The 114,542-nt window shown below is 58.5% G+C and overlaps 1 protein-coding gene across 5 annotated transcripts; it reads right to left on the bottom strand.

Moving 5' to 3' along the window:
• Positions 1-1,190: 1,190 nt before the first annotated feature.
• On the bottom strand, positions 1,191-111,820 carry ARHGAP23 (Rho GTPase activating protein 23). Of its 5 annotated transcripts, none has more exons than XM_067541176.1 (25): positions 92,013-92,108; positions 51,919-52,098; positions 43,982-44,006; positions 41,890-41,988; positions 39,821-39,899; positions 37,853-37,907; positions 28,842-30,465; positions 25,618-25,773; positions 24,529-24,640; positions 23,111-23,168; positions 22,114-22,251; positions 19,916-20,215; positions 17,635-17,696; positions 16,226-16,353; positions 14,792-14,910; positions 13,897-14,052; positions 13,132-13,210; positions 12,104-12,177; positions 11,559-11,648; positions 10,342-10,467; positions 9,674-9,715; positions 9,221-9,314; positions 8,445-8,469; positions 5,847-5,878; positions 4,526-4,601 (listed from the first exon to the last, which is right to left on the bottom strand). In XM_067541176.1, exons 1-23 carry the CDS (start codon positions 92,064-92,066, stop codon positions 8,450-8,452), a joined length of 3,870 nt encoding a protein of 1,289 aa, XP_067397277.1. In that variant the 5' UTR covers positions 92,067-92,108; the 3' UTR covers positions 4,526-4,601; positions 5,847-5,878; positions 8,445-8,449. The 5 variants fall into 5 exon arrangements, with proteins under 5 accessions (XP_067397276.1, XP_067397274.1, XP_067397275.1 ...); XM_067541177.1 differs by having other exon boundaries at positions 4,559-4,598; XM_067541175.1 differs by lacking the exons at positions 8,445-8,469; positions 92,013-92,108 and adding an exon at positions 111,693-111,820 and having other exon boundaries at positions 1,191-4,601.
• Positions 111,821-114,542: the final 2,722 nt, after the last annotated feature.

Below are 114,542 nucleotides of genomic sequence, written 5' to 3'. Positions count from 1 at the left end.
CCCCGCAGAGGGCTTGACGCTCACCCCCTGCTGCCTGTCTAGCTAGAGACACAGGGTGCGGGAGGTAACAGCTTTTATTGGCCCAACTTCTGCTGGTGAGACACTCGGTACGTCTACACTGCTGGGGCCAGCCCGTACTGGTTTAGACATTGGGCCTGGTGCTGGAGGAGGTGCTAGGCATGTGTAGGACCCATGGAGCTTGAAAGGGGTGCATTGCCCATCCGAGCAGCGGAGAGTAATGCTCTGGGGGGGCAACTTGAGGCGGGGGAGTTCCTACAGCCACGGGGAGGGAAAAAAACCTTCCAGCGCCGCTGGGAGCATCTACACCCCAGTCCTGCAGCCCTAGTGTAGGCATGGCCAGCGTGACACTTCACGAGCTGCTCATCCACTCCCTCTGTGCAGCACTTGTGGGGGCGGAGTGTGCTCGATTTACTCTGCTTGAGTGAGGGCAAGGGTACAAACTTGAGCCCAGTGGGGCCGTGCCGTCGAGCCTACAGCCTTGGAGTTCTGTTTGTACAGCACCGAGCACCTCAGTATTCCTGCAAGACAAGAAAGAATGAATGATGCTGCTACCAGGGTGTGCAGTTGCAAGCCACACCCTCCCCCTTTTTGCAGACAAAGCCGCAGGATGTGGGGTGCTTTGAACAACCGCCCCCACTCTCCACCCCTTTCCCCCTATCACAGGCCACCACTGAGCCACCATCACGTGGGATTTTCCAAAGGCCCTGAGTCAGGCACGATTGTTATCACAGCCTTGGCAGGAATGCTGCAACGCACCAGCCAACGGCCCAGCTAACGTTACCAGGGGGTGTCACACTTTTTTCTGGAAAGTATTTCAGGCTGTGACGCCCCCCCCCACGTCACCCTTACTTTTGCACTGCTGCTGGGAGCGGCTCTGCATTCAGCACACCCGTCCAGCAGCCGCTGCTCTCCGGCCGCCCAGCTCTGGCGGGCTCTGGCTGTCGGCCATGCACGGGGCTGACAGCTCGCCACCCCTCCATAATGACCCCGTGACCTGACCCCCCCCCCCCCCTTTGAGAACCGCAGCCCATCTCCAACCAGGCGGCTTCCCGGGCCGGGGTAAGCTACGCCTCCTAGAGCACGATGCTCAAATTGCCTGCCCCACGCAGGAACGTTCAAGTTGCTAAAAAGCCCCAAATTGGCCATTTCAATAAAAGGAGAAAGTCTAGTCCTTGAATACGCCAGTTTATTTCCAATATGTAGAATGGAACTTCCCAGAGGGCTGTTTCCAAACCCCATTTTTAAATTTTTTTTTTTTAGTTTTGCATATTCCATATATAGGTCTGACCTTTTACAACACATCAAGGAAAAAAATTACACATGCAGGAAGGATTTAAAAATTCAACACTGTTACAGCACTTTGTGGTTTTTCTTCTGTTTTTTTTTTTTTTTTTTTTTTTAAATGAGCGAAAAATCTTAAAAAATCCTTATAAACTCTTTGTAATATGTTACACATTTAAAGACAATATTTACACACAAAAAACGGGGGGAAAAAAACCCAAAAAACTTTACAGCAATTATTTGCATAAAGTACGAGAACAATGCAGAAACTGGAGTGAGTTTTGTTTTGTTTTGAAAATCCCCGCAAGGCCTCTCCCTGGAATGGCTGCAGTTTGTAGCGGAGGTTGTGGCGTGGCGTTATTTCTAGGTATGGATTTCAGAGCCCCAGCGCAAGGGAGGCCAGAGACAGCACCCCGAGTTCATTAAGACAATCGCCAGGCACTGCCAGAGACGGGAGCACTGGATGTGGCAGAGGGTTGGTTTTATTTTCTCTTTCAAACGAAAAGGGACCCCCCTCAAAATCTATTACAATTAATATAGCAGCATGAAAACACAGTTGACCATTTTCGAGAATCCGCCGGGAGTGCCGCGTTCCCTGTTATTCTACCCGAGGCCGGGCGTCTTGGCACGGCTCTGCCCCACCTGCTAGGCAGCACAACCAGGGGGTAGGGATATAACTGCAAGACAGAGCGTCTTGGGGGTGGGGGCACAGCACACACTAGTGGGGGGTGGGACAGAGAGCGAGACAGTGGGTATGCCAGGAAAACTCTGCCTGGCAGGGGATGGGCTGAAGCAGTCGTGGCCTGGGCCCCCTTCTTACGCTCCGGCCACTCCAGCCCCTGCTCCTTCCCATGTGACTTTGCAGGCTGGCAAAGAGCAGCGCCACCTGCCCCTGGCGCCACCTCACAGAGGGCAGGATCTGGCACGGCCTGGCACAGGGGAGAGGATGGGGAACACGGGGCCCTTTGGCACGAGAGACGTTTCTCAGTGTTCACCTGGGGGCGTCCCAGCAAGCAGCTGCACCTGGTGCCAGCAGCCGTGAGCTCACGACAGGCGTGCCCATACAGCGTGGCACGTGCAATGGTGCCAATGATGCCAGCACACGCACGTCTACGAATGACTCACCATTCCTCCCGGGGGATCATCGAGATGGACACACGGGCCTGCGCTGGCAGGTGCTCCATGGGGCAGAGGTGCGGATGGCAGTGGTGCGCACACGTGCGGATGGCAGTGGTGCGCACACGTGCACGCACACTCAGCGCCAGCCGGCAGACCCCACATACGGTCCTTCACTCTCCATCCTCCAGCCACCTCGCTCGCCCTGGAGCCAGCTGGAGTGGGAGAGCCGCCTTGGGAAAGGGGGGCTCTGCTCCCCGGGGCGGGGAGGGCGGGTGGGGCTGGCTAGGACCAGGGACCCAGGAACCCTCTGTTCAAAGCCACCCAATATTTCCTTGCGCATCAGCAGCGGCTGCCCGGGGGGCATCTCCTCTGAGTCGGGGTGGGGTGAGGGGCACAGTAGCGTGATGCCACAGAGCCACGGCTAGTGGGGCACGGCCGCAGCTTGGGAACTGGCAGCCGGGCACGGGCAACGGCCTCGTGGAAATCTGAGCGTGTGGCAGGAACCTCGGGATCGCCCACAAAGGGGTGGGGTGGCAAATCTGGCAGTTTCAGTGCCCCAGCCACGCAGGGAGATGGGCTGCGGGGCCGTGAGGCTGGAGTTGGGCTGCTTGTCTCAGGCCAAGGGCTTCCTGCAGGTGAGCCCTGAACACCCGCCCGGCCCAGCTGCGGCTGGGATCCCGACTCTGGGGCAGGGCCAGGCCGGTCTGAGTTACAGGCGTTGCCCCCCAGCCATGGCCCAGCAAAATCAACAGCGCGGGAAGGGGAGAGTCTTAAAAAGGGAGACAAACCAGATAGACCCAGCACGACACGGAGCCCGGTTAAACACACAAACCGAGGGAGGGTCGTTCAATTAACGCCCCCCCCCAGCACCAGCCTGGCAGCGCGGCCGGGGGAAGGAGGGGGGCGGCTTCAGACCCACACACGCGGGAAGCCCTTGGAGCCCCGCGATGGAGGCTTGAGATGCAAGGTTGGCAAAGGAGGGCGGGTGGCCGCTAGCCCCTAGGGGCGCTGGGCAGACCGGGACTCACCCAGAGAGGGGGGCGGGAAAGCAGAGACAGCCGGCAGGGGGGTTAGAGACACTGGGGGAAGCGGAAGGAAGCTGTGCGTGCAGGAGCCGGGCCCCGGTCGCCGGGGTTCCCCTCCGAGCCCTTACTGCACTGCGGGTCGCCGGCCCCGCCCTGCTGGCTCAGTGCCGAGGACGAGGCGGGCCGGGCCTTGGTCGACTCCAGGCTGCTGAGGCCCGAGTCCTTGTTGTCTCTGCGCACGTCCGCAGGGCCGAGCTCGGGGCCCCCAGGGGGTCCCTGGCCCAGCGCCCCCTGCTCCTTCCACTCGTTGAAGTTGAGGTCTTTGAGGCCGCCCGGCACCACCACCGTGTGGCGGCGCCAGGAGCTCTTCTTGCGCCGGGTCTCTGGGGAGTGGGGTTTGCGCATGCGCACGGCCAGCATGTCGTCGGCCGAGCCGCGCAGGCGCAGCCGGATCTGCTCCGGCAGCGAGGGCCTGGCCGGAGCCGCGGCCCCCAGGGGCTGCAGGGATTCCTGGCTGCCCGGCCGGGGCCGCGCCAGCTTCCGGCGGGCCAGCGTGTCGCACTGGATGAGCCGGTGGGAGTTGAAGGAGGGCCGGGCCAGCTTCTCCTTCTCGCCGCTCGCCGCCTCGGGCCCCTCCCCGGCGCCCGGCCCCGCTCTGCCCGGCAGGGAGCTGCTCTCCGTGTCCGTCTCCACGTGGCTGAACTCGCTGCGCTCGTCGTCCGCCTCCTCGCCGCGGCTCTCGGCCACCGACTGCACCTCCGAGCACAGGCTGCGGTCGATGGTGGACAGGGTGGAGTAGCCCGACACGATGGACCGGGCGTCCGGCGCCGGCTCCCTCGGCCCCTCCGGCTCCGGCTCCAGGCGGCCTCCCTGCTCCTCCGCACCCGCTGGGTGGCTCGGAGCGTCGCGCGTTGGGCCTGGCTCCCCGGGGACTGCGCCGCTCCCCGGCCCTTTGGCCTCTTCCTTCACCGTGCCCCCACCCCTGGCCTCTTCGGCTCTGCCTTTGCCGGCCTCGTGCTCCGAGTCGTCGTCCGTGCTGCTCCCCAGACGCTTGGCCTCTCTCCGCTTCTTCCTCTTGCGGTTGACGGCTGAGATGAAGGAGATGGCGAGCAGTTCCTTGCTGTACGGATCCTTCTGGGGCGCCCCTGAGCCCTGCTGGAGAGAGCAGCACACGGCTTAGCGCCACGGCCCCGCGTGGACTCTCCCCGGCCCGGCCCCGGCCGCGCTACGGACAGCACAGAGCACTCGGGCCGCTGCCCTGGCCACAGCTGCGCGGGTGCAGCAATGCACCCTGGGAAAATCAAGGCCGCCATCCCATCAGGCCTGAGTGCATTCTGGGAAAAATCTAGGCCACTGTTCCCTACTGCTGCAGTGCATTCTGGGAAGGAAAACTAGGCCACTTTGTCCCATATTGCTACAATGCATTCTGGGAAAAATCAAGGCTACTTTCCCAGACCATGGCAGTGCATTCTGGGAAAAAAGCTAGGCCACTGTTCCCTACTGCTGCAGTGCATTCTGGGAAAATCGAGGCTGCTCTCCCAGGCCCAGACCCATCTTTCAGGGCACAGGACTGCCCGTGCTTTCCCACTGCTCCAGTGCCCTTTGGCATGTCCCACCCAGCCAGGAGCTGGCCAGCAGGAACGGTTCCTCCCAGGCCTGGACAGCCCCATGGATGGGCCCAGCAGAGCCACCAGGACAGAAGCCAAGCAGAGCTACCCGGCTGTATCCCAGCCCTGCTTGGGGGAAGGGGCCTTGCTCAGTAGCCCCCCCACAGGTGGGAACCACATCAGGTGTCGGCGTGAAAAGCGCACGGAGCGAATCATGGGTGCAAATGCAGCGTTCGAATTCCGGACACTGCAGAGGCACCCGCAGGCCCTGGTCTGGATCGGGCCCGGCTGGGCAGATCTGCTCAGAGAAACTGGCCAAGACACTTTCTCCCCGAAAGAACCTAAATAGCCAAAGGGGGAGAGGGGAAACTGAGGCAGAGAGCGGGGCAGGGACTCGCACAACAAGCCAGTGGCTGAGCCAGTTCCAGAACCCAGGTGTCTGACGTGCACTCAGGCTACTGCCCTACCCCCTGGGCCAGGCCACCACCCTGTGATTTGCAAGGTCATCTTGAAGCTTTCTCCTCTCTCCCAGGACCTAAGTAAACCTGTCAGCCTTTCTTCCCCAGGCACAGCTGGAAACCCATGAGTGTTCTCAGGAGGACAGGGCGGCCCGGGCCAGGGCCACACTAGGGCATTAGATGCTGAGTTGCTCTGTGCTTTGGCAGAAATTTTTCTTTTTAAAATGCCAATATTCCACCTTAGGCTCCCTGCCCCTTTTGCCGTGCGGGAGGTGGTGCTTTTAGCACACACAGGATCCCCCCAACTTTCGAAAGCCCCTCTCGGGAGACCTTACCTTCGATTTGGCAGAGCCGCTGTTGGTCGAATCTGTAACGCAAAAGAGAGAGCAGGGATTAGGATGGGCAGGGTAGAGTTTTGCTAGCATGGAGGGGAACGAGGGGGTGTGCGGTCATCGAAGGACATTTCCCAACAGCCTCGCCACGCTCTCACTCAACGCGCCGTCCCAGAGGACGCTGCCACCGTCGGCTCTAATCAACAACGTGAACAGCCTCTCAATTGACCCAGTGACTGGCAGCGGGGCGCCCGTGTTGGGAAATTAACAAGGGGGGGTGTCGGGAAAGCTGGGAGAAGAAGGATTTTCAACACGCTGCAAAAAGTCAAAAAAAGGGCCTCGGTTTCGGGCCGGACAAAACGTTCCATCCACTTCAATTTCCAACCGGTTTTTGGTTTTTAAAGCATTTTAGAGGAGGAGATTTTGAAGAAGGAATTCATTGTGAAGGGAAAAGCGGAACGGGTTTGGATTTTTCAGATGTTTTTTCCCCCCCTCTCAAAATGAAATTGGGCAAAAGGGACACGGATTTGTCAAATGTTCCCGGGCTGCCGATGCCAGAAAAAAAGTTTCAGCCCCCAAATCCGGCCCAGCTCCGGCCGTCACAGCCATGGAGGCTTGTGGGACTTGAGGCTGCAGCTGCCCCAGACTGCGGGAAGCTTTACGGGGATTTTGGATCTCACGGAAAGCGCTTCCAGGAGATTCGATGGCACCCTGCAAAAGATCTCTGGGTCTCCCTGTCTTGTTCGCGTGCGACCCGCACACCGCAGTCACACCATCGCTGGCTTAATCACAGCGCGGGGGAGAGGACGACACGGCCACCACCCCAGGGTACAGAAAAGGAAACAGGAAAAAAGAGCCACACGCAGCTGGGAAATGCTCAGTCACCGGAGCCCGTCACCCGCCAGCAGAGCGACAGCACACCAGCCACCAGGGACCCTGCCAGCGGCGCTAGCGGAACAGACCCGGAGCCTAGGATGGGGTGGGGTGAAAGGGGACGATGGAGCAATGGGAGAGCGAAGGGCTGAGGAGACAGGAGAGGTGACGCCGCAGGCCCGGCGGGTTTCCGCTGGGGATATGGAGCAGGAGGGGCGCAGGAGGCCGGCGGCAGGCTGGTTACAGCAGTGCTCTCTCCTGGACACTCGGGGCTGGCTGCCAGATTCACTGGGGCCCCTTTGCACCAACCCAACGCAGACTCTGCGGCCACGCAGGTATCACGGACCCGCCCCGTGACCTGCAGGGCGAGGAGAATAAGCTGGAGCTAAAAAGAGGGACTCCCCGCCCCCCGCAAGCAGGGCATCGCGGTGAGATTTTAGCACAGGGACCACAGGCAGATCCTGCTGGTGTAAACGCCACGTGCAGTCACCCATTCACACCCGCCTGGGATCGTTCGGAGACGCCCGGGGTGCCGGGGTCCGACAGGCCGTGAGCAGCGAAGGGCCAGCTGTACGGGGCACTGCCCGCGGGCTGCCGGGGCCACGGCCGGGGCTCTCGCTGTCGATGGGCAGCGGCAGGAGGGTGGAAGAGGGGTTGAGCGACCTCAGGCGTGGGCCGGGGCAAGGGCAAGTGCCGGGGGACGTGCTAGCGAGGGGCCGTGGGGGCTCCGAGGTGCCCGGGGAGGGACCGGCTGTTAATCTGCAACGTCTGGCAAGCGGGTTAAAGGGAGCGGGGGGGGGGGCAGGGAATGAAGGATGCACCCACCACGCCAGCCGCGACTCACCACGCAGAGTAGCACAAGGACAAACACAACGACACCCCCCTGCCCCCCCCCCCGACCCTCTGGCGGAGGGATGGGATTCGGGGCTGGTGATTATGAGAGGGGGGGGCCAGGAGGGGAACGCTGGCCCCTGGGGGGATCTGGAATCCCACCCCCCGAGCATGCTGTGAACCAGGGGGGCTGGCTCATGGGGGGTGCAGGGGCTGTGTGGGGCCAGGGGTCCTGGCCTGAATGGAGCTGGGCTGGGTGGCCATTGGGAAGGGTCAGAGGCCCAGGCTGAAGGGGCGTCTGGGCACCCGGGGCAGGCAGAGGGCCGGGGATCTCCCAGTGGCCCCCACTGGTGACCTCAGCGCCCTGGCGTGGGCGGCACCAGCTGATCTGACTCCAGGGGAATCCCCACCACCCGCCCCCATGGCCACGCTCCTGGCGTGCCCAGAGCCCGGCTGGCAGGGCAGGCCTCTCCCTCTGCTCCCAGCCACGGCGTCTCTTGCCGGTGCTGGTGCCAAGCACTGGGGATACGGGCACCAGGACCACCCGCCTCTGACCCGATGCCCCCGGGTGCTCCCAGGCGGGCAGGGAGTTCAGATCATTTGGGACACGTAAGTAAACGTGGCTCGATTCATCCCCTGATGACAACGAGGGATGAACCGGACCTGGGGGGTATCGAGCTGGGGTCGTGACCTTCCGGGGGGGTAAATGGGTACCAGGGGTCATGCCCCCCCCCCCGCCCTTGGGAAAGGTGGCGAGGCCAGGTGGGTCCCAGGGTGAGGTGCTCTGCAGCCAGCGCAGTGGGGGTGGGTGGGGGGCTCCCCTCCTGCACCCCCCTCTCTCACGATCACCCGGTGGGATTAGGGCACAAGCAATCCACCCAGGCAGCAGCACTGTACCCGCTCTAGAGCTCCAGGAGTTCCGCTGGAGGAGGAGGAGGAGGAGGAGGAGGAAGAAGAAGACAGCAGAGAGAAGTTTAAGGAAAGAGCATAAAGAAACAACGTCATTACAAACCCCTTCCTCTCCGCCTGTGCGGCTCGGGCCGGGGGAGAAGGACCAGGCACAGGAGAGAGGCAGCCGACGGGGGGAGGCAAATGAGCTCTGCCCCCCTAGGGAAGGCATCGGGGCTCCCCTGGCAGAGCTGCTGTGGCTGGCTGGCTAGGGGTGGTAGCGGGGGGACAACGGGTAGCCCCGTGTTACACCGACTGTTCCACGATGGGGAAGCTCAGGGACACCGGCTCTAACGGAGCATACGCAGAAGAGGGCCTGGGGAACTCACTGACACTAGACCCACACTTCCCAACATTAACACTGGGGGGAGCCCAACTGCAGTGGGTAACCAGCCTTGGCCAGTGATTGGCTCCTTGTTGTTCCTGGGTTACCAGCAGTGGGCATGGCCTAAGGAAATGCCCCTCCTCCTCCCCAGGCGAGACGGGCCAGGCAGCTCCTGGTGGGGGGCCAGGTTCCCAGCCATCCTACAGGATCAGCAGCTGGTCGAGGGGAGAGCCCAGGCCTCACCCAGGGACAGGGGATCCCCCAGCTTGCCCAGTGGGGAGCGGCACAGTAACACCCCTGGAGGTGGATCGCCGGCAGGGTCACTGCTCCGCTGCTGCCAGCTGACCCCCGAAGGCCCTAGGACTGGAGCCCCCTCCCCGCCCCAGCCCTGCCCCCTCACCCGAGGCGTCCCCTGGCACCGCCGTCCTCCCGATGTTGGGGAGCAGGTACTCGATGTTCGGCACCGACTGCGCCTCCTTCTCGTCCACGGGGGTCTGGAACGGAAGGGGGGGGGAGAGCGGTGAGCAGAGCAGCCCCTGGGCCCAGCCTCGACCCCTTGTCTGCCGAGAGTCCCTTGCCCGGCCGGCTGGGTGGAGCCCCATGGGGGGGAGCTGCCTGCCCTGGCGGGGTCTCCAGCAGGGGGCAGGAGAGAGGCTGCCCCCCAGGCCCGTCTCCACAGCAGAGGCTCTAGCGCGAACCACCCCTGCAGAGCCCAGTGGGTTCATACAGGGACCGGCTCTTCCCGGAGGCGAGCACGCCTCCCACGGCTGGGGCAGGTGCCCTCCGGTGGCCACGGAGCCAGCTCCACCCCCCACCCCACCCGCCGGTGGGGCGAGTTCGCCACGGGACTCACCTTCTCCCCCTTGTCTTCCTTGTCGCTGAAGAACCAGTCCGACTGCAGGAGCAAGGAGAGGGGGCGAGGGTCAGAGCGCGGCAGGACGGCGACGTCGGGGCTTTCCAGACTTGGGGGGGGAAGGGGAGGGGGGCAGCGCCCAGCCCAGGCCAGCATCGCCCGCTCCGGGGGGGGCCTTGGAGCCGGGGAGGGGAGGTGACCGGCTCTGGGTCGCCCGGCTGTTGCCGGATTCATTCCCGTGCACGGAGCCAAATGCACGAGTCTCGGTCTCTGCCGCTGCAGGCACCCCCGCCCCACGGCCTGGCACCCCCGTCCCCTCCCCCTCACCTCCTCCCGGCCTGGCATCACAGAACCAAGCCACCTGCCCCATCCTGGCTGCCCCTAGACACCCCCCTGCCGCACTCGGAGCTAAACAAGGCAGATCCGACCGTGCGGAAAAGTCCTACCCCAACCCTGACATTTGGCTTCCCGGGGAGGGAAGTTTTCCTTCAACTTGGTAAGCTGGGCGAAGCGCGTGGGGAGAGTCGGGGGATGTGCAGGGCCGCCAGGGGCCCATCCTGCCCAGCAGAGTGTGTGTGTGTGTGTGGTGGTGGGGAGGAGGGGGGGGATACAGGGGCCCGTCCTGCCCAGCAGGGTGCGGGGCTGAGCGAGGAGCGTCTGTCCCTTACGTGCTGGATGAGGGTCTCCACGATTTTGTAGCGGTCCGGCATGTGCGTCACCATGTCCGTCATGTTGTCCTCGGACGTCCGGACCAGCGTGGGGCCGAAGACCAGGGCCAGGTTCCGGGGCTCCATCTGCAAACAGGGCGGGGGTTATAATCCTGGCAGCCAGCTCCACGCCTGGTCCCAGGACCCCCACTTCCTCCGAGTGCTGACGCTGGCGCCAGCCTGAGCACGGCCTGCCCGTGGCCCGCCTTTGGGACCAGCCGGTCTCACACCACGGCCTTGGTCTGTAAGATCCCGATGACCAGATCGAAGCAATCCCGAGCCTTGGACGGGCAACGACCCGTCCTTCCATCGGCCTCGGTGCAGCCCAGCCCGCCTGCTCTCCCCACACCCACGAGCCAATTCACTAACGAACTTCCCCAGCCCTGGACCCGCACGTTCCCTTCCTACAGATGGGGAAACCGAGGCAGCGGCCAACACTGTCCAGTGACTCTAGAACAGCCAGGGGCAGAACCCAGGAACCCCGGCTGCCTGCTCAGAAAAGTTGCCTCCCTCTCCAGTTGGCTTGTGAGCCTCACTTCCCAGTCCGGACCCGGAGGACATCTCAGCCGCCAGCGCTCTAGCGTGGGGCTTGGGAGATCAACTCCCTGCTCTGCCACCGACTTCCCGAGTGACCTCAGGCAAGTCACTTGGGGTACGTCTACACCTGGAGCTGGCGGTGTGATTCCCACACCCACACTAGCTCTGGGACCCCAGGTCCATGTTCGGGGCGGCCAGCCCCTCCCACCGCTCACGCCCCTGCGGCCACGCTGCTTTTAGCGCATCCGCTCACTCCGAGCCAGCACGGCTCCGCCAGTCAGCGCTGGAAATCGCGCCTCCGGCTCAGACACCCCCCGAGTCCCTCAGCGCGGCGTGAGCAGGCGTGCCGGGAACACGCAGGGAGCATGCAGCACGCATGGGGCACACGAGGCTGCTCCAGGCACGCCCGCAGAGCGTGCAGCTCTCCTGATCGCAGGGCGCGCACAGCGCTGCTCGAGGACTTGGCTCTCGGTTTTCATCTCCAAGCCCCGCTGTGGCCCATGGCCCAGAGCACGGAGAACTCAGGCCCCGGCCCGCTCGTCGCGTCCTGACACAGAGAATCCACGGCCAGTGCACCAGGCTCTCTAGCCGCACAGCCTGGCTTGGGGAGGGAAGGGGGGGGCAGGCAGTGGCGGTGGTACCTTGTTCTTCTCGGAGTGGTCTGCGATGGTCTTCAGGTGCCCCACCAGGAATTTCAGCGTCTCGTAGTATTGTTCTGGCAGGTCCCGGATCTGGGGGGGGCACAGAAGCAGCATGAATCCCTGGCCAGCCACGGAGAGGGACGGGGGCCCCCTCCCCATCACAGCCTCACTCCTTCCCCACTAGGAACCTCCTCACCCCAGATCGGCCCCTCCACTTTTCCCTGGCCCCCCCTCGCCCCGCCCCTTTCCCAGGCCAGAGGAGGGAGCAGGGCAGGGTGCTCTGCCCCCCCAGCCTCAGGACAGGGTTGGGATCCCTCCCCCCACAGCCACACGCTGGGCAGGCCAAGCCTACCAGACCGACTGAAAAGGCAGGGAGGGGCAGTTGTTCCTGGGCCGGGGGCAATGCCTCCTCCCTGCCAATGGGCAAGAGGGTTGGGGGGCTCGGAGGGTGACCCCTGCTGGGGGACTGTGGTGGGGGGGCACCCGCAGAGGGTTCTCCACGCCCTGAGGGACCTGCACCCCCGAGGGAGGGGGCCCCGCCGTACCAGTTTCCGCAAGGTCTTCATCCTCTCGCTGGCATCCTCTATCCGGTTGGCGTCAATGAAGTCGTTGTATTTATCTGAAAGCACGGAGAGGCCGGGTTTAACGGACGCACCGAGCACGGCCCCCGGTGGAGCGTCCCCTGGGCAGTGCCCGCTGTGCCAGGGCAGGGGGTGAAGCCTCGGGCAGGAGCACCGCCAGAGAGGGCTGTGTGTGCGAGGAGCCGTCTATCCGGAACGCAGGCAGAATTCAGGCCAGGTGTTGGCACACAGCGAGGGGATGGGCAGGCATCCTGGGGCCCGGGCCCAGAGGTGAGAAGGGACGTGGGGCAGCAAGGGGGCTGGGGTGACAGCTGTGACATATCAGCGAGAGGCTCTGGGCAGACGGATGGATCACACTGCTAAGGGAGGGCTGGGGGCAGAGGGCATCGGGGTAATGCCCAGACAGTGGGTGGAGGCAGTTCTGGGGGACGCTACATGGACACAGGGGCTCCCAGGGCAGACTGACAGGCAGCGACGCAGTGGGCGGTGAGCGGGGCAGGCCGAGCAGTGTGTCAATGACCCCCACTTTGGGGCGGGGCTGGCCGCTGGAGGGAGTCCCCTCCCTTGGAAGGGGTCACAGGGCCATGCCCCCGCATGCAGCGGACAGGCATGGGCTCAGCACTGGGGCACCAGAGGGCCCAGGAGTCGTGGCTTGTATGCCGGCCGCCCCCAGAGCCAGCAGGGCACTGCGACTGCCCCCAAACCTGCCGGTAGGGAGATGCGGGTGGGGGAAGGGCTCCCCATGGGGTCTCAGCACATCAGCGAATTCAGAAGCTGCAGGGGAACCTGATTCCCCTCGGGCAGCAGGGCCACACCCCAGAGCCAGCCGAGCTCCGAACCCTGATCGCACAGGAGGCTGGGGAGTTTGCTGCCAATTTCAGTGGGTCCAGGGTTTGGGCACCGAAGTGTGTGTGTGTGTGTGTGTGAGAGACACAGACCAACCTCTGGGTGCATGTGTTGGGGGCAGGGGGTCAGGCTACACCCGCACTCACCGTCTGTGAACAGGGGCTCCGGGAGCTTTCGGAAGAAGGATTTCAACAAGCTGCTGATGACGTTCAAGTCCTGCCACCTCTGTGCGGGGAGACAAAGCGGCGTTTAGCAGGGGAGGCCGAGAGCGGGCAGGCCAACGGCCGGCTGGCCAGCGGGGTGACCAAGACTCTGCTGGGAACCTCAGAGCCGGGGCTTGGGAGAGCCGTGAACGAACCAGCCCCTCCGCCGTGTCAGGCAACTCACGGCGATCCCTGCCCCCTGCCCGGGAGAGGGAGCTGGGGTGCAGCTTCGTGGGCGCCTGGCTACCCCCAGGGCAGGCAGGAGTGAGAGGCGGGGGCCCCGGGAGTGTAACCGCAATGGAACCTGCTGGGTGTTACTGCAGCTCCGGGCCTGCCCGATTTGGCCGCTAGGGGACGCTGCTGCTCTGCACAATTGAACCTCGGCGGCTCCTGCCGCCTGTTGGTTTGCGGGCCGGGTTCTCGCCCAGGGGCTGCTGGCTGGGCCAAACCTGAGTGGCCCTGTGACCCCGGGCGCCAGGTCACCATGCCGCCCGCTCAGATTTGGCCTGACGGACGGGCAGCCGGGCCAACCTTGAGTGACCAGTGCTGTGAGCCGGCGCTTGGCTCCCCCACTCATCCCAGAGCCACGGATGCTCGATGCGCCCCCTCAGGAAGAACGGGGTCCTCTCCCTGCCCTGGTGGGGACCCTCTGTTCTGGGGGGCAGCACACGGAAGTTTTGCCTGGGGAGGCTCCCGCCGGCTCCGCACCTCGTCCTGCAGGTTGATCTCGGTGGCTCCCTTGTTGAGCTGATCCTGCAGGCTGGACACCACGGCGTTGTTCCCCGGGACCCGGTAGATGCCCATGTACTCCAGGCCCTTGTCCTCCACCACTTTGCAGCAGGCCTCCACGATGAGGGGCACGTTCTGCAGGGAACAGAGACCGCCCAGGGTCAGCTGGTCAGCGCGTGCGGGGGAGGGAGGTCAGAGATGGGCACAGCTGGAAGCTGCAGCCCACCCCCAGGCAAGATCCAGCGAAGGCAGCTGAGTTACTTCTCTCCCCCAGCTGTGCCCGGGCAGTAAAGGTGGGCAAAGCGAAAGGACGCGAGCGCCGTCTGGGCCCCAAGCTCAGTGGGACCTCCACCTGTCCTGCCCAGACTTGTGGGGGAACATGAGAACGGAAGGAGGGGCAGAGCCAGCGCAAAGGGACTGCCACTGGCTGAGACCTCCCTACTCGTCACACGTAGGGATCCCAGCAATGCCAGCCATCCCCTGAAGGCGGTGGCGAATCCTCCTCACAGCCCGACCTTAGGCCCGGGGCAGACGGTCCCAGTCACCTCTTGCCCAGGGAGGGGCTGCAGGCAGTCGGAGCCCAGAGCGGCGGGGGGAGCAGCCCGCCCCCCCTTCTATCCCGGGGACCTCCCGCACCTGCCTGACAACGGCCGGCAAGCTCGAGGAGAGCGTGGGGAAACTGTCCGCTCAGACGGCCCCCTCTGCCGCACCACGTCAGCCCGCTGGGAGCGCCGTCTCCTTTCCGAGGCGCGAGTGGGTGAAGCTGGGATGTAGCTTCTACCGTGGGAAGGCTCAGAGCGGGCAGCGCCAGCGCCGTGCCCTCGTTCCGGCCCAGGGAGGGGCCCACAGCGGGCAGATGGAAGGCAGGACCTACCTTGTTGTCTGGGGCGGGCTGGCAGTCCTCTAACTTCACGCCAAAAGCCCGCGGAGCAGGTTTCTTATTCTTTTTCATGATGTTGATGCCCCAAGGGGCTTTCTGGGGGCCGCCTTCATCTGGAAACAAACACCGGGTCAGTCTGCGAAGAACGGGGACCCCGAGGAATAAAGACAGCCACCGACCCCCAGGCACACAGGCACCTACCACATCCTCGCCGCCGTCCGCCCCCCAACACCACCTCAGACAGACACACGCCCGCCACGCGCCCATCTAGTCTATCCTAGACAGGATGCCCCCAGGATCTAAGCACCCGCCGGCCGTGCATTGAACATGACTAACGTCCGTCATGTGTGCTCTCCCCGAGGGAGGAGCGTGCACAGTGGAGCCTCTTGTTTTGGCTGGGTATATTTGGGCTGAGGGGTTATAGAAACAGGCCCGTTGCTCTGGGTTTACATTAGAGGAGGCAGGTCGCAGGAACGCACCAAGCGCTTGGAGCAGAAAGTGGCGAGGTCTACTGTCCTTAGCTCCCGGGGAGCTCTTCGCACAGCCTTGGACCAGCCTGGCTGCCCCACAGCTGAGCTGGCCCCATGTTGTAGCACCTTCCCTAGGGCGGAGAAGCAGAGGTGTCAACCAGAGCTTTAGACGATCTTGGTCCCAGGCCATGAAGCGCTTTGAAGCGAAGGACAGAGACCTTCAATCTGCAGTTCCGTGGGACGCCGGAGGTCTGGAGCGACACACGCACGGTAGCCTTCGGCGCCGAGGAGATGCACTGCAGCCTTCCGCGCTAGCCGCCTGCTTCTCTCCAGCTACGTTGATGTGATCCGGCGAACAGGCTACGAAGGCAGGAGAAAGTGAGGCCAGGTCTTTGTCCACCGGGGAGGGACGGAGGTTCGTAGCCCAGCCCAGACGGCAGAACGTGTCGCTCACAGATGCTGCTCCCTGAGAGTGCAGCGGCAGTGAGAAATCCCGGAGACGCCCAGACAATGGAGCGAACCTACCCGTAGCTCCAACCAACGGAGACCACCATGTCTGCGAGCTCTTCCGAGTACGGCCCTTTGCCCATCGGCGTCACCTCTGTCTTGCTGGGATTCAGCTCCAGCCGGCCGTTCCTCATCCCAGAGCTGATCTCCGCTGAGCACTGGGCCACGCTGGTGGCAGGGGCTGGTTGTACGAGGCGAAGAAGCAGAGGATCAGCTGCAAACTGCCGGTGCTTGAGTCCGGGGTGTCTGACCTGGTCACCAGGGGCAGCACGGAGTTGGTGATCCACCGACACGCAGCCCCTGCAGCCGGATGGACCTACAGGGCCCAAACCCCAACCGCAGACACAGCCCCTCGGCGACTCCCCGGGACGTACTCCCAACACACGCACAGCCCCAGGCAGACACACACCCGTCCTCCCCGCCCCCACGCCGGTGCCCGGGCCGGCCGTACCTTTAGTCATGGCCGTGTCCTGCCTCGGGGAGCGGGGGGCGCTCGTCCCCGTCTGCTTCAGGAACTCGGGCTTGATTGCCAGCCCGCGAGAGCCCTTGGGAGAGGAGTCGGGTTTTATCCCAGAGGGGCTGCGGAGAGAGCGGATGGGGCGGCTCAGCCTCACGGGCCCAGCAGCCTCTCCTCTTGACCCCCCCCACCGCCTCCGCGCCATTCACCCGGACCACCGACCCAGCCAGCCCCCCGCAGCGCACACCCTGGGTCACAGCCACCACGGCAAGGTGGGGCAGCAGGCTGTGGTGGCAAAGCCGCACTGCCAGGCATCCTGGGACGGGAGTCGCTGTGCAAATTAGCTCCTTTGGGAGCTGGCTCAGCCACTTACCCAGAGCGCTTTACACTGCAGCCCTCCCCCACCCCCTTCCCGGGCAGACCTAGGCCCAGAGCAGCCTGGGAGTGCCAGGGGGTTCAGACCCCTCTGCTGCCCAAACGTTACAGGGGCATCTGCAGGGGAACCGAGGGCGCCACCTCCAGCACTGGCCATGCACGTTCTCCCTGGCTCGGCCCTCCCTGCCCCCGTCACAGGGCCAGCTGGAGATCCCCGGCTAGCTGGCAGCACCCCCCCCCATCCCTAAGACTCCCCAGCTCTTCCAGACCCTGGCCCGGGATAAAAAGCCCCACTGGTTTAACCCAACGTGGGTTCCGGGCGATCTCCCTGCACCAGTGTAAACCCCTAACGATGGTGTGCCGAAACCGGATTCGCCTGTTGCTTAAAACCGGTTTTGTTTCATTTGGTGATTTCCCGACACAAACTAAACCGGCTGTAGCGCTGCTCCACGAGGGGCTGGCAGCTGTTAAACTGGATCACTTAGTGCAAATTCCTGTCTCTGGGCCGGGCCAGGCCTGAGCTCAGATAGCTACACCCTTTCCTCCGAGGATACCAGTCTGCTGTGCTTTAAGGAGGCAGGCCAGTATCATTTACCTCATTTTCCAGGCACTAAGTGTGAAGTGACTTGCCCCAGAGAACCCAGGAGTCCTGGACCTCAGACTCCCCTGCTCTAACCAGACCGAATCCTCTGACTATTCACCCCCACGGCCGATTCCATATGCAGCCACTCATCCCGTGGAAGGCTTGTTACCTGTCTGTCTCTGGCCCCCATCTGCGTGGGAGCTGAGCACCTCCCAATCTCTAATGCATTTGTCCTCCCAGCCCCCTGGGCACAAGGCTATCAGCCCCACTGGGCAGATGGGCAACTGAGGCACGGAGAGGCTAAGTGACTGGCCCAAGGCCACACAGGAAGTCTGTGGCAGAGCAGGGAACTGATCCCAGATCTCCCAAGTCTCAGGCTCGCACGCCCTAACCCCTAGGAATGCTCTCCCCCAGCGGGTCGAGAGCAGGCACATGGGGTCCTTACCTCACTTTCCGGTAGTCATTTAGCTTCTTGTTGATAAGTGCCTGGCTTGCAAACCCAGGGTCCTGCAGCGGCACAAAGACAAAAGGGAGGGGAGGGCGTAAGCGTCACGTCTGCCATCAGAGCTCTGGTGAGCGCTTTCTCGTCCATAAGTCGAGCCCCTGCCCAGTGAGGCTGATAGACGGGGCAAGAGTTTTGTGCTGGGTGGGGGGCGTCACCGGCAGTGGCAGGCTGGGGGATTCGGCCTCTGATCATCCTTGCTGATGAGCACGTCTCTCACGCACAGCAGGAGAGAGCCCCACAGTCTCCCCTGCGCCACCCGGGGCCAGGCAGCACCGAATGCACCAGGGCCCTGGCCCCGGATCGCAGGCCAGTCTGTACTGGACGGAGCGCCCCGGCCCAGGCAGAGAGATCCCCCTCCGGTACCGAAACCTCAGCCTATGGGTCACCGATAGCCCTCCGGGGCCGGGCACACGCTCCCACACTGCAGTGCCGAGAGGCCAGCAGACGGCACCTTGCTCTCCTCCCCTGGCTTGGGAAGGCTCCGGGGGTTCCCAGAGATCAGGCTCCCCAAAGATAGTGGGGCTGATGAAGCTGCACCCCACGGAACTCTGGTAACTCAAGGGCCCAGTTTCTGGGGAAACCAGCCTCGTTCCCAGGGTGCCAATCCCCCTCTGGGTGCCATCAGGCACCCCTTGCCCCCGTGTCACTCGGCAGTCCCTAGAAGCAGCTCCTGGGGCAGTGGCAGAGCCCTGCCAGAGCATGGGACACCATCCTACTGCCTAGAGACCCCCAGCTCCACCACCGCCTCCCCACTGACCCCACACGGGGGCTGGGCTGTGGGGCAGGCCTCTGAACCCCGCAGATCTAACTCGGCTACTTGCTGGCTGACCGACAGGCATCTCTGTTGAGCTGTGCCATGCCTGGGGAGAGGAGAACTACAGCATGCTCCACGCTGGGCATGAGCCTTCGGGAATCCTATGGTAAATTCACCCCCGTAGTGCCAAGCTGGGCACGGGTCTTAGAGCAGCTCACACCCGTATAGTGCCCTGAGCTGGGCATGGGTCTTAGGGCAGCTCACACCCGTATAGTGCCCTGAGCTGGGCACGGGTCCTAGGGCAGCTCACACCCGTATAGTGCCCTGAGCTGGGCTCTTTCTCCTTTCTATTAAGAGAAACTCCCAGCTAAATTTCTTCCCAAAGCCAGGTTGGCAGACCGGGCACCCCCACACCCACCCAGCGGAGTTCTCTCTCTCCCCTGGCCTATAGCCCAAACAGCGACCAGCCTCCCGCCTGTCAAGGGGTGGTAATGGGAGCTCTCTGCGGGCGCAGCGCCAGGTTACACTGCAAGGGCTGTACAGAGGGAAGTCTGTGCGTGGGACGCCTGGAACTTCAGATCCCTCCGCAGAGCAGCAGGGATCGCCATCAGCTAACGAACCCGCCAGCCAGCTGCTCAGATCCCGCCGCGGGACCAGGGCACCAGGCGAGGGATCTCGCCAGGACTGACCCAGGACAGACAGGGCCAGGGAACGTGGCTGCTCCCTGGCCTGGCTGTCTCCGTCTCTTGAGTGAAAGGAGGAGGCTGGCGGTGGTGCCAGAGCTGCCACTCACCCTGGCCCCGTCCTCTGCTGAACCCTCCCCTCCCCAGGCCCTGCAGGACCCTGTATGACAGACCCCACATGGTGACAAGGGCAACCGGAGAAACGACTTCGTACAGGGCAAGGAGGGGAGCACAACCCCGGGCCTGGGGGGCGGAGGAGAGGGATGCTGGGAATGGAGATGCCTGTGCCCCGCCAAGGGCTGTTGCCAACAGTGTGAGATGAAGGAGGCTGGCCCGTTCTCCTCTTTGACGTGGTGAGGCCCGAGTGGACTACAATTCCCAGCATGCAGTAGAGGCGGGTCTGCTTGGGTAGAGGAGCATGGCATGCTGGGACTTGGAGTCCCAGTGCCCCCAGCTAGGCAAAGAGGAGCATGGCATGCTGGGATTTGGAGTCCCAGTGCCCCCATTGAGGCAAAGAGGAGCATGGCCTGCTGGGACTTGGAGTCCCAGGGCCCCCATCAGGGCAAAGAGGAGTATGGCATGCTGGGACTTGGAGTCCCTCTAGGCTCCGCCTCCATCTGGAAGAGGGCAACTGCGGGCCACCACCGGCCACGCTTGAGCCACCCCTGCCCTAGAAGGAGCAGCAGGAGGCAAACAGCTGGAGAGAACCACAGCGGTTAGAGCCGGGGCATTTGCGGAGAGCCAGGGGCCTGGACGGAGCCAGGAGCCCCATGCTGGCTCTCACCTCGCCCTCGGCCTTGCTGTTCTCCCTTATGACTTTGATCCAGGCCAGCATGTCGTCCCGATCCTCTGCCTGAAAGAGATATTCACAGAAGTCAGCGGTCGTCAGCCGGAAGACGTGCTTCCTCTTGGTCTCGCTGTAGGAAATGTCCACCAGGCACGCTCGGATGCTGATCGGCTGCTCCTCCTCACCTGGGGGCGGCGCGTAGGTCACGGCCTCCCGCCTGTCCTTGCACAGGTAAAGTGAGTGTGCGCGGAGAACGGCGAAGACGCGCTTCCACTGCCGGATGCCTCCGCCAACTTTCTGTAGAGAGAGAGGAACGGCAATGAGCGCTGGCCGGGAGAAAGGTCGGCTCTGCGGCCGCGTACCACCACCCGCCTCGACACAGGCACCGGTCCAGGGTGGCGCCAGCTGTCTATGCCCAGGGCAACGCAGACAGAAGACCACCATAGAGCAGACACCGATAGCGTGCAGCCCCCTTTTCCAAGGCATTCCTTCCAGCTCCGACCCACCCAGGGGCCCAGAGAGGAGAAGGACCCCCGCTGCCTCTGGTAGCAATCGCCCCATTGTAATCACTGCAAAGTCCACCGCGGGGCTGTGACACAAGGGGATCGCGGACACCAGGAACAGCCCTTCCCCTCTCTCCGGATCTCTCCCCTTATGGCTTGTAACGAGGGAAATCATGTTCCCAATCAGAGGGTCAAACCCAACCCCACATGAACCCTGCCCTCCGAGGGGTAATCTACAATCCACTGACAGTGCTTGCATCTCAATTCATTCCCCCCTGCTCCCCCAGCCCACTGGCATTGACACACATCACCCTGGGAACTCTGGGCTTCTTGGAGAGACACCCCCCCACACACACACCCCCACACACACACGCCACACCCCTCATAGGGCAGATGCATGGCCCAGTCCGGCCACTTCTGCAGCATTACGCTATCAATTATTCACGGCCTGGGAAAGGCTGCGGGATCCATCTCCGGGCCGGGCGTGCCGACAGTGCTTCCAGGAAGGCAACAGTTCGGGAAGCGATGGGGGAAGGGCGCCGTCCAAAACCCTTCACCTCCGGGATGCTCCCATGCCCTGCTCCTGTCCCCTATTCCAACCTCACCCCCTGGGGACCTCGCAGAGCGGCTCAACTGGCAGCCGCTGGCCTCCCGGGCCAGGATTCCCCGTACCCTGGGGGATGCTCAGAGGCAGCGGGATGGTTCCTCTACCGGTTCTCACGGCTGTCACTCCCTGGCTGTCTGGTAACCCCACCCTCCTTTGGGTCTCCCCAGCACCAGCTGCACACACCGGTCCCTGCTTCCTTCCGCTTCCCCCAGCAGATCCCTCCTCTGGGCACCCACCCAGCCCTGCTCCCTCTCATCTGACCCACCACGCAGCCCTTGGAGTGCCGCAATCCTGGCCGGGCGCGATCATGGTACAGCGCAGACGTCTGGGGTCTGCCACCCGCAGGGGGCTGGCGCTGGCGTGGCTGGCAGGGTTGGAAGAGCTGTCACAACGGCCAACCCCCACTGCCCCCATCCCCTGGTACAATGCTCTGCAGACCAGGTGCCCCTTGCCAGAAGAAGGGGGTTCCCTGCCTAGGCTTGAAGGCAGGTCCCTGATTGGACAGAGTTCCTGCATGTGCCATCAATGGAATCTGATTGGCCGGAGATCCCTGCGTATGCCCAAGGACAATCCTGTGATTGGCGAGCGCTCCCCACACATTCCCGTGATTGGCTAGAACTCCCCACACACGTGGGGTGGCATTTGTGGGTCTGAGGCTTCCTCCACCAGGTCAAATTCCAGTGGCTGTTCTCCTTCTCCTGCCCCTTCGGGGCTTGCACACAGGCCAGCTGGGTGCTTGGGAGAAGGGAGACTCTCGTGGGACCCCCTGGAAGGCAGGACTCCTGGGGTCTGGTCCTGGCTCTGTGGGGCGGGTGGCCTAGTGGTTAGAGCAGGGGCTAGCAGGACGCAGGGTTCCTGGGCTCTGTGCCTGACTCTGCTGCTGAGTTCTGCGTGACCCTACACAGTCACTGCTGCACCTTGTGCCTCACTTTCCAGTAAGACGTTCGGTTCATTCATGTTTGTTCGGTGCTTTGGAGAAGGGATGACGTATCACACAAACAGCTCCAAAGAGGGGTTTTTCTCCTCCATACATGCATGCTCAGAACTCCCCCCCGGCCTGGGATTACTGGACAGCCGGCACATACCTTCCCCTTTTTGGTGAGGATCTGCTTGTAATGGAGCCAGCCCTCTTTCCTCACGTCACTGAAAGTCACGTCCGAAAGGTCGGAGGTTGAGTGCCTCTTTGATCTCGTGTCTTCACACGTTCCGAGGCTGTCCAGAGACTGCAGGGGGAGAGGAGGACAGAGAGATGGGTGCACGGCCCTCACGGGTACTGCACTCACGCCCTGGCAGGTCGGCTGCCGGGGAAATCACTTCTCCAGCTCTGGCCCTGCTACCCCCTCAGCCACCCCACGGGGCATTACAGGCAATGGCTATTTGGGGAGAGGCGAGTCAGGCCTCACAGCTCTGTCGGGCCCATCACCAAGATACAATACAAACGCCAGGCAGCCCTCAGCGCTCAGGCTTCGTCTCCGCCAGGATTTCAGCCACCTCCGGGGTTAAACCAATGAGCCAAACCTGGGGACTGAAATCCCAGTCACGGTAAAGCCGCAACTACATCGGGGCAGTCCCGACTGATGCCACTGGGAGCAGATGCCCCATTGCCCTTTGCCCTGAAAGCCTCATTTACCCCAGCGCAGAGGGGGTGTCACATGCAACTGCGGCCAAGCGGTGGCGACGTGCACTGGTGTGAATGACTCTGCAAGGAGCAGGGAAACGGAGCACGTGGTCCAGACTGCGTCCCCAAGCGTTCGACAAGGCGGAGCATGAAGCGTACACACCCAGCCAAATTCTCCACTGGCGGAAGCAGGGAGAGCGCCATTGACTTCCGTGAGGACTGGCTGGTTTTACACCAGCCCGTCCAGCTGATCCCCTGCCTTGAGCCGATCAGCACACGCTGGTTTTCACTGGTTGCTCTGGGCCGTGCGGGGGGCAATGCACAAGCCTGTGGTTTCCCACTGATGGAGGCTCCGGGTTATCCGTGCAACGCAGGAACAGCAGAGCTGGGAGTGAGCTGCGCTAGCTGGAAGGCACAGTGATAGGTAGGGCAGCAACGCCCCCTCCTTCGCCGCAAACACCTACCCCGTCCGTGAAGAAGCTCTTCAGCATGCGGAGACTTGGCACCCGGCTTGGCATCCTCCTGAAAGGAAAGCAGGCAGCCGTGAGCACGGGGCAGGAGGGATGCAGAGGGAGAGGCGGCACGCGTTCCCAAGCACAAGGGCATTTCAAGAAGAGTCCCTGCCAGCCCCAGCCCCTTCTCGTGGCGGGTGGGGTGTCTCTTCAGGGCTCGGCAGATGCAGCAGGAAGGAGCTGCAGGAGTCACTGGTCCCTTGGGGCTCAGGAGACCTGGGTTCTGGCAATGGGGACGTTGAGATCCACAGCTGACAAACACTGTGTGAGCCGCGCATTGATCCCTCCCCAGGAGACCAACGAGAGCAGCAGCAAACCCAGGGGCTGGTTCGCGCAGCGCTCGTCCCCACGCCATGCTTTCGGCTGAGCTGCTCCAGGATGGGCAGCGTGGCCTAGTGAAAGGAACACAGGGCTCGAGGTCCCATGTTCTAATCCCAGCTCTGCCGCTTGCTCCCTGCGGGGCCTTAGGGGAATCACCGAAGGCCTGATCTTCCGAAGGGACCTGTCGCATCTCTCAGGCCACGAGCGCAAAGGCTGGCTGAGGGCTGGTCTGCGAAAGCAGCGAGGGTGTGAACCTACAATGCCGTGGCTACAACCCACCAGCTCCCACCGGACAAGCCCTTGGGCCAGGCCGTGAACAACGATAAACTCTGGAAAGTTAGCGGTTGTGAAACAGCACAAAGGATTCTGGGTGATGGAGTCACATGGGGAGAACACCTGAGCTAGGACAAATACCGTATCTAGCCTCAGGCATTCCTTGGATCAGCCCAGCTCAGTATCCCACCCCCTGAAGGGCCACCAGTGTCCACCAGGAGCCCCCTGCCCCCCTCTGCAGCCAGAGGGAAGGAGTTCAGCGAGCAGGATCTCCCGTCCCCCTGGCTGCAGCAGGGAAACCGTGCGTCCCACCTGGGTCCCTAGGCAGGGGCTCCCTTCTGCTGCGAGGGGGACGGGAGATCTGTGCTGCCCTCCCTCTGGCTCCAGCAGGGACCCCAGAGCCAAGGGACCCAGGCGGGGTGCTTTGCCGTGCTCCCTGCTACAGCCAAGGGGAGGGGAGCACCCATCTCCCGTCCCCTTGGCTGCAGCCAGGAGCCTGAATTGGCAACGCGCTCCGCCTGGATCCTTAGGCAGCAGCTCCCTTCTGCAGCCAGCAGGAGGGGAGCTGCGGGCCACTCTGAACAAGCCTCGTGGGCCACTTTTGGCCCCTGGGCCAGGGGTTGGAAAGCACTGCTCTTCTCCTGTGACGCACAGCAGCGGGAGGTCAGCTCACACCCGGAGGCAGGCAGCTGTGAGGGTAGGTCGGGGCTATCCCTAAGAAGGGAAGAAGCCACTGTTTGGCCGGCGTGCAAAGGGGGGGAAGGAGTCCTCTCTACCTCAGGATTTTCCCCTCGTCACGAAAGGTGTTCAGCCCATCGTCACAGGACTTGGAGCGCTCTGTTGTTATGGCCAGGAGATAGGAGGATCGGCGGCTTGCTTTGATGCTGCCTGGAAGGGAAAGCAGAGAGCAAAGGGCAATCAGCAAACACAGAGAAAGCCGGTTCTTCCCGACAGGAGAGAGAGACACTCACAAGGCAGTCGGTGCTTTACCAGCCTCGGGAATGCATTCGCATGTCACTGGGCTAAGGACTGGGGCCCAGGACTCCTGGGATCTAGTCCCATCTCTGGAGGGAAACGTGTCTAAAGAAGAGCTGGGGGATGGGAAGTCAGGGTCCCGGAGTCCTGGCTCGGGCAGGGGTTTTGCTGCACGACTTTAAGCAAATCGTTTAACCCTCTGCATCAGGGTCCCCAGCTGTGATATGTCCAAGCGAGCCAGGAACGCAGGGAGACAGAACGTGTGCCACGGTCAAGCATGCCAGCAGAGCCCCAGATCAGAATCCCCCGGCATTGTGCTTGGCCTGCTTTGTGTTTCAGGCCGGCCATTAGCAAGGAGCGGAGCCGGGAGGTGGAGAGCACACCAGAGCTGACAACGCTGGGCGTGGAAAAGTCGTTTTTATTCTGCCGTCTCTTGCTAATGCATGGAGAGGGGATGGCCACAGAGAGCTGCACCGGAGCTGGCGCAGCCTGGCTCTCCTGCGGCTGGTTAAAGACGGTCCATGAATGCACTTAGGACCTGATCTTCCTCTCACTCGCCCGGGTGTCAATCTGGAGTAGCTCCAGGTAAGCCAATGGAGCCGCACTGGTTTGATGCTAAGGGCCGGGTTCTGTTCTCCCACTGAAGCTGGCTGATGGTTGTTTAGGGAAGCCCCCCGCCCCCCAGTTCCCATTTCCTGCCAAGAAGTGGTACAATCGGGAGGCAGGCCCTGGCTGTTCCAGGCACACACCGCTGCCAAGGGTGGCCTGGTAACCAGAGGGCAGCCCTGCGGCACAGAGAACTTGGCCAGGCCCCCCCGTGTTTCTGAGTCCCTGATCAGAGGTTGCCTCCCAAGGGGGTCTCTGCCCCAGCGGGAGGGGCAGGTACTTACTGCAGTCCTGGGAATAATGCCGGTTGATGGCGAAGGTGAAGGTGGGCGAGGAGGGGCTGGCGGTGATGGCAGGGGCAGAGTTCATGGCACTGCAGACGACGGAGGACGCGGGGATGTGCTTTGCCTTCAAGTCGATGCTGGGGCTCGTCGGCTCATCTGGAAGAGGGGGGCGCACCGTGAAACAGTGGAACCACGGGGGGGACAGGACAGAACGGCTGCCCAGACCGAGACCCGTGCGAGAAAGGCTGCCGTGTCCCTCCCAGCAGCTCCCACCACGAGACCCTCCTCCAGCCCTGAGGTACCCGTCCCCAGAGCGCCTCCCGCTGCGAGAGGCTGGGTCTGAGATCTCCGCCAGTGCCCCTTTAAGGGAGAAGCCCAGGACCAGAGCACCTGGGGGCCCTTTCCCATGCCCAGTGAGGGCGCCCGCAGACACGGCAGCAGGCACCCCCGAGGCCTTTTCCAGCTGTTGTCCCTCCCCGATCCCCTCTTTACCCATCTCCCAGGCAGGCCCAGAAAGTCAGGGAGCAGCCAGGAGGAGCTAATGCCCCTGCCACTCCACACCTAGGGCCGCCTCCCCGAGCAAACACTCATCCTCATCCCCCCCGGTGCCCGGAGAGCCGCAGGGACAGAGCCCACTGCAGTGGCGGCTGCGCTGGGGACGCCCGGATGCCCCCTCATGTCGGTGCCAGCAGGGCTCGATGCTGGGTTCTAGGTGGCTGGAGCGGGGCAGGGGGCTGGGGACTAGCGGGAGGGGGGGCAGGCCGCCTGAGGAGGCAGGGAGGGGCCCCGGCCTCCATGCACCTGCTCCACTGCAAACGAGGCAGGCGGCGCGCACCGAGGCAGCCCCCGGGTCAGCTGGGGGTCCAAGAGCAAGCGAGGCGGCCAGGGGAACAAAGGAGGGCCGGGCGGGGAGCACAAACAATAGCCAGGCTTGTGAGGAACGCGTGGAGAACAACGGCCCCGCAGTGCCAGCCTGGGCATGGAGCGGGCAGCAGAGCCAGGCTTCCATTGTGCCGCCGGCTCGCCCGGGAAGAGGGAGACGGCGTGTGCCAGGGAGAAAGGCCGTGACGTGCCCCGACGGCAGCATCGATGGGGACAGGGGAGCGTGGCGCCCCATGGGCTGTCCACGGGCGGAGAGAGGCTGGCCCGGAGCAGCCCGAGGCCGGCAGGGCAGGGCTGCCCACCACTGGGAGGGCCCAGGGCTCTCCGGACGGCACAGAACCCCAGGCGCGTTTCATCTCAGGCCCCTGGGGAAATCCTGGTGACAAAGTGGTGGGAGGGCAAGCGGAGGAGAATCAACCCCCACCCCCGGGCCTGTGCTCAGCAGAGACCAGCTGCTGCACCAGCATGGAGACATCCATCACCCCGACAGCAGCTGGGCCTGCCCCGCTCCGGAGACGCACACGAAGGCAGCAGGGGCTGTGGCCGGGTCTGGTCTGGCTGCGCCTGGAGCAGCGGTGGGGAAAGAGCAGGGCCAGGGGCAGGGCTCTGGCCTGGGAGTCGGGGTCTCGCTGGGTGAGCCTGGCCAGCTCCCGTCCCTCCTCTCTGCTTCGCTTTGCTTCCCCAGCCTTCATCTGCCTCGTCAGATCCATGGGGCAGGGGCTCGCTGCCCCCGGGGGTGCGCAGCTCTCGGCAGGGCCGTTGCCGGGACACCCCTCCTCTGGGACACTCCCAGCCCAAGGGCTCTGCCGATGGGGGCCCAGGAGGAGACCCCCCCCTCGCTACAAGTGTATCGGTTTTTGGTGAAAACGGGGCGACAAGCAAGTAGGGGACCCCTTCCTGTGACCTCCCAAGATGCTGAGGGGGGCCAGCGAAGGAGCAGGCAGCCCCCGCCGCTGAAGAGCGGCTCAGGCCGTGAGGGACGGCGGTACCTCCCCAAGGCGCCCCGCAGCCACCTGTCCCCCAGGGTTGGTGGCCCCAAAGTCAGGCCGCTGCGCTGCTCTCTCGTGCTCCCAGGGCCCGCTGGGCTGGGGCATTCCTGGGCCGTGAGCCCGTGGAACCCCGGCAGGCCTGGCCAAGGCTGTCTGCCAAGATTGACTCCTGGCTGGTGAGACGGAGGCCAGCGCGGGGCAGGCTGCAGCAACCTCGCTAACCACATCCCGGCCCTGCCCAGGCGAGAAGGAATTCGAGGGGGGAGATCCCGTGGCCAGCCCCCTCCCAGTGCAGCACATAGGGACTGGATGGCACAGGGGACTGCAAACAGGAGACAAAGCCTTTGGCCTCTCGTTAGCTGGGCTGAATCCAGCCCCACCTGACAGCTGCTGGGTAGCGAACGCAATATGGGTTGCAGGGGCTCAGCCCAGGTCCTAGCGGACAGGCATCTGCGTCATGGAAACCGCCAGCACATCCTGGCCCTCGCTGCTCACCCGGAGAGGCAGGACTCTCCAGGGCAGGGGAGCGGCACATTCGGGGCAGGGCCCACTGCCTGCCTCCCTGGCAGCCAGCAGGAGGAATTCAGCCTCGGGGCCTGCCAGACGGGCACCTTTCCCGAGCCGCAAATTAGGCCAGATTCTCCCTCCCCAGCTCCGTCAGCAGGGATCAGGCAGGCCGGGCGTCTCGCAGCGTTGGGAAGGGGGGGCAGGACTATCGGGGAGCGCCCTGATGGGATGTACGGCCTCCCCGAGGCCGGCTCGAACGGATGTTGGAGCCAGGCGGCAGCAGAGGGATCCTTCCTGGGCGTCCCCAGCAGGTCCTATCGCCGCCCACCCGCAACACCCACCCTAACCCCTGCCACCCTTCCTTACCCCCCTCCTCTTTCTACCCCGGCATCTCCGGCCCTTCCCTCTGCCAATCTCTGCAATCACCTAGCACATCCACGGCTGCCTGCCAATCCCCTAGCTGCTGCCGGGCATGTGCTCCTCTGAGCCAGATACACGGGAGGCGGGGGGAGGGTCCCCAAGCACCACTCGTGCCCAGATCTTCACCGTGACCCTCCGTGCCTGCCCAGCCTACAGTCAGAGACTGCCCGGGCAGCAGCTGCCACCTTGGTTGACGCCTCAGGGACCGAACCAGGCACCGTCAGAGGAAAAAGCAGGAGTTGCTGCAACTTGAGATAACGAGCCAGGTCTCCGCGGGTGGGGCTTTAACAGGCCTGTCTCCTCTGTGGATCAGAGCCGGAGGGGGCATGTCATTACCAGCTGTGAGACCCCCACAGCCTAGTGGCTGGGGTAAGGGAACCCCCCCATGCCACACCCCAGTGCGTGGCATTCCCAGTCCCCCCTCACCTATAAATGGAATGGATGCCAGGGAATCCTCTGGCGCTGCCAAGGGCGCCACCCGGTGGGCGGGCCGCTCCGCCGCCTGCTTGTCCCCCTTGCAGCTCGGCGGCGGGTCGCAAATGTCCGTTTCCTTCAGGTCGTCGGGGAAGACGAAGTTCATCTCGCGGGGCCTCGCCGGGGCCGGGGCCTTGCGGCCAGTGGGCGGTTTCTGCCGGAGCACCACCTCCTCTTTCTTCTCCTCCGCTTCGGGCGGCGGGCGAGCCGGCTCGAGGCACCTGGCCCCGCTGTCTTGGCTGGGGGTTCTTTGGTCCTTAGGGATCTCCGGCCCGCTGCCTGGCAGGAGGTCCGGGCCAGGGGAGGCGGCAGCTGGCGCTGGTGTGGACCTGTCCGGGTAAGGTGCCGCCTGGGTTCCTTGCCGCTGTGATATATTGAACACCGGAAGGCCACCGAAGATAGGGTCCCTGAATGAGAGTGCGTGGAGTAACCCAGTCCTCCGCTGGAAGGAAGGGCTGTAGCTCCTGTAACCTATGTACCCCGAGTCGTCGGCGCTCGGCAGGTTGGGCTGGGAAGGGTGTTTCTGCACGTGGCCGGGGGGAGCGTCTCTAGAGGAGGAAGAGGGGGCGTAGGAAGTTGGCTGGCTAGGCTGAACTCTGGTGACTTGCCCGTGGCCGGGCCTGTGGAACTTCTCGGGCAGCCACATGCACTTGTCAAAGCGGGGCGAGACCAGGGCGCTCTGCTCCAGCGCCTCCACGGAGCGCCCGTACCGCGCCAGGTAGTTGTCGGACCGTGCCCGGTAGCCCCAGCTGTCGTGGCTGGGCTGGAGCAAGGTGTCTTGAGAGGCACTGTGGTGCCACCCTCTGGAAGCCAGGGTGTCTCCCAGGCGGTCTTGAGAGACGCTGCGGTACCGGGGCGGCATGGCGTACCTCCGCTCTTCCGAGGCGCTCCGGCGCGGCCCTTGGCTGGAAAGCCACTTGGAAAGCGCCTGCTGGCACTCCAGCCGGCTGACGGCTTTGGGGCCGCCCAGACACTCCCAGGAGGGCCGGCCCACGCCGCCAGGCGCCACGCTCACATCCCGGCCATCCTTGAAGCCGCAGTGACTCCGAGGGTCCGGGAGGTGCCTGGAGACCCCGTAGCAGGCCTGGCTCGTCGTGGAAGAAGCAGTCGGGACGCCATACCTCTCTGGCAAGGGAGCGGCGAGGGGGCCTTGGCAGCTGCTGTTGGAGACGCGCGAGAAGGAGCCGGGGGCGGGGACTGGCCTTCCGACGGGCATCCCGGCCCTCGGCTGGGTCACGCCATACTGGATCTCCTCTGTGCGGTGGGCTGGACTGGAGTGGGGGCTGCCGAACTCCCGGGCGGTGTCGCTTCTGGCCTCCTTCCAGGTGCCGGGCATGGGGGTGCTGAGCGCCGCGCCGGCCAAGGGCGAAGACGGGCCTGAAGAAGCCGGCCAGTGGGATCTGCTGTCCGCCTGCTGTTTCTGCAGAGGCTCAGCTACCATTGCCTCCCGGCTGGGAGCCCTGGACTGGAAGGGGTAGGTCTTCCGGGGGTAACAGATGGGCGGTGGCTCCGGGATGCTCTGGGCTCCCCCGGAATAGGGCTCGTTGCCCTTCAAGTAGGCATCCTGGGAATAGGCCTGGACAGGAGAGAGAAAAGAGGAGTCAGGGCAGCCGGGATCCTGGCACAAGAGACGTTGGCACCACCATGAGCCCAATGCCCGTCCCAGGCCAGCCACCCAACGCGGGCTCCCGGGAGCCGACCAATGGACCCGCTGGGATGGGACGGGGGTAATATGGGGACAGTGGCACGGCTGAGGAACCAGGACAGGAAGAAACCCGAGCCTCGGGGCGCTGTCCGTTAGGGCAAGGACACCCCGATGTGCCACGGCTGCGTAAGTTACACCGGAGGTAGCGCACTCAGCGCTGGTATCTCCCAGCTCCCCCATGCACCCGCTGCTTTACTCGCATGATCACGGGGTACAAAAGGGGCAGAGACCAAGGTACCGGACCAAGCCCCATCCTCCTCTGATTGTTAGGCCCTTGAGCATATGAACCCCACTGGGATGGGCACCCGGGGGCCTGTCAGGGATAAAATCTCAGGTGAGACCCCAGTGGTGTCTGCCGGTGACTGAACAAGCTGCCCGAGAACAGTGGCGCCACCCGCTGCATCTCCCCCTCCAGCAGGACCGAGCTCATCCCCTTCCTACAGCAGGGCCGACGATGCACGAGGGCCAAGGGGAGAACCAGACGTCCCAGCGGCGGGAGCGCTCGGTGCTGCTGGAAGCCAGCGTAGCGTGCTAAGACGGCACCGGGCAGGTCGTGTGCAGACGCCCACTTAGGGCCTGATTGGTAGGGCACATCGACCATGCCCATCTCCAGCCAGAGCCCACTGGTGCCACGGCCACGTGGCACCTCTGCAAACCAAGGCCACGTGCTTCTGAAGGGCTCGTGGTGAGACACCAGAAATGGGAGCTGATTTTTCCAGGGTCGGGTGCTCAGCCCTTTGTGAAAATCCAGACTGTGAATTTGGGTCTCTCAGAACTGACACCCCTAAAATCACTAGTGCCCATCTCAGCCCAGACGCTCCATCAGCCAGGGAAAGGGCTGCCCGAAAGCCATCCCTGCCATGTACGTTTCAAACCCGTTTCCAGACGGGCTTTCTGCTGGGGCGGAAAGCGACTAACACGCTGCGATCGCTGCCAGCGGTGCTGCTCTCCACTGCTCACATCCTGTCCTCGCAGCTATGCTGGCTTCACACCGTCTCCAGTTCCCTCTCCTTAAAATAGTCCATGACGCACCGAGCTGGACGGAGAGCCAGGGTTTTCCTTCTCACCTCTCGCAGGCATTTCTGAATTGACACGCCCAGCTGCAGGCCAAGGCTAAACCCTGAACCTCTTTACGAAACAGGCTTCGCGTTAGCAGAGGAAGCGCTGCCCAATGCTTAAAGCCAGGGACTGGCGTCCGGACTCGGGGGATCTTGCCCCGGCCCTCCAACTGACACACAGAGTACATTTGGACAAGTCACTTCATTTCTCTGGACCTCAGTTTCCTCAGCTGCAAAATGGGGACAAGCCTGCCACCTCTGGGAAAAGCCCAGAGAGCGTCCATCACCAAGCACCAGATAACAGTGGCACTACTCGTCACCTACGCCAGACATCACACTTACGAGGCAACCCCAAGAGTCCACCCCCAAAATACCAACAAGGGCGTCTCCTGAGTACAAGCTGGCGCCAATCTTTATTAGCAGCCCCCGATGCCCTCTCTTAAGCTACCAAGTCTTGTTGGACCCTACGCGGCTCACCCGGGCTGGGACTATCCTCCCCATTTCACAGAAGAGGAAAGTGAGGAAGAGAGAAGGGCTGCCCCAGAGGGATACAAATCCTGGGCCGAGGAGCCCCGGAACCATGGCACAAGGGGAAAGCTCGTTGGTGCAGGACAGGAGAGAGCATTTCTTGGGGGCTGGGCCCAGACTGTGCAGCAAGTACCCCTAAGGTCTAGGAACAACCTCCCGGCCAAATGCCGGGCACAATCGTTCCACCTGCCTCGGCTAATACAAACACAGAGCCCAGCAGCTATAACTCCCCTGCCCCAAACAAACCCACCCTGCAGGGAGAGGGAGAAGGAAAAGCCCCACACGCGACAGACGTCCCAGTCACCTTGCTTAGTGTGCTACTGGAAGGTGCCATGGTGATGGGCACAGTGTAAGAACTGGAGTAGGACACACACAGAGAGTGCCCTGCCCGCCACCACACAGCGACGTGGCAGGTAACCCACCCGTGGGTGAGACGGGATGTGGGGATCAGCGATACAAGGGAAATGTGGGTCACTGGCTATGTAAACACACTGCTGGATACCGGCCTGCGAAGATTCACTGGTAGCGTGGGCAGGAGAAAACACCCCAACAAAAGCCCCCCCCACACACACACAGCGTCAACAGTGTCCCACAGTTGCGAGAAAGCAAACACCGTTCTGGGCTGGATTAGCAGCAGTGTTGTAAGCAAGCCCAAGACGTAATTCTTCTGCTCTGCACCGCCCTGATCAGGCTTAGCTGGAGTGTTGTGTCCAGTTGTGGACACCAGGGTTCAGGAAAGGTGTGGACAAACTGGAGAAAATCCAGAAAAGAGCAACAAAAATGATTCAAGGTCTAGAAAACATGAGCTATGAGGCAAGCCTGAAAGACCTGGGTTTGTTCAGTCTAGAACAGAGAAGACTGCTGGCGGCCATGATCATGACTTTTAAGTACATAAAAAGTTGACAAGGAGGAGGGAGAAAAATTGTTCTCGTTAACCTCGGAGGACAGGACAAGCAATGGGCTTAAACTGCAGCAGGGTGGTTTTGGTTGGACATTAGGAAAAGTTTCCTAACGGCAGGGTAGTTACGCACTGGAATAAATTGCCTAGGGAGGTTGTGGAATCTCCGTCACATGAGATTTTTAAGAGCAGGTTAGACAAACCCATCAGATCCTGCCATAAGCGCAGGGACTGGACTAGATGCCCTCTCGGGGTCCCTTCCAGTCCTCCATAAACCGAACCTGGACCTCTGGTTCTAAAAGCACCAGCCTCCCTGGACTCAGCTGAGAGCCACCTCTGCTAGGGGAGGCTGTCCAGGCTCAGCCGCCTCTAGCTGTGACCCCGCCACCATTCGCGGGGCGCAGAGCTCTGCACTGAGCAGGCAGGGGGTGCACTTGGAGCAGGCTGGAGTACCCGGGACCCTTGCTGATGCAGGGACACCCGAAGAAGAAGTGCCCTGTGCAGAAAGCAAAGTGGGTGGGTGAGACCAAAACATAAGGGGCCCCCTGCTAAGCAGAGCGTCTCAGCCGACGTGCTGAGCACAGCCAGACGCGCAGGGGAGTAAGGGCTGAGGCAGGACACAGGGGTTTTATGTGGAGCTGTCTAGCCCGGCCCCTGGCTCCCAGCCAGGATTCGTTCCTGCAATGCCTATCCCAAGCTGGCTGGTTTTAACCCCCTCCACCAGGTGGAGCATTTCTGTGGCATGATATAATACGTGTCTGGTATTTTACACCCTGGGCCTGAGGTTGGTTTCCAGAGTGCAAGGGTCAAAGACTAAGCGATGATAACAGACACACAGACACAGCATCTTTCCTCCAAATGCCCCGCAACGCCCGACAAGCTGCAAGAACCGATTACAAGCAGACTGCAGGCAGGGCAGGGCTTCATCTGGAAGGCAGCTGCCTCTGGGGTGGAAGGCAGCAACCTTTCAACAACGCACAGCAACTTTATAAAATCATAACTCTGGAGCCAAAGCGATGCTGCAATGGAAAACACAGGGTGGATTTAAGGAGGCCAAGTGCAGAGAGAGCTGGGAATCAGCCCGGACACCCCTGTGGACAGGGAAGGCCAGTGTTTCCAATGCAGTTACCACGCTGCACGCTCTCTGCCCACGGCACTCTCGCTGATGGGGGCTCCGGGCGCCAGCACAGGGCCGAGCGTCCACGGTTCCCCGGCCACCCCACTGTGTTTCCCCTGGATGACCCAATCCCTGGAATCTACAGCAACCCGCTTCCCGAAGCGGCTCTGGTTCCAACACCCTGAGAACCTGGGGGGGGGGGGGGGGAGCAGCCCCTCCCCCAAAGCTTCCTCTCTCTGGATGTGTGCTGGGGGCCCAAACCCCAGATCCTTCCTGCCTCAGAGCTCAGTCCTTAGGAGACCCGGCTGCTCCCAGCCCCCCGCCGCCCTGGAATCCTGCTCTCCGGAAGGCTGCATTTCTGGGCAATGACAAACCAGCTCTTTCTGATCCAAAAAAGGAGCGGTGCGAAGCTCCAACACACCCGCTTAAAGGGGCGGCCAGAGCCCTGGGCTTCCTCCCCCCCCTACTGAAGAACCCCCCCATCCTCCCCCCGCACACCTTTTTTAACCTCTTCATGCTACATCCAGAGGGTTAAACTCTCACCTTCCTGACTAGCCGCGCTTGGCGTGGGGAGGTTCAATCGGCGCTGGAATAAAGGGAGACCTGGGAGCCCCCCGCCGGCCTGCAGGGGTGTTTCTCTCGACAGGCACCGTCTATACAGGGCGTACGCCTAGAACAACAGGGCCCTGTTCTCGGATGGCTCAGGCATTCCCGTAACGAACACGTTTCATTATAACAGACGATCTATTACTCTAGCTACTAAGGATAGAATACATGCTCTCTCTAGGGTTCCTGGGGGTACAAAGATCGGTGGTACAGGCAGTATAGAGATCATTACCTCCCTTGATTCGGCAGCTTTCTCCCTCCGCTGGCACAGCCCCAGCCCAGACTAACGTTTCTTTTCCTTCTCAGTTTTTCCTTTTAAGCTGTTTGGGGTTTTTGCGACTGGGACGTCCCGAGGCGGGAGGGAGGAGAACCTCCCGCCTCCTGCAGGGAGCTCCTGGCCGAGGCCCGCCATTGGCTGCCGAGCTGCACACGGCAGGAATGCCGCGCCCTCAGCCCAGCCACCGGGACGGGGAAACCCACACAAAGGTTCCTCTGGAAGCCGAGCCGGGGAAACGAAGCCGGCCCTCGGCATCCGGCTCCCGCCCGGCCTGGGTCTCCACTGCCGCTCTCCTCCAAGAGGGTCTGATCCCTCACACGCACACACAACTGCATTGCCCTGGCTGTTCAAAAGCCAGTCACTCCAAACACAGCCACAGACTGGTGCCTTGGCTGAATAGCGCCGGGCCAAATGCATCCCTGGTGTAACTCCGGAGAACTGCCCCGCCTGATCGCAGGCACAGCCCATCTACGCTGGGAGCCTCAGCCCAAGGGATGTCAGCACCAGATGTATCAGAGGAAGGTGCAGAAGGGCTCCAATTCCCATGCACCAATTCCCAATTGATCGGCTGGGTGACCGTGGGCACACCACAGCCCTGCTCAGTGCCTCAGTTTCCCCCGCTACCCTTTGTCTATTTAGACTGTAAGCTCTTCGGGGCAGGGAATGTCTCATAGTACGTGCTGTGAAGCACCCAGCACAGCGGGGCCCTGATCTCTGTGGGCACTGCTGTGATATAAATGATAACAACAGACAGAGACAATTAGGCACTAACCCCTAACTTGATGGGGGGACAGTTCCTTCCTGACCACAGCTGCTAGTGGTTGCTTATGCCCTGAAGCAGGAGGGTTTGTAGCCCATGGACTTCACTGACGTTACCCAAGAGATGAACCTGGCCCTTTGCTGCATGCTCTGGGAACACCCAGCACGTGACTCTCTGGGGCCCTGACTCTCATGCAGGCCTGGAGTACGTGTGGGGCTCTCCTCACTCTTTGTGGCCTCAGGGCAGCTGGATCACAGGAGCTCTGCCTCCCCCCGGCAGGCTGCCTGAGACACGAGCTTCCAACGCATGGGGAAGGAGAAAAGAACTGAGAAAAGGCACTGGGGCAGCCAGGATCTTTCTTGCCCAAGGAGGCAAACTCCCACCACCCACCTAGCCAACATCCAAGAGCAGGGGCTGAGAGAGAGGATGCTGTGTCCATCACGGCGTGACGCCATCGCGGCAAGAGGCTCCTCCCACCAGGCCAGGGGGTCGCTGGGCCCAGCTGACTTTGTCTCTCTCCCCCATTCCCTTGGTGACGGAGCAGCTCCCCAGCTCTGCCAGGGCTAGCGCCGCTCCTTTCACACAGATCACCCTGACCCCTTGGGTGACGGACCTGCAGGCTTCGTGAGCATCTAGTTCGACCCGCTGCATCCCCCCAGCCGTGCAATCCCCCCCAGCAATTCCTACATCCAACCCGATGGCCTGCGGTCAGCACTGGAGCGTGTCTCCCGTGTCTGAGCAACGGCGAACCCACCACGTCCCTTGACAAGCTGCAACCACGGCTCGTTCCCTGCCCTGATAGACACGTGCCTCTTCTCTGCGGCTTGATCACGGCGGCTCCTCACCTCCATGCCACCCCGTAATAGCCATGATCCAGCGACAGGCCCTGGCTCAACACCCAATGACCCGTCACTTGGAATAAAGCCAAGCCTGGTTCTATCTCCCCACTCACACTCTGCGCCAGGTACATCTTTCTCCTTCCTGCTCTTCCAGTGCAGTGGACGTTTGCAGTGGCCAGCACTGGGAGGCAGGGTAAGGCCAGGGCAGGAGACGGGTATGGGTCTAGGGGAACGGGCCAGCAGCCCCAGAAGGAGCCGTCAGTTCACAACACACCGCCCTCGGTGGCAGCTCCAAACTGCCCTTGCCCCGGGCCCCAAGTCAATGAGATCCTGTCAGGCTGCTATTAAAGGGAACCCTAAAGCCTGCCCCAAAATCCCACCAGCCTCAGCCCCCCCCAATCGAGGAGGGGTCCAGGCACGAGGGGTTTTGCCAACATTAAGTACTGCGGTTCACTCCACTTGCACAAACAGCCGCTGCTAATCAGCTGGGGCAGGGCCCCGACCCCAGCTCTGCCCCGATAACCTTCCCATTGCAATCAGCCTCGTCAAGCTTATCTGGCAGCCCAAGAAGATGCAGTCAGCCTCCCACTGTCCCATCAGCCGCGGGGAGATCACACGCACCCTTTGGGGCATGACGTGGGCAGGGAGCCTCGCCAAATGCCGGCAAGCAGCGGTGGACGCTGGGCTGAGTCAGCGTGCAGCCCGAAAAGCTACTGCGGCACGGCACATGTCCCCTGGCTTTTCATACCCAGCCGTGTTCCGGCGGGGACTACAAGTCCCAGCATGCAACTGGGCCACACAGAGCATTGCACGCTAGGGGCTGTTCTCTCTGCGGGCTGCCCCTCCATGGGTAAGGATGAGGGCGATTTAGGTGCAGGTTTAGGGTCTCCTGGCAAGCTGCCCCTGTGGCCCACATCCCCGAGTTAAGCCATCTCCCCGGGAACTGACATCTGCTCAGAGGCCCAGTTCCCGGTGCCCTGGAGAGCTGCCCGAAGAATGCCCCTGGCATGCCACTGCTTGGTCCCAGGGCAGAGCGTGGGTCAGCAATAAAGAGGAAGGGTCCGTGCAGAGCGTGGCTTCTCCCAGGGAGCGGGGGTGGCAAAGCGGGGCACGCGGGGGCCCACTCTGCCATCAGCGGCCCCAAACCAGGGAGCGCTCAGTAGCAAAAGGCTCACCAGCTGCAGGATGTCTTCGTCCTTGGGCATGATGGAGAGTTCCAGCACATCGTCACTGCAGAGAGAGGGAAAGGCAGAGAGCGTCAGGGTCCGGCCCCCGCGTGCAGCCAGCTCACCGCATCCGCGGCGCCCCCAGGATCCGAGCCCCGCAGGGACCAGCGGCAGTAACGGGGCGCCAGGACTCAGCCTCCACGGTGGGATCCGGAGGCACAGAACTCGGCTGCCCCAAGGCCCGGCACGGAGTCGGGCCGGCAAACGTAACAGAGGCTCCGGGTGGAGTCTCCATCACCACTTCCCTGCATGGTCGGCCCCCCGCAGCAGCTCTCCGAGAACCCAACGGGGAATGGAGCTGGCTTCTGACGGCCCCTGCTGCTGCCCGTGCCGTGTATCAGGGATTCGGCCGATAGCTGGCTTCTGACGGTTTTCCCAATACCCTGCCCTGGTGCATCTGAGGACGTCTCCCCGCCAGGGCCCAGCACCTGCAGCAGCCTGCAGCTTACCAGAGCTCCCCTGCTGCTGCCCGTGCTGTCTGAGCAGTGCCCTCCCCTGTGACTCCCTGCCTACCCTCCCGGGACACTCGCCCACCCTCTCCCCTTCAACCCCTCCCAAGGCGTTTCTGCCAAGCCCACCATTGCGAAGCTGTGTCAACAGAAGTGCCAGGAGCCTTGGCCCCTGATCCCCGGCTCTAACGTACTGCCGCTGCACAGCCGCCCAGAAAGCAGACTAAAACACAGCAGTGCTAGCTGCCGGGCCGCTGCTCGAACCATTAGATCACGCTCCGCCGCAGAACCAGAACCGGCCCCTGCTCGAGCCACAGATCCACAAATCCCTCCTGCGTCTACCACGGGGACAGGCTGCTTAGTTCTCTCTCAACTAGCGAAAAGCACAAGCCATGGCACGAAACTGCAACAAAACCCCAGGAAATCCCATTTCGGTTTCAGAGCCTGTCCACAGCATTACCCCCTCCCCAGTCCCCTGCCCTGCCCTGCTGAGTGCCACTGGGTATTTGTCCAAATACATTTAGTGCCCAGGGCCGTGTTTTATATTTAGTTTGTATCCAGATCACTTTCATTTGACTCGTTCCCCAGGTGCTATATTTAGGAGCCATCCAGGTCAGCTTTGGCTGTCTGTATCTCCTCTCTGATCAGAGAAGGCAAGACACATTAAATCATGGCTCCAAAGAGACACACACACACACTGGCTTCTTTCTTCCCTTTCCGGTGTGTGTGAGAATGAGAGAGAGAAACCAAGGGGGTGGGGGGGCGCGATTCTCCCACACTGACCCACTCAGCAATGAACAGAGCGAAAGGTTACATCTCTCCCGCTCCTCGCAGCTCCACCGATCCCCCTGCTAGACGGTTTCCCCAGATCCGGCTGCCTTGTTTTCACGTCGGGTTCCACGGACCCGGCCATTTCAGTCACGTTTTAGGGCAAAGGCGTCAGGCAATTAAAGCTGCCCTACTGCCGTCCTGGCTGGAGGGTGAGCAATGGCCGCAGACCCGGTGCCACCAGCAAGCCATACTGGGCACCTAAATCAGCAGCCTAATTTTCAGAGGTGCTCAGCGCCCGGGGCAGTTGCTGGAGGCTCAGCACCTCTGGAAAATCAGACCATCTCTTGAGGAGTCTAATGATGGAGTCAGAGCTGACATTCTCCCGAGTTTCTAGCGATGGCTCCCTGCATCCATGGGGCAGGATCTCAGCTCTCAGCGCAGATTAGGCCCCTTTGGGTGGCCCCCCAAAATCACTAGTTACGCTGGAAAATCTTGGCCTAGGGTGCAGGTCCTCAAAGGGATTTAGGCACCTGATTAGCGCTGGGAGTTAGGCGCCTGAACACTTTTGAGGATTTGGGCCTAGATGCGTAATTTGAGTGTGAACGTTTTGGCCTCACTTCCCTACAGCTGGCAGCCTGGCCATGGGGCGTGCCCTGCCCCCCCCCACTCCGTGTCTGGGGGGCCGTCGTGCGCTCACCTGTTCTGGATCAGTGCTATGACCTGGGAGTAGGTTTTCCCGATGATGCTCTCCCCATTCACCTTGACGAGCCGGTCTCCTGCAGAGGGAAAATAACGCACGTGAACGGGAGAGCAGCTAGCCAACCAGGAGCGACCTGCGCCAGCGGGAACCACAGCGTATGCTGAGCTGGTTTGTTCCACGGCTGCCGCGACGCCCAGCGGCAGGCGGCCCAGCAGCTTCTCCCAGCGCCACCGCGGCCCTCTCGGTCTCCCCACGCCGGGCTGGACCCTGGGCTGGGGTCAGCTGGCACTGCTCTGCTGAAGGCAAGGGAGTGACACAGACTTGTGCCAGCTGACGTCTGGCCCAGAGGACGGAACACTCAGCGCCTTCCTTCCGGTTTATTGCCTGGTCATTTTCGCTGGGCAAATGCCATCCTCCGCCCTGAGCGCCGGCCGAACCGTTACTGCTGTTGCTGCCAACACCCGGGGGAGTTAACTCCCCCCCCCCCCCCCAGCTCCACTGGGCCGCCAGCTGACGGTAGCAGCAGACAATTGCTTTCAGATGTCACATCAGAGCGTGATGGGCACGAGGGAGGAAGAGCGAAAGCACCGTCCTTCTCCCCCTAGCCACAGCCTCAAGCGAAGCACCCCCTCGGGACATTGTGAGAACAAATGTAACGCAAGGACAAGGAGGTTTTCCCCCAGGCTGTGAGCGCTCTGTCCGGGTTATTTGTGCGTCTAGGGGGGGCTCTCCTAGTGCTGCACCAGAAACCATTCAGCAGCGTGATTTCAAAGCCCGTGCGACAAAGGCAGCGGGGGCAAGCAGTAAAACAGCTCACTCGCTAGCCGGTCTAGATCCCAGCCCTGAGGTGCTGTGGGTGAGAGAGGAGCTGGACTTACCGCAGCTCCAGGGAAATGGGATGAGGGTGGGCAGAGAAGGAAAAGACAGAGGTCGAAAGGGTGTGAAAGAAAAGAGAGTGAACAAGAGACAGAGGGAGGAAAAGAGAGAGAGAAAATGGTCGTGTGGGGAGCGCACAGATGCCATCGGTGACAGCGACTCAGGACCACAGAACCACTCTTGGGCCCCCCACCTCAGACCCATTCCTCGACCCCCCTTTGCTTCCAGCAACCCTGGGCTCTTTGGAGGCGACGGGCACCCCCCTCCACCCAGCTCTCTGGTGACTCTCCTTCTATCCGGGCAGCCTTTGCCACAACGTCCCGGTGGAGGGGGGATTTTCACCTTAGCGCACACCGCCAGCTTCCCCGGTGGGTTTAAGTCTAATGAGCAGGCTCCTCCGCCCCCGGACACCAGATGGCAGCTGCAGGACAGCTCTGTGGCTGGCACACACCGAAGCAGGGCATCCCAGGAGCATGCACTGACCCCACCGGGAAGCGGTTGAGAATGTGGCCTCTGGGTCGTCAGAGGGGATGGGCTACAGAAGCCCCAGCCGTGCCTGTGCCCCCAGGACGCACCCCCAGCTCCCCACTGCCCATTAGCGCATGGCCACTTTCGAAGCAATTCTGGCTCCCACCCGCAGCTGAACGGAGCCAAGAGACGCGCTCGGGCGCCAGAGCCAGCCAGCAGGAAGGAGCCTGCTGCAGTGCCGAGGAATCAAAGCTTCTCTCCCTCCCCTGTGCATGAAACAGCTTCGCTGCTAATACACTAAGTGCCAGCCTCCCTCCGCTCCCCCTCCATCGGCGCCCGCCCTGGTCTTCAGTGGGTTTCTGCAGACAAGCTCCAAGGGGAGGATTTGTCCCTTGGGGAGGGATGGACCCGGCCGAGGGGACAGGGCAGGGCACTGAATTCATGCTTTGATTCGGCCTAAAGATTTTTTTCTGCCTGCTTGTTTGTAACCCTAGAGATCCCAGAAATATCAAGGTCTTGTCCCTTCCTGGAGGCTCTTTGGAGGTCTATACCCCACGGGAGCCCCTCAGTCCACTGGGTTTCAATTTCCCCCAGGACCACTTTGCCATTGGCTTTTCCCAGCCAAGTGCCCCAGGATCCCCTGCCCCCCAATGGGGCATGTGGGACCCAGCGTGGGGCAGCGGGCGGCAGGGCGCCCATATTACGAAGCAGATGCTCCTCACCTGTGCGGAGGCCAGCCTGGTGCGCGGGCCCGTCTTCCCTCACGTTCTTCACGAAGATGGTGTCCATGGGCTCCAGGCGGCTCCGCTGGGGCCCTGCTCCTGGAAAGGGAAGGGAACGGGCGTCAGAGGCTCTAGCCTGGCGGGCTGTATCCTCGCACACACACACACACAGAATTGTGCATGAGCGCGCGCACACACACACAGGATACATGCATTCTGAATACACACACACAGGATACACACACACATGCACACTAGATACACACTCCCTGGAGACACACACGCACAGAGAATTGTGCACGAGCACACACACACACGCTCACACACTCCTGCACTCCGGATAAACACACACACACAGAACTATGTGCATGAGCGCGCACACACACACTGGATACATGCACTCTAAATACACACACACACTCATGCACACTAGATACACACTCCCTGGAGACACACACCCAGAGAATCATGTGCATGAGACACACTCGTGTGCACCGGATACAAACACCCATAGCATTATATGCACAAGCGCACACACAGACAGAGGATACACACGCACACACACCAGCCGTGGACACAGATGACACTCGCGGGTACACACAGATGTTACACACGTGCACTGCTAGAGCCCCGCAAAATACACACCTGGGACACACCCACAGAATATCCCCATGCCGCAATTAAACCAGCAACCAGCACTGGCCGATGCAGGCCAGACGAACGTTATTTGAGTGGGGGGGAACATGCATCCCCCCCCGGACCTCTGGTGGGAGAAGGGCGCTCCTAGGTGGGCGGGAGGGAAGGAAGGTCCCAGCCCCTTTCCAATCACTGGTTCTCATCCTCTCTCCACCTGGGAGCCGACAAGCAGCTGTGATTTCTAGTCCCGACCCACCCACACCCCACAATCCTTTAGCTGCAAGGGCCTGGGGTCATGGCAAGATGCTGGGGGTGGCCTGGGGTCCTGGGCGGGGAAATGCTAAATTAATCCATTTCCTAAGACAGGCTTCAAATGTGCCCGAAGAGTGGCCTGTCCATCGCCTGGGGGCCTCACAGACGCCAGCCCTGCTGACTCTGCAGCCTGCCCCTTCCCCGCGGGGCTGGAGCCGAGTGACGGGCCAGAACTGGAAGCTCTCCGTCAATGCGGCGATCCGCGCTGACTGCATCACGGCCGTGTAACAAATCCAGCCTGGAGGTGCAGGCTGGCTGCTGCGCTTCAGACCCAGCCCCTGCACAAAGCCAAGCCAAGAGCGGCTTCGTTTCCAAACACACAGCCGTGGAAGTCACGGCTTCCCCCCGCGCCCGAGCCATCCTGCCCTCCCGGGAGCGCCTCACTCCCTCCCGCTCGGCCCCGAACCTCAGCACAGACCCTCTTGTAAGCCTCCAGGGCCCTGATCCGAGCTTGGTCGGGGATCCGTCTCCGAGGCAAAACCACTGAAGCTGCACGGCCAGCAACATCTGCTCGGGAGAGGCCTGGCAGCATGCGTGCTGCGGGACGGCTGGGGGCACTGCCAGAGAGCAGCACGGGGCGTCCCTGCAGGCCAGGACGGAGATGGCTCATCCCCAGGGCGAGGTGTTTGGAGGGGGAGAGCCCAGGCCAGGAATAGAAGGGAGGTGCAGTGGGAGAGAGGCCGGGGGTCCCAGGAGCAGAGCAGCAGAAGGGGCTGCAGGTCAGGATTGAGGACAGAGCCTCGGCTAGGAACAGCAGACAGGGCCGTGTGTTCGCACTGAGAGGTACTTGCAGAGTGTGCATGGGGGAGCCCGGGAGTGGAATGGTGGGGGGGGAACCACAGGTCAGGATTGGGGTGCAACAGCGGAGCTGGGGGAGGGGGCAGGACTAGGGCGGTATGGGGGCTGCAGGTCAGGACTGGGGCGCATTAGCAGAGCTGAGGGAGGGGGCCTTTCTGCACCAACGGGCAAGCAAACAACCCCCCTCTCCAAGCACTTGTGAAGCGGGACTGCAGGCCGAGCAGCTCCCTTTCGCACACGCACACCGGCACACCGACGGTCATGCATGCCCAGGCACACGCACACATACATGTGCAAAGGGTGCACAGACCATACGAGCCGCTGGGAGCCAGAGCCAGGCGCTTACCTCCTCGGTTTCCATTCTCTTCCTCCTGCACAGGGAAGAGAAGAGAGAGACCGACGTCACAGCTGGGCCACAGACACCGCGCTGCGAGCAGTCCCACGGAGGCGGGGAGAGACAGATTCCCATTACAGTTCATTACAGCGAAAGGGGGAACCCGGCACCGGGCGCGGCTCAGCAAACGGGGAGCAGGGATAACCCGTGGGGCACTGAAACGCCAGCCCAGCGACCAGGGAGAAACTGCCCTCCAGCAGCAGCTGTAGCCGCGTTATCCTCCCTCCGCCGCCTCGACTGCACAGAGGGTAAAATTAACTTGTGACACCGGATCTCCCGGGGGCTGCACCCCCAGCTTGGCAGGGGAGAGGGAAGTTCATTCTCACTCAGCCCTGAAAGCTTCCTGCCCTAGGACAGGGAGAGACTGCCCCAGGGGAGCACGCGCCAAGGCAGGCTTTGCCCTCTCTGCCCCCTTCGCACAGGAAGGCCTGATGTGGTCAGGCAGGGGCTCAGGCAAAAGGGCACAAGCCAGGCAAGCTGCTCCGCCCGATCAGACGGGAACACGGCACCGGCCGGCTCTGGCTCCTCCGGGACAGGGCGGCAGAATAACGGCCTCGCTCCCGCCCTGCTCCCCGGAAGACGCGATCAGCCTCACGAGGTCTCGGTGCGCTGAGCTCTGCTCACCACGGGCCCTGGCAGGAGAATGAAAGCGCAATCTCCTCTCCTCTCCCCCACAGGGGTCAGCACAGCTCCAGGAGTTGGGGAGGGGGCCCCATGACCGGGGCATCCCTTGAGTAGCGTCTGGTGGAAGATAACCACCACAACCACTGCTCCCTGCCCTGAGGGTAAATCCTGCCCTCCCACCCCACAACAGGCCCATGCCAGGAGGGGCGACCGTGGGGCGATGGCTGTGGGATGCCGCGGGCAGCTGGCATGGCCGGAGGGAAACGGGCACCGATTCAAACCCACCAGGTTTGGCTGGGGCTGGAGCAGAGGCTACGAGGCCAAGGAGGGAACCCGTGTGGGCCAGGAAGGCTCAGTTGGTTGGGAGGAAACAGACGTTCCCCCGGGGTCTGCTCCTGAGGGAGCCCCCGCCCCGGCCCTTCAAGGGAACCCCATTCCCTGGCCCCGAGTCTGCCAAAGGGCTCGCGGCAGAGCAGCCTGAGACCCTGGTTACAAGGGCCAAATCCTTCGTGCGCATCTGGGAGGAAGCGGATGGCGTTGGTGCCGCCTGGCTCAGTGGCTCCCCGGCCATGCCGGCGGAGGGGCTGACAGTCACCCCCGCATGGAAGCGCTGTGCCAGGGACGCTCTCGGGACACGGGGATGGTCCGAGCACGGCTATATTTAGTGCTGCGATGATCATCCCGGGCGGATGGGGGCAGGCCACGTGCCGGTTCTGGCCGGAGGGGCCGTCTTTGCGTCTCTGCGTTATTTATGGCACGATGGGAGCTGACAAGGGCTGCAGTGGGGAGGACGGAGGCGGAGAGGGGGAGGGGTCTGGATTTGGAGAGAGTTCTCGCCCCCCGGGGTGACAGACGTGGGGATAGGCTAGCATGAGCTGGGGGGGGGAGAGGGAGAATCCCTCCGAACTCGGAGCTGACGTCTCCTATCCTGACCTGACCCCAGCTGGTCCCAGGCAGGGGCTGACGCTGGGAGGATGCGCCAGGACGTCCTAGACTGCAGCTCTGCTAATCTCCCCGGCGTGCTGCTTCCTGCGTCTCCTGCCACACAGGAGCTGGGCACCAGGTCACGTGCCAGGATCAGTGAACCGGCTGCTCTAGGGGGATCGGTTCAGTGGGACCCAAGGGGCATCTGGACATGTCGAGGGGTGGGTGTGGGGGGTGCCCCTGTGGGCAGGAGCTGGGAGGGGAAAGCAAGAAGCACAGGGCTGGGGCTGCAGAGGCAGGGATCTCACCCGTCCCCCGAGATCAGGGGCAGCTGCCAGACGCCCACGGCTCCGGGGCTGGTGCTAGGGGGAGCCAGCAGCGAAGGACGTGGACAGACAGAAATCCATGGCTCTCAGGGATGCGGGGGGGAAGCCAGTCTTCCTGTGGGCCCCCTCCCCCAGGGCTGCGTGGCACTCCGGCCTGCCCTGCCTCCTCTGGCAGGCAAGGCAAGCCGGGGGCCTGTGGGTTCGGCTCCCCGGCGGCAGCGCCCAGGATGCCCTGCGTGGAATGCAGAGCTCCCGTCTCACTCCCGCTGAGTCAGCTCCACCGAAACCTGGCTCCCAGATCTGGCCCGGGACCCGGCTCCTCCGCCCTGCTTCCTGCTGCCCTAGAACCGGCGCGGCTGCTCTCCAAACCTTCCCTTTGGTCCGGGCGCTCACTGCGAGGGTTGATCACCGCTGGGGGGGGACGCTCTGCCTGACCAACTCGCAGCCTCCTCTGCCAAGCACCGGCCCCCAATTCCTGGCCTTGATCCCAGGGTGCAAAGCTCCCGCCTGCTCTTTGCAAGGCTGGTGCAGGCTCCCCTGCCCTGGGATCCCGGGTGCGCCCCAATCCTGGGAGCTTATCGCTCTGCACCTGCCCTGCCCGGGATCACACCTCCCTGCCGGGCGCTTGCAGGAAGCTGCCAGCAAGGCAAGGGAGCCCTGTCACACTTCAAGAAAGGCAGAGGTAGGATGGAGGCATCTGGGCGGGTGGGAGTGGGTTAGAACAGCCTGTGAGGGGATCTGCTCACCCAGAGAGAGGAGACGTGGGGTTTGTGTTATTTATGGGTGAGTAAAACATCCAGCCCTTCGCCCCTATTAGCATCCAGGTGAATGGCAGGCCAGGAGTTTGGGGGCCCGGCCTGGGACACTTCCATGCCCGTTTCGCTGGAGCTGACTCAGCAGGAAGGGGACGCTCCGTGGTGCCCGTGTGCAGAAAAGGCAGTAACAGCGAGAAGCAGGGAGGACGATCCAGTGGCTCAGACACTGGACTGGGACACAGGAGAGCCGAGCTCCATTGCTGGACACGTCACTGACTCGCTTCCCCAGCTGGACACTGCGGCTGGCACAGGGCACGTCGAGGCGAGATCCCCCAGTGACTCAGCTGCTCAGAGAGCCAGAGAAGCACCTGTGTAGATGGGGGAGACTGAAGGGGGCAGGGGAACCTCGGGGGGCACAACAGAGTCCGGCAAGAGGCTGCATGGCCTGGAAGGCTCTTTGAGAGAGGTCCCCCTTTGTCTGGAGGAAGCTGATGTCGCAGAAGAGAAGGGGAGAGACTGAGCGATTCCAGCCCCCGGCCGGCCTTTTCTTCCGTGCTGACGCAGGCAAAGGCTCGGCTCGTGGAACCCGCACTGCACGGTCCCGCCCGGGCAGCAGCTCCAGGCCAGACGCTGAATCCGAACGAAAGAGCCGCCAGCCAACAGCACCGCGGTTCAGGGCGCCTCAGTGCCCAGGATCCCAGCCACAGGCAGGGCCCGCCCAGCAGGGTTGTGAGAGGGGCAGGAGGGGAAAGCGGCAGGGCCACGGTCCCAAGTCAAAAGGAGTCACCGGTCGATCTTGCCACACTTCTGTTGCCAGCTCCGCCCAGGCTGCCATGGGACAGGTGGTTAGGAGCCAGGCCCACGTAACACAGCAGGAGACAAGCAGGCCCGTGTCAGGGCAAGGGATTTGTGAATAGCTCCCTGGGATGCGGCAAAGGGAAGGCAGCCAGGTCTCGGTGTCCGAGTTCTGGATGCTGCAGGCCACAGCAGAGGCGCTGCAGGTTCTCAGATCCCGTGCTGGGATAGAGCCAAGATGACGGAGTTAAATCTCAGAGCTTGTGGCTTCCCGGGCGCTGGGCAGCTGGATTGCAGTTCCCTGATGCTGCGCACAGCAGAGGTTATAGAGCCGGGTCAGGATTTGGCGCTGGGGCACAGCTGAGCTAACGCCGTCATGTGTCGCTGCCAGATGTCCCCACATGCTGCGATGGGACATGGCTCAATGTCGGATGGTTCCAGATGCTGCGGTCACAGAAAGCTCCATTTTCCCGGGCTCCCCACTTCCACCGGGAACCAGGAATGCCCTGCTGGTCTGGGGAAGGGGCTAACAGTTGGGTGCTATTGGCAGATGTTTAAAAGTCTGCAAATACGAACAGCTGGTGGAAAGATCAAAGGCCACCTGGAGTCAAGACGCTGTTTGATTCCTAAAATCGAGCAGGATGGCCAGGGAGAGGAAAAGGCTTAGCAAAGCAACGGTTCCTGAGCAGCAGTGACAGAGCCCTTTGTGTCCTTCTCCCCACCCCCAGACGAGCCCCATCTTTAAATGCTCCCCCCCCCCAAAGGTCTCTCATCATCAGCTCTGATCTCCAGCCAGTGAATCTCCACGTTGGCAGCTGCCCGACACCCGCTCACCCTGAAAGATCCCAGAGTATTTTACCAGCCACCCTTATAAGGCAATCCCCAGTTCTAAGGGACTGCCCCAAATACAGGGAGGTAAGGTCCGGCTCCACCTCTGTCCAATCAGGTCAGCCCTTGAGAGGCTTCCTCGGGCAGATTTCACAGCAGATACATGCCCTACAGCCCTGGTGAAAAGCGGCCACCTCTGGGGTGGAGGGTGGCAGTCGAACTGATGACTGAGTGGAGAGAGGGGAAGGGCAATCTGAGCCGTGGACCAGGGCCAAGTCCTGTGTCAAAAACAAAATGCCACGGGAACTTCAAGGCCTGGCTTTCTAAAAGGAACGGCAAAGAGCGACGTGTGAATAGCACAGCGTGCCCACGTGCAGCTGGGCATGTGCCCACAACCACGCGGACACCTGGCTTGCACGGCAAAGCTGCAAATACCTGCATGTGTTTCGCGTGTTATTAACTATAGCGGAGGCTGGAGGCTCTAGCTGAGATCAGGACAGGGGCAAAGGGAGGACAGACATACAGCAAGAGACAGCTCCTTTCAACGAGAGCTTATCATCTAAGCAGACAAGAGAGAAGGTGGGAAATAATAGTCCCTTTCTCCGCGTTACTGCCGGGAGAATGCAGGCTGAGATTAAATGGCTTACCCGTGGTCACACAGGGAGTCAGTGGCAGAAACAGGAATTGACCCCAGGTTTCCTGAGTCCCAGCCAAGGGTCTTGACTCACAAGCTCATCCTTCCTCTTTACACAAATGCCTTTCAGAAGAACAGGCCACCCAGGTCCACACAGAATTGAGCGCGCCCTGGGGTTTTACAGCTCTGATTGTTAAGAGGTCATGGAGGGAAGATAAAAACGGCTTGTGCTATTCATCTTCCAGAGGAACTAGATGGGAGATTATTCACTGATAATGACTGGTTAGCTAAGAAACCAGCAGCCATTTCTCTTGATCCTGCCACAGAAAAGCAAGCAGAGCTTCCAACCGGCAGGCAGTAAATTTTAAAAGCTGTAAATTTGCTACCAGTCAATCTGCCGGGGGCAGCATGTAGCAAACCTGTGGAATTCGTGGCCACCGGCGATCAGCAGAGCAAAGAGCTCAGCAGATTGTGAAGGGGGGGGGGGGGGGATTTATACGCACCCACAAACAAACAAAGGCAGCTGTACAAAGCTAAAGAGGCAGGTCAAAAATGTTTCAGCAAATCCTCCCGCTGCAGGGGACAGGCTGGTCCCTGTTTGGGAAGGGAGGGGAGACGCGCAGGGGGCACTGGGTCTGGAAGGAATTGTTTCGCTCACGAAAGCGTAGCACAACTGGGTCAGCTTCCTTTGAAACAGCAGGGACTGGCCACTAGAGTAGACGTAGGGGCATCCATGGCTTGTTGGCTTTGGCAGTTCCTGAGTTGCGGTGATTTTCTGCCCCTTAAATCCTCTTCTTCTCCCCTCCCCAGGCAGTTTCACCACGAGGCGATGCCGCCGCGTGCCACAGGCATGACTCGGTTGGGCCCAACCCATGCCTCAGTTTCACTAATATTCCCCTCTTGCTCTGGGGTTATTTTGCATGAATTGTGCAGAGTGAAGGGTCCAGATGGCCTGCCCCAGCTCGTGGCTTTAATCACAGCAGCACACGCACCTTGCTAGGGAGGTATCAGGATGGGCCACGTCCCTCAGAGCGTTTCAAGGGTGCACGTTGGCTGTATCTGTCCAGGCTGCCGTTGGGTGGTGAAGGGGCTAACTGCGTTCCCAGTTACCACTGGGCTGGAGCAGTTTGCAGCCTGAACACGAGGGTCTCCAGTAGCTTGGCTGGGTGGCTCCCCAGCTCCCCACCTTTCCACAGGGCTCAGTTACAAGCAGATTCAAAGCCCCACCCCAGCTTCCCCTTCCAGGGACAGCAGCACAGGATATTGGGATGCATCCCTGGGGACGAGCAGCTGGGAGAGGGTCCAGAACCCCTGAATTAGGAAGCTGATTGGGGGCGGCACCACAGCTGCACTTCCTACCCCATGCTCCCCAGCTGGGCTATTCAATACCCCCATGTTGTCTCCCTGCACCCTGCTTTGGAAACATAGCTCTCCGCCAGCAAATCCCCCAGCAACCCTCACACCATAGCGGGTCAAGCAGCCGAATGCTGGCGCTGGAGAAGGTATGCGCTGGCGTTCTCTACAACACGGACAGGCAAACGCTGTGCTCCAGGGAGGCGTCTACTGGCGGCAGTGGACGGGAAGGAATTCCCCCCGACGTGGCATTGCACAGTGCAGGATATTGTGAAAGCAACACGCATTGGCCTCTCTTGGAGGAAAAACACCAGACCCAACAGGCCAATGCTCCGGTCGAGTAGGAGGCAAATTCTCTGTGTCCAGGGTCTTCATGCAGCCCACTAATGCACCTGGCATGGGTTCCACGGTATCAGCTTGTGCATCTAAGGAATTTATCTGACTCCATCATATGGCAAAACCTGCAGAGCGGCTGGGCAGGCAGGGGAACGGCAGCCGTCGGCTGGCAGGGCTGGCGGCCGCTCAGAGCTACCAGTTTCTCATTAAGATGGTAGGGTCTAGAGATGGAGAGCCGGGCCCTATTCTCTGACCAGACACCATGGTTCTAGCCAGGTCTGGAGCGGACTGTCCGTTTGGTCATTTGCGTCCATTTGTCCTTCCTCTCCACAACCAAAACCCAAGCAGTGCAGGGAAATCTCGGCCAGCTTTCCTTCCCCAAGCCTGGAGAAGCCATCTTCACGGCCACCAGCTGGGTGCAGCCAGAGGAAGAGAAAGAGCATCTTGCCGGCGGGAGCTGGGAGGGCTATGGACACGGCCCGCTCAGCTCTGGGGGGAGGGGAGGATGCCTCGTTACTCTCGGGCGGCCCCCTGCAGCCAAGGTCCTGGCCAGGCACATCCAGTCCCCACCTTGGCCAGAGGGAGGTCGCCAGGATGCAAGGCCCCTAGAGGTACCTAAACGAGGCACGGTGCTGGGGCGCGTCCATGGAGGACAGGGAGGGTCGGGGGGGCGGAACCGTGGGAAAGAAGGTGTGAAGCGGGAACCTGGGGCAGAGATGGACGGAATTTCAGGGGCCCGAAAGTGTCTTAGAGGGGTCGGGGGGGGGGGGCAAAGAAACTGGGTGACCGCAGGGCTCCTCTCCCCAACGGAAATACCCAGAATTCAAAGCACATGGCAGTGGTGCAAGCCAAGGCAACTGACAGGCTGAGCGAGAGAGACAAGGTGCTCCATGGGCCTGACGGAAGGGCCGTTCCCATCAGATTCAGTGCCAGAGCCTCGTAGATTTCCAGCCGTCAGGTAGTCAGCCCCCCTCCCCCCCCCCGCCCCCCGCCCCAGCACAGGCCAGAGGGGTGCAGCCAGGGTGAACCTGAAGGGAGGATCCTACCGTAGAACAGCCGGGAAGGAGAAAGGGAAATTGGATTCTTTGGGTTCTTTCCCCTTTTAGGACCCTGGTAACGTTCACCCACGTGAGTCACTCTGAGGAATTCGATAGTGATCAACACCCAGGCCTGTCCTGGGATATAGGGGACCCAAAGCAGCTACCCTGCCCCCCTCCTCCCCAGCACCCCTCGAGATAAGGCTATCACTGTACTCAGGCTGAGGGAGGGGTGACCAGCTATTTCCAAATGGCTGTGACCGCCAGGCAGCGCTACCTTGACATTGGAATGGACCGCCGACTCCGGGGGGTAGACGATGAAATGGCGGAGGGTGAATCCGAACCCCCCCTGAGAGCTCTTCTGTAGCAGCACCGTCTTCGGCCCCACCCAGGGGAAGGGCTCCTCTGGGTGGGCGTTGTCGTTCGCAGAGGTCCCATCTCTCCGGCCCAGTGTCGGCTGTCAGGGAGCAAGAAGAAGGCGTTAAGGCAGATCTCCGCTTGGATCACGTGTTTTTCCCAACTAACCATCCCCTGGCGGTCCCAGTGAAAGGAAGGATGGTCTTGCGGCTAAGGCACTGGGCTGGCACTCGACCTGCTGGGTGACCTTGGGTAACTCATTTCCCCTCTCTCCATTTTGATTCCCCGTCTGTCAAATGGGACAATGATGCTTTTTAACCACCCTTTTGTCTCCACATACTTAATCTGCCCTCCCCGGTGTTTAGCTTGGACACTCCGGTTAAGAGCTCTGTGTCGCTGGAAAGCCTGCCTCTTCCACCAACAGAAGTGAACCCAATAAACGATATTGCCTCGCCCACCTTGTCTCTATAACAAATCAATAAATAATAATAAATCTTGGCTCATACCTTATATTTTTCATCAGTAGATCTCAAAGTGTTTCACAAGGGAGGTCAATAGTATTATCTCCATTTCACAGTTGGGGAAACTGAGGCACAGAGAAACTGGGCATAACAGCACTGCCCTGCCTCACTGGTGCGTTGTAAAGATAAATACATTGACAGTCGTGAAGTGCTTTGAGATCTAGTGATGAGAACCAGGTGCTGTTATTGTTCTTATTATAAAATACATATCGGCAGGGCCTGCCAGACAGACGCACGTGTAATAAGGGGATTCCACTCCCTCCTCGCTCATCTTTTCCATCCGCACGATGGTTTTATTGATCTTTCCCCCGACCCCACAAAATAAAGAGATGGGATAAAATTCTTCAAAGCCCCCTAAGTGATTTAAGAGTCTACCTCCCACTGACCTTCAATGGGAAAGCATGGATCTTGTCTACACAGGGAAACTGACCAGCATGGCTTGCGGAATAACATCCCATGTGGCCGTACTTATCCTGGAATAGCGATAGTGCTTCCAGTTCACACCCGACCTTATTCCAGAATCACTTTCCTGCATGGACAAGCTGTAGGCTCCTAAATCCCTTTGGAAAACAGGACTTAGACTGTTTAGTCCCATGTGTGCTTTGGAAAAGTTTATTCATGGGGCCCACCTCTGTGTTGCTCTGCACATTGGCCTAGCGGATGGAGCACTGGACTGAGACTCAGAAGATTTGGGCTTTATTCCTGGCTATGCCACTAGCCAGTCACTTCACCTCCCTGTGCCTCAGTTTCCCCATCTGTAAATGAAGGATAATGACCCTGCCCTCCTTCGTACAGTGCTATACAAGAGCTCGGTTTAAATTTGCACTGGTGCGAATGACGCAGAAGAGGCAGAATGGGGGGGACTCAGGCCTGCTAGACCCAGCTGACACGCTCAAGCCACCTCTCAGGAAGTGTCAGAACGTGGGAGCGAAATGGGACTGATGCCAAAGAGGAGGAAAAGAGGAAGATTTGCAATGACCCGAACAGAGATCAGCAATTGGGAGGGAGGGAATGGGGAAGTGCGGTTCAAGAGGAAGATTGGCCTCGTGGATAAGGCTGGGACTCAAGATAGCTAGGTTCAGCGCCGATGCCTGGATCAAACTCCCTTGATCACACCAGCCAAGTCGCTTCACCGCTCCATGCCTCAGTTTCCCCACCCGTAAATGGGGGGAGAGGCGATAATGCCATTTCCTTGCAGGGGAGAGGGGAGCCTGAATAAACAGGATGTTTTAAAGGACAGGGAGAGCCTCAGCCAAGAGGCAGAACAGAAGAGCACAGTGTTACCGTATAATACGACTTGGCAATTCCACAGCCGGAGGGACGGCTCAGGCTGCTTCAGCTCACAATAGCAGAGGCCTGCGCTCCAGCCCTGCTCTTGACTCTGAGTGAATCAGCAGGAAGAGGGAACCCCACCTCCTCCTCACGTGTCGCCTCATTGGCTTGAAACTGCTTAATCTGGGACATGTACAGGGACAGCCCGGACCAAAATCCTGTGCCCAGCAGGGTCGGAGCTATTTCCCGCCTCCGCCCAGCCTGCGGCTTTTCACCCAGGCTCTGCCTGTCCTGAGGATTCGCCCTCTTTTGGCCGGCCCGAACCCCTAACGCAGACAGGCAAAGCTCGGCTCCAGGCAGGAGGAAGTTGCTGGGTGCAAATTGTGCCTGTGCATCTGACTTCATTGTGCGCCGGGTGCAGCTGGCTACGCGCAGACACAGCTCCCCTGCCGGCTAGACCTCCCAGTCAGACAAGGCTGCCACGGCCCCCAACGCTGTCCCGGAGACAGACAGCAGCCCCGATCAGGTGGGGGATGCAGATTTTAATCACGCTGAGCCAGCCGTCTCCTGCCCCCCATGGGACTCCCAGCTCTGACAGATACCAGCAATCTATCTGGGGCAGAAAGGGCTTGCCACGCTCTTGTTTCACAGACATCCAGCACGCTACACCATGGCCCACCCCTCATCAGCCATTCACGGCACGGAGCCTTTCTTCAGCTCAGGCCCCTTTGTGAGATTAAGCCCCCCTGTGCCAGCCTCCTAGCACCCCCAGAGCCCATGCTATGCAGGCACAGCAAGCCGAGCCGGCCCCCCAGCGAGCCGAACCACATGACAATCAGCTGGATGCTGCCCTCTCCCTCTCCTTACAGCCTGGTGGGGGTCGGTCTTTGGCTGGAGTTGCACAAATGCCTGGTGTTCCCAAGGGGAGAGAGGACAGTGTGATTGTGCCAGGAACCAGAGGGGGGCACGGGGTGGGGCACCAGAGACGCTGGACGTTCGCCCGCACACCACAGCCTGAATGACACAGAGGCCTCACCCAACTACGCTGTAGGACGGTAATACTCAGGGTCGCTGCTCGAGAGGAAAAAACAGCCCCGGAGCGGCAGCAAACCCAGATTCCTCCCGGGCTGGCTCTTGTCACAACAGCAACAAAAATGCAGGAAGCAGGAGAAATGCGGGGTTATTGGAGGGCAGCCCTGCTCCAGTAAACAGCGAGGGCACCCTCTCCCTTCCAGCGGGGAGGGCTGGCGGGGAAGTTTCGACTGATGTGAAACAGACAGAAAGTGGAAAGGGAAAGAAAAAGAGAAAGGCAAGAAAGGGAAACGGGGGGAAAAGGGGGAAGGGAAAAAAAGAACTAGAGATTAAAGAGGAACCCGGAGGCAGGCAGCGGCAGGTTGCTGAAGTGCCTTCCTCATTAACATGGGTGTTGAAGGGGGCTCCTTGATCAAACCCACCTCTAGGGACCCTTCCAGCCTGCAATTCCCTCCCAGGCAGCCTTGACCAGTCAGAGAAAGCAGAATAGTTGAGCCGGCTGCAGCTGTGCGCTAACCCCCCACCCCACAAATATGCCAGCAGCCAGAAAAAAGCTCCCGTTGCCAGATAAGCCGAGGCAAATCCCCCCACGGTATCCCCTAGACGCCACTGAAACAAAGCATCATCCGACAGGGCCAGACGGGGGGCCCTGTGCCCCAAGGCCAGCCCAAAACACACGGCTGCTCTGCCAGCGATAACCCAGGTGGAAATGCAAATGGTCCAATCAGACAAACGCAGCTGGCGCCCCAGGAAAGATGAGCCTGGCGCTGCTAGGGTGGTGGGAACGGAGCGGGGAGGGCAGAAGCCTGTTTAATAAAGTGACTGCATCTGAGCACCTGGCACTGCCACGGAGTTTCACCGAGGCAGAGTGGTCAGAGGAGGAAGAAAGAGACGCTCAGTCATGACCGATCCATCTCCCCGGGCTTGGCCCCTCTTCTCCTCTCCACGTCTGCTGGGGGAAGACAATCCTACAGTCCAAGTGATCTCAGCAACGGAAGGTTCTCCAGGGAAGGGAGTGTCTAGCCCAGTGGGACCCCAACCTTGAGTTGGGTCTCTACCTCCTACAGGGACACAAAGGGCGAGGATGACAATCAGCCTAAATGTTTCTGGGGGGCGGTGAAGTCTGCAGAGTAGTTAAAGCACAGCAGCAGAAGTCAGGAGATCTTAGCTGTGGTTTTCAAATTGCCCAGGGGGTTTACATGCCCAATCCTCGCTCAAATGAATGGGGATTGAGCATCCAAATCCCCTAGGTGGCTTGGACAACCTCAGCCTTGGGTTCCATTCCCAGCTCTGCCACAGGCCTTGGCCCCATCATTTCCGTCTCCATGCCTCGGTTTTCCCACCTGCACCTTGCAAGAGGAGTTGATAATCCATCACAGGGGGATGGGCTTGGGATGCTTGACTGACTAGCGTGTGGGAACCTCTCTGAGATGCTCCAGTGGACAATGTCAGAGGCGCACAAACATTATGAATTCCCGTCCCGTCGCTCCCAGTTCTACCCCCTCCAACTTTTGACCGTTCCTGAATTTACCCAAGAAACGTACAGCTCTGCTCAGCAAAACAAACTGGGGCTCAGAGGAGCCGAGCGCCGGCCAAGTTCCAGAGCCCGCTGACCGCTGAGCCGAGCTCCAGGATGCCAAGGAGAGCAGGCTCAGTACCTAGGCACAGCCACCTGGGACAGCAAAGGGGTGCCCGAGGGGGCTTGATTTCCAGCCGTGAAAGTGTCGGAGCAACCCCACCCCCCCGGCACTCCCCGGCTCCCAGGAGATGCCGGCACTTCACTGGACAAACCAATACTGCAGGAGCCACTTCCCAAGAGCCGCAGGACCCGGCGGAGCTCTGCCTAGCATCCCTGCAGCGCAAGTGAAGTGGAGAAAACGGCAGCGTCGCGGACCCCGGGTAATTACAGCCAGCGCAGAGGCAGGCTGTACTTTACCTAAATAGATCCCTCAGGGCGCCAACGGCACCAGGCCTGGTCACTCCTCGCCACCGCATACAAGCGGGCACAGGCCGAGCGGACGGAGGCCAAAGACAAAGTGGGCTGGAGATCAGTGGGGTCCTTTCCAGGCCCGCCCCCCCCCCCACACACACACACACCCCCCCGGGGCTTCGTTAATATTCCCAGCGCCGGCCTGAGAGGCAGCTGAACAAAATCGCCCCTTGAGGAGGGAGGGCATGGGAGAGCGAAGCCGCAACGGCCTGAGGGTGTTGAAATTCAGACACTGTCCTCCCTCGGCCTCCTCACTTGACATGTGAAAGGAAGCCGGAGCGGTGGGGGATGAGAGCGCGGGGTCCACAAAAACCCTTTGTCTCTCCCCAGGCCCCGAGCGGGCCTGGCTGCTGGGTAACCCAGCCGTGCTGCGAAGGGCTCGTCCTGTCCTGGATGTGGGAACACGCTGCCCACAGCCCCCCACGTGCCCGGCCTCCTACCCGGGAACGGCTGCCCTGCCAGTGCGCATGCCAAGGCCGCAGCGTCCTGTCCCAACATTCGCGCTCTCGCGGGGCCATGGTTTGGAAGATCAGAGCCTCAGCCGATCACTTAGTGCTCCCCAGGCTGACGTTATTCAGGGGAACCGTCACCTGCCTCCCTCCCTCGCCCTCACGCAGCGCTGCACACCAGGAGATCTCCAAGCACTTTCCAAAAGGAGGTCAGGATCATCAGCCCGATTTTACAGATGGGGAAACCGAGACACAGTAAGGGGCAGGGGCTTGCCCAAGGCCCCCCAGCAAACCAGTGCCAGAGCTGGGATAGACCCAGGTCTCCCCAGTCTCTATCCAGCACCCAGGCCAATAGCTCACACTGCCACAGATCCTGCGGATAATCCCTCCAGGAGTCAAAACGGGACAGCCTGCCAAAGCACCCCAGTCTCTATCGCCCAGAGCCAGGCGCCCCCAGGCACACTCACCCAACAGACACAGGAATTCTGAAGAGCAAAAATAAAGATGCCCAGCCTGACACCTTCGCTCGTATCTTTCCCGAGTGACGAAGAGAGGCTGCCTGCTGGCGATGAAACCCTGCAGCGGGTTAGCTCGGCCCCCGCTCTGAGACCGTAGGGAGTATTATTAATTATTTGCAGTGTGACAGTGCCTAGGAGACCTACTTCTGAACCGGGCCCCTATGGTGCCAGGTGCTGTACAAACAAGGAACAGACAGCCCCTGCCTGCAAGAGCTCGCAGCTTACATCCAGAGCAGGAGAGGAACCTCACATAACTCCAAGAGCACGCCACCCCACTGCCTTCACTCCAGCAGAACCCGGCTCAAGGGGACAAGTCGCTTCCAAAGGAACCCCCTGATGTCCAGGACACAGAGCAGCTGTTGGGACGCATTGTCCCTCATTCCCTGCCCTCCTCCCCTGCCCCCATGCTGACCCACTACTATTCCAACCAAGCCGCCAGCTTGGTTTCAGTACACCCTGGCCGTTGCGGGTCTGGGCAGCCCAGCCGCCTGGGCCAAATCTCTCTGATTTACGGGCGAGGCTCCCCTCCATCCCCCCGTGGCAGACTAAACGTCCACCAGTCCCCATAACTCTCTCTCGGGGGAGGCTCCAGGCAAAGGGGGGGAGCCTCGCTGTTTCAGCCCAGGAGCGCCCCAGCCCAGCTCTTTCCCCCATCTGCGGTCTCCATTGTCTAGGCCGCCTGCTCGCTGGATTATTTTTAAGCTGACAGCTGAATGTGCCCTTGTGATTCTAACCAGTACAGACAAGCCTCGGAAAGAGAGACAGAGGGAGCAGCACACGTGCTACCTAGACTCTAACCTGCAGCCATCTCTCACCCGCAACCTCCATCCCAGACACTGCGAGACACCAGCCTGCCCCAGCCGTGTCGGCAGGGCTCTCGCCCCGCTAGTCAGGGGCACTTCGGATCATTATACGCTGCCTCCGGAGAGCTCCCGCCTGCCGCTACCTCTGCTGCCCACTGTCTCTCAGCCCCTGCCACCTCCCATTCAACCCCCCTCTCCGCCAGCCCGGAGCTGGCCAGATGCCCCTCCGGGGAAGGCAAGTTGCAGTGCGCACAGGGTGTCTTCCTCCACCTGGAGGGCTGAACAGCCAAGTCTCCGATCGACCAAAACACACGTGGGCTCCTGTTTGCAGACCCAGCGCCCAGCTGGTGCCCCCTGTGCACTCATCTCTAGCCGGACATCCCGGCTGCAACCGTGGGGTGATGGGAAGCAGAGGATTCCTCCCCAGTGGCTTTGCCAAATGCTGCCTCCCTTCCGGCGATGCCACGCGGGCACAGAACCCGGGGCTGCGGGAAGGCAGATGCCAAGAGGAGGGTCACTGCAGGCATTCCTTGCCGACAGCGAAGCACCCCCTAGCATGAGCCCCCCTTTGTCCCTCACAACCAATCCCTCCCTGCCAGCCTGCCTCTTCCAGCAGGTGGGACGTCCCCCTGCGCCCATCTTTCAGGCGAGGTCTCTGGCTGGGTTGTCAGTGCTTTGGAGGACAGGATTAAAGTTCAAAATGATCCGGACAAACGGGAGAAATGGACTGAAGTAAACAGGATGAAATCCAATAAGGACAAATGCAAAGTACTTCGCTCAGGAAGGAACAATCAGTTGCACACACACACAATGGGCAATGACTGCCTAGGAAGGAGTGCTGCCGAAAGGGATCCGGGGCTCAGAGTGGGCCACAAGCGAAATGTGAGCCAACAGTGAGTGTCACACTGTCGCAAGAAAAGCAAACCTCATTCTGGGATGTATTAGCAAGAATGGTGTAAGCAAGACAGAAGAAGTAATACTTTGCTCTGCTCTGCGCTGATCAGGCCTCAGCTGGAGTCTTGTGCCCAGTTCTGGGCGCCACATTTCAGGAAAGATGTGGACAAATTGGAGACAGTCCAGTGAAGAGCAACAAAAATGGTTAAAGGTCTAGAAAACATGACCTATGAGGGAAGATTGAAAGAACTGGGTTTGTTTAGCCTGGAGAAGAGAAGACAGAGGGGACGTGATAACAGTTTTCAAGCACATAAAAGGTTGTTACAAGGAGGAGGAAGAAAAACTGTTCTTAACCTCTGAGGACAGGACAAGCAGCAATGGGCTTAAGTTGAAGCAAGGGCGGTTTAGGTTGGACATTAGGAAAAACTTCCCAGCAGGGTGGTTAAGCACGGGAATAAATTGCCTCGGGAGGTTGTGGAATCTCCATCATTGATGATCTTTAAGAGCAGGTTAGACAAACCCTGTCAGGGATGGTCTGGTTAATACTTGGTCCTGCCACGAGTGCAGGGGGCTGGACCAGCTGACCTCCTGAGGTCCCTTCCATCCTATGATTCTATAGACACGTTGCCCAGCCCATTGCCTCTCCCCGAGTGCCCAGCGACCCCCATGGTGGGTGCCCCGTGCACCCCCAGCAGAGCAGGCGCCGGCAGAGACACGTGCAGGGAGTTAACGCCAGGCCCCAGGAAAAACAAAGCCTGTCGCTTGACAAAGAAACGTCTCCCCCACCAAGGACATTAACTCTCGCTCCGGGGGCGGAGCAGGAGGGGCGAGCAGGTGCAGCAAACTGTCGCGGGAGTTGCCCATGCGCAGCTGTGGACTGGGGGGAGAGGATGTGCCTGGGTGACCAGACGTCCCGATATTAGGGGCTTTGTCTTATATAGGCAACTCTACACCCTGCAGAACCCCGAGGCTGGGGTTTTACATGGCACATGCTGGGTATTCCCGTGCGCCTCTCGAGCTGCTGGCAGCAAACCAGGCTCAGACTGGCTAGAGAGCGGCGGAGAGTCCGCCCGCGGGACAACCCGACCCAGACCTCGGCTCTTGGTGAGCTGAACTGGGTTGCACTAAAACTGGATGAGTCCTGCTCCTAGATCCTGCCTGCTCGGCCATAGCCAAACCAGCCTGCACGTTTGCCTTGGTTTCCTTCCCCTGGGGAGACCTGGGGCTTGCCTGCCTGGGGAAAGAGCTGGGAATTGCTGTCGCAGCTCTCTCTCTCTCCGCCCTCTTTGCACCCCATCATCCTTTCCTGCTCCCCGCGCGGACTGTTACCCTAACAACCTCTATCTCTGAACACGCCGGGGGCGCCATTTCCTTGCTCGCTTCAATCCCACTTGCAGTTTGACAGAAAGAATTAGAGGACAAAATGCTCAGGAGGCAGTTGGGGCTAGTAAAGCCCTGGACTGGAACCCCGGCGTCCTGGGTTCTGTTCCCGACTCTGCCACTGAGTTGCTGTGTGACCTTGGGCAAGTCTCTTCTCTGTGCCTTACTTTCGCCTCTTGCCTGCTTAGACTGTAAGCGCTCTGGGGCAGGGACCGTCTCTCGATATATGTTTGTACAGCACCCAGCACAACAATGCCCAACTGTGGCTGGGGTCTCTAGGTGCTATTGTAATAAGTAACTAAACTAACCCATATCCCACCTGGAGCATCAAGTGCAATACCTGATTTGCCATCCTTCCCACGCCCTGGGGGAAGGCATTTTTTCCCTCGCCTTTTTTATTTTAACCAAGGACAGAAGCGTCCCTGGCTGGCTAGGTCCTAATCGCTAACGCTGCGATGAAATTCTCCATGGGATGCTCAGATCTGCTGGTGAGGAGAGTCCCCCCCCGTCACCCAGAAAGGGCAATGAAAGAAGCCAGGCACAGATTGCTGCTTGACTTCCCTAAGGGGGGAGACATGGCATTACTGGGGCAATGCTTCCCTGCTGGCGCATCCTTTGCACCAGGCATGTTCAGAGTTACTCAGTTCTGCTCTGTCCAGAACAGCAGCAACTTAAACTTCTTCCAGCCTCTGTTCTACGAGGCGCTCAGCACTGAACTACTTCACAGCCCGTGTGAAGCTGGTAAACATCATCTGCATTTTACAGATGGAGAAACTGAGGCCCAGAGGAGGCCCAGGGTCACAACAACAAAGCCCAGGAATCCTGACGCTCCCAGCCCCCCTGCACTAACTCACTCCACAGTGCTGCCCCAATGTTGTCTATAAACGACCCACATGAAAACTAATCACAATAACGATCTGTGCAAGCTGGTCTGACATCTCAACGCTGGGCACGAAGCCCACCATGACTCACTCGCAACCGGGCCGGCAGATCCCTGGGCTCACAAACACAGAGAGAGACCGTAACCCGCTCCCTTTGTGTTCCTCACCCTGCGGTCATTCATCCTCCACCCGCGTTCTGCCGGCTTTGCATTTTGTCCCCCATTGTGAGCCGACCCGACAGCCCTCAAAAGGGACAGCAGAGGCCCGACCGGCCAAGCCCACGGTGAACGTGCAAACAGTCTCTTCGCACTGCTCTGGGCAGTCACTAGGACCTCATTCAGCAGCTGAGGAGAGCAGGAAGCAACAGCTGGCTGAGGAGAGGCAGATGGAACCAAATTCTGTCTCTCTTTTGTCCCTCTTTTCCCAGCCCCCCCACATCACCCGCTTTCCTTCCCAACCCCCTGTATTTCTGGGGGCCTCACTCAGGCAGAACTCGCGTTAACGTCAAGAAACCCAGGATCTGCTCCAGTCTCATTTCCAAGCTGCCCATCACCGCAGCATCTGGTCACCACGTACTGAGAAGCTATGAACTACGGTACAGGGTAGGGAAGGATTTCCACGGCCGCCTTCCCACAAACCCGCATCTAACCCCTCAACAGCGATGGGACCAAGCAGATCACCCACCAAGCAGAGCCCAACACCGACAGGAACAAAAAGGCATCGTACATCAGACCCTAAAAGGATCCAACAGATCTGGACGGAGGCACGGGCAGAGCCAAGGATCACCGCGATGGAGACGCCTTGTCTCCTGAGAGCAGCAGCATCGCCACCACCTGCAGCCGCTCGAGGGCACCAGGCAGACCTCTGGCCCAGAGACCCTTCGGACTTTTAAGATCAATGAGCCAGACATCAGTGGTGGCCAGCAGAAGGGGCAGGACCAGCTTCTGCAGCCAGACACGGGCCGGGGTTAGCAGAGGCGAGGCACGGCCCTCCCTGCTGGCGTTCTGGGGAGGGAGCTAATGAATACACCCCAGCAGATTAACCCGCAGCCTCCTGACCCCTACGCAGACAGGGGCAGGGAAACAAGTCCTGCCACCTCCCCCATATTCCTGGCAAAACTCAGGGCAGTGGGGTACAGTCCCAGGAGAGAGAGACCCAACCCGCTCCTCCTAGTACGGTGGAACAGAAGCCAGCGGACCTCCACCCCGCCTCCAGTAGGGGTTTAGTAAACAGATTCCCCCCCCCCCCCCCGTCATTCACAAACCCCCAAAGGTATTTACGTCTCCCTCGGACAGTGAACAAGGCTACAAGGGCCGGCTCCACACCCCCCAGGGCTCCCCCACTCCAGGGTCAGAGGGGATCCGGGTGCAGCGCCAAGGGCATGCTGCTGCGTCTCTCACCATGTGGCATTTCTCCATCTGAGGGCGGGAGCGGCTTTTCTGCCTGGGGAGGACGTCCCCGGCGCGGCCCCACCTGCGCTCCAGGGCGGCGCTGTCATTCCGCAGGCTGCTCAACCAGATGCAGCGGGGCTCGGGCGAGCTGCAGTCCACCCCGATGGGCCGCTCGAGCTGCCAGCCCTTCCCCGCCCGCTCCACACGCCACAGGGCCTGGCCCACCACCGACATGCTCGTTGGCACAGCGCGGGGACGACGGGGTCCCTGCAGTCCCCCGTGGGGTGCCCTGTTCCCGCCGCCCACGCCTTCTTCCACCATCCAGCGAAGGGGAAGGGAGAGATTCTCCCTGGACAGTCACTGACAGGGCGGGGGGGCTGCGATCGTAACGAACGACGACTTCTGGCAGAGCCAAGTGAGCCGAAGGAATCTCTCAGCTCCTGGAGCAGCTGGTGCCCGTCCCCTCTAGATCCATCGGCGGAGAGGGAACAGCAGAGCCGGCTCTTCTCCCCTCCGCTAGCCCCTAAACTTCAGCCGAGTCTGGTTTAAAAACCCTCCCTTGCTGCCAGGCGCCGGGAGCGGAATCAGCTCTGTCGTCTCGCGTCTCCCAGATGACTGGGGATGATTCCAGTCCCGGGCATGCCAGATACACAGGCGCACGGTCCTGCCTGCATCCGCCGACCCAGGGGAAGGTATGGAAACCCCTCTACGCCTGCAAGTCGGCTTCCAGCCGCCAGCCGCCGCCGCCTGGGGGAAGCAGCAGAGGCTGAGCTGAGGAGGAAGGAGCGGAGGGGACAGACAGCGAGAGAGAATGCACACGCTCTGCCTGCAGCTGCTCCAGGCGATCAGGCCACCCAACCCATCACCCCACCCCTCCCAGCGCTGGCTGCCTGGCTGGGCGACCCACCCCCTCCAGCTGACACGTGCAGGGGGATTGGAAGTTTCACTTTGCTGATACTTTTTTTTTTTTTTAATCCTCCGGCTCTCTGTTCCCAATCATCCCCGCTTCCTCCCTCCCGGCCTCTTCCTTCCTTACTCAACTCGCTTCCCAGCCTGGCAGCCCTGGGCAGGACTCCTGGGTTCTCTTCCTGGAGCTGTTCGGTGAGACGGGGCTGAGTCACCGGCCTCGCGCGCTGCATCACCGTTTCCCCAGTTATGAAATGGGGTGACGATCCTGACCTACTTCTGTCAAGTGCACGGAGGTCCTTGAAGGAAAGGGAGCATTGGGTGGTGGAAGCTGAGAAGCGCAGCAAGAGGGGTCACCCCAGAACACACCGGGGGGGGGGGGGAGGAGGACATTCAGAGCTGGGGCACGCCCATCTCTGCTTTCTCGCTCTCTTTCAGCCAAGCATTTGCCCAGGGACTGGATGGCCATGCTGGGGAACCAGGGCTGGGATTCCCCAACCCAACACCTCACTTAGTAGGGACCCCGCTAGGGCTGGCGCAGTCGCCATAGCCCGTTCAATCCTGCCCCGGGCTGATCTGAGCCCCCTCAGCTGGCACTTAGCGTCCGCAGTAACGGTGGTACGGACACTTGTCCGCACCCATCGGGCTGGGAGCCTTCCGATTCCTACCGCCCTAAACAGCTGCCAACCCAGAACCACTTCGGATGGATTTGAACCAGCGACCTCAAGGGAATGCGAACCATGATTCTGATTACAGACAGCGCAGCCCAGACCTCTGGAGTCGCCATTTGCATCCTCTGAGCCATCCCAGACCCCCCAGATCTTGCTTTCCAGTTCTTCTCATCTTTGTTATGGCTGTTCACGTCCCAGCGAAATAGTAGCATCAAGCCAGAAAACGGGGCAGCTGGATCTCATGCTTCAGTAGCCGTATGGGGGTCAGGAAGGAATGTCCCATGCGCCCCCTCACCATGAAGAGCATTGCCAAGCCAGCCAGTGCAAGATGGGGAGCAGGGGTGTGGTTCCTCTTGCCCTGAAGCATCACACGCATGCCACAGCCAGCAGCAGGCTACCAGACTGGACGGACCAACGGTCTAACCCCGGGTGGCAAATCCTGGCTGTCTCCTAAAATGGCAGACAGGGGAGGAGGGTACCCTGCACTCTGCTTCCAAAGCGTCTTCCCCTGCCCCTCCTCTTCACATCCTAAGCCTCAGGAGACCAGCTTTTCGGTGCCAGAGGAACAAAGAGCCGGTGGCGCCCCAGGCCGAGTTCATCTTGATTTCCCTGCCTGACCGGAGAGGGACTGCCAGGCAAGGAGTGGAGAGGTGAAGGGCTGGGAAGGCAGACGAGGGCTGGAAGCTGTCTCCTCTCCAGGCCAGGTTTGCGGTCCATGGGGAGTGGGTGACATTCCCCGCTCAGCCCCAGAGAGGGCTCTTTCCCCAGCTCACTGCTGAGATCTTTCAATAGCGCAGCGAGGGGACGGGCACAGGACTGGAAAGCACAGGGAGACCCTCTTGCTCCGGGGCATGCTGGGATCCCGGCTGTGTCAGGAGCCCGGGACTGAACGAACCCACAGACTGAATTCCCCCTAATCCAGACAGGAAAGGTGGGCCAGAGACTAGCGGCACAGACCCGGGCGCCAGGACTCCTGGGTTCTATCCCTGGCTCTGCCAACTGAGCTGCGGGGTGACCTTCAGTAAGTCACTTAACCTCTCAGCACAACGGGGAAAATGAAGCTTTCCCACCTTCGGAGCTGGACGGACAAGTGTTAATTAACATCAGTCCCTCCAGGCTGGGACTGGGTAAAATCCCTCGGTGGGACGGTGTTTTAAGAACTCACTTCACTCGCCCCACACCGTCCCCTGGCCAGCAAGCTCAATGGCCCTCAAAGCTGGAACCAGGCCGGTGTTGTCGGAACAAACACACACACGGGGGAGACGTGTGAGCGGAGGAGGGGACCCTCCCCAGGGCATCACTGGTCAATATTTGTACAGCACTTTGCGGGTGTGATCAATGCTCCTGAGACATGGGCCCTGCCCTAAAGAGCTGAGAGAAGTGATGGAGACGGCTCAGACCTCCATAGCGCTGAAGGCCAGATAAGAACCTGGACAGAGACCATCTGTAACAGGAATTAGAGACAGGATTTGAAAGCCCTGCTCACCACGGGGGCTTATGACCCCGTCTACACCACATCACGCTGTCAAGGGACCAGCAGACACACCCTGACCGTGCCTGTTCTGCCCCGGGGCTGGCGCATTAGGTGCAGCCCCGACATGCACCGAGCCCTTGGTCCCCTCCAGGGCACCGGCAGGGCTAGAACGCAGTGACGGTCCCACCTCTGCCGCAATGCAGCGCTTGCCGGGCCGGGCCCACGGTGCAGGGAGAGGACGCTTGGGGGCCCAGGAGGATGGGACAGAAGCCCAGGCTGTTTCCGGGGTGACGTTTGTTCCTTTCATTTGCCCATTTTTCACCAGGCTTTGCCTTGGCAGGAGCTGGATAAGGCTGGGAGCTGGGGGGGGTCTCAGTGAGGCTGGCACTCATGGACAAGCCGATGCTGCAACACAGAAGGGAAGGAGCGTTGTGTCCGTCCCAGGGCCAGGGAGACACCACCACCACTCAGACAAAGGAGGGCGGCTGAGGGGGCAGGGCAAACCCAGCCACTGTGGGGCAGAGGGGGCTCCAGGAGCGAAAGGTGGGCGGCCTCCCAGCGTGGGCATGGTGGGACTCGGGGAGTGGGGGTGAGTGAGGCAGAGCCAGCCCCCTCCCAGCGTGGGTCTATGGGAGGAGAAAGGCGGAGCCGAGTCTCAGGCTGCTAAAAGGGGGGAATATTTGTCACAAGACACTTCCCGCTCCGGCGTCCCCCTGCCAGGGCCTGGCGAGCAAAAGGGGCAGGGGGTATTTGCCAGTGAGCTTCCCTCCTCCCCTGGCCTCCGAGGGAGAGAGACGGCCGAGCAGAGACGGCCGAGCAGAGACGGCCGAGCAGACTTGCAGAGGGGCCAGGGCAGGCGGGTGGATCACACGCAGGCACCCGGCTTTGGTGCTGAGGACCTTGCCCTCCCATGAGGGTGGCCCCCTGCAGGACAGGCCCCCCCTGCCTGTGGCCAAGCCCCGCGTGAGGAGGTCCCACGGAGCATTCTTGCAATTCTAGTGTCTGAGGACAAGCATGCACGGCCGCTCCGGGAAATGCCAGTCATTGTTCGGATTGCAGCCCTCGGCCTCCAGGGGCCAGGGAGTCGACTGCCAGCAGGCACTGCCCTGTCCACGCTCACTTCATTCGCCTCGGCTTCATCAAAGCAACACCAGCCAGAGCCGCACGAAACCTCCCCAGGCTAGGAGCGCTGGTGGCTGAGGAATCAGCTCCCCCCACCAGACCGTTACAAACGCCCCCGGCCGCTGGAGTGTCAATGTCCCAGGAGCTAAAGCAGTGACCAGCCAATCGGATTCATCTCGCTCGGGGACACTGCTGGGATGCGAGTCACCCCAACTATGCAGGCAGCCATTTACATACAGGCCCAGGCTGGGGATCGTGTACCTAGACTCTGGGCAGGGAGAGGAGAAGGGCAAAAGAAACGACCCTCCCTCGGAGATCTCCCCAAAGGTGGCCGGCTGTATGCAAAGACCGAGCTTCGGCCCAGCAGACGCCGAGCGCCGAGCGCATTGGAGACAGAACGGCCCCGGTGCAGTCAGCACCACAGAGCAAGGAAGAGAGTCGGAAAGCGAGAAGGCACACGAGCCCAGGCTGGGCATGGAAGGAAAGCGTGCATCGGACAGAGAGAGACGGGGCACAGATGCCGGACGGGAGAGAGAAAGAGCGACCGTGAGCGCGCATCATCGGCTGGGTGAGATCAAGGAGGAGCGCTCGTGAGAGCGCACTGGAGAAGGAATAGAAGAACGTAAGAATGGCCAGGCTGGGTCAGAGCAACGGCCCATCCCGCCCAGCAACCTGTCTTCCGACAGCGGCCAGGGCCAGGTGCTTCAGAGGGAAGGAACAGACCAGGGCCGTTATCAAGTGATCCATCCCCTGCCGCCCAGCCCCAGCTTCTGGCAGTTGGAGTTTTAGGGACACCCAGAGCATGGGGTTGCGTCCCCACCCATTTGGGCTGGTAGCCATTGATGGACTCATCCTCCAGGCACTGAGTTCATTCTTTTCTGAACCCAGTTACACTTTTGACCTGCACAACATCCCCTGGCAACGAGTTCCAAAGGGAAGTATGAGGAGGTATTTCCTTTTGTTTGTTTCAAACCTGCTGCCTATTCATTTCGTTGGGTGACCCCTGGTTCTTGTGCCATGAGAAGGGGAAAGCAACAATTACTTAATCACTTTCTCCACGCCATTCCTGATTTTACAGGCCTCTACCTTATCCCCCCCTTAGTCGTCTCCTTTCGAAGTTGAACAGTCCCAGTCTTGTTAATCTCACCTCCCGTGGAAGCTGTTCCACACCCCACAGCATTTCTGTTGCCCGTCTCTGTACTTTGTCCAATTCTAATACACCTTTTTTGAGATGGGGAGACCAGAACCGCACGCAGTATTCAAGGTGTGGGTGTACCATGGATTTATATACAGGCATTATGATATTTACTGTCTTATCCATCCCTTTTCTAATGGTTCCTAACACTCTGGTAGCTTTTTTTAACTGCCCCTGCACATGGAGCGGATGTTTTCAGAGAACTATCCACAACGATTCCAAGATCTCTTTCTTGAGTGGTAACAACTAATTTAGACCCCATCATTTTGTACGTATAACTGGGATTATGTTTTCCAAGGTGCATTACTTTGCATTTATTAACACTGAATTTCATCTGCCATTTTGTTGCCCAGTCACCCAGTTTTGTGAGATCCCTCTGTAACTCTTCATAGCGAGCTCTGGATTTAACTATCTTGAGTAATTTTGTATTGTCTGCAAACTTTGCCACCACACTGTTCACCCCTTTCTCCAGATCATTTATGAATATGTTGAGCAGTACTGGTCCCAGTACAGACCTCTGGGGGACACCACTATTTACCTCTCTCCACCGTGAAAACGGACCATTTATTCCTACTTTTGTTCCCTGTCTTTTAACCAGTTACTGATCCATGAGAGGACCTTTCCTCTTATCCCATGACTGCTTAATCTGCTTAAGAGCCTCTGGTGAGGTACCTTGTCAAAGGCTTTCTGAAAGTCCAAGTACACTATATCCACTGGATCACCCTGGTCGACACGTTTATGGACCCCCTCAGAGAATTCTAATAGATTAGTGATGCATGATTTCCCTTTACAAAACCCTGGTGACTCTTCCGCAACATACCACGTTCATCTGTGTGTCTGATCATTCTGTTTTTTACTATAGTTTCAATCAATTTGAAGTTAGGCTTCCCAGCCTGTAATTGCCAGGATCGCCTTTGGAGCCTTTTTTAAAAGTCGGGGTTACATTAACTACCCTCCAGTCATTTGACACAGAGGCTGATTTAAGCGATAGGTTACATACCACAAGTATGAATGAGAGCGACCGAGGGGGAGCACGCGCAAGAATGCGTCGGAGGAATGAGGGTGACCGAGGGGGAGCATTTTGTCACAGGGCTGAGATGACAACTCCATAGGAAACACGTAATATATTTACTTGTCCATGTGTTCCATGCCAGAGTTACAGCCTGGAGCCTTCTATTTATCACCCACGTGCAATCCCTTGACCTCTCCATTGAGACAAACAGCGAGGGGGCTAATTAGCATGGGCTCAGTGACGCCGGACCAAGAGCTCATCGTGGAGGTGAGGAGTAACGGAAAGGCAGAGGGGTGCTGCTCACTGCCCTGACACACAGAGATGTGTCACAAGGCAAAGCCCCAAGAGTTCTGGCTCTCAGAGCCCCGGCTCCAGACTCAGGAGCCCCGTCCATCATTGCAGGCATCCATCCCTCTGGCTTTATCCGGGGGAGCTGGGGGCGATGCGCGCGGAGCAGGAAGCGTGGGAGAGAATATCCGGATCTCTCAGCTCATTCAGCCTTGGCAGGCTGCACCCTCCCTTTTCCTTCCCCTCCCCAACGCCCGCCCTCTCCCCCCGCGTGGGGCCTGTGTCAGAAATGCTGGCTAAGCTAACCTGACAGAGTTGGCTGAGAGGTGGGCATCTCATGGGAGCTTCAACCCAAGCAAGACTTACTTAATCCCAGCTCACAAGGTTCCACCCGGCCGCGCTCGCGCCATCCCCGCACACGCCGTGCCGGCCCCGCCACTCCCCCAGCTCCTTCTGGAAACAGCCTCCCAGCCGCCACCACAGGCTGCCCTGCTCCAAGGTGGGCTCGGGATTGCTACACTGCCCTGTCTGGCATCTCCCCGACATGTCCCAACAAGCTGAGCCGCTGAGCCTGAGAAACGAGACAGGCCAGTGTGCAGCTGTCAGCGCCGACCCACAGGGCTGGGCGGGAGGAGGGCTTTTGTTTCCAGCTGCCCAATAAAACTATTTCAAACTCCAAAAGTGACTTGCCTGCGAGCAGAGCTGGTTTCCTCCTGCCCTCGGGGGCAGGTGAGCTCCGGTGGCACCTGGCCAGGCTCTGCTTTTACCCTCTCTCTTCGGCAGGATTCGCTCTCTGCAATCACACGCAGGCCGCCAGCGGCTCTGCTTTGGAAAGTGTCAGGCAGGCCAAGTGGCTCAGGCACTTGTTAACGGGCTAGAGAGCTGGGTGCCGGCTCAGACCCAGCCAGGGATAATGGCGGCTGAAACGTCTCACTCTCCAGCGGTTATTTTAAACCGGTGCGAAGTTCACCAAGATACCCTGGGGACGGGCCCCTTCGAAACACCTGTAACGGCACCGGCCTGCTTCAGAGAGAATAAACGGTTACATCAAAACTAGGCTGGCTCGTGGCAGCCACACACTCATGCCCGGCCATCCCCTCTGGATACTCACAAGAAAGCATCGCAAGGAGAATGCCCCTTTCTCCAGCTCCTGCCGGCAGCATTAAGCAGAGTCAGCCTTTCAGATGTCCCAGGTGGGAACCTGCAGACTCCAGAGCAGACCCTGATGCTGACCCTTGACTCCCATTTATTTGCATGGAAGGATTTCCCAATGCGCTCACCTGGAGCGCCGGGTGAACATACAGCAGTGGGGCGCTGTCCAAAACATCAGATCCCCCTCCTAAGCATAGCAGGGGAGGGGTTTACTCGGGTGAGTAAGAGCCACGTGCAGGAGTAAGAGGCAGGATCGGGCTCCGGTACTGTGCGAACAGCCCGAGCTGGGGAAGGTCAGGCGGTGTTCAACACACGTCGGAATGCGAGAGCGGCTGGATTCCTGCCAACATATTTTACAGTTTCACACAGGAGTGTCCTAAATATACAGCCAAGCGGGGTGATGGAAGAATACAGCAAATTCCCAGAATGCACCACACACACACACACACACACACACACACACACACACACACACACACACACACACACACACACACACACCATCTCTCACACACACACTCTCTCTTTCCCTTAACTGGCTCCCTGTGGACTGCAGAGCCCTCTGCTGGCTCACGACCAGCATTTGTTCCCTTTCAGGCTGGAATGGAAAAGCGGGAAGGGGAGAAAAGCCACCGACAGCGAGTGTTTATTACCCAGTCACATTTATGCAAAGCTTTGCTTTCAACCTCCCCTGCCACTGTCTAGCACAGCCCACCCCAGGGGCACAGACCAGTAAGGGACGAAACGAACCTCGTGAACACACAACCCTAGTTATGGTGCTTATCCGGCTCCCATTACCGACATCTGAGCATCTCGCTGTCTTTAATGTGTTTATCCTCATGACTCTCCTATCAGGCAGGGCATAGCTACTATCCCCATTGCGCAGGTGGGGACACTGAGGCACAGAGAGACTATGTGACTTGGCCAAAGTCACCCAGGTCTACCAAGTCTCAGGCTAGTTTCCTAACCGCCAGACTGTCCTTCCTCTCCGAACCACCCTTCTCTCTGGAAAGGGTTTACCTACTCCTGTAACAAGTTACAACCCAGCCTTCGACAAACACTCACACACGTGCTTAACTTTAAGCACAGGACTAGCCCCCGTGGCTTAAAGATCCGCACGTGGAGAAGCGTTTGAATGATCGGTGGCTAAGACAACGAGAATCGACGGGGGTTAGAGAAATATATATCTGTCCTCTGTTTTTTTCAGTCTGTTTCCGTTGTGCATTGACAGCGCTCTGCATCTAGTCTGTTTCACAACCTCCCCCAGTTGTGTTGTGTGGGTCTCTTGCACAGAAACGGGAGAGGAAAAGATTTATCATCAACAAGAAAATGTTCTGGTAAAACCACGGGAATTGATAGAGGGAGACAGGACAGCCTGAAAGTCCTTGCAATTTATCTTCAAAAGTGTACTTGATTTCCCAGCATTGATCGTGCTCCTTTATCAACAGACCAGGTGTAAGCACACGCAGGCTCACCCATACACACTGGTGCCACCCCACCGATGGCCTGACCTTAGCATGACCACGGGGCATTCATTCTACAGAGGTGCTGCTGGCCAGAGAGGAACCTCCAGGACTAACAAAGCCAGGCTCCACGTCGCATTTCTAACCCTCCCGAGCCTTCCAGGTACCACGTGTGCAGGGATCAGGGGAATTTCTGGCCAGGCCTGGCTGTAAGTGTCTGGTTGCAATGAGCAGAGAGAGAATTGATGGCTTTCTTGAGACGGACCAGTCTTGAACCTCTCTACTAAACCATCCCATTCTCCCCATCTTCGCCTGACCAACAGGGACCCAACTGGGGAGTTCCTTTCGGCAAAAACAACAAAAAGATTTTCCCAGAAGGCGCCAGATTTTACCCTTCTTGTGCGATCAAGCCCAACGCAGGCTGGAAAGGAGAACCTGGCCCACTACTATTGTTCTCTACTGGCCTAGCCGTTCCCCCACCTGCCAGGCTACGGCAGCTGCTCCTGCAGATCTCTAGGGTCCTTATCTAGCCCAGATCACCATAGTACCCGAGCAGCTCCCAATCTTTACTGCATTTCTCCTCCCAAGAGCCCTGAGAGGGAGGGCAGGGCAGGGCAGGGCAGGGGTACAGATTGTACAGATGAGGCATTGAGCCACCGAGAGGGTAAGTGACTGGCCCAAAGTAAGTCTGTGGCAGAACAGCAAACTGAACCCAAGTATGCCACATCCCAGGCCGGTGCCCTAACCATTAGGCAATCCTTCCTCCCACTGAGCCATTCTTCTCCAGGGACCTGTAGGTGCCCCCATGATACAAACAACAACAATCATCCAAGGATGCCCACAGAGCCAGAGCCAGGAATTAAACCCAGGAGTCCTAATTTTCAGCCCTGAGCTCAGATCATGCCGTGACAGAGGCCTGGGTTTCTAAAAGTACAGTCCCCACAAACAAAGCGCTTGCTATGCCCCACCCAGGAGCCCGCTTGCTGGAGCTTCCCCTCGGCAGCCCCCCGGGCACGAGCTATCATCACTTCCAGCTGGGACCCGCCGCAGTGTTCACAATGTTTATCTCCTCTCCCGCTGCATGCCCTGCCGCCCCCAGGAGCAAGCCACATCCCGACACCCTCCGGCGCACGTCCTGTTCCCTGGCTATCTGCAGGAGAACCAGTCACTGCCAGAATGACTATCACTAACCCTCGGCACCAGAGCACAGAGAACGTCACGCTCTGGGAAAGAAAAGAGAGGAAGGAAGAAAGGAGCAGGGAATGGATGCTCCACCCCTCCTGCTACATTCGTTCCCGGGACAAGAGATCATTAAGGTCTGGCAACTTAACTTTCATTCAACAGGGAGAAACATGCATGTCTGGTGCCATTCGAAAGCTGAGCGCTGGTCCCCAGATCACTCTGTTTTCTACCTTATCTTCTCCCTCCCTGACCCTTCCATCCTAGGAAGATTTTGGCCGTTGCTGTCTCAAAGCGCTAGAGCCACCGATCATATGAACGCAGCTTGGAATCCAGCTTTCAAAGACACTTCAAGCAACAATCTCGAAGCATTGGGCCTATAAAGACAGGGCAAATAAGTGGGGACACTGTGAAGTTATTGCAGAATGCTGAATAGCACCAAGATGGTGGATCAGACACTCCTATTTATCCTGTTCCATAATCCAAAAGTAAGGGAAAGATCAATAAAATTGGAAGGCAGGTAAACGGAGACAAGGAAATACGAATTTTTTGAAACGCAGGCATAATTAGCCTACGGGACTCACCGCCACTGGATACTATCGAGGCCAAGAATTCAACGGATTTCAAGAGAGGGCTATACAGTGACATGGAAAATGAGAATATACACATTAGACAGTATAAATACAATGTCTAGAAGAACATCATGCCCTCTAGGGCATATGCCAACCACTGTCCGGAAGCTTCCCTGCAGGGTAGGTTATTTCACCATATGAGGGTCCTGGCACCTTCCTCTGAATCACCCGGACAACGTCCAGGAGAGACGGGATAGTGCTGGGGCAGGTCAGAGGTCACATCCGGTGCGCAGTTCCTATATGGTGAGAAACCAGCTGCTAACCTAAGATCACCCTCCGAATGGTGTGACTTCAGGGCCCCTGATATCCTGCATGCAGCAGCGGCTTTGGTGGAACCAGTCCATGTGATTTCAGGACTAATAACACTTTTCCTAGCTTCAGTCCTGGACAAGAGATGAGAGAGAAAATCTTAGCTCCCTTGGTAGATAGAGGGGAGGAAAAAAAACCAAACAAGGGACGAAGAAATGGAAAAAGCAAATGACTTTCTGAGCTGGGAGGAAGGAAGATAACACCTGGTGCTGCCATAAGTGCAGGGGATTGGACTAGATGACCTCCCGAGGTCTCTTCCGGTCCTATGATGCTATGATTTCTCTAAATGGAACAGGCCGGCAAAGGATGGAGAGATCTGGGAGAGGAAAGGGGGGCGGCGGGAGAGATGGCCAAAGACTAATCCCTCCCAAACGGCGAGCCGGGATTAGGGTCAGAAAAATGAGATCTTAATAGGATTTTCAGGGCATGTTGAAACAATAACTGAATTTTAGACCTTATATGGGAAAGAGCTTCCCCACCTGGACACATGGCAGCCGAGATGTGGGGAGGGGAGAAGGGATCCATCCACAGCCTCCCTACAGGGCCAGTACGAATTCAGCCGCTCGGCAGGGTTCTTGAGTATAACACCCGGCTCCTTGCAGCTCCCATTTCTCCCCCTGGTAAGGGACCAGTTTTTACTGGGAGGTGGGAAGGGAGTGAATGGACCCAGGTCAGTTTCAGGGGCAAACAGTGGGAAATGCCCTGCAGAGAGAGAGCAGGGGGTGCGATCCAGTGGACTCCGTATCTTGTCTCCTCCGTGGGTTGGGCCCAGTCGCTCCCCACCCCTCAATGTGACCCCAGGCCAGAAGCTTCCTAGCCGCTAATGGAGCAGGACTCTGAGAACCCTGGAGAGCCGAGCGGCTGGGTGCAGGAGCCTTGGCAAGTGCTGAAAATCACCCCACCTGCCAGGCTGGGTTCCCTCCTGCAATCACCACCCTGGGGTGCCAGGCGACCAGACTCGGTGCTGCCAGCTCCTCCCACACTTGGGGTCAGGGACTCCCCCCAGCCCCGGCCGGCTTTGGCTTTTCTCTTGCCCAAAGCTCCCTGGGATCAAATCCCCCCAAAGGTGACTCCCAAGGATTCATCCATTTAAACCCAGCCCTCGGTCTGATGACGCCTATCACCATTATCCTCATCAGAGCAAGGCCGTTCCAGGGCGGTCCCAGGGACCGAGGGAGCAAGGAGAAGGCCCAGCAGATCAGGAGCGGGGGGAAGGAGATGGGACTGGGGCCGTAGGGTGCGCACAGTGTGTCCTCATCCCCTGCTCTTCCTCTTGGGTAGCTCCACGTTCCCCTCAGCGGCCATGCATTGCAGGGGTGCCGAGTATGGGAGCCCTGGCCGAAGGCTGGCAGCACACGGAGAAGGGCTGGGCCTGGACTGGCAGAAGAGTGCCCAGAGAGGGGTGAGGCGACACGGAGCAGGCAGGGCGTTCCCCACTCTGGGCAGGACCACAGCCGGTCAAGACAGAAGCAAAGCCATGCTACGGCCAAGCCAGGTCAGGGCAACCATGACAGAGGGCCTGGCGGGCACGGACCTGTGTGGATGGAGCGGCAGGAAAACATCCGGCGATAAAGAGCTTTGGGCCATAAACAAGGAGCTGGAAGACAAAAAAACTAAACATGGCCAGAGCCTCCTCCCTCCCCCAGCTTTCCCCTGGAGGTTGTCTCACCAGCACTTCCGCCTCGCTGCATGATCTGGTGTGGGGGCACATCGGTTTGGGTTAGTACACGGATGGTAACCAAAGGAGCCGTCCCATCAGCCATCCAGCCCAGATGCTTCATTTCTAAACAGCATGGCGGCCACGAAGGAAGCTCAGCACAATGAATCTGTGCACTGCAGAGCACAGACACAACTGCCAGAGAAACCTCTCTGTCACACACACACACACACGCACGCACACACGCCTGCCTTGGGAAGCCTGGGCTAGACCCGTCATCTCCAAACCTAGGCCTCAATCACATGAGCGAGAGGTGAACACCCCGGACCGAAAACAGCGGTAGGTCTCTCATGCTTTGTAGGTCAGCCACTACAGGAAGCCACTCTTAAAACCACTCCGTCACTGGTTCTCTGTAGCCCAAGTGGAGAGAAAAAGTCAGCAGCCTGGAGAGGAGAGGAGAGGTGCCTGGCTTTTGTGGCACCCCGGGCGTAGCTGGCCCCATCTGCAGAGCCATTTAGGCGAAGTCCTAACTAAAGCAGGTGAAAATTGGGGATTTCTGTCCCGCAGGAAATCCAAGATTTCAAAAGGAGGTCAGAACCCCAGAATTTGTCGTGAAATGAAACACTCGGAGGACATTCCCCTGCAAGAAACGTTTCATTTCCACTTTATCATGTCGCCTAGGTAGAAAAGACAATATTCAAGCGGAAATGTAACAGATCAATAATTCCCTGCAAAAACGCCGGTGACATCGAAACGAAATGACAAAATGTTTCCGTTTTGTCCAAGCAGCATTTTCCAAGGAAAACACTTCCAGCAGAAGATTTTCAGCCACTTCTAACCCTAACGCCCCACGCACACACACGCACCTACTGTTACTTCTGGGGGAGAATCTTCCCAGGACAGACAAATGGAAATTGCTCATTGACAGCACTGGAAACCTCCAGTCAATCACCTCTGCTGGGAGGGTGACAGCGTGACCACAGGCTGCCTTTCGCAATCAGTCAGCAGCATCTGGCCCACAGGAGGCGCTATGGGCTGCCTCGCCACCATCCCCGCATGCTCCCTCTCCTTTTGGGAAGGAGGGTATGGCTAGGTCAAGTCCACTATTGGCCACTACAGCCACAGATAGCAACAGGTCTTGTGGAGATTTTTATAGCAGCGACCCAGTCGCTGGAGAGCCTGCGTTTCAGATCAGGTCCCGTGACCTTTCACAGAGCCTCCGGGAGAGAAAGCAGCAGCGATCTGGCCAGCCAGCTAAAAACAAACGCAGCTTCTCAGATCTGAATTAGAAGGCCATCGCGTCGAGGAACGGCGCCTGCAATTCACCCTAGTCGAAGTTTTAAGAGCACCTATCAAAACTCTTCCTATGCTCTGCAGTGCACCCGGCTCTGCTGTCTGCAGCCTCTGCCGGAGTTCGGAAGGGCTCACGGACACACCCATCTCACAAAGTGGCCTGGCGCTGTGTGTGTGTGTGTCCTCCCATCTCACAACCCGGACTGGGCGAGAGTCATGCGGAGAGAGGCAAGCACTTGGCGGCAGCCCAGTCAGGGAGATCAGCGCCCAGCGCGAGAAAGCATTTTAATTCTCTTTAACCAACAACACAGTTAAAGAGCTTTGCAGCTCAGAGTGAATCGGGGAAATGGTTTATTTATTAACAGCTAGCATGCGGGTCCCCCCTAATTACACCTCTTCACAGCAGAACAGCGACTCCTGGGGTCCCCCGACTTCCACACCGCAGGCTCAGGGAAAACACAGCTGGCACCCAGTGGGGAAGCTACACTGAGAGGGCAGGGAGAAGGGCACTGCTCCAAACCAGGCAGCGGATGGGAGGGAGGAGAGATTGGCACAGCAAACTAAGAGACAAGGCAGGGACAGAGACAGGGCACACTGCTTAGGAAAGGGCGGTTTCGTTTGCTAACACCTCAGAGATGCATTTATACACACCCAGAAAGCAGGGGCTACAGGAGAAGAGGCCAGAGAGCCACATGGGAGTGATAGGAGGCAAAGAGCGAAGCAGCCCTGGGTGACAGAGACCTCCAGTGAAATCCTGGCCCCATGACAGAGCTTCCACCCGACCTAACTAAAGCAGGATCTAAGCCCACATAGTTAACTTGGTGCATCTAGACAAGGGGTGAAGCCATGTCCCCGCTGCAGGGTCTGTCCACCCTTCAGTCAGCGATGTGACTACACCACACGCAGACACACCTGAGCTAGCTCTGATGTAGTGAGGGTGGCTAGGAACAGCAGTGAAGGCGTGACCGCGTGGGTTATACGAGCCCACCGGGGGCCCAGGGCACTCGCTCGCGTGGCTAACCCGCACTGAAGTCTGAACCGCCGTTAGTACCCGAGCAGCGAGATTAAAGTGAGCTCGGACGTGTCTACACGTGCTGCGTTCACACCTCTTGTTGCAGTGTGGACAGACAGACCCTCCAATGGGACCCCTAACTCAGTGTTAGCCAAACTCTCCTAAAACAGCGCCTCTCTTCCCAGAGCCACGGGGGATCCCGCTCTCCTTTAGGCTCCTAACGTCCAGTGAAACCCACACCTAAATACCTCTGAGGTTTGGGCCTAAAACACCTGTCAGCCCACAAGAGCTAAGCCGGATCAACAGTCAGACAGGAGCCCCTCAAGGAAACGCACTGGAACTGGGGTTTGCTGCTAAGTAGGTACGGAGCATTCCAGACTGTTAACAGGGTTAACTAGCAATGGAGTGGCTACTTCTTAGCCCCACACGCTCTGCTAATGAGCATGACATGAATGGAACCTGCAGGTTTGCTTGATTTGCATATCCGCGTTCTCATCAGGGCCCAGAGGCAGCTCACCGGCTATAAACACCCAATTAACAACTGCAGTCAAATATTGACTCAGTCCCTTACAATGCGAGCACATGGCATCCCGGATTCCCCATCACACCTCGTGGGATACCCGGAAACAGGAGAGCTGGGGAGGAAGCCCTGCCATATAGACACAGGGCTGGCAACCAGGAAATCCAAAATTCTAATCCTGGTGAAGGAAGGGAGATTAAACAAAGAAAACGCAATCTGGGTGCTGCTGAAAGATGCTAGGCTGACAGTTCTGGAGATGAAAGCCCTTTACCATGAGTGCAGGCAGCTCCTCCAATGTTATTTGAATTACACTATGACCAGAGATCAGTGCCCCATTCCAGCTGGGCATTGCACACAGTGACAGAGGGTCCCTGCCCTGAAGAGTTTACAATCTGAAGAGACAAAGGAAAGATAATTATGCTCATTGTACAGATGGGGAACTGAGGCACAAAGAGATTAAGTGACTTGCCCACGTCACACAGGAAGTCAGTGGCAAAGATGGGAATTGAAGGCAAGTCACCTGAATTCCAATCCGGTGTCTCAACAAGCCCATGCTTCCTTTCAATGCCTTGTGCAACACGTCACAGCAGGGGTTGTGGGTAACTACTCTTTTAGGTAAGAGAGAAGTTGAGTCTCCATCGTCCATTAAAATCTTTCACCTGTCATTGAGACCCCTGCAGGACGGGATCGATTGGTGATAGGGGCTGAGTCCATTTTCTTTAGGCCATTTTTCCCTTATACAAAGAGAAACCCGTAACTCAGACAGCAACATACTGGACCAGGACAACCTGAAGCTGGAATTGACCAAGCTAGATTGGAGGCACTGAAACAGTGCATGAAACTGACCAGTCCACACTGAGACCAAAGCAAAAGGCAAACAGAGCAGCAAAAAGGAGAAGCAGGCTGGATTTCTGACATTCTTTCAGCTCCGGTTGGGGTATTAACGCAGGGAAGGAAGTTGCTTTGTTCTTTTAAAAGACAAAACTTTTATCTTGACAGCGACTCGTTTACTGCTTCTCTGTCAGCTAAGGCTGCATTCCTGTTTGGCTCCGCTCCCTGTTCATTTGCATCATGACCAAACTAATATCTCTCTTGGCAGCCTCAACGCTTTGAATGTCAACTTCGGCTCAGCTGTGCTTTCGTTCCTTTCATGTTTAAGAGCAACAGCTCCCTGCTCACCAGAGGCTCGCCCCAACTGCTTGTCCAGGGCTCACTGGCAGAGCATCAAGAGAAATTGGGAATCTGGGCTGAAAGCGCCGTCCCATTTCCTGACCTTTCCTGAAAAGAGCTGTCCCATTGACCGTGAAACCTTCTCCAATCCAGGGATGGCTTGCTGCATCTCACCAGCCCTGGGAGCTGAAATCCCAGCTCACAGAACCATCCCAGGTTCTGCCACACACGGAGGGAATATGGCCCTGTCTAAACTGGGGTAGGGGGGCTGTATCACTGTAGTGACAGCAATACAGCTATGCTGCCCTGGTCTGCCCTTCACATTTAGATTGACCTAGCTATGTTGCTCACGGGGTATGAAAAATTCGCACCCCTGAGCTCCATCATTAAGCTGACCTAACTCCTGGTAGAGGCGCAGATAAATCGATGGAACAATTCCTCCAAAACCCCTTCCATCAGCGTCGGCAGCATCTCCACCAGGGCACTGCAGCAGCAAGACAGCAGCTATACCACTCTAGTGCCCAGAAAGTAGACATGCGCTACTGCAGGACTTCCCCTGTAAGTTGCCAGGACAAGTGACATCCGAATAAGCCCCGTGTTGCATGGGCTGTTGCGTGGCTTTGCACTTATGTAACCGTATTGATGTTCCATTGGTGCGTGTTTCTAGACAAGCCCAGAGCCACGCAGCCTGGATGGGTGCTGTCCTTGCCCCCAGCTACTGCATCGTGCTCCCCAAACCAGGGCAAGAAGATCCTATTGGGGTGCACCAAAGCTGCACCCCGTTGATTTCCAGAGGCCTCTCTGGCTTCCTTTTTTTTATGAAACATACCAAATTCCAAAAACTAGATGCAGGTAACTAACCCACGACCTCCCTCCGCCTTCCCTGAGACAGGGCAGAACTAGCCAGCACCACATGCAAGGAAATAGGCTCATGCTAACAGAAGTAACCTGCTAACAGCTCCAGCACACTGCACTTAACCCCTGCCCTCGCTGATAAACAATCCTGGCTTCATGCTGGACAAATCTCTCCGCTCTCCGGCGTGCATCCGAGGATTCCTCTACGAGGAGGAGGGGAAAGTAACGACACGTGATACCTGAGTGCTGCGTCCCACCGCAGTTCTCCTTCCCGGGAGCTTCCCCCATTGCCCCACGTCAGGGGCTGAAGTTTCCGACCTGGCCACCCTGCCTCTATAGCGGAAGAGCCAGGAAGCAGCGTTTTTTCCCTCTGCGCCCCCGGAGCAAGGAAAAGCAGCGCTGGCTATTTTAAACGGCCGTCTTCCTGCTAATTAACGAAGCATGGGGCAGACGCGGGGCTGCCGGCTGATTGTTTAGTGCTAATAATGGACTTGCACATGTCACTCACGCTGTCACGCATTCCTCAGTGCTGAGCTCTCTGACCCGTGAATACAATGTGTTAATTTATAGCCCTGCCTGCCTGCCATTCCCCATCAGGCTCTGCAAGAAGGGGAAGGCGGGGGTGGCTTGGTCGAGAATGAGGCCTTGATGAGCAGAAACTGCAGCTGGCTGGGAGCAACTCCACCTCTGCAGCACAACCATGCGAGCCTGCGTGTGATGGGAGGGAACGCTGGGCCACGTGGATTCTTTCTAACATACCTCTCCGCCCCCAGCCGGGGACAGCACTCACGTGCCAAGCGACACAAACCTTGCAACGCACCTCGGCCACGTGGCCTGTGTGACACCAGGCAACTCACAAGGAGAGCAACAAGGTGTATCACACTAGCATCTAGAGGCCTCCACCAAGATCAAGGTGCCATTGCGCTAGGTGCTGTACAGACACACATGGCACGTCTGCTCTGCAAGGTGTGATTGTAGCAGGGATAGGCCTGGTGGTGCTAACACAAGCCCACGGGGGACCCAGTCCGTACTCTGGTTGCTAGCCCGTGCGGAAGCCTGTACTGCCATATCTATACTACTTTTGTTACCACGGGGAGCTAGATTAAAGCTCACACGGCTACGTCTACCGCCTTCCCCTGCAGGGTAGACATACCCTGAGTGAGAGAGGCCCAGCCCCTGAGAGCTTCCAATCTAAACAGATCAACAAAAGAAGGATTATTATCCCCATTGTACAGGTGAGAACCAGAGGCAGGGAGAAATTAAGTGACTTGTCCAAGGTCATCCCGGGAGGGGCTGCGGGGGGTCTGTGGCAGAGGCAGGAATTGAACATGTCTCTCTGAAGTCCCAGGCCAGCCTTCCTGGCAGAGCTGAGAGGCAGATGGCAATAGCTGGCACTTCCTTCAGCCAGCTCCGTATCTGTTATTTAAACACACAAAGTGCTGTCAAGTGCTCGGAGTAAACAGCCAGAAAACGGACCAAAAGAATCTCTCATTCCCGACTCTCTCTCCGGGAGAACCATTTGAGGTGTCCTTCGGAGCAAGAGCAGTAGTTTCAGGCACAGGTGTGATTGCACGTTGCCTGCCTCCCTTTAACTGGCAGCCCTATTTCATGCGCTGATGTTCTCCCAGGGCCTGACCCACCGGACTCAATGGCAGTCCTTGTTCCAAAGGGCTTCTGGATCAGGCCCCGCAGAGAAGCTGCTCTGCTCAGTGGAGAGCGTCGCGGTGAACACAGGTGGCTGCAAACTGAATGAGCGTCTTTCTCCCCTTCACCAGTCCTTGCTGGGGGGACCCTACGGGGTTACAAGGAGGCAAGAGAATCAGTAATTGCAACCTGGTCTATGCGACACATCTTAAACATACGCACCAACAGCGGAAACACTTAGAAAGGGAGATAAAGGCTCCCATCGCATGCTTCTCTAGGCTGTGACCTTGTCAGATCTTCCAGGCTATGCCGGGTCAGTACTGGAAGGGGAGCCTCCAGCGCAACACCAGGGTGCTGCAAGAAGTGATGCTGGTGATTTAGCAGGTGGTGCTCTTCCGGTGCTTAATTTGTAATGAAAGAGGTGCCCGGGGCTCAAGCAATGTGTTTTACACTGATAACTGATGCAGCGAGCCCAGAGGTGCTGGGGCTATGAACTGCCAAGCCTAGAGGTGGCCAGAGCTCAGCCCTGGCACAAATGAAGCTGAGCAGCGACCAGAGGCTTCAGCAAGGTGCCAGGGTGCTTCAGTGCCAGGCACAACTGTGGTCCTGATTCTTCTGTCCTAAGGAGAGAAACTTCTCCCAGTGCCTCTGGCCAAAGCTCCCCGCCCTGGCTTGCGTCCTGTCTGCAGAACTCCACCCCAGAAGCAGCTGCATTTCAGCACAGGTAGCTGGTGAAGCACGCTGGCATCCAGCAGGACGAAAGGTGCTGGAAAAGCGTGCTACTACGTGTAAGAGCAGATCGTTTGTTTCAAAAATGATCCTTAAAGGAGCCTGATTCTCCAGGGTCTCAAGTCAGGCACTCCAAATCACTGATCGCTTTTGACAAGGAAGGTGTGTGCTCCCTTGTTGGACAGATGGCCTCCTCCCTCTTTCTCACTCAGAAAAGCTCCCCCCCCCCCCCCCCCGGCGGCCTCCTTTCAGATCGCAGAGATGGGGAGGCCCTGAGCTACACGGAGCCCAAGAGGGAGTTTCTCTCTCAGCATGAGAGGAAGCAGGACGGTGCCTTCGAGAAATGGAGGAAGGAGGCCTGCTGGCGTGGCTACGCGCTTCCTCCAACTCCTCCAAGCTGTCCTAAAACCAGCATGATCAGCAGCAGGCCCTAGAAGAGTAACAGGATTCTGTTTCCTGTTTTTCCCGTGGAAACCCTCAAATAGAAGCTGGCCTCGTTTTTGGCGAAGCAGGGCTAACAATGAGCCATTTCCTCTGACAGCCGGGACAGGCACCTCGCGCTGTGCTCCCGTTTGGCCCCAGCACTGCTGGCGGGAAATCCTAACCAGCAAGGTCAGGGGAAGGCTGACCTCCATTCCCTGCCCCCTCTCAAGGACAGGGAAGGGGGTGGGGGACACACCACGCTCTCCAGCCCGCAGCTGGACAATCGACCAGCAGTCCTTAGTTGCTCAAAGGGTCGCTTTGACTCCACCGGGGCTACTCGGATAAATGAAGGTTCCAGGAGCAGAATCAAGGCTTGGCTGGGCAGCAAAGAATGGGCTGAGAACAGCTGGTGCCCCGGATTCTAGGCCATGAGATAAGAGGGCTGTAGTTTCACAATGAAACTCTATGTAGCTGAATGAAGGTTACAGCTGCAGCTCTGCGACTCTGTCCCACAGTTCGCTGGGAGATTAATGGATCTTTCACACCATCGGGCTGCTGCTCTCCATTGCACCACTCAAATTCAGCCTCCGGAGCAGGATTTCCCTGGAGGATTACAGGGCACAGGGCAGGGAGCGTCTCACGCAGGAAGAGGCCCAGCTCACCATCCACTGGAAACACAGAGCAGAGCGGGATTTCCAAGGCCTCGCTCCGGTCTACGCCGCAGCATGGAAACCGGGAGTGGGTGGGATCACGAAGTGCATTGGAAACAGACGCACTCCTGCAGTCAAGCTGATGCAATGGGAAATTCCAGGCCCCATCCTGGTCTCCTTTAGGCCAAGGCAGCTCAGAAAAGTTCCTCTCTCCTTTGAGCTATGGCCGGAGGCCAGAGGGAGGGCAGATCTGTGGCACTAGGCGGCGAATCTCCTGTGCAGATGGTGCCCACCACATGTTTTCCATAGCTTACGAGCGGCTAACATTTTTCTTCAGCCCACACACATTTATAATCAAAAACTTGAGGCCCGTGTTGAACTCTCTCTCTCTGTTTCTCTTTTCAATATGATTCCGGAGTTTAAAAATAATCTTGGCACATCTGAGCTGCCAGATCCCTAGCTGGTGTAAAGCAGCATTGGCTCAGTGAAGTCAATGGGGCCACGCCGATGTACATCAGATAGGGATCCGGGCCGGTCACCGGGGCTGCGGTGAATCCTTCCTGCCAGGCCTGACTGCAAGAAAATGTACTCGGCTACGGAACCACAATAGGGCAATTGTCACAACAAGGCTGCACTTCCCTTTCCCACCCCCCCAGATACCTCCCCACGCACAGGCCTATGAAGAGCACCACTGTTACGCCTTCCCCCCTTCCACCACGTGCTTCTTTTGACTCTCAGACCCAAGAAATGCCCCAGGTCAAAGCACAGCCGACAGGTCAGTACCACGTGAGCAGTTACACCTAGTCACCCCACAGCCTCTTGGGTGTGTTTTCAAGCTGTCAAGCCAAAGGATCCCCCCCACACACACCCAGCCACGGCAGGTGTTGCCGTGTGAATTCACTGCAAGTAGCTTTGATCTGATTCTCATTTTTAAATATCTTAATTAAGGTGGCAGGGGTGGGGCTAGTCTGCCTGGGCAGGTGTACTGGATTGGGAACCCTCGTCAGCCAAATGAGAGGAGGGAAGCCTGGTTTAAAGTTGTCCTCTCCAAGGGATCTGCACACAGGGCAGGTCCTAACAGCCTGGTTCTCAAAGGGAACTCCGCTGACCAGCAGGATCCTGGGGGGATTATTGCCGTGAAACAAGTTCAGCAGAGCTATGAGACCCTGAGCCCCGACAATGGGAAATGCCTCCCCCAGAGACTCCCGGCTCTTACAGCTGCTGCAGGTAGAACAGTCGGGGTGTCGCTGCCACACACTCATAAGCCCATTCTCCGGAGCAAGACCATCCTGGCCGTGGACATGACAGACGTAAAACCCCGGGCAGGTCACCAAACCCATCCCCTTAGGAGGAGTGCAGGACTGTGCTCAGCACCACAGACACTGGAGTTTCGTCATGTCTAAGTTTAAATGACTCAAGTCCTGGGGTTTCCGTCACTTCCCCTGGGAGATTAGTTCACAGCCTGCCTGTCAGGAAGCTTTTCCTAACTCCTAGCTCCAATTTTCCCTTCACTCAGGTGTCAGCCCCCCGCTGCATCCTGCTGAACAACGCCCGAGTCTCATTCCGTTATCACAGCCCCAGTCGGCGTGGAACCAGGAGACCAGCCCCTGGACGAGATCTGCAGCGTCAAGGCCTAAAGCAGCGGTACACAGATAATCCCCTGGGGCGTGTGTGTTACAGGTGCTGGATCCACCGAGGAGACGTAACGGGTAGAGAGCCCCAGCTACAATCTTGGCTGTTTAACTGAACCTGTAGCAGCTCCTGTTTCTAGCTCTGATGGTCCCCGCAGTTCAATCCTTGGCGTGCTGTCCACGAGGACAGTCATCATACACGCACCAGTACTGGCGACTCTGACTTTTCGAACTTGGATCCACTCCCATCTCACCCATGAGCCTCTGGCACAATGACACACCTCCCATGAGGGTGTGTCTACACTGCAATTAGACACCCGTGCCAGCTGACTCAGGGACAGGGGGCTAAGGCTATGTAGAGATAGGCTCTGGGACCCTCCCACCTTGCAGGGTCCTAGAGCCCGGGCTCCATCCTGAGCCCAAACATCAACCCCACAGGAAAAGCCAAGCCGCAATCTGCACCAGGGTAAGCTGCACCTTTTCTGGTCTACATTTTGCATCAACGCAGCTGTGTTAGGGCCCAGCCACTGATGGCTGTTACTAGAGCAAATCCTCAGTGCAGACGAGGCCTTTGTATATTTAACTGGTGCAGGTGCCCAAAAAGGTTGGGAACCACTGATCCAAATATCGCGTTGCACAGAAAATTCCCCATCAAAGACGTGTCGTCCAGGCAGGGAGAAAGGGAGACGGAGACTTCTCATTTCAAAGGCAACCAGTATCAAAGCGTTCACCCACAGACCCAGATCAATTACACTGCTCCACACAGGCAGCGAGCTTCCCCAGCAGACCCCCATTCACAGAGACTTTACTTCCTTTGATATTCCCTCGCCTTCTTCCTCCAAACAGTCCGCTAGACTGAAGCACCACTAACCCCTCTCCAGTCCCCATCTACGCAGTGCTCGAGGGAGCAGAACTACATGCCATGGCTCCATACCATCAAACTCCTCAGAGGTGGGGTTTTTTTCTGTACCGCTGACGAGGAAAAGTGGAGGAGTTTTTATACAAATTCTGCAAGTAACCAGCCTGTATCATGGACGGAATCACTTCTGATGTCTGTCGCAAAAGAAAGAGAGCCATTTGGGAAGCAATCAAGGTTTCTGAAAGAACACTGTCAGGTTAAAGAGATGGCCAATATTTTCAAACTGATGAAATTCGCGTAAGACACCTAAACGCGTCCTTGGACATGCAAGCGGCTTGATTTTCAGAGGTCATTCAGCTCTCACAAGCCACAGAGACTACAGGTCCTTATTCAGGTGATGTAAAGATAGAGTCGGGTGCCCAATTTTAAGCACACAGGTTTGAAAACCTTGGCTCACAGCTCTCTCTCTTCAAACTGGATCCCCGTCTCTGTTACAGGTGACCTCTTCGTTTATTAATGGGACAACATCAACATAAAATCATTTTTTTTTAAATCTTTAAAAAAATCAATTTAGCATAATACATCTACTCCCGTGTCCCCTTGTTGATGTTTGTGCTTCTACAATCACCTCTTCCTACGTTTCTTTTTCAAATTTCTCTCCCATGACTGTGTGAAAGCCTGACTAGCTAGCTGGCTATAGAGGGGACAAAAAGAAACTGATTCTAAGTGGGGGGCGGAGGGGACACACAAGAAATATTTTCTTATCTAATCTCTTTCATATGTAGCCGCGGGCTCCAATCCTGTAAGCTGCTCCATGAACCCACAGTGGCCCCACAGATTGTAAGGAGGATCCATAAAGGCACAGGTGTCCATAGGCACGAAGCAGTGCGCACGGGTGTTATCCGCAGCAATAGCAGGTAAAACATTTCCAAGCAGTGTGATCACTGACAGCAAAAGGATGCTTAAAGTCTAATTCCTCTCTCTCCATATATGTTGTTTCTTTCCTTTTCTTTTCTTTTTTTTATTTCACCCCCCCTAACAAGGAGGGGAAAATAGACTGGTCAGTTTCACTGTTGTTTCTAATAAATTTCACTTTCCCCTTCTGAAGCTCCAGTCCCCCACACATTCAGTTATGTTCCAGGCGCGCACACACACCCTGCACCACTTGCTGCTGGAGGCAGCATATGCGCAGAGATTCTAGGGATGTGCCCATGCCCCAGACTGGCAGGCCACACCCAACAGCACACAATAAAGCATGTTAAACAGGCTCGACTACCAGACTAGGAATCACTCGGATGGAATCCTGTTTGGCTACCGGATCAGTGCATCGGGATAATGAAGGAACAGAGAAGAGACGCTCTCTGCCCTCTTTTTCTCTTCCACTCCCACTGTCCCAATAGCCTACGCTTTGTCTTGCATGAGGGTAAGGCCTTACTCCAGAAGGATGCACTGGTAGGTTTTGCGAGGCCGGCAGACTAGTTCCAGGCTAATGAACCGTAGTAAATATTCATGCAGAGCAACACTACCACACGCAGGTTAGCCTCACTCAGCCAATTTCAGTGCTGGGACACAATTAAGGTTGAGAATCTATTCTAAGCAAAGAAATTTCACCTGTCCTTACACATCTAAGGCGGCAAACATACACACGGACCACACGTCTGTCGTCTTTTGCCACGACCTGTTCTTAGTCTCATGGTAAATAATAGTTTGTTTTCCATGTGTTTGATGCTACTGAATTAGGTTTCAGCTGCCTCTAGATGCTAAGGGAGACAGTGTGGCCTAGAAGAGAGCCCACCAGATTGGGATTCAAGAGACATAGTCCCAGCTCTGCCACTGGCCTGCTGGGTGACCTTGGGCAAGTCACATCACTGCCCCGTGCCTCAGTTTCCCCATCTGTAAAATGGGGATAATGATACTAACCTCCTTCGTAAAGTGCTTTAAGACCTACTGATGAAAAGCTGGGCATTATTATTCTTCCTTCGGTTTTGAGGGCTCTAAAAATCACCCAAAATCTTTTGTGTAAAAAAAAAAAAAAACACCTATGGTATGTTTGTGCGCTTCTGGGGAGAAGCACAGTCCAGATTCCAGCTCATAAACAGAGCACAGAAGACAGCATTCAAAATCATAGCGCTGCACCAAACCCCCGAAGTTGCAACCCGTCACTCTACATGAGGCAGGATTCAAACCCCAAGCAACGCAGAAACGCCAGAATTCAAACTCACCACAGGACCCGAGTGCCAGGACATACTGCACAATCTGCTCCCTGGGTTAAACGTTCAAATCGTAAACAGCAGGGTTTTCTCAGAGAGGCATAAGTGCCAGGCAGGACTGAGCCTGCTCAGAACGTCTTGGAGTCCGGCTTTTAAGTCACCTCGGCACAGCACCTGTGAGCCGCACGGCAGGGCCCAGTGCTTGGTTTCAAACTCGCAGGCCCAGGTTGCTCCAGCAGGGTCAGGCAAAGGCCCTGCTGGTATTTCAAGTTCACAGTATAAACACCTGCTCAGAAACTCAGCATCTGCAGAGTAGCTATTGTACATGGGGAAAAGCCGAGGCAGGTACACGAGAACCAGTGAACAGCCTTCCGCTGGTGTCGTTTCTGTGGGCACTTTTAGGGCACTGCTGCGAAGAAGTTTGCAACAGCAGCGAGGATATATACTGACAGGACACTTTTCATCGGAGGGTTCAAAGCTCTTTTGAAAAGGCAGGCAAGCATCGGTATCCCCTTTTTACAGACGGGGAAACTGAGGCAGCGAGACGTTACGTGACTGAACCAAAGACAAACAGCACCAAAAACTGAAACAGTGGAATAAAGGCGAAGGCTGGGATCTCAAAAGAGCCATGGGAGTTTGGCTCCTAAATCCCCCAGGCTCTCTGGAAAATCTCCCCCCTAACATACATTAAACAGAAACCATGGTTAATACATCACACTGATACTGAACAGCGCTTTTCATTCCCAAAGCATTGCGCACACGTTAATTAATCCTGCGAAGCTGGTTACGTTAGACCCATTCTGTGGACAGAGAAGGCAAGTTTAACAACTCGCAACAAAGGAACACAGACCAAATTCAACCCTGGGGCGAGGAGGCAGAGCCTCCACTGAAATCAACAGGAGCTGGGCCAGCCCTTGCCAAGAGCCAGTCTGGTTTCCTGTCTCAAAGCCATTCCGGGCACCAAACTCCAGCCAGAAAGACAAGAATCTGGACAAACGCAGCAAGAGGCACAGACATTGTTCTGCAAACAACCCTTCCAAATATCCCAGATGACAGCAGAAGCAGGGTTCCCCCAAACGCTTTAGGAGGGGCGAGCCTCAATGCATTCTCAGTCTCTCCCCACCCCATGCACTCTCTGCCCACACCCTCCCCTTTAGCTTGCTCCAGCGTAATACCCAGCAGAAACCATTTGAGCAAGGTGCATCTTCGAGAATGCGCCTCTGCTGTGGTGTGGCATGAGAGCTTCACCAGCAGGAGCCCGGGTCGAAGGCATCACTCACAGTGAGGCCCGATCCTGCACTCCCCACTTCCGCTGAAGCCCAAGGGAACTGACACACAGCAGATGGCAGGATCTAGTCCCAAGCGGCCAGAGGGCAGGTGGTCAAAAGGTGTGAGATACACGGGGTTGATCACAGGAATAACAATGCCACTTTCTGTGCTGTATTTTTTCCCAAACTGGACCCACAGCCCCAGCTGGTATAAACTGGCGTAGCGCCACTGACCGCTGGTCTGCTCTAGTCTAGCAACACCTGCGTTTCTGTGACTTCAAGTCACAGCGGGCATGCGGGCAGCACGGGCTCTCAAGTCAACGTAGCTACCCAGGGGGATCTCAGCTAGGGATCTAGCCCCGTACCTCAACGGGACGGGGGGATCCGCTTAAAGCCGCATTCGCTCACAGACAGCAAAGTTAAAAGCAAAACCAAAAACTCATCCAGCCAAAGGGGCCTTCTGTCTCAAGGCACGTTCCTGAGGATTTCTTGCCTGACTTTACGCGGCGGAGCCGGATGGCTTGGGACACGGACCTTTCTCCACAGAGATGTCGGGGTTAGGAGCACAGAGCAAGCTGGAGTCGGGGGGGGGGGGGGGGGGGGGGGGGGGGGGGGGGGGGCAGACAAAGCGAAGGGGACGTTTCAGACGCGTGGGCACGGCTGGTCCTTGTGCTGAGGGAAAAAACCCTCGGGAGAAGAAGGTTTGAGGGAAACGTTCAGGGAGCCGGCCGAGGACGGAGGGGCCGCGACCACTGGCCGAACTCCTCCTAGAGCTGGTTAAGCCAACGCACAACCACCCCCTGCCAGGCTCCCACCCGGTGCCCGCGCTGCCAACAGCTAAACCCCGGCCATACCAGCAGCGAGGTGTCCTCTGTGGGGCCAGCCTCCCCACAGCCACCCGGCTGACGTACCAGCAGACCCCATCCCAGACTCTCCCCCCCAGAGCACTGGCTTCTGAGGTGCCCCAGACTCTGCGCTACCAAGCTCCCCCCACGCCCACCCCCACGGTACCGACCTCCCCACAGAACCGGCTGCAGGGCATCAGCATCTCAGGCACCAGCCTCTCTGGGCCGTCGATACCCGCCTCCCCCGCCAGCCTCCCCACTACTGCCCTCCACGCCGGCACCAAGCTTGGGGGGCGCTCCCCCCCCCCCAGCACCGCCTGCCCGTCCCAGAGCCAGGCCCCCTGTGCCAGCCCCAGACCCCGCAGTCCCCACAACCCAGGTCCCTCCAGCGCCCAGCCCCTAAACCTCCTCAGCCCCCCGTGTCCCCCAGTCCCCCAACAGCCCCAGCTCCCCCCAGTCCCAGCCCCCCAACGTCCCCCAACAGCCCTCAGCCCCCGCCACGTCCCAGCCCCCCAACGTCCGCCCAGCACCCAACATGTCCCCAGTCCCAGGCCCCCCTCGCCCCCGCCCAGGGCCCCCCAGCTGCCCCCCAACAGTCCTCAGCCCCGGTTCCCCCCAGCCCCGGCCCCCCAACGTCCCCCCAGCCCCGTCCCAGGCCCCCCAACACGTCCCCAGTCCCAGGCCCCCCCTCGCCCCGGCCCCGGCCGCGCTCACCTCGGGGCTGGGGGGCGGCGGGATCCCGACCAGGCAGAAGGCGACTCCATTCATCGGGGAGCCGGCGGCGCTGGGCACCGAGCGGGGCGGCCGGGCGCGGGGGGACGGGCTGGGCGGGCGCGGCTCCGCCTCCTCCGGGCCCCGGGCGGAGCGGGGGGGGGGCGGGGCCAGCGACCGCCCTAAGCCGATCAGGCCGCGGGGCGGGGCTGGCACGGCCAGGGACTGACTGACACTGACGGACAGACAGACAGAGGGACGGGGGGGGGCTGGCGCGGCCAGGGACAGGCACTGACGGACGCAGGGACAAGGACGGACACCTGGACAGAGTGACAGGGATAGACACAGACAGACACCAGGACAGGCACTGATGGACACAGGGACAGACACCAGGACTGAGTGACAGGGACAGACAGACACCAGGACAGGCACTGCTGGACACAGGGACAGACTCCAGGACAGAGGGCTAGAGACAGGCATGGACAGAGAGACAAGAACACCCCAGGACACACAGACACCCAGTTGGAGTTAGGAACTGGCATGGACAGAGACAGACAGACAGACAGACAGAGGGACAAGAACTGGCATGGCCAGACACAAGATCAGACTCACACCAGGACAGACAAACACCAGGGCTGATGGACAGGGACTGGTGCAGACAGACAGAGAGACACCAGGAGCCCAGGCTGGCACAGACACTGGGACTGGCAGACAGACAGACAGAGGAATGGGTAGAGCAGAGGCTGGCACAGGGAAGGGAAGGGGCACGGTGAGAACCACACACACACACACACACACACACACACACGCAGCAGCAGCAGAGCTGGGACAGACAGAGGGACTGGCTGGGACAGACTCTGAGAGGAGGAAGGGGCTAGCAGAGAGGTGGGCGCGTTCTCCCAGCCTGCCCTGACAGACACAGAGCGAGAGGATGGGGCAGACGCACCCAGGGGAGTCTGGGGTAATGGAAGCGAGAGCCACTCCCAGCTCCACTTCCCAGGAGAGAACCTTACATCAAGCAGCAAAGAAAGGGCGGGCAGTGGGGGGCACCATTAGCCCCTTCTGCACCTCCCTGCCAGCTGCAGCTTTGCCCGTGGCATGCAAAACAACCCTGCGGGTGCTGAAATGAAACAGAGAGGCACGGGTGTGCATGAAAACACTGGGCAGCACAAAGGCTTCTGCTCTCAGCCCAGATGCCCAGTAGCTTCTGCTGTGCCCCTTCCCTCCCCCTGCCCTGTAAATGCCCTATTTGCATCTCAGCATCAAAATAATTACATGAATCCGTTTTAAGCATTGCACAAAAGCCAACTAAACTCACACCCAATTGCCAAGGAGAGCAAAGACCGATCTCCTGGAGGGGTGCATGGCTCAACCAAAGGACGGTCCAGTGGCTAAACTCCTCGCCTAGCATTTGGGAATCTTGGATTTAATTTCCTGCTCTGCCACACTTCCAGTGTGACCTTGGGCAAGTCACTCAATCTCTCTGTGCCTCGGTTCCCCATGTGCAAAATCATGCACCGTGAGGTGTTATGGAGGCCATGTAAGTGGCACCGAGAATAGTTAAGGCAAACTCCTTTAGGTGGCATTCTAAAAATCGAGCCCGAAGTGTGGGCGCTGAACAAGAGCAGAGGGTTTTATTATTGTTCTATTTCATTTATCAGACCTCGTCGCCGATCCCCCCCAGTGACCAATGACAGAAATCACCTCTCGCCTCCCTCTGCAAAACAGACCCCACCCCAGAAAAGGAAATCAGCGACCGAACAAAGAGGGGGAAATGCCACTGGGACGTGGCGCTCCCAGAGCAGCTCGGTATTTTCATCGAGGATTCCCAGTGCCCTCGGCTGCGTTGTTGTAAGTACCCTGGTTGGGTATTGTTCTACTCCCAAATGGCCGCGCAAGGTGCAGGGCAATGGAAAATGCGTGGGATATGCCAGCATTGACCTCCACCAGACTCACTCCATTCAGCAGTGTCTGAATCGAGTTATTCAGTCCCCCAATTTCTCCTTCATCTGACATCAGTGTGCAGCAGCATCCCCAGGGCCCACTCCTCCACCCACCCCAGTGTAACTCCAGTCACTTTCATGCAGCTCTTCCGATTCACACGGGTGTCACGGGAGAATCAGGAACAAAACCCAGGAGTCCCGACTGGCAGATGCCAGCTATAAGTGGGAGAATCAGGGCCCCAGCTCCCCTCACGCAGGCTGAGCCAGCCAAGATGTCACCTTCCTGCTAGACCAGATTCAGCTGAGCCAGTTGGACCCCCTTCTTTCCCAAGCCATCATCATTCACTCTGGGTGACTAGGAGGGGAGGGCGGCTGGGATAGAGGGAGGGCTGGCAAAATAACCCAGCCGAGAGGAAATGGAAAGGCATGTGACAGGAAAAGCAAAACAAGGCAGTGGAAAAGAGGGAGGAAATGTGCCCACTGCCCATGCCTTTCTAGATGGAGAGATCCAGACTGGGTGTGTGGGGGAGTGGATGGGACAGCAAAAGCCACATGACCAGCGAATGCTGGAGCTAAAGGCAGGGTTTTTCTCCAGATCAGAGCACAGGGACAGTCGGGACTCCCGGGTTCTGTCCCTAGTTCCTGAGGGCGTTCGGTCTGGGGCTTAGAGCTGGGAACCGGCACTCAGGACTCCTGGGTTCTGCTCTTAATTCTTGCAGCCTGCAGTTTGGGTCTGGTGCATCCAGCTGGGCCCTGGCAGGTGCAGACTCCTTGGTTCTCTTCCTCGCACTAGAAAAGGAGTGTGCTTTACAGCTTGCAGGTGAGGCCCGGGAACCAGGAGCAGCGAATTCTGTTCCTGCTTCTGCCACTGCCCCATGGTGTGACTATGGGGAGAATCCTTCCCTGTCTCTCCCCCCCGGATAAAACGGGGATTAGAACAGTTCACTAGCTGGCGGTGGCAAAGCATTGACACCCTCAGATGAAAGGTGCTTGAGCAGGTCCAGGTCTCAGTGTCATTAGCAGGGGTCTCCAAAGGGGAGCATCTAGTTAAGACAAAAGAGACCAGCTCTCAGGGCAAGGAAGTGGCAGGGGAGCCAAAGGCCTTTCGGAACAGACTCAAACACTCCACGGCCAAAGCAGGATCCCGGAGAACAGCTACAGCCTGCAAGACTACGAGTCTCCTGCAGGGGCAGGCAGAGGGACTCCTGTGACGTCCACGTGGCTATTTTTAGTGCCCTAGCACAAGTCCATCTCGCTGGGCGTACAGGTTCGCTCCCAGAGGCAGTGTAGACCCAGGTTAAGGAGTGGAACCTGGCAGGCCTGAGATTATCTGTCTTGTGACCAAACCCCACCCAATATATTAACCCAAGTTCTCACGCAGCAGTATCTGCAGACGGCCCCCCTCCATCATTGCATCACCCTCCTCCCCACCCCAGGGGGATCAAGGCTCTAAAAGCAGAAGGGGGGGGGAGTTGCCATGGAAACTCGGTATTCAAACACGTAAATAAGCGAAGCATCTCAGGGAAGGAGGGAGGATGCCGAGAGCGTCAGATTTCTCTCCCTTCGGGTTTTTTTATGCAGCACAGACTATTCGGAGCTGTCACACGCTGCGCGTGTCGTGTCTATCTACCCAGATCCGCAGAGGGTGCAAATCAGCAGCTCTTGGATTAAGTCAATGGACTCCCATCTGCTGAGGATCCGACCCGCGACAGCTCTCTGAAGCAGAGCTCTGTGGGAGCTCCAAAGCGTGTCTCTCTCACCAACAGTCTCCAATAACAGACGTGACCTCACCCACCTTGTGTGTCTAATAGCCTGAGTCCAACGCGGACACAACAACGTGGCAATCCAGGATATCTCGTGATACTTTATGTAGCAGCAGGGATCTCAAAGCGCTTTACAAACATCAGTTGGTTAAGGGTACTGACCTATGACACATGACAGACCGTGAGGGCTTATCACCCCATTTAACAGATGGGGAAACTGAGGCACAGAGCAGGCAAGTGACTTGCTCCGGGTGATACAGCACGCGAGTGGCAGTTAGGAACAGAAGGCAGGAGGCTTGACTCACTCCTCTAATCAGTCGACCCCACTGCCCTCCAATATAGTTATAGCTAGAGCGAGGCAGGAAAGCTGGGTTCTTTTCCCAGATCTCCAACTGATTCACTGTGTGACCTTGGCCAAGTCACTTAAGCCCCCTGGGCCAGACCCTCAGCTGGCGTAAATCAGCATAGCTCCATGCAGTTCAATGGAATTGCACTGATTTACATACACCAGCTGAGAAGCTGGCCCTCTGTGCCTCAGTTTCCCATCTGGAGATGGGAAATCACAGTCCCACCTCAGGAGGGATTCTGAAGCTTCATTAATTAATGTTTATAAAGCACTTTGAGATCAGTGGATGAAAACCATTACAATAGCGCTACATATTAAGTATTAATAAGGAGCAGATGAGCAGAGGCAGAACAAATGGGTTCAAGCTTCACAGCTCTTTAGACCACGCAAGGAGACGCTTTCATGCAGCCGCTTGTTTTCGTCCTTAACTAAACTTTTCACTTTCATCTCGTAAACGGTCAAAGTTTTTAATCTTTGGCTCTCTCCCACACACAGACACACACACACACAGCATAAACACAGACATCTAATATAAATTTTCCATGATACAATTAAGAAAGTTCATATCAACAACTATTTCCTCTCGGGCCTTTACAAAAATAATAAAAAAACAACAAAAACTGACTGAAATGGAAACTCCAATTTAGCAAACGCAGACTGCCAGTTTCCAGGGATTTTCTCTCTCTAGCCCCTTGTGTCCTGAATGAATTCACAATTATAGGGGCAAACAGGAGGATCAAAACAAGTTTTTATTGGGGCAGTCCTGGTGGCGATCACCTTCAAAACTCTGGACGGAGACCAGAAGTGAGAGATAGGCAGTGTGGTCTAAGAGATAGGACATTGGACTGGAAAGCTGAAGACCTAATTCTATTTCACTGACCCGCTGTGTTACCTTGGTCATTTCTCCCTGTACCTCTGTTTCCCATCGTGCCCTCTGTCTGCCTTGTCTACTTCGAGGGTAAGCCCTCCAGAATAAAAGCCACTGGTTATTATGCCTTGTTCGGTGCCTTCCACTATACATCCCAAAATAAGAACCACTGTGATCTGCGAGTTATCTGTCCCCAGCAATGTCAAAATGCAGCCTCCTCTGGGGTGGAGGATGGCAGCCAACAGCGATTCACTGCACAGCATGAGAGGCAAATGGACATCGAGGCGAACCACTGCTCCCAGGGCTGTGGGATCTTTGCTCTCCAGGGGGAACAAACAGGATGTAGGTTTTGAAGATCCCATCTGAAAGATCCCACACACACACACAGCCCGATGGTATCCGGCTCCGAAAGGAGAAGAGGTGAGTCAGCACTGCCAGGATGGAAACCTAGGAAAGACCCTCCCGGGCTGAGAAACTCCAAGGAGGCGGAAACCTCTATGCGGGGGGGGAATATGCCCTTGCCCACACTGACGGCAGTGTTGAGAAAAGCATTGATGTTTTAACCGCTAGGGGCCAGATGTTCCCGTGGTCAGCACTCACAGACAGGGCCGGCTTTGGGAAAATGAACTCAACTTTAGACACCACAGTACGTGGGTGGATTTTCCAAAGAGCCGGGCGTGTTGGGTGCCAACATCTGTTCAAAACCTGGCTGTCAGGGTCACAACCGGAGCTGCCGGGCGCTGAGCGATTGAAAACCTGGCCCTTATTTAGGTGCCTAAATGGCAGCTGATCCTCAAAGGGATTTAGGCACCAAACTCCCACTGAAGCACCTCAATACCTTTGAGACGCTAGGCCTGTGCTCTTTGGATAATCCAGCCCTGGGTAATTCAGATGTGCCGGGCTCGACCGGCGTTTCCGCCATGGCGAGCGCTGGCAACAGGGACAGCGGGAGAGTCCCGGAAAGTGACCGGATTGCAGAAGGTCCCCTGAGATAAGGAAACTGGAACAGCTGCCGCGCAGGCCGCGTGGAAGCTGCCTTCGCCCCTGGGGGGACGCTGAGGGATTTTCATTGACCATGCTCGTCCTCAATTAACAACCTCATTAACGAACCCTGCCACGAAGCTCCCCTCCCAACCCCCCCTGCCCTTGGCATCAGGAATCTCTCCCTTCCCTGCAGCTGCGGGGAAGAACCAGTCGGATACAAGTGACGGTTCATTTCCTCCCCACCCAGGTGTAGCCAGACGGAAAGCGCCCCCTCCCCAGACACGCAGGCTCGCAGGGAACACAATGGAAGGAGTGGGGCTGGCGAATAGTCCGTTCCGAACCTGGGGGTGCCAGCCGTGGGTGGGGGGACAGGAATTTAGCAAGCTCCATTCCCATCATCTATCTCCCCGCCTGCGGTTTTAGGTCTGTTCCACATTTCCCACACCCCCCTGGTCTGCCTGCCTCCCTCCTCGTCTGTCTGTCTCCCGGCTTCCTTGTCACCCGTCTCCCCCTTTGCTGACTCTCAGGCGCCTCACCCCTCCTGCCCCATTCTCACATGATCTCCTGCTCTTGCTCCCCCTCCCTGGGGGCCCAGAACCAGATGTCACAGGGAGGGGCGCCTTACAACTCACATGCGCCCCCACCCCCAGGACTACTGGTGGCCCAGGGCAGGGGAAATGGGCGTGGCGGGGAAGGGCAGGCGTGGAAAGAAGCGGGGAAGGATATACACACCCCCACTGGAGACATCATGCACAGCCTGTCAGCGCTCAGATCCGAAGCTGATAGGCGCCAATGTGAGAACCTAGACACTGGGGTACGTACAAGGATAGATGGCTGGACTGACAGACAGATGGACACCCACCCTTCCTAGCAGCGCTCCCCCCTTTGATCACTGTTTCTCTGTCCCCTTTCACACCTCATCCCCCCACCTCACCCAGCTCACAATCAGCTGAGACAGCTGCATTTTATTTTCAATCTGAAAACCCCAAGCTCTGCCCCGGCGTTGTTTTGCCTCCCACCCGTGTGCCATAAACTGCCTCCGTCCCACAGCCTGGGCTGGAAGCTACAGAAGCCCCCCCCACCACGTCCACACGGCTGGCTGGTGGTGCGCGATGTTCCGGGAGCTGCAGGATCAATGTCTCCAATTGGATTTTTTTCTCCCTAGCAACCATCACTGAATACTGCGGGGGGGGGAGGTGGGGGGGGGTTAGCAAAGCGGGTCGCTGGTGGGAGCAGGGGGATGAGAGTGGGTCATTCCTAGCCCCACTGATATGGGTGTGTATAGGGCAGGTGTCACATGGCAGGGGGTTGTGGTAATGGGAGTGATGTTACTAACAACATCCCTACAGCCCAGTGGTCAGCCTCGGCACCTTCCCGCAAGAATGGGTGGTTCAGACCCAGGACTCCTGGGTTCCATCCCCAGCTTTGTGCTGACTCACACTGATCACAGGGGAAGTCACTTCGTGTCAAAGTGCCTGTTCCCCCAGTGATAAAATGGGAATAACAGCGCCTTGGATGGGGACCACCACTGCCCTCTCCTGGAGAGAATTAAAGTTCAACTGTGTGTCATTGGCCATGTACTGCTAGCACCTTACGGAGATTCTCCACCCAGGAGGTAGACATCTGTGTACACCAGTGACATTAACATCCACGATTCCGCAGCCCCATTCATCCTGAAGCTTTCCCAAAGCGCCTTACACACTACGAATGAACACAGGTACCCCCTCACCCATTACTGAAATGCAGCCACCTCTGGGGTGCAACACAGCAGCTGTTAAACTTCCCAAGGTAACAACAAATGCTGTGTCCAGCTGAAACTGCAAGGCGATCTGAGGGAGGCAGGACATAGTGGCCCAGCTGGATTACAAATGCAAGCATCAGCGGATAGGCCACTTATGTGGAGCCGCGCATTCTATTCCACTGGCCTGCTGGGTGACCTTGGGCAAGTCGCTTCCCTGCCCTGTGCCTCAATCTCCCTTCCTGTCCTAGGTCTGTCTTCTCCATTTACACTGTGAGCTCATTGGGGCAGCTGCCTCTATGTGCAGCACCTAGCACAACTGGGCCCTGATCTCAGCTGGGGCCTTTAGGAGCTCCTGTGATACCAACACTGATGAATCACTGACCACTTCCTGCAGCCCCTGGCTTTGAGCCAGCCCCCTCCCACTCCCCAACCCGGTGCCCCCGGGAGCCAATCCAGTTACGCAGGAGCCAAGAAGAGCAACACAACCAGGGCCGCTTGTCGCGAAGGACTTACGCCACCCCACGGTATCGCAAGGGAAGCAGACATCTAACGTTCCCCCCACCACGCCCCCAGGCAGGGGCATGTCTGGAGTCGTATTCTACCCTCTTTCCCCACAATACCAGATGCACTGGTCTGGGAAAGGGGGAGGAAAATGCCGGCCCAGCCAGCCCCAGCACCATCCTCCCTGGAGACCCTTTGCAGGAAACCACAGCACCATATTTCAAACACGAGGAACAATCCAATCTGATCCGGAGCCCAGTCAATGGGGCCAGCCCTAGACCGTGTGGAAGTGGGAGCAGGGACTCTGCCCAAATGCCACCTGCTCACATTTTCCATCTGAGAACGCCAGCCCCCGGTGCCCCCTCTTCCTGTCCTCCTGCAAGAGGGGAAATGAGGTCACGTCCTGACTGCCAATTATCAGTCTAACCCCACAATGGACAAACTCCCCAGCACACAGCCGGTCGGTGAGGCCCTCCTCCCAGCACATTCCCCGCTATTCATCGGGCCCGCCTGGGCCCTACAGACACAGAGCCACACACACATGGTGGGAAGCGCCTGGCCCTTCGCTGTACCAGGCCAATACTGTGATCTGGACACAAAGGCTCACTCTCTCTTTTGAACCCCTGTGCAGCCAGGGGTTTCATGGTTATGTCTGTGGAGAGATAGCATTGCCTAGTAATTAGAGCAAGAGTCTCCCAGCTCTGTAAGATGTGTGGTGTGGCGGGGTGGGGGCTGGGAATCAGGACTCCTGGGTTCTTGGCCAGACTGTGGGAGGGAGTGTGATCTAATCATTAGAAAAGCAGGCTGAGTGCAGGACTCCTGGGTTCTATTCCAGACTCAGCCACTGACTCGCTGTGGGACCGTAGGTGAATCTCAGCCCCTCTTTGTGCCTCAGTTTCCCCATCTCTCAAAGTGAGGACCTCTCCCTTATAAAAACACTTTGTGGTCCCCAGCTGGGAGGCAGCTCTGTAAGTCAGACTACAGCATCTGACCACAGCGTTCCCGCCTGGCCTTAGACTCTAAGTCCAAGGCGATTTGATCATTACTTCTCTGCACGGCTTTCAGCCTTCTGATGGCTCCAGGCTGGACTGGGCCTTTCCCCCAGCGTGAACTGAACGTAGCTCAGGGTCCAGGCTGTGCTCGATGGGCAGTGCCACGGGACCCGTTCCAGACTCAGAGCAAGGGGGAGGCGAACAGCGCCTCATCCCTTCCCCCTGATCGGCACGTGCCTTGGGGGTGGAAGCGGCTTTGCAGCATGGAGGGTAGGTAGGCTGGGCTTCAAAGGGGCATCCTCGTGAATTTCCCAGCCACGAAGTCCCAGTACGGGCTTAGGAAATCCAGTCGCTGTAACTGGCCCGGAAACCGATGCAAGGAGCTGGGTTGGGAGGTGTGGCCACAACGGAGCTCCCACTCCAGAGAGTTACTTGCTGCTCAGATATCTTGACCCGCAAAGACCCATCACGGCAGCCAGGTCGGGACCACGTCCCCGTCAGGGGGCTAGGAGCAGCTCTGGCAGGGAACGGCCTCGTGCTCCCCATGGATCCGTCCCATCCGGGCCTGCTGCTGCGAGACATGTGGTCGCTGGACCTCTTAGGGGCCTGCGAGCATGCAGCCAGCCGGGGCTTCCCCTGCAGGAAGGGGCTGGCCCGGGAGGACGAGACCAGGCATCGAGGATCCAGCAGCTCCCAGAGCTGCCATCTCAGCACAGCCAGGTGGCAAACTCCAGGGCATATCCCCACCCCAGAGCCTCTCCCTAAACCACCCGGATCCAAGTCAAGATCCGGAGGCAGGGTTTTGTTGGAGCCCATTAGAGACGTGAGGGGTGCTGGGCGCAGAGCCGCAGGTGCTGGGAACGCCTGGAATGCGATCTCGGGGAGTCGACGTGAGGCCTGTCTGCCCCAGGGAGGGAGGGAGTTGGAAGCCGGAAGGTTTCTCCTTGGCGAGGACATCGTGGGTGGCAAGAGATGGAGTCAGGGTCCCTGCTGCCAGGTGCTGAGCGGGGCCAGGGCGCCAGGCAGGGAGCCCGGGAAAGGGGGTGGGGGGGGGGAGAACAGCTGACATTCGCATTCTGTGGAGAGCGAGAAAGAGCAAGGGCCCCCTCTAGTGAGGGCTCGTGTGAAGTGCCTATCAGTGGGCAGGGGGAGCTGGGAAGGGAGGGGGATCCCAGTCATTCCACAGGCACCCCATGGCCGCTGGAGGGTTTGGCTCCCCTCAGCCCTGGCTTAAGGCCATCTCCCTTCAATGCCGTTCCACCAGGGCCGCGTCTGGTCCCAGCAGGGTGACTGGTTTGTTTCCTTCCAAATCCCCTTCCCCTCCGCCCCCCTCCTTCCTTTCATTTGTAGTTACTTTTCTCTTGGGGGCCCGCAGGAGACTGAATCTCCGGGGCGGAGAATAAAACCAGAGTTCCCGCCACCCGGGCGGCGTCTGCTGTCTCAGCGAGGGCCCCTTGGGGGATAGGGGTGCTGCTGGCACAGTGGCGCCCCCCCCCCCCCCGCCGCTCGTCTGGTGGAGACGGCGCACCCAGCACAGGGTTACCCATCAGGGCGTTTTGCTGCTTTCACCCACTACCACAGTCTCTGCTTCGGACTCACTCCTCCCTGGCCCCCCTTTGCTCCCCTTCTCACCCCCCCCCACCAGCAGCACGCATTCTGGCCCTCATTCCCCATCCCTCCCACCTCTAACTAATTCCCACGCCACAAACCCCACCCTCAAATCAAAGAGAAACGAGCCGGCGAGAGGTGATGTTTGCAGCCCCTCACATTCTTGCCCTGGCTTGTATATTACATCCTGTCCCCCCCACAGCCCTGTCTTGTCCATTTAGATTGTAACCCCTCTGGGGCAGGGACTGTCTCTCAGACCGCGTCTACACGAGGAAGGCTTTGCCAATGTAGTTATACTTTAGGGCCTAGGAAATCCTAGGAACTGGAGATCCTCTGCTCAGCATCCAGCATAACAGGGCCTTGACCTCCAGTTCCTAGAATTTCCTAGGCCCTACGGAAAATAGGCACATAGTTCATACGAACAACGGGGTACCAAGGGGCTGGGACGCCTGCAGTTCTCGTCTGCCTCTGCTCCCATAGTAAAGACTGTTGTGTCGAGCCAAGATCAGAAGCCCCCATTGTGCTGGGAGCTCTGCCCAGCAAGAGACAGTCTCTGCCCCAAAGCACTTACAATCTAAACAGAGAAAGGAAGGATTATCATCGACATTTTACACATGGGGAAGTGAGACCCAGAGAGATTGAAGGCAGGTTTTCTAAAGAGCTCGGCTCCCGTTTAGGCACCTAAGATTTGCAACAATAATAAAGCTCAGCACAATGTTCTGAGCTCGTTTGAACATCTGGGCGCTTATTTGAGCATCTAAGCGGGTCCAAGGCACTTCAGAACATTCTGGCCCACGATCACTAAAACGGAAAGAATTCTTTAAAATCTCAGGCCTCGCCTAGACGACAAATGTGTTCCCAGCATAGCTGCACCATCAGAGCTCCCAGCGTAGACGCAGCTTATGCTGACCAGAAGAAGTTTTTTCTGTGGCTAAAGTAACACCATCTCCCTGAAGGACATTAGCAAACCTGACAGACACACTCTTCTGACAGCATCTGCATGGGTGGGGAGGGGGGGTGTCAGCAGAGCTACGTTGGCGGCGGTGTGGGGTTTTTTTCCACACCCCTAACTGACACAGCTATGTGGACAAACCTTTGTCCTGTGAGCCTGGCCTGAGTCACCAGCTAAGCCAGGCAAATGGTGAAAGGTAAGTTTCCCTTTTGCTTCCAGCCAATAAATCCTGAGAACCAGGAAAGGAAATTGACTAGAAGCAATGATAAAACCAACCAGCTTGCTTTGGGTTGCAAACTCTGCAGGGGGATATTTACTTGTTCACATTAAAAACAAACAAACCCTTTACCCTGGATTTTCAAAAATATTTTAATTAATATTGTTTAAAATTAAAAAAAAACAAAACACAGACCGTGTCCATACTGACACTTTGACAGGAGTGTAACTGTCCACACGAGAGGCCATTACAATTGAGGAATTTCAGTAGAAAAATCACTCCCCCGACGGACTTTAAATCCATACAAAAACTAGGTGAATCTTAAACCAGATTCTCCATTGCCATGCTTCTTGCCCCGTCATTTACACCATTTATAACAATCTGCTGCACCTACTTTCCACTGGAATGAGCAGCTGCACAAGGTTAGCTAGTGGAGATCAACTCCAGGTGGGCCAAACACATAGGGTGGATTGATAAACACTCCCTGTGCCTCATCTCCACTAGGGTTTTGCATGGAGATAGTCACGTCGACGTAAAAACCCACTCCTTTTTCAGCCACGACAACGCTCCGGGTCCCCTGTGCAGTGATTTACACCGTGCGCCAAGACGGTGTCAAATGGCACCAGATCAGAAAGGTAATCTTCACCTTGCGATGATTTACATAACGACACACAGGTCCTTAGGGGGAGTATTTCAAAATTGCCTAAGGGATTTATTCATTGATTCGAAGGCCAGAAGAGACCCCTGTGATCATCTGGTCTGCCCTCCTTTGTAACACAGGCCAGAGAACTTCCTGGGAATCATTCCTGATTGAATTAGAACAGCTCTTTTAGAAAACATGGGCAGAGCCCGATTCCCAGGGAATGTCACTGGGACATTTAAAAATCTCCTCCTGCGCAGGAACATAATGACTATTCGATGCAGTTAATCTCTGAGATTAAGACACTAATTGAATAAACAAAATGCATTTAAAATAACTTCATGAAAATATTGGTCTGAAAAACTGTGTGTGTGTGTGCGTGCGTGATTGTGTAAAGGTGCAAGTGTAACCAACCCTAAATTTGGGGCCATATTAGACTTCTGTAGAGGCTGGCTCCAATTCCGGTTCTGATCTCACACCAGTTTTATACTATTTAACTCCACTGGGTCAGACCCTTCGCGGGTGTCCGTCAGCTCTGCCGATTTACGCCAGTGGAGAATCTGTCACGTTGACGTTAACGGGGCTGGTTTATCGTGGTGTGACTGAGATCAGGATCAGGTCCTCTGCCAGTGGGTTCAATCCCTGATTCTGCCAAGCATTTAAATCAAGGGGACTATTTCTGCGCTTACAGTTAAGCGTGTGCTTCGGGGCAGAGGCAGCGTGCTCAGCACCTTACTGGCGGAACCTCCCCAGTAAAATATCCCATTCGAACCTGAAACAGGAGACACAGTGGGGCGGGGGGTGACCCCCAAAAACGCCTGGAGTCATTCTGAGACAGCTGCACAGCAAGGAAAGGGTTACCACGGCTCCCCCGCCTGTCGCTCAGCCCACATCCAGTGGCTATGGGAAACTAGGATAAACAAGAGAAAGTCTGGCTAGCAAACCTGGGGGGGGGCAAAGACGGAGGGGGCTGGGAGCCCAAATGGAAGCCTCTTAAAGGAACCACAAGCAAGGATCCTAATATGAAAAATCAATAAAGGCAGCTGTGGGGGGCGGGGAGAACGTCCAGCATTTCGTCCCTCTCCAGCACAATTACAGACACGCTGGGGAATGAAAGGCCGAGCCCAGCTGCTTGATGTGGGCGGGGGGGAGGGAGGATTGGCTCAGAGACGGGGGCATTCCTGAACGGAGGAGGCATCTTAGCGCTAAAAGCGGCGCCACTTTCCCATGCTGTCGGGGGTGAGCGGGGGACACCGTGCAGGGCCGCAAAGAGGACAGAACCCCTGGGACGTCTGACGGCCCCAAAGCCTTTCCACAGCTGCCATCAAGCATTTCAATGATTAGCGAGAGACAACAAGCAGGCATGGCCGCAGTCCAAAGCCATCCCCAGCCGCCGGCCCGCCCAGGTTATATCACTGGATAACGCACCACCAGCCCGTCCAATCGGAGCGCGAGCCACATGCCAACCTGCTTCATATCACTGCCTAAAATTAACCGGGCCTGCTCCGGGGGGAGACCCAGCCAATCAGCACAAAGGGAAGGCGCCAGAGCTGCCTGACTGGGAACTTGTCCTGCAATGCCGCTGGGTGGCGGGGAGGTTATTTAAAGCAGGCCCCGGGACGCTTCCAAACAGCAGCCAGGGAGCTGGGGAATGGCTAGCCTCTAAGCAAAGGGCAGTTGGAAAAGTGAGTGGCCAAGGCCAGGGACCGACGCCTCAGCTCTGAGCCGGACTTGCAACCCCACACATCCACGTGCATGCATTGCCACAGGCAGGGTCACGGCGTTCCACGTGGATGGGACACATGTTCCTAACCACACACACACACACACGGCTTCCCGGAGCACTTAGCCGACTCCTTCTGCACGCACAGGATTTCACCCGGCGCACAGCGCGCATTCACGGAGGGCCGCTGCACAGGCACGGGCGTGTGCCGCACACACAGGCTCTCCCTCTCTCCGCTCACACACACACACCACCTTTCTCACGCACTCCCGCCGCCCAAGGCTTTGTGAAAGAGGTGTGTTTTTTAAACACGGGAGAGTTAACGTGTTAAAATCCTGGCGTACCCAAGGCAAGCGGTGGTTTTAGCTGGTAAACCCCAGCAAGAACCTCAAACTCAGGCTGGGCTGGGGACACACAACATATTTGGGTTTAATTCCCTGCTTCACCACAGATTTCCTAGGTGACCCTTGGGCATGTCACTTAGCCACTCTGTGCCTCAGTTTCCCCATGTGTAAACTGAGCGTGTTAGCACTGCCCTGCCTCACAGGGGTGCTGGGAGGATAAACACATTAAAGATCATGAGGTGTTCAGAGACTATGATAACTAGACAGAGACTGAGTCCAATTTACTGCCAGGGAGGGTGGGGCAGGCTGGGTAGAGAATAGATCAGTCAAGACCTGGGGAGTCGGAGAAGCTGAACCACTGAAAATACACACACACACTCCCTCCAGAGTGAGGGAAGGAGATTCTAAGCCAGGCCGCTCAGACTGCCTCGTAACTATGGCGGCCCATAGAACAGGCTGTCGGGAGAATGCAGCGAAAATATCCATCATCAAAATGAATCCTCGATGAATTGTTCACCAGAACGTATTTGCCACCCGGTGCCACAGTTGAGTGTGTGTGTTGGGGTGTGGGAGAGAAGGAAATCAAGGGGATGTCACCAGGGTGCAGTAAACTTAACATTGCTGCAGAGCCGGGTCTAGCTGTGCCCTGAAACGCACGGGGCTCTGTGGAGAGGAAGCTTCCCTATCCGTTCTGAGCAGCTCTTTTATCAGTGCGAGTGTTAAATAACTGCCACAATCCACCCCAGAGTTGGACGCTTTTCAGCGGGAGGTGAAGACAGAACTGATGCCAATAGAATCAACTGATCAATGAAGTATATAGAACATGTGCTGGGGAGAGGGGGAATTTGGCAGAAAGGGGAGAGAGGGGTAGAGAGAATCTGATTTGTTTGAGATATATTTGGACAGCACCTAGCACAATGGGGTCCCAATCTGGTTTCCCCTCTAGGCACCGCAGCAGTGTAATAGTTATATAAGGAACACAACAAGCGAGAGCCTGGGGAACTTTGTCTGACATGCACTAAGTCTGGTGTCAGTCATTCCTGTTCTCATCATTCAGACCCGTCACTCACTCCCTTCTGTCAATATGAAAACTCACTACCAATTACACAGGAACAGGCCGATTGGCTTTGGGAAGGATGAGGCTGCTGCTACAGGCAAGACACACAGCTCAGGACAAGGCAATCCTGCCAACCAGGGACGTTAGAGACGCCAAAGCCGCACCAGCAGAGTGGGCCTGGACTTGGACTCTCTCTTGCTGGTGAAATTCTGACATTTCAAAATCTGGTTTGGTTCCGAATCCGAACGGAAATGGACAAGTTCAACATTTCCCATGAAACCGAAATACCCCCAAAAATGTGATTCGAAAACCATTTCATAGAGAAAAAAATTCAACATTTCGTTTTGAAGCAAATGTCGGCTGAAATTGAGACGGTTTGACGCAATATTTCAGTTTTGACAAGCCGGCATTTTCCGATGGAAAACTTTTGTCAGAAAATTTCCAACCAGCGCTACCCGCTTGGCCCCATCTAGCCCACACTCATCCTCTACAATGACACTTCCAAGAACTAGATTTTTTATTCCGCCATACACACACAAACCAACCAACAACTACTTCCATCGGCAATAACAGAAATGTCCAGACAGGCAATGGAAGAAAACTACTGCTTGAGAACTCGCGTCTGATTGAAGGATATTTGCTTAACCTATTTTGGCCACATGACGTTGGCAATTTGTGTTTTCAGCAGTTATCAAGCTTTCCATTTTGGAATCTCGACATCTACGGACCCTCCTCCACTCTCTGACCCCTCCCATCATTTCTTGAAAACGTGGACGTTTAAAATCAATAAAAAAATTTAAAATACTTCAAGATAAACATCAATATTGTCGGTCAAAATGATTAAGACATACAAATCGATCCTGCCACACCGACCTACCTGAAGACTCTACGTAGCTTGAAAGCGTCTCTTCCTCACCAACAGAATTTGGTCTAATAAAAGCTATTACCTCAGCCACCTCGTCTCTCTAATATCCTGGGACCAACATGGCTACACCACCACTGCAAGTCTATCTACAGTCTAGTCTCTGCAGCTAGCTTTAAATGTTCCAGCTGATTGTGATTTTTCACCCCTTCCCTTAGTATACAACTCCAGCCTCTGTCCTGGGGTTTATGCAGCTACCATTGCCCCATCCACCGCACCGGCAGGCCGTTTTCCTGATATTCAGCCTGATTATTATTTTATTACGTGCACTGTGATAGCATCTAGCAGCCTCGGTCCCGGCACAGGACTCCATTGTGCTAGGCACAAACACAGAAGGGACAGACAGTCCCTGCCCCAAAGAGATTACAATCAGAATTTTCCTTTTCTTAATTGCCTCTTGTTTCCCCCAGTTCCAGGCCCCCAGAGAGCAGTTCTACACAAGGCCCGTCCTTCCAGAGAGGTCGGGTGAGAAAAGCACAGCCCTGGCGCCACCAGGGTTCTAATCCCCACACAGCTGCTGTGTGTATTTGGGGAAGTCACGTCCCCTCTCTGGGCCTTGGTTTCGCCATGGCACACGAGAAGGATGCTGGTCTACCTCATAGGGGTGCTGTGCGGCTTGGGACTGAGATTTTCAAGGGTGCCTAAGGGGTTTAGGCTCCCAATTCAGTGGGAGCCAGAACTCCCGTAGGCCTCTTTCCAAACCGCAGCTCATATCATTAGCACTGTGAGATCCTTGGCTGGGGATGCTAGGAGTCCACGGTGTCACCATTACCGCAGGAGAAGAGCTGAAGCGGATATCGGGCTTGGTCAACGTTCAGCCAAGCCATCCTGGCCATGGGCCGGGTTCTGTTCTCAGTTACCCTGGTGTAAATCTGGAGCGAGCCCACCAGCTTCCCAGTTTACAATGAGCGCAGAATCCGGGCCTGGACTCATCCGATGGTCCCTCCCAGACCAGCCCCTTTGTCCAGCTGTAGACAAGTGCCTGCTGAGTGATTCCCCCATCACAGCTTGGTCCAGCCGAGGGGAAGGTTTTCAGGATTAATTCAGCAAAGTGACATATTGTGAGAAGAGGGAGAAGCTGATACCCCCACATGCTTCCCCCCCACACACACACACACCTTCCTGTAACGCTGACACACCCCTACCTGCCAGAAACCCAGACACAGAGATCCCGTCCCACCCCCAGCACGGAGACTCCCCAACAGTCACTGTTCTTTGCCCTCCGGCTCCGAGGTCGACACAGGCAGAGAGAGACTCCTCCGTGGCAGGGATTCTGCCGGAGCCACCTCTGCCTTCCCACATCCCTCCCCACCACCACAAAACGTGGTGGCTGCTCTGTTCCGCCAACCTCCGTCTGCGGGAAGTACCCCATCGCCAACCCCCAGAGCCTGCTATGCCACCCCAGGGCGCCCCTGGGAGACAGCACAGATGCTCACAGCGTCCCTCGCCGTCGACGAACATGTGACCCTGTGTGTGTGTGTCTTGTGATGGTCTCCTCGCTCGTGGGCGGGACGGCCGCGTTTCTGCATGCTACAAGGATCTTTGTCTAAGGGGTGCGGGCCTGTAAATCACATGGGTCTCTGGCACGGCTGCCCGGGAGGGCTGTAGGTGAGGAGGAGGGTTCTCTGATGGGTGTGAAGGGGTGCGTGTGTTGATTGTGAGGGTCTCTGTCCAGTGGGCTAAGATGCCCACAAGTCCTCCCTGATGAAACATCTCTGACACTGGGGCATCTTGAGAGGAAGTTTCCCTGGGTAGCCAGCGGGCCATCCAGCCTTCACTCCCAGCGTGGGGTCAGCCTGCCTCTCCCTAGGTGAGACCGGAAGGGGCCGCTCCCAAAACAGCTCTGCTCTGCTCTCTTACCCCCTCCCCGCCCCAGCTCCTCCAGGGGGAGGAAAGCGGCAAATCGTGGCCCTCTGAAGTGACCCCAGTGCCACGTGAGCCACGCGGGTTCAGCTAAGCAGCACCATGCACCGCCCCATCTATGTGACCCGGAGATGCCAGGCCGGGGCAGACGCTGGCTTCCACCCGCCATAGAAGAACAGCTCCACCCAGGGACAGGCAGGGGACGCGAGCCCGGCTTCCCCCCTCCTCCTGACTAGGGTGGGATTTCGCTGGGCACAGGAGCTGGGCCGGCAGCGAGGGGACGTTATTTGCCCCTGGGCGGGCAATCCCCTTCCTTGTACTGACCCCCAAGTCGACCCATTCCTCCCTACAGCCCCATCTATACCCACCCCTCCCCAGGCAAGCTCCTGCATCTCCCACACCCTCCTATCTCCCTCCAAACAACCCCCCCATATCTATCACCTCCCTAAACAAGCCCCCTGCATGCCCCCCCTGCACTCCCCGCTCTGCACCCCACCCATCTCTCTGTTCGACCCCCGCCCCACCTTGGTTTTTTGTTATTATCGTTATAATACCCTCTCTCTGCCCCCCCACCTGCTGTGGTCCCCCACCTGGAGGGGTGCCTGGGGCAAGGGAGGGGAGGGGGACTGGACCAAGCCCCAGCCTCCTTCCCTAGACCCCAGGGGGGGCACAGCCAGTCTGGATGGCATGCAGGAGCTAGAGAGCAGCGTCCCCCCGTGTGGTGTGCCCCCCTCCCGCCGCTTGCAATGCGCCGCATCCCATCTGCCTTGTACACCGCTCAGCACGCACCCCTGGCAGGGATCTGCCCCTGCCCCACATACGCAGCCCCCCACCCCACCCCACCCTATGCAGAGCCCAGACTCTCCACCTCCCATGCACAAACCCCAGACTCCCACCCTATGCACAGAGCCCCACCCTATGCACAGACTCAGACCGACCCCCCCCCGACCCCATGCACAGAGCCCCACCCTATGCAGACCCCAGACCCCCCCCCGCACAGAGCCCCACCCGATGCAGAACCCAGGCCCCCCACCCCATGCACAGAGCCCCACCCTATGCACAGACCCAGACCCCCCCCATGCAGAGACCCCAGACCCCCAGCTTTTGCCCAGAGCCCCCAGCCCCACCCGGCTCTGTTGCGGGCGCGATCTTGCCCCGGGAGGGGGCGCGAGCGAAGCCCCCCACCCCACCCCCGCGAGGCGCCGGCCCTGCCTCCTACCTGCTCCATGCCGGGCCCCTCAGCGCGCCCCCCCGCCCGGCCGAGGAGGAGGAGGGCGGGCGGGGGGCCGCCCCCGGCGCGGCCCCTGTGACTTTCCCTCCCGCAGCTCCGCGATCGAATCCCCGGAGCCGGCACCGCTGCTGCGTCTGGGGCGGGCGCGCGTCCCCACCCCGGCCCCGCGTGTCTGTCTGTCTGTCTCTGTCTGTCTGTCTGTCTGTCCGGCCGGCCCCCTCCCACCCCGCCCGCCTCTCTCTCTCCACCCCGCGGCCCTCCCCGTCCCGCCTCACCCCGCTAGCAGCTCGCCGGGGCCTCGCCCCACGGCGGGGTCCCTGCCCCCCTGGCTGCCCAGCCCCACATCTGGGCTCCCCCTGCCCTGCCCCTGCGGCACGGCCCCCACCCATGCCCCCCAGCCCCACATCTGGGCTCCCCCCTCCCTGCCCCCCTCCACGCCCTCTAGCTGCCCAGCCCCACACCTGGGGGGCAGAGCCCATGACCCACCCATTCCTCTCTCTACGCTGCTGCTCGGCTCCCCCCCCCCCAAACCAGGCCACCCCCTAGCACCAGCTCCTGCCCGCCCCCACGCCCAGGTTACCATTCTTTCCAGGCCCCCTGTTCTCCTGGCCTGGGGAGGGCCGGCCGGCTTGCTGGTCCCTGCAGCTTGTCCTGGGGTGACACTTCCCACAGCAGAATCCCCAGAGCGGTGCCAAGTCCAGGAGCGGGAACTGCAAAAGCATCCAGGGAGACACGGATTTAACCCTCTCTGGGGCCAGGAGCCCACCTCTCCCCGCAAGCCCTCCCTTCCCTTCCCCTGTCCCCCAGGCAGCCGAAGGGATCTAGGCCAGAGCCTCTTCCCCGAACTGAAGGCAGCATCGTCCAGAAGATGGAGAGGAAGGAATGGAAGGGGGGGCTGGGCCCCAGTGTCTTGGGAGCAAGTACCCTGCCCTGCCCCGGCCAGTGGGAGATGCTGGGAGGGTAAAGAGGATATTGATTCACGGCAAAGGAAAAGGGGCGGGCGGGATCTTTCTCTGTCCTGCTGCGTTGCCCTTCACCTGAGGATGGCCAGGCACGCCTCAGACATGTAACACCTCCAAGACATGTAACATCTCCAAGAGCGGGGGCCCGGGTCAGTGTCACGAGCCCCATTTTTCAGGAGGGGAAACCGAGGCACAGAGCAGGCCCACGCACTGAGTCAGTGGCCGAGCTGGGGATAAAAGCCAAGAGTGCCAACTCCTGGTCCTTCCCTCAGCTCCCCCTGAGAACCCAAGACTCCCTGGTTCCCTGCTGAGCCCCCTGTCCCCACATGAATCCCGTGGGGCTGGGGGGGTGGAGGGGCAAGGGCAGGCAGCATGAACTTGGTTTCATGCCGACTGTCTGCGACACCAGCAATTACCCTCCATGAGTAATTTGTTTGCGGTCCATGGCATGGAAGTCATCAACCCCCTCGCTGAGCAGTCATAAATATTTGCTTGGTAGCAGCACCCGTGCCAGAAGCAGTCATGTCATTTGGAAACTCCCGAAAGCCACAGAAACTTGGCTTCAGCTTTGGCGTTCAGTGGACTTAGGACTCAAGGGCTCTGGGCTCGATCCCTGGCTCTGCCACTGCTCTCCTGTGTGACCTTGGGCACATCCCGGCCCTCCTCCTTGTCTCAGTTTCCCTTCCCCAGCCTTTGTGTCTAGTTAGACTGCAAGCGCTCCGGGGCCAGGCTTGTTTCTCACTGTTTGTACAGCACCGAGCACAACAGGGCCCTGATCTCGGTTGGAGCCTTCAGATAATATAAATATGGCCTCTGAAAGGGAAGCCAGAAAACGAACATAACACCCCCAACCGGGTCAGGCTCCTAAAAATGGTGAGGAGAGCAGCCCCAGGATGAATTCAGGGCGCCATCAGCCTGGACTTCGTATCTCTACACAGGGCCCCCATCCGTATCAGAGTCAGCATGAGCTGCACGTGTTGCCATGTGGTTAGACATAAAGGGCCCGGGAGGCAGGACTTCTGGCTCTGTTCCCTTTCTTCAGTGGCAGTGTGTCCTAGAGGTTAGAGGAGGGAGTGAGAGTCCGAACTTCTGCGTACTCTTCCGGTCTCTGGAACAGTGTGATTGAGTGGTTAGAGCTGGGGACGGGAGGCAGGACTTGCTGGGTTCTCCTCCCAGCTCTGGCGCAGTCTGGGCTAGTGGTTAGAGCAGAGGGGGGAACAATGCACGGGCTCTCTGCCCATCTCTGCAAAGAAGTGTGGTCAAGGGGGGAGAACACAGACTGGGGAACAGGACGCCTGGTTTCTTATTGCTGGCTCGGTGTGGGACGTTAGCAAGCGGCTGCCCCTCTGGGAAACGATAGCTACCCACCTTGCAGGCGGTGCTGTGCAACTTCGTCAAGGAACGTTTGAAAAGGGCTTGGCGATGGGCTCCAGGCCCAGCGCTCGCCAGCGGCAGAGGGAGGTGGGGACGAGGCAAACGTCTTTCAGAATTTGTCCGCTGATTTGTCAGTCACCAAAGAGGGCCCAGGGGTGTTGGCTGCTGGTGCATTCATGACTAGCCACTGAGAGAGCAAGCGCTTTGTGCCAGGCTGCAGCCCTGAATCTGTGCCACGCGTGCACCAGAAATCCAATCCAGGCTTTAACGCCGACCGGCCTCGGTGCCGCCTATGCACACAAAGTCTGCACTAGATTCAGGGGGATTCACACTGGCCTGGAACATGGGCTAGAACCAGTCCTGGATTCCGGTCCCCACCTGGAATGGACTGAATGGATGTGCTGTTTGGAGCGGTCTCTAAGTGCAACCAGGTCCGTTCGAGCGGCCGCCAAATGCATTAGCAATGACGAGGCCTTTACACATGCCGCCCTCCCCACTGCTA

The sequence above is a fragment of the Emydura macquarii genome, unplaced genomic scaffold (genome assembly GCF_026122565.2).
Source record: "Emydura macquarii macquarii isolate MOO-44397 ecotype Brisbane River unplaced genomic scaffold, CSIRO-AGI_Emac_v2 contig_629, whole genome shotgun sequence".
NCBI classification, from domain to species: Eukaryota; Metazoa; Chordata; order Testudines; family Chelidae; genus Emydura; species Emydura macquarii.
Note: the sequence above shows the minus strand (reverse complement) of the source record. Positions and strands in the feature narration are given on the sequence as shown.

Bases quoted from the DNA above. Each gene is read 5' to 3' on its own strand.
- ARHGAP23 (XM_067541173.1), bottom strand. From the start codon at position 92,066: ATGAATGGAGTCGCCTTCTGCCTGGTCGGGATCCCGCCGCCCCCCAGC. The intron at 20,216-22,113 runs GTATGTGCCGGC...CTCTCTCTACAG, and splicing joins TCCTCACCAAAAAGGGGAAG to AAAGTTGGCGGAGGCATCCG. The intron at 12,178-13,131 runs GTGAGTGCGGGT...CCGTGCTTTCAG, and splicing joins GGAGCCCCTGTTCACAGACG to ATAAATACAACGACTTCATT.